The sequence below is a fragment of the Dipteris shenzhenensis genome, chromosome 26 (genome assembly GCF_047967505.1).
Source record: "Dipteris shenzhenensis isolate YYH24624 ecotype China chromosome 26, Dip_SZ_1.0, whole genome shotgun sequence".
NCBI lineage: Eukaryota > Viridiplantae > Streptophyta > Polypodiopsida > Gleicheniales > Dipteridaceae > Dipteris > Dipteris shenzhenensis.
The window spans coordinates 21990149-22134327 of record NC_141621.1 but is presented as its reverse complement, the minus strand read 5'-3'; the positions used below and the strand labels follow the sequence as shown (position 1 = coordinate 22134327).

At 41.6% G+C, this 144179-nt stretch overlaps 3 protein-coding genes across 5 annotated transcripts in view; 1 reads left to right on the top strand and 2 right to left on the bottom strand.

Annotated features, from left to right (window-relative positions):
* Positions 1-13750: 13750 nt before the first annotated feature.
* LOC147884823 (uncharacterized) lies at positions 13751-14837 on the bottom strand. The gene has a single exon (XM_087397531.1). The coding sequence runs from the start codon at positions 14704-14706 to the stop codon at positions 13954-13956; it is 753 nt and encodes a 250-aa protein (XP_087253657.1). The 5' UTR covers positions 14707-14837; the 3' UTR covers positions 13751-13953.
* Positions 14838-40876: 26039 nt separating this feature from the next.
* LOC147884822 (CwfJ-like family protein / zinc finger (CCCH-type) family protein) lies at positions 40877-95131 on the top strand. 3 transcript variants are annotated; one of them, XM_087397931.1, is made up of 9 exons: positions 40877-41052; positions 57772-58045; positions 67010-67161; positions 67336-67442; positions 88142-88259; positions 88534-89247; positions 89430-89526; positions 89658-89803; positions 94667-95126. In XM_087397931.1, exons 1-9 carry the CDS (start codon positions 40981-40983, stop codon positions 94799-94801), a joined length of 1815 nt encoding a protein of 604 aa, XP_087254057.1. In that variant the 5' UTR covers positions 40877-40980; the 3' UTR covers positions 94802-95126. The 3 variants fall into 3 exon arrangements, with proteins under 3 accessions (XP_087254057.1, XP_087254058.1, XP_087254059.1); XM_087397932.1 differs by lacking the exon at positions 89658-89803 and having other exon boundaries at positions 94667-95131; XM_087397933.1 differs by lacking the exon at positions 94667-95126 and having other exon boundaries at positions 89648-89772.
* Positions 95132-128706: 33575 nt separating this feature from the next.
* LOC147884821 (soluble inorganic pyrophosphatase 1-like) overlaps positions 128707-144179 on the bottom strand; it is a 15569-nt gene continuing 96 nt past the window's right edge. Inside the window, exons 1-8 of the mRNA XM_087397073.1 lie at positions 144058-144179; positions 143661-143689; positions 141157-141222; positions 140928-141035; positions 140655-140720; positions 130089-130209; positions 129241-129322; positions 128707-129144 (exon numbers count right to left, since the gene is read on the bottom strand). The exon at positions 144058-144179 is cut by the window's right edge and continues 96 nt beyond it. Coding sequence (XP_087253199.1) covers positions 129102-129144; positions 129241-129322; positions 130089-130209; positions 140655-140720; positions 140928-141035; positions 141157-141222; positions 143661-143689; positions 144058-144179 — 637 coding nt within the window. The 3' untranslated portion in view covers positions 128707-129101. The remainder of the gene's footprint in view (positions 129145-129240; positions 129323-130088; positions 130210-140654; positions 140721-140927; positions 141036-141156; positions 141223-143660; positions 143690-144057) is intronic.

The following is a 144179-nucleotide window of genomic DNA, read 5'->3' as shown; positions in this document are numbered from 1 at the left end:
GAAACAAGAAAGTTTTCTTGTTTTAATCAGTTGGTTGTTTGAAAAGCCCCATATGATGTGCAGACCACGAACTCCTTTAATCTCTCTCAATCGTGTCGAATTCTCCTTTGCACTTCATCCGCTTTCACTTAGTGGACACTATTCTTAAGGCTTTGTTTACTGTATGTTGAATGCGTGCCTGTAGAGAGGTTCATTGTAAGCCATGTTATAGCATCATGGGCATCATTGAATTCTTCTTGAGGGCATGTTAATTGGTGTTTAAACAGAGCTTGCTTAATAATAGCACCGCATCCATCATGTTCACCCTTGCGATGGCTAGACCTAAAGAAATTCCACATCATGTCTAGACTCGGTTAGGGATTTGAACCTTGAGACAAAGTAGAATCCACGGGGTGATTTAAATTGAGAGCTAGCACCATCTGACCACACCCAATGTTGTTTTATATTTTCTGCATGGGGACTTTCCTTTTTTAGCCATTCCCAATGCAGTAGAAAAGCATGCTGCACAAATAAGGTGTCATGTCCCCTATCATCTGAAATGTAGAAATGGTATGTGCATTGTACTGACCTGTACTCCTATGAGTCAACAAGAAGATTGGCATCAGGCATAGAAGAATCAAGCAAATGTTGTACGTGACATGCACAAGAATTGTTATCTCCTTGTTGTACCAATGAGCACTTTGTATCTCATCTTGTTCTTGAAATGAATAATTTTTAGCAAAGTCTATGACACAGACAATAGTGTCATGGGAAAATTTGGCAAGGCACATCCTGAACTGCTTATCCTACCAACTGGCCGAGAAATTGTGAAGCACATATTTTGGGATGGATTAAACCACGGCCTCTAAAGTTACCACGTCCTCCTCCGTAGGACTAGTTTTCTTGAATTTGCTGCATATTCTGATTTTTGCCATGGCCTCCAAATCAGCCTGCTCTACCTTTGCCTCTACCTCTTCTAGCATTTGAGTAGAAGACAACTTCTTCTGAAGTTCCTCCTGAAGAAGATGCACCACCATTTCTCTATTCTTCAGAAATTAGAAGAGCAATCAACTCCTCAAAATTAGGATAATTCTCACAGATGGCATTGGATGTCCGAAATTGTGCATAATTCTTTCCTAGACCACCATTCAAGGTCACACAAACTAAATCATCATCTTCCACTGGTGACCCAATAGAAGCAAGTGCATCTACAATCTTCTTCACCCTCATGTGGTAGTCATTGATGCTCATATTTTCTCTCTGCACATTATGCAACTCCTGCTTGAGCTGCATTTTCCTGGCTTGCGTATTTGTGCTATACATTTGTGTCAAAGTATCCCACGCCTCCTTCGGCATGCTTGCATCCTGAATATGCACAATCATAGAATTTGAAATACTGATAGATAGCCAGTACATAAATTTTCTGGCTCTCTCATGCCAGCCTTTAAATGCCTACAACTCCTGTTGATTGGGAACATTAGGAATAACTGGTCCTTGTTTCAGCTCCAGTAATGAACTCCCAATAGCCTTTTCCCTTAAGGAAATTCGTCATTCTAAACTTCCATGCTTGGAAGTTGTTCTTGTCAAGCTTTTCAATGACAATCTATGAAAGAGCATCAGACACCATAACAAAACACTGCAAAATATTCTATCACTGCAAAAAAACATAACTTTTGCCTCATAAGGGTAAATCTGCAAAATTGATAAGAGTGGTATTTGACCACACAGTCACTTCCTAGTGACAATTATGCATCAACATGCAAAAAAAATGATTCTGTCACTCCCAATATCTCTGTTCATAGGCATACGATGTAATTTCTGCGATAACTTTTCAACGACCTACAGAACAGTGGTCACACAGCAAAAACAGGGCACTTTCCTGAGTGTCTGCAAAAAACTTCTGCCACCAAAATGGGCCTAAAAATGGCCTCAAACCAAAAAAATAATTTTACAAAGGGCTTCACCCGCCCTCGTCGCATATACTACCCTCTCGCCACACTGCAAAGGGCGTCCTATTCTGAGACAGTGCACTCTTGCACTTTTTGACTATGCTACGTGTAGAGATTTGCTCCCAAACTCGAAAAAAGGAAAGCAACTCTTACCCTCTTACTAGGACACTGCAAACTTGGTTTGCTTTCTTGAGCTCCTTACCATGAACCGAGCTCTGATACCATGTGAAGAGAGTGGGAGAGAAGGAAGGAGTCTCACTTGCAGCTTTCTCACATACACAATGGGGGAATATACACAAAGGTGGAGGCTGAAAACAGTTTTCCTCTTCTTAGTTGTAAAAGCCAAGAGAACTCACTCTTAGTACAAAAGAATAGGTGAACCCTATATGTGGGTCTGAGCTAACTAAAGTGGCAAACTAACTGAGCCACTAACTAGAGTACATAAAGATAGCTGTCATCTAGCTATTATTCATGGGCGGTGTACCAACCGCATCTACAGCTAGCAAGTTGGTGACATAAGTGCACAACGATCACCTTGGCATATCACGAGTGGAGCTCGATATCTCAACAATATTTTCTCTGTGAGTACGCAGTTTCATCCTTGCTTTTTAGGTCTACGTATTTCGTTATCAACAGACCTCGAATGGCCTGGTAGATCTGCTCATGCAATGTAGTGCCGCTATACTCCTATGTGGAATAAGAAGGATGTAGACATATGGAAAAGAGAGGGTCCCTATGGGCTCCACGTGGGGAGACTCTTAACTTTCTCCATATTTTAAGAGTCTTCAGCATCTTTTGATGGGACACATGGCAAGAGTAGCCAAAAAGGATATGGATGGTGACATACGGGCTTATGTGATTGATGGGGAAAGGAATCTACAGGCAACAATTGTAAATGGGTGAAGGAGGGTGACAAAGGACCCTCCTTTCCCTTGTTCATCATCTCTTCCACCATTAGGCCTCATGTTGCTGTAGCTCTAGTCTCCTTAAGCCTCTTCCATGAGCCTTCTCTCCCTCTTGTAGATATTCTCTTATGTAGACTCTTGAGTCCATGTCTCTCTAGTTCATTCTCTCTCTGAATAGTCATGGAGCTTCCGCTCCCTCTTGTATGTCTGAAACCTCTTCTTCTCCCTTGTGTTTGTAGTATTTTAAGTTGCATTGGAGTGGAGTCTCACTCTATTGACAATAAAGATCACTTCATATTCCCTCTCTTGAGTCTCTCTTTCCTTTTCTTTCTTTCAAAGCCTTAAAAGTCCTTTCTATTCGGTCGCTCATTGCACACACATAGTCCATCCATTTCTTGAGCCACCAAGGGAGTTACTTACCCTCTTCTAGGCAAAATCTATGAGTGGTGGATTCTTGATGAAGGTGGATTCTTGAGGGAGCATCTTGCTTAGGCGAAATTAGCATGGGAGGAGGGAAGTTTTAATGACAGTTTGACCCCCTGTTAGTGTTTTGCTCATAACTTTCCGCTCGATAGTCCGATTTTGATGAAACTTATATCAGCGCGAAGCTCTCTTTAAGCTGCATGTCTTGATTGATTAGACCTTGAATCAAATACTATTAAAAAAAGTTATGAGTCTTTGTGTCTGACAGTCCATTTCCATGATAATTTTTTACCCCCGTCTAGTAAACCGCCCATAACTTTCTATTCGCTTCTTTGTTTCTTATGAAACATATATCAGCGCGAAGCTCTCTTTAAGGCACATGTCTCTATATAATTAGACCTTAAATCAGATACTACAGCAAAAAGAGTCTCTGTGTCTAATAGTTTGTTTTTATGATAGTTTTTACCCCCGTCTAGTAAACTACTCATAACTTTCTAGCCGCTTCTTTATTTCTTACGAAACGTATATCAGCATGAAGCCCAGACGCATCTCTAGATGTGTTTGAATCTTTGATATCATGTCTCTACTGAAAGTTATAGGCCTCTGTGTCTAATGATAGTTTATGGAGTGTTTTGAGCTAATTATAAAGGTATCTATGAAGGAGGTGCAATGTTTCCTGGGAACCTACCCATCCAACCCAATCAACCCCTTCAAACTCCTCGATATATATGAGTTCATGTCATGTTGAGGCGCAAGATCTTCTTTCAACAACGTATCGCTCTTCTCTTTGGCGCAAACCGGCTTGCTGAGATTTTGGCCTCCGCTGATCCTTTCCTTCTCCCTATGCTTGAGTACAACATCACTTGGGATGTTACCATCTTCATTCTCATATAAGGAAGGAAAGTATGGTGTGGTCTCTTGGTATAAAGTCTTCTTTTTAATATCCCTTTCCCAGTGATAAATAACTCTGTCACTCAGTTCGAAAGTAGTAGGAAGTGAAGAGGTGCGTGAAGTTTATTACCCCTAACTTCATGTCACATCTTTTGGCGGAGACGCAGGGTACGTTTGGTTTTGGATTCATCCCACCTTACTAAACGGTCTCGGGTATACTTGATTGCATGTTATGTCTAGTATAGATATGTGTTTTTTGATGTGATAAAGAAGATGCTTGGAAGAACTTCGTTAGAAGTCCCACCTTACTAAACGGTCTCGGGTATACTTGATTGCATGTTATGTCTAGTATAGGTATGTGTTTTCTGATGTGATAAAGAAGATGCTTGGAAGAACTCTGTTAGAAGAGATTGCATCCCGTTTAAGAGAACTAGAAGATTGTGAAGGTGATGCTGAAGCTATTTGCACGGTCATCATGATCATATCCTTATGTTTGCACTCTTGAATATGTTAGTGAATCAATAATGCCGTCAGCAGGAACAATGATAGATTGGGAATTGTTTCATGCACTGGCAGCTTGGTGTAAAGAAGAGTTGAGTCTTTGGGTGGTTTTTGACTATAACAGTGGAGTGGTGATTTTCAATGCTTTCAAATTATTTTTCTATGCAAATGATGGAGTACAATATCTTGAAGTTGTTATGTGCACTTCCAATTGTGAGAAGGGTGATTCTTGAAATGCATGTATACATAATGTTTTCATGGTGCTAGTTGGTCACTTATTTTTGAAGATTTTATTGAGGATCACATTGTGGAGGGTTTTCAACAAATGGTTATGCATAATAAGTTGGTCTTGGTATACTAAGGCTCTGTGGGATCTTGTTTGGGATATTATTTGGATCTTGGTGTTTCCTTTTTGTGTTTCATCATGGTGAAAATTCCAGTGTTTCGAGGGACCCAAGGGGAAGGACTCGGAGTCTTATCTTCGGGATTTTGTTCGAGGATGCCAGCTTTCTGGATGGTCCATGAAGGATCGAGCAGAGATTTTGCCTGATTTTCTTGAAGGTGTAGCCTTGAGTTAGAATGAGGCCTTGTCGGACTCTACCAAGGAGGACTGGGACCAAGTGGTGGCTGCAATGAAGCAAAGATTTGGGACAGTGGAATCACCAAATGCTTTGATGTTGTAGTTGGACTAGTTCTATCAAGGAGATGGTGAGATGGTCTCTACATTGGAAATCCAATATGAAACTCTATGGACAAAGTATGAAAGGGCAGCTTTGCGAGCTGTGGCATCTACATCATCATCCCCTCAAAGTCTTGTAGGGATGGAGCACTTGAAGATGAGAAAATTTGTTATGGGTTTGGATCCTCATCTTCGCTCAAAAGTAATGAGTAAAGATCCAACAACATACATGGAGGCACTTTGCATTGCGACCAAGAAAGAAGCTTCTCTAAGGATCGAATCCTCTTTTGTGTCTTCAACAGCTTCAACTTCTAAGCTGGAGGTAATGGGAACTCCTCATGTACCAAAGTCCTCTGAGTTAGATCATAATATCTCCCCATTGATGGCAGAGTTTGCTGATTTGAAATTGCATATGGTTAATGCATGACAACCTAGAGCACCAAAGAGTGAGGATAGGCCTCGAGATAAGAGTGGGGTCACTTGCTATGAATGTAATGAAAAAGCTCACTATCACGCTGAGTGTCCTAGATTGAGAAAGAAAGAAGAAAAACAAGTATCCTTGTTAGAAGCTTCTTCAGGGGATGAGGAAAGAGAGGTAATGATGGCTAAATGGGGGCGTGGTAAAGCAAAAGAAGAAGAAGAAAGAAAGGAAGAAGTAGATGAGGAACATCAAGAAGAGGAATGCCATAGTAAGAAAAAGAAGGCATCTAGAAGGAGAATTAGCCAGTTAGACTTTCCTTTCGGACAAGGCATTGGAAGCTGACTTGTTGTCCGACCTTAAAGAAAAGGAAGCTCATATCACCTTTGGTCAATTACTTGCTTTGTCTCCAAAACTACGGAAGGAATGGGGAAAACTAGCAAGCACAAGTGTCAAAGAAGAAAAAGAAGAAAAATGCCATTCCTATTGTTCAAAAGGTAGATATAGATGTTGGTGAGATGATGTACATGTGGTTGATGTGATCATTGATGGTCAAGTGATTTCTAATGTGTACATTGATGGAGGTGCATCTATTAATGTCATGAGTGAGAAGACCATGATAGATGCTGATTTAAAATACTCTAGTACTACCTCTCCTTATCATATCAAATTGGATGACAACACTAGTTTAAAGACCTTGGGAGTTGTGAAGAATCTAGAAGTGGATGCATGTGGAATTTCTATGCTGACTACTTTTCAGGTGATCCCTACCAAGCCAGATGCATGTGCCTATCCATTGATTTTGGGAAGGCCTTGGCTACGCAAGGTGAAGGCTGTTCAAAAGTGGGATACTGAAGAATTGATTTTGCAGGAAAATGATAAGAAGGTATGCTACAACATTGAAAGCCACAAAAAGGAAGTTGTCAAGGAGTCGTCTTCAACATCAGAGAGTTCAAGCTCTAACTTAACCGATGAAGAAGAAGAGACAGGGTGTAGCTCCGAGGAGACCAGCTCAGAGGGTGAGGTGGAAGGAGTGGCCTTTGGTCTTTGTCTTGGTGCTGATCGAGATGAGTCAGGAGGGAACAAGGTGGTGGTACAAGAAGATCCTGTAGAGACACTTCATGTGGAGGATGTGGAGCACACTAAACGATGCCAACGCAATGAAGAGCTTCTTGGTGATTCTCTATCAACAAGTAGTTAGAAGCTCTAGTACTTGGATATGTTAGATGATTTTCCATGTCTCTTTGCAACAAGCTATTCACAAGTTCGACCAGTCTCTCTTGTGGAGCACAAGATTGAGTTGAAGCCAAAAAGCAAGCCAGTTGTGCAACACTTAAAGCGATTGGGAGTGATCCAAGCTGAGGCACTAAAGAAAGAGGCAACACAGCTACTTGAGGCAGGATTCATCTTTCTTGTTGATGATTCAGAATGGATATCTCCTGTAGTTGTCACACCAAAGAAAGGAAATAAGTGGCGGGTTTATGTGGACTTTTGTCCTTTAAATGCATGCACTAAGAGGGATCATTTTCCTTTGCCATTCCAAGATGAAATACTAGACCAAGTAGCAGGGCATGAGATGTATTCTATATGTGATGGGTATTCTGGGTACTTTCAAAGTCGCATTCGGGAGGAAGATCAAAAGAAGACATCCTTTGTCACATCTTGGGGAGTTTTTCCTTATAGAGTCATGCCTTTCGGGTTGACCAATGCACCAGCTACATTTCAAACGTTCATGAGTCAAGTCCTTGAGCCTTACTTGGGAAAGTTCATAAGGGTGTTTTTGGATTATTTTCGCATTATTCTCGACGCATAGATCACATGGAGAAGTTAAAGATGGCCTTAGCTAGGATTGATGAAGCAAAAGGGTGTCTAAATCCTAGCAAGTGTTATTTGGCTCAAACAAAAGTAGTCTTATTAGGGCATATTGTGTCTGAAGAAGGCCTGCAAATGGATCCTGACAAGGTTCAAGCAATCATGGCATTGCCAAGTCTTGAGAGTGTCACTGGTGTTCATAGAGGGTTGGACTTTGTGGGACCACTCCCTCGCTCATCTCAGGGCAAGCATTATTTATTGGTGGCCATACATTATGTGACTCAGTGGGCAGAGGCCAAGGCCACAGTCAATAGCAAGGCAAGCACAGTTGCAAAATTTCTCTTTGATCAAATTTGTTTACGCTTTGGTTGTCCTTTGAAAATTCTCATTGATGGAGGAACCTCTTTTAGAAATTAACTAATTGAAGATGTGGTGCATAAGCTAAAGATAAATCATAGCATGTCCACGCCATACTATCCCCAATGTAAAGGCTTGGCTGAGAAAATAAATGGATTGTTGTACAATTCAATGGGAAAGCTTGTAGACACCAAGAAAAGGCATTGGGATAGGCACTTGGTAGAAGTTTTATGGCCTTAGAGAACCACACACAAGCTAGCTATTGGGTTTACACCATTCGAACTAGTGTATGGAATAGAAGCCATTTTGCCCATTGAATTGGAGATACATAGTCTTCGCACTTATGTTGCAAGAATAGAAGGATAGGAGGATGCCTATGCTCAGCGCTTAGTACAGCTAGAAGCCTTGGATGAATGCAGATTACAGGCCTTACAAAACTTGAAAGCTTCTCAAAAAAGGCGTAAGGCCTGTTTTGACACCAAATTACGCAAGAAGAAAGATATTACAGAAGGAGATTTAGTCATGAGATTTGATAGCCGTTTGGACAAGCGGCTAGACAAAAAGTTTATCGGCCGATGAGAGAGACCATATCGAGTCAAGAAGAAGTTCACCAATGGAACCTATCAGCTTGAGAATGTTGATGGCATGGCGATACCTGGACGCACCAATGAGCATCGCCTTCAATTCCTCTATGCTCGACCACCTTGAGGGCCAGTAGACTCTCTCTGTCACACTAGAGAGGATCTGTTGGGGGGGGAAAGATATGACACCAAAAATTGATATTTTTTATTTAGCATTGGTATTGTTTTTCTCTATGTTTGATAAGAGTTTGAGTATCAAAGCGATAGCCTAGCGGCTCTCACTTATTTATATTTTCTAAGACATTATATGGGATTGAGAGAATGAGTGGAATGGATCATTGTAAATACCATGTCTATGAATGATAAATACCTTGGTATAGGGTGAGAGTTATTTGTGTATGGGATATTATGGGATTTTTAGAAAGTAGGAAAAGTGAGTCATATAAAGAGGTGGGCTCATGTCCATGTGTTCCAATAATATAAAAGAGGCCACATGCCAAGCATGTGGAAGGCACGTGGAAGAGAGTAGAGTCAAGAGGAATCCTTCTAGAATTCCTATGTGGAATAAGAAGGATGTGGACATATGGAAAAGAGAGGGTCCCTATGGGCTCCATGTGGGAAGACTCTTGACTTTCTCAATATTTTAAGAGTCTTAAGCATCTTTTGATGGGACACATGGCAAGAGTAGCCAAGAAGGACATGGATGGTGACATACGGGCTTATGTGATTGATGGGAAAAGAAATCTACAGGCAACAATTGTAAATGGGTGAAGAAGGGTGACAAATCTCTATAAAAGGAGCCCTCCTCTCCCTTATTCATCATCTCTTCCACCATTAGGCCTCATGTTGTTGTAGCTCTAGTCTCCTCAAGCCTCTTGCATGAGCCTTCTCTTATGTAAACTCTTGAGTCCATGTCTCTCTAGTTCATTCTCTCTCTAGTTCATTCTCTCTCTGTGAATAGTCTTGGAGCTTCCGCTCCCTCTTGTATGTATGAAACCTCTTCTCCTCCCTTGTGTTTGTAGTATTTTGAGTTGCATTAGAGTGGAGTCTCACTCTATTGACAATGAAGATCACTTCGTATTCCCTCTCTTGAGTCTCTCTTCCCTTTTCTTTCTTTCAAAGCCTTAAAAGTTCTTTCTATTCGGTCGCTCATTGCACACACATGGTCCATCCATTTCCCGAGCCACCAAGGGAGGGAGTTACCCTCTTTTAGGCAAAATCTATGAGTGGTGGATCGTTGATGAAGGTGGAGTCTTTAGGCAGCATCCTGCTCAGGCGAAATTAGCATGGGAAGAGGAAAGCTTTTATGGCAGTTTGACCCCCTGTTAGTGTTTTGCTCATAACTTTTCGCTCGGTACTTTGATTTTGATGAAACTTATATCAACGTGAAGCTCTCTTCAAAGTGCATGTCTCTATGTGATTAGACCTTGAATCAAAAAGTTATGAGTCTCTGTGTCTAACAGTCTGTTTTCATGACAGTTTTTTATCCCCTTCTAGTAAACCGCCCATAACTTTCTGGTCACTTCTTTGTTTCTTACGAAACGTGTATCAACGCGAAGCTCTCTTCAAGGCGCATGTCTCTATGTGATTAGACCTTAAATCAGATACTACAGCAAAAAGTTATGAGTCACTGTGTCTGACAGTTTATTTTCATGATAGTTTTTACCCCTGTCTAGTAAACCGCTCATAACTTTCTAGCCGCTTCTTTGTTTCTTACGAAACGTATGTCAGCGCGAAGCCCATCTCAAGACGCATCTCTATATGTGTTTGAATCTTATATATCATGTCTCTACTGAAAGTTATAGGCCTCTGTGTCTAATGATAGTTTGCAGAGTCTTTTGAGCTAATTGTAAAGGTATCTATGAAAGAGGTGCAATGTTTCCCCGAAACCTACCCATCCGACCCAATCAGCCCCTTCAAACTCCTTGATATATATCAGTTCATGTCATGTGAGCCACAAGATCTTCTTTCAACAACGTATCGCTCTTCTCTTTGGCACAGACCGGCTTGCTGAAATTATGGCCTCCGCTTATCCTTTCCTTCTCCCTATGCTTGAGTACAACATCACTTGGGATGTTACCATCTTCATTCTCATCGAAGGGAGAAAAGTATGGTGTGGTCTCTTAGTATAAAAGCTTCTTTTTAATGTCCCTTTCCCAATGATAAATATCTCTATCACTCAGTTCGAAAGCAGTAAGAAGTGAAGAGGTGCTAAAGTTTATTACTCCCAACTTCATGTCACAGTACCAAAGCACAAAACCCTCTCCATCTTAGTCCAAGAGGTGTCCTTCATAGCCACACGATGGAAGGGCGGCATGCCAAAGTCCTTTCCAACCGGTGATCGTCTGTACACTAGCCATGGAAGTGCGGCTTCCATTTTCCACCCACATTGAGCTAGAAGTAAACAACCTCCTCGGGGGAGGGCATTCCAACCAAACCTGTGTCTTGTGCGATTCTCGCATTTCCTTTAAGCATCTTTCCCTCTCAGTACTCGTCTTTCAGTTTCATCTGCACTTAGCTACAAGCTTACTTCCGCTCAGACGACTCATCGACATACGTCCAAAGATAGATTCAATAATTGAGCATGTATTACGAGCGACCATTGTCTTTCAGCATCTTTCCCTCTCAGTACTTGTCTTTCAGTTTCATCTGCACTTAGCTACAAGCTTACTTCCGCTTAGACGACTCATCGAAATACGTCCGAAGATAGATTCACTAATTGAACATATATTACGAGCCACCTAGGGTAGCTCGTATTTGGGGCAAGGTACGCCACTCGGTTGGCCATATGGCCTATGTCTGCCTGAACATTGAGTCAGCTGTAGCACAGGTCGCCCCCCCCCCCCCCCCTCACTCTTAAATATTAATGTCAGCAAGCCCCTTTGCACTTCTCCCAACATCCTTTTCACCTCATTGATATGAACAAATACCATATGCCCTTCATAAAATAACCATTAGAGAAGGCATGCTACAACTTGCATTTCCCACAAGATTAGTAGTACACTATCTGGAGCCAAAATCCTGAAAGAGGCTTTTGCACCAGCAATGATATGAGCAAAGCAAGAAAGAAGAGCCAGTAACTCAAAAGGATAACGAAGCCCAACACACAGCTATAAAGAATATCCAAGCCCACCCACATCCTAGCTATCTTTGCTAGGTTTGGTACTACACATTAAGAAGACATGAGGTGACCAACAATTACAATTGACATTTGTTTGGACTATTATGCAGCGAACACTAAAGAAGACTGGGAGGTAAGATACTTGCGTGATGGCTTTTACAAAATAGCTGTATACTTCTGCTCATGCATAATAGCTAATTGCATAGTGCTTCAAGGATCATGCATTGGGCATCTGATACCAAGTTGCCATCTGTCTAAAAAAGGTTTGGAGTGGATTAACAGGGTCCAGATCGATCAATATGCAAGCCCTAGCCTAAATGGGGGTAACCTTGGTGCAAGGCCCCATTATCTCAAGTACCAACTTGCCCCTCTAATTTCTATACCAGCTAAGCCTAGTTACCATGATCCTCAAAACAGTATTATTTTTACCCAAAGCACCTTCTAATGGTATTTGCAAGAGAGAAGAAAAAGTACAGCCAAGAAAATAAGTGACATTAGCAAAGCCTAAAAGCAAAGCTTTAAGCAAAACCTGTTAATTTTATTAGTATCTTTGGCAAGCTTTAATATTTGATGAGGAAGTCCTTGGCAGCTTGCCTTCTCAGGCCCTAGAGACAGTAAGGCTTTAGGCAGAAAACCATACATCAAACATAAATGGACTAAGCCTGATGCTGAATGTTTAGAAATGTAGTAGGCGAATTCAAGAATTTGAGCTCATATTCAAACTTGTTTCCAACCTATGAAAGACATCCCCCAAAATGACTATTAAACCTGCTATCCCAGTCACTAACAATACCGGCTTGTAGCCCGTGTAACTTCAAAGGGACTTGTTAACTCATGAGTTTTAGTTGGACTAACATGAGCCATTTTCGTAAACCTATCCAGACAGATGCGTGGCTCCTCTAAGTCCGAAGTCAATAATAAAACCACCAAAATAATTTCCCATTTGCTTAGTGGAAGCTCTAATGGATGAAGAAAGCCGCCTAGCTCCTGCTACTCTGATCTAAAATCATGTAGATACGATGTGCCCTAACACCTGTGGGTTACCATGAGCTACTTCAGAGGATTAAGAAACATGTGGTATAGTCTGCAATGGTTGACATATAACTCTCAATTTTTCTGAATCCTACTACTTCAGAGGATTAAGAAAGATATGGTATAGTCTGCAATGGTTGGCATATAGCTCTCAATCTTTCCAAGTCCTCTTTTTCCCTTCCCTATTGCAAGGGTCACTCCCCTTGTCCTTCTTATATGTGCCCAAGATGGGCCTTCACCCACCCCATCAAATAGATGCTCCCATGAACTCTTGCAAGAAAGCTCTCAAGAAGGCATCCTCAAGCACTAGTCCAAGCACCGACACCTCTTGCACCTCTAGCTGATTCTCTCTAATGCATACTCCACGCATTTGTGAAACAACAAGTCCTCTGGTCATCGCTTTGCATTGTCCATGAAACCATCTGATCTCAGGCTCTATAAACGCAATACCCACCACATGTGGAACTGCCAAATAATGTCATGATCTGCCAAAACATTCCAATGCCCAAGAACCAATGGACAATAACCCAAGCGCTACAAAAAGAAACAATATGGTTTATCAACAATTGTATCTTGTGCACCTTCCAGGCCAAAACTAAAGCTCGATCCAGATTCTTGTAACTCGAAATACTAAAATACATTCAAAATAGCATTATCATTTGATGGACAGCCCTGCTTAAGGCTAGGCATACTACTTGTTCAAGCACTCCGTTCCAGCATGTTTACCCTGCTATAGGGTTGCTCCAACACTAGCTCATTGTCGCAGCACCTTATAAGCTATCCTACCTCCTTTAAATATGCATAGTTACTATTCAAAAGAATCGCAAGCGGTCACTGACTTTACCATTCTAGAAAACCAACCACATGTCAAAACAGCTAGAAAATGACCAAACATCTGTAAAAAATACAAACTATGAGCCATCCCTTATATTCCACTTTCTCCAAAAGAACTTTCCCGCTTTGTTTCTACCCAAACAACATGTCAATTGCACGGTACAAAGCATTTTGAAGTTCCGAATTAATCATATTCAAGGCATTGAAAGGAATTCTTCGTTTCAAGGCCGGGAACAAAATGTCTTTTAAGAGACAAAGTTGCTCAAAATTAAAAACCCTGGACCACTGAAAACTCTTTCATAGTCAAAAAAGTTCATCAGGATATATGTTTTGAGACTATCTTACACTGCCCTTAACAGAATTCTCCAGAATTCCATCACTTCAATACTCCATACGTTGAGAAGTAAAGAGCTTGGGATGTTACAATTGTCTCACACTAGTCCCAGGATCACGTTTCGCAGGTCCATGCGCTCATCCTCCCCGTAATTGTCCACTGCCACTGCGGCCGTTGCCACCAGTCTGCATAGGCATCTGGTATGGCGGTTGTGCATACTGATGTGGAGCATACATGTAGTTTCCCATCATCTGCATGGGTCCAGGGGCGCCACCACCGTTCATAACGCCATTGACCCCTAAATTTGCACCTGACGCACCAGCGGAACCTCCTGCACTGGATTCTCCTTGCTTAGCCATTGTCGCCTTCTCCCCTTCCAGTTCCCTATACTTATGGAGATAAATTTTGAGTGGTTCAATGTAATCTTCAAAACCAAGTGTCCCCATCGCCCAGAGTAAATCGTCTCCATTAACGGTCTTCCTCTTCTCTCTCTGACATTTGTCGGAAGCTTCGCCCGTTATAAAGCTAATAAACTCGGAAACACACTCTTGCACTGTTTCCTTGGCCTCCTTGGAAATTTTTGCGTTGGCAGGGAGCGCCCTTTTCATGATGCGGCTCACATTGGCAATGGGCAGAAGTCTATCTTGCTCTCTGACAGAGTCGTGCCCGCCTCCGTAATGCCCGCCTGACTCGTCGTCGGATTGATGACTACTGTCGGGACTACAGTGACGGTAGTGATGATCGGCCATCTGCAGAGCACCAAAGCCTCTAAAACTATGGTCGGGGAGTCCTGGAAAGGCCCTGGTTGCGCAGGTGCTCTTCGACGAGACGCCCAAAAACAACCTAAAGAAGGCCAACCAGCCCAATGTTTTTCTTCTCTTTAAGCTCATGTCCTACTACAACTAGAACTATAGCTTAGTTATGTTTGTTAGCACTTCCAGTTAGCTGCACAGCTATAGCATCTATTTGGTTTGCCCTTTGCATTCGGATTGCGCACCACTTCTAGCCATCGCATGAGTTTTGATTCTCCTCCACGTTGAGTCCTTATATGGCACACATGCGCACCTTCTCTTCGCTTTCTCTCTGGATCTCCCGCAATTTATCACCCACATCAAGCTGCTTCGGTTATGCAACTGGATGGATCAACGCACAGAGGATCATCGAAAAGAGAGCAGTGTTGTCGAGCACACAAACTGTCCCCTCTTGTTTTTTGGCCTCCCATTGGTAGGCCTCAATCAAGATGTGGTTTTGGAGATGAAAAAATTCATTCAGGACGTTTTCTGGCCTGCCCTCTCCGTAGCCTTCTCAATCGTTCTCCTTTTGTAAAGCAGAAATTCGAAATTTTTAGGATTAATTTGCTTCTAAAATACGTGTGATGCTTTGATTGAGTGGGAGTTAAGTGCACTAATGGCTTTGAGACGTGAGCATTCAAGACTTACGGCCCCTTGTTTTTATTGTCATTCTCTCTCTCTCTCTCTCTCTCTCTCTCTCTCTCTCTCTCTCCATTCACTACCTCCTTTGTTTTACATTTTGGGCAGGCCTTATGAATGACAAAATTCATTCATTTCTTTCACTTGTTTTTTTTTTTTAAACGAAAAGGACCAAATTTATTAGCATTGGCTCTCCTAGAGAGAGTGCTTTAGGATTGAGTTGATTGGAAGTTTTGTGATTATTCTTAGTTTTTTTAGAATTTTTATTAGGAATTTCTAAAATTCTTGACTTCTACTTTTAGATGGATGTTAGCTTTTCAGTTTTTAGCTTGTGTGTGCTTTTTACCCCCCTCCAACAGGGTTATAAATAAATTCAAGGGCTCCACTCTCCCTCCATGCTTTGAGCTCTCCCTAGAACGATTGCCTTGGCTCCCTTGAGCTCTCCCTAGAACAATTGCCTTAGCTTCCTCCAGCTACAAGTCTTCAAGTCACTTCAAGCTTTCCGGTCGCTAATCCAAGTCTTGCGTGCGCGTTTGTGAGCAAGGCACTAAAGCCGATTCGCTAGTTAACTGCTAAAGCCGTTGCCTTTTAAAAAAAATTCCTATCTAGAAAGCTGTTTTTTAGAAAAGCAGGTTCACCTATTTTTTTAAAATCGCTTTCATGTTGAAAGGGCTTTGTGCCAGCCAAACGGGCTTTATGCCTACCGGTGAAGAGATTGTTGTCTACTAGATCTATTTATAAAAATAAAGCAACAAAAAACCCTAGAAAGTTGACATCAAAACTTTGCATGTATCATTCGTAAAACCTTCAAGGAAAAATAACGTTGATTTTACCTTTCAGTTTTAAATTATACTTTTTTTAAAATTCAAGGCAATGGCTTTGTATTCAATGTGAGAGCATGCAAATAACTATAGAACCTTGGCAAAGTCTAATGGATCTTGTGATTCCTCAAAGCATTTCTTTTTTATTATTTCTTACTAAACAATCGACAGTGTCTAAAGACCCGTAAAACCTGAGCCAAGTGCTTTCGTGCATACATGCACCCTTGTTAAATAAAATATTTACAAAGAAAGGAAAAAGGCACCTTTCAGCAAGGCTATACTAATGCCATAAACGGCTGACTACTCTACAAGCCTCATTGATTGCTAGTACCAAAAAGCTAACTGTTCTTTGGATTTCTCTAAGTTTACTGTTGATTGGGATCCTTCCCACCGGTAGTCTTTGAAAAGTTCCACAAGTGCATCAAGACTAAAGCTCTAAGGACTTGGAACATTTGGTATGTGAGGTCATTTTGCCCTCTCTTGTCACTAAGCAAAGCTGTCTTCCACTTTAGCTTCACCTCAATGTTCAGTCCGCTCAACTGTTTTTCTAGATCCAACCAAAGCTCTTTTGATACTTAACAATCCCAGAGAAGATGCATACGAGTTTCCCTTAAACCTTGGCAGAGTGAGCACGATGGTGACACTCTAGGGTTCCACTTTGTAATTCTTGCTTTAAGAGGCATTTAGAAGGATTTACTGGGTGCTTGGCTTGCATGGAAATTATGTATTGGTCCAAGTCATATGTGCATCGATGAGTAGCTGTCGATTAGTGAAACTTGAGTTTGCGCCACGTATATTTTGCTATGTTTGGAGGAGGAACAAAATGCATGAGAGCTTATTGGTCCATCGTTAAGGAACTAGTTTAATGGTCATCGTCTAATGTAATTGCGCTTGAAGAGCTATGGGGAATTAGTTTGGCGGAGTGTGGGAGCTCTTCATGATGATGGTTGTGTCATCTTTGTTCACAGAGCATTGTTGTCACTTATCTTTCCCTGCATTTTATACATTCGCGATTCATTTTGGAGAGTTGATGATGTATTACGTCTGCAATCCTCTGTCAATCATTGACTCCATTTGCAATTGTTTGGGATTGTTCCAGAAATGGTCAAACGTGTGAGTGGGAAGGCTCTGTTGGACATAAACGACAATGGGAGGTCTGTTCTTAGAGGTAGACATTTATTTCATGTTTGTAGGTTTCTATGTTACAAAACGTCTGAAGTGCAGTAGTCTAACTCGCATGCATGTGCAGAGCCAACAACACACAAGGCACAAGAGAAGAAGTTCTCTCCATCTGTTTTCAATTCTCCAGTAGTGTTTTCCGCTGGTGGAAAACCTCCAAAGCAATCGGCTTTGTTAAAGAGCTCTGCCATCAATAAAGATGTGAAGTGTTCTCTTCATAAGGCCTTCCCGATGGTGGCTCGCGAAACCTACGCTGAAGGTAGCGATCGCTTTCATCACTATTTTTTGTTTGTGGCATTGTGGTGGTTGACTCCCTTTTGAATAACATGCGTAGGCATTTTCTACATGAATGATAAACTCTCCCATTATTGTGCACCTACAATGCATGCAAGGAATTTACTGTTAAGTTTGAGGATACGGATTAAAGCATGAACCAGGATAGTATCTAGCTAAGCTGTGGTGTGAACGTTGGGAGAAAAAGGCGAATGATAGAGTGCTTTTGCTCACTTAGTTGTGAGTTTTAAAGAATTGCATTGGGTAATTTTGCTGTCAATCCACGAGTGTGACAAATAGAATCGTTTCTTTCTCCTTCGCAGTTGAGACAAGGATACGCCAGTTTAGAAATCTTGATGACGCTTGTAATATACTCGGACTTACATTCTCTATTTTGATTAGTTGTTCACGTTATTATTGCGGTAAGAGAGGGTCATCTCGAGCAATTTAATTCGTGGTGACAATGAAAATGTCATACCATATTTTTTTGCTATGTTCCTCACTTCAAATTAGCATTCATGGTCCAAGTCTAAGGTTGTTTGTAGAGGCCATTTCGAAGGAGACAGATTCGTTTATCAGTAGTGCCTTTCAGCAATCACGAATTCACACCAGTCCCACAATTCTATGCTTGTCTCATAAATTTTTTGTTGTTGTTTGCTTAGTCACTATTTTTGTTTGCTTAGCGATGTTTTTATTTTATTACAGTTTTTGGGTGAAGTTGGGCGACACATTAATCTTCACATGAACTTGTTATTGAAGCAACAAACACTTCTTCATGAAGCGACAAAGATCATGTACAAAATTCGTAGGAATATTCATGTGCGCTTGCTGGAAATCATTGGCTATTGCAATAGCAACTTACAAAAAAAGAAAAAAAAGAGTTGACATCTTTAGAGAGGTAGATGTATGCACAATACAAGTCTATTTCACATTACTTAGTCTATTGAATGTTTAATGACCTAAGAAAGAATATAATTGTGCATTGTGCTAAGTGAGCTGAAAGAAATACTTGTGGAGTTTTAGTGTGGCAACTGCGGAGGCACACGGGTGAGCCATGATCCTTGGTACGCTTTCTATTACACTTGTGAGTCCATCCACTTCATCACCAAGGTTGTGCTTCTCAAAGGACGCATATATTTGCGTGACTGCTCGACTGTCATAGTGATAGTGCACGGCGCACAGGTGCGCGATTGCTCGACTGTCATAGTGATAATGCACGGCGCACAGGTGGCCACCTTGCTTTGCTTCAAAACACCTTTCTTGGACTTGTATGCTAGTAGCGTGCTTCAAGTGCATGCTATGCTTTTGGGTATGAAGCCTAGTGGGAGCTTCATAATCAATAGTTCCGGGCATTTGGCTGCGTTCAAGCCTAATGCATGAAAACACTTGTACTAACTCAATGTCTTTCTTAATATGATGATTCTCTTTCATGATGTTCACTACACAATAATATTTTGGTAGTGTCTATGTTGGACCATCAGTGTCTTGTGTTCACATTGCGCCTCGTTCGAACACATGGAGATGTAGTTGTTTGACAATCATAAGTACGCTACATTGGTTGATTTTTCCCCATCATACACATACAAAATGTTTGCACACATGTCATATGACTCTATTTTCGTAGTTCCATCTCCTATAAAGGCACCTTGGAGAGGATTGCTAGCAAACGTGCAAGCAATGAACCCCAATACTACTGAGCTCAAGTCCATGGTCCTTCTGCTAAAGAATGCTACGAACTCACGTGCTTTGATCCACGATTGCCTTCTTCACGCAAGTGCAATCTTACAATGTTCATTTCAAGTACTTTGCTAAAGCACTTCGGGGATACGCATGCTTTTCAATGTCGGCGACAATGTTGATGTTGTGCACACTTTGCTAGTGGACGAGATGGTTAGCCCGGCTAAGCTAGCTCCCTTGCATAGATAGAAATGAAAGTGAACATACATTGTTTGTGAAGGAGAGCACGAGAGTGCTTTGCTATCTTTGGTGCGTTCAATGCCCCTTATAGTCGCAAACGATGTGACAGTTCATTACTTGCACGTTTTCACAGAGTCTAAGCACTCAATGGATACTATTGTGAAGAAAGTATACAAGCGTAGAAGGGACTTAGCCATGACACAAACACTCGAAGGCAACATGCTCGCCTCAAATGGAATGCACAACTCCCACACAAGCTAATCATTCATAGGAGCATCCAAACCAAGAGCAAGCAACAATCCCTCCTCTTGAACATTATGCCAACAAAAGCAAGGCCATAGCAAAGTACTTGAGGAGCATCCAAGACACTCCCTCATTCTCTTGTGCTTGCTGCAACGTGTTGGAGTTTAAAACTAAGATGCGTCGTGGCTCAAAAAGAGATCATTTCGACGATAGAAACCTCACATGGATTGATTTGCTCATTATGTTATGCTCAAATCCAAAAAGCAGTTGTCCCAAAGTATGCCTCCAAAAAAATGTCAACCCCAGGAAAAAATACACAAGCATCATAAACAACTTGGAGGCACATTTGATTGCAATCAATCGTTCTGCCTCATTTCTTGAGTTACAGCTCAACTATCATGGTGGCGTTGAAGCGCAAACTCAACTTCATTCATAGCTACATGAGTGGCCTTATCCGATCTACACTTCCCCTAAGGGCACTTGAGGAACTCTTGGGAACACCTCTGTATACATCACCCTCAACCATTTGTGGGTAGAACACATTAAAGCAATAACCAACAACATTGATATGGACCCAAGTACAACAGATTATTCCCATCCACACGAAGATGACACTCCAACGGACACTCTTGTCCACGGCATTTACACAACACAACAAGTGGTTGACTTCCAAGATAAGGCAATCAACATTGCACCATCTGAAGGATTCACCCCATTGAGCATATTCAAGGAGCTTGCACTCCCAATGCTGTTCTATGGTCACCCTAGGCATAACACCTTGCTTGAATGGACTTCCTACCAAGATATTGTGCACTGGAAACTCATTAACAAATATCGTCGCTTTGCAATCTCATTTGAGAACTGTGTGTGTTTTATATATATATATATATATATATACACATGTTGATATGTATACATACTAAATACATACATACATATATATATATATATATATAAATACATATATGTATATACATATACATACACACACACATATACATACATGTATATATATGTATACACACACACACACACACACACACACACACACACACACATGTGTGTGTGTGTGTGTGTGTATGTATATGTATATGTATATGTATTTTTATAGACATATGTATATATATATATATACATCTTGCAAATAGCTTGCGAGTTTCAAATTGGGAAGAACTACCTAAACACTATTTGTAGGGACGAATTTCAGATATAGCCAGCCACGGCATGAACAATCCGTCATGCACAAGGGCTTACAATGGACTACCTTTGACACTTCTCGGATAAGAGCCCATGGACTCATCTACACAGCACTCTCGTGTGTGCGTGATCTAGCAAACCTTTACATCTTGCAGCTTGCAGCAATCACATGTCATAGTGGACTCCTCAGCTCTCCAAGAACTACATCGTCTTCGAAGCACTCGATCATGCCTGCTGCGCAGTTGATTTCGGATCCATCAATTGTGACTCTTTGTCGGGGACTTCAACATATGCTACAACAAACCAATCCACAACTTCAAAATGCTTTGGTGCTTCATGAAAAATCATAACATGCACCAGTTAATATCACAACCAACCACAATTCATGGGTCAATGCTTGACCAACTTTGGACTCATGACAACATGACTACTACAAAAACCACATATGATTCAAGCTACATCTACAGGTCCGATCACTCCTTGGTGTACACCACCATCCCAAGAAGCAAAGAAAACTTCACTTCTACTCCTCCACCTACACAAAGGAAGGCCCCATGAAGGTAATTCATCTTGTTTTTCCTTTTTTTGCCAAAAAGGAGGTTTAGAGTATCTTGTGTGGCTCGCACACATGGCTTGCTCAGATTCATTTGCTTATTGATCTTTGATGGAAGATTGTATTATTGGGCGGTCATGGGTTCATGTTTGAAGAGCTGTGCAAAATTTGGCAACTTGTCATAGTAGCTACCATTCAGTTTATTTGGTGCCTCAAGAATGACTTAGTGTTTAAAGTGGGGGAGGTTGCCCTTAGACTTGCAACTCCATGTTCAGCATGAAGTGTTAGAGCTTATGGATTATTTTGCAAATTGAGACGATGCCTTCACGTGTGTTTTAGGGGCACTACGATAGGCTTCTTAGTAGCCCGTCTTAGCTATGTTGTTTTTCTCTTTTTTGTAGTCATTTACTTTTAACACTTAGATTAGAAAGATAGCTTAGTTAGACACTTAGAATAGCTTAGTTAAGTTACACACTTAGAATCTAGCAAGATAGCTTAGCTTTCAATGTTTATATCATTCCACTTATACTACAAAGATAGCTTATTTTATACATGTTAGCTCACCCTTTAGAGTCCAATTTAAGCTAAATAGTACAATGACACCTAGTTCTCTCTAACATACCTAAGCTATCCTTCTAGTATAAGTGGCCTCTAAAGCATGAGCTAAGCAATACAAAGGCCAGGGGCCTTTGTACTACTTAGCTCATGCTGTTCGAGGCCACTTACTAGAGAACAACATGAGCTAAGCAGTACAAAGGCCAGGGCATGAGCTAAGCTATACAAAGGCCCTTGGCCTTTGTACTGCTTAGCTTATGCTTTAGAGGCCACTTATACTAGAAGGATAGCTTAGGTATGTTAGAGAGAATTTAGGTTGTAGTGTTTAGCTCAAGCTTTAGAGTCCACTTACACTAGAAAGATAGCTTAGTTTGTAATTTTAGCTCGTGCTTTAGAGTCCTTGCTCAAGCAAAGGTTGATGGTTTGCAAATTAGATTGAATGCTAGATGTCAATTTAGGTTCATGTGTCTAGGTTTTGGAAGGAAAATGGAAGAATCCTTTAAAACATAATTTGGTAGCAAGTTAACCAAAATATGATAGGGATTCCATGACTAGAAGAGCCATGCCTTAAGATTCCCTACAACTCCAACAACCTTCCTTATCTCATGTGCACTTATAAAGCATACAGACATAGCTTTTGTTGGCTCACAAATGCTCGAGACTACATCTTCTCTCCTCTCACTGACCTTATTTCTTCAGGACTTAAGGAGCTTAAAGTTGTGATCTCCATATATGGAGATATATTCCATGCTACCTACTACAAAACATTCCTTAATGTAAATAGCAATTTACTATGGGGTATAGATTCGGGAGTCAAGCATGTTTGCAATGGATACTAGTGTATCAAAAGGTGAAGCAGTTAGGGGTACCAATTCAGGAGAGTTTATTCTATTAAGGGTGAGATTTTGGACTAAATATCTGCAAAGGACAATGGTACTTTGGTTATGGTTTAAGCATGCCAATTCACAATTTCTTGACAATTGTGCACAATGTGCTATTGAAAAGGGGGAAAGAAGCATGTCCCACCATAAAATGATGTAACATCCTTATGAATTTTCAAGTATAATGGAATTACCACTCTAAAGTTCTATGCAAAGTATCATGACCATGCAACACATAAGATATGGTGGTATGAGCATACCGATGCACCGTCTAGGGTCAAAAATGAGAAAATGTGTGTATCCCACCATACAAATGATTTCCAAACCTTATTTAAATTTTCAAGTATATAGGAATTATTCATCCAAATCTCTTTTTAAATTTTCATGACCATCGGACACATATATCCATGGTATAACTATATTGATGCACAATTTTTGGCAGTAATGCACCATATGATGCTTCCTCCAAGCCAGTGATGATAAACACCCCCTGCACCATGTGGCACACTGCATTTGGCACGTCTTTTTGCATTCAGCACCTCTTATCTCCATAGACTAATGGGTCTTCTTCCCCCCTTTCGGTTGCACTTACTATTGTCGTGCGGTTGCTTCTACACTTTTGCTGCCTGTGCCGATACTTCTATACCGCATCCATATGCTACGCAGCTCTTGATACAACTGCATTCACTTCTCCCTACTCGCGCTGGAATCTGCTACTGCGGTGACATGTAACCTTTGCAGCTCCCCTCCTACTTCAATGCCTCCTTCCACCTATAGCATGGACTCACAGGTCCCCTAAACCTTTACCTTTATTTTTAGTTACCTTCATTTTTTGATTATCTCCCCCCCCACCCCCCCCCCACACACACTCTTTCATTTCTTCACAAGCTTTAATTTGTTACTTCAAACTCCTCTCTACTTTATCCCATCCACTTCCCATTTATTCTCGTTCCCCCCCCTAATGAATCAATCCCCTAACCCTTTTCTTCCACCATTTTCTTTCATCACCAATGACATTACCGATTCTCTTACAACATTCATTTGGACCTTGTGGGGTTCCAAATTTATGTCCACCATCATGACCTTCTATATCATTGCCTTGAATATACCAAGTTGAATGCCATGACTATGTTCTCCCACATGCACCATCAAGGAAGTCAATGTCGTATCAGCTGTGGCATCACATACTTAACCATACGGTTACAAAGCATCAATGCCATATATAGTTTTGCATTAGTAGTGGCAATTGATTTTGATTGCCCTTATATCCTTAATCCCTTAGCCACCTTCTTATTTACGAATCTTTTGAAGAAAGTTCGTTTGAACTTTTTATTATTTGTATAATAAGGGGACATGGTGCTAGACACTTCAAAGACCCAAGACATTAACTTAGCCTAACAGCACAGTCGATGAACAGATTGGAGGTTGCTAGTTGTGTGCATATGTGGCCATGAAATTTTTGCTCCATACCTAACATATTGCTACATTCCCCAAATGTTGGAGGGAACTCAAAAACTATATTGCCATTGTATGTCCTCCATAATTCAGCTACTTTCTCTCGATTGTCTATGTTTCAAATCCTACATTTCAGGATGCTAGCATCCTTACTGTTGAAGACCAACAATGGAACACTTTTTCCACACTTGGCATTGTCCTTTGAGTTGCCTTCTCAAGTCTTCCACATCATAAACTACGTGAACAGGTACCTACACCTACATCATCATGCAAGCAAGCATTGATGGTTGTAAGAGCTTTAGAGGCAGTGGATTACATTGCATTACACAAGGGTCTCCTTTTGCACACTGGGATTCCAAGAGTATGAGAATCCCTCAATTCAATCTAGGGTCTCCATGCTTTTGACAGAGTCCACATCCCCAAGATGATTAACATTCTCTAGAGCCAAACTAGGGGGGACCTCTATCCTGTACGCAATAACATATTTTGTTGATAGTGATGCCTCCAATAGGTACTTCTTGAAGCCGTCAATGTCCCATTGAGACCAAAATGGGTTTTTCAAGAGTGGGACTACATGTGCCATCGTCTTTGACTACTTGTTATCATAGACAGGAGTTAAGCTATAGATTTTGTTGACAATAACACATCTACCAGGTACTACTCAAAGCCATCAATGTCCCACTGAGACAAAAATAGATTTTGCGAGAATGGGACTACAAGTGTCATATATTTGAATGCTCGTTATTGTAGACATGAGCTAAGTTATAGATACATAAGAGATGGGGGAAGAGTAGCTATAATGTTTACAATGGAGCAGGTTGGATATCTATTCAAGTTTTACTTAAGGATTTGAGGAGAGGATTTAAGTATCCCATCATCAATTGGTGGTATGCCAAGAAATAATCATAGATATGGGGACCTATATATTAAATCCATAATCAGATAATGTATCAAGCATGCCCATCATTGGTGGTGGTATGCAAAGACACATATATAACACCCAGGGGGCTTGTTAAGAAACACGTAAGATAGCATGTGCAATCAATAGAAGGGGTTTTAGTTTCTTGTGGATTTACATAAAATATACATAATTTAGGGATATAAGCGCTATATAAATACCATTGGAGCAATCACACATGCTATATGCGAATTTTACATTGGTAAAAACCCCCCCAAATCACCCACCTAACAACTCTGTGTGTGCAATCGAATTGGCACTACTTATTGCACAAATCACCACCCCTAGCACATTGCATCCTATTGACCAATTCCATTCCCAATGCAGGGCCCTTTGTAGAAATCTTGAAAACGAAGCACCTTTCATCCGGAGCTCCTTGCTTAGGATCAAATTGGCACCACTTGTTGTGCAAATCACCACTTGCGTGTGATCTAATTGGCACCACTTGTTGCACAAATCACCACTCCTAGCACATCACATACTATTGACCAATTCCATTCCCAATGCAGGGCCCTTTGTAGATATCTTGAAAATGAAGCACCTTCCATCTGGAGCTCCTTGCTTAGGAAAGCGACTCCCATGAAAGAACGGGAATGTTTATTGACTCTTCAATCCTACTTCAATGCCAAGAAGGCATCATAACCATCTCCACTAGGATATTGCATACTATCCACCTTGGAAACAATGCATCTGAACCTAAGAAGCTAAGATAGGGAAATAATTAATGACTCTTATATTGTGGAAAACACTGAGACCGCTGAATTTCACTTGTGATTTATGACAAGAGGACCCAAATCCTCGAGGATTTTGAAGATCTTGGTATCACAATTTGTGGTAGACTAGCTTCCACAATTTTCTTCATCAGGTATATCATTACCAATTCTCTTGAAACATTCATTTGGCCTTGCGGGGGGCCATATTTATGTCCACCATCATGGCTTTGGACACAAAGGTGCCTAACCTTTTCTATCATTGCATTGAATATGCTAAGTTGAATGCCATGATGGTTTTATTCCATGTGCACCATCAAGTGGGTCGATGTTGCATCAGTTGGCATCACATAATTAACCATATGATTGCAAGCATTAATGTAGTAGATACTAGATAGTTTTGCATTAGTAGTGTTAATTGATTTTGATTGTCCCTACTGGCGGTAGTACATTGGCAACCTTCTTATCCATGAATACTTTATATAAAGATGGACTAAACTTTTATTGTTTGTAAAATAAGGACACATGGTGTTAGACACTTTAGAGACCCAACAAAGTAACTTAGCCTAATGGTGTAGTCAATGGACCTATTGGAGGTTGCTAGTTGTGTCCATATGTGGCCACCAATTTTTTGCTCCATACCTAACATATTTCTATATTCCCCGAATGTTAGAGGGAACTCAAAAACTTTATTGCTCTTATACGTCCTTGGCAATTTAGTCACGTGTTCTCGATTATCTATATTTTGAATTCTGGATTTTTAGATGCTAGGACCCTTACTTTCAAAGATCAACAATGGAACACTTTTTCCACACCTAACATTATCCTTTGAGTTGCCTTCACTAAAGTCTTCCACATCACAAACTACATGAACACATGCACCACATCATCATGTAAGCAAGCATTGATAGTTGTAGGACCTTTAGAGGTGCTAGATTGCATTGCATTGTGCAAAGGATCTCCTTTTGCACCCTAGGATTCCAAGAGTATGAGAATCCCTCAATGCAATCTAGGGTCTCCATGCTTCAATGGAGTCCGTGTCTCCAAGATGAATAGCATTTTTTGGAGGCAAACTAGGGGAGACCTATTGCCTATGTGCAATAACATATTTTGTCAACACTGATGCCTCCATCTCGAAGCCATCAATGTCCATACTAGGGGAGACTTCTTGCCTATGTGCAATAACATATTTTGTCACGTTGATGCCTCCACCAGGTACTTCTTGAAGCCATCAATGTCCCATTGAGACAAAAATGGGTTTTGCAAGAGTGGGACTACTTGTGTCATCATCTTTGACTACTTGTTATTGTAGACATGAGTTAAGCCATAATTTTTTCCGAGAGTGATGCATCCACCAAGTACTACTTGGGTACTGCAAGAGTGGGACTACATGTGTCATCGTCTTTGACTACTTGTTATCATAGACAAGGGTTAAGCTATAGATCCATAAGAGGTGGGGAAAGAGTAAAGACTTTATTAGATAATTTGGTAAAATCCCAATTCCTAGAATGGTATTTTTGGAAGAAATTGTAGCCTTTCCCCATGAAAAAATAGGAGAAATATGTGAAATAGACTACGTTGCCATTCTTGAAGTATGAAGTATGAACTACATTCTCAAATAATAAATAGAATATCAATGCCTAAACTACATTATCATCAATAGAATAATAAAATTCCAAATGCATTAGAGTGAGAATCGTCTTGTGAGCAATAGTGGTGTTTAGAAACACCTTCATAATAGCTCTCTAGAATTTCCATTGATATTGAGACTCGCTTTGTTGTGGGCATTGTCATTTGAAAATCTCCAAAACTATACAAAATTTCCCATAATTGCCACCATGTTTGACCGTTCATGTTGTTCAAACGGTTCTCATAACACCATTTAAAAAGAGTAGAAACTTTCGATTTCTAGCCCTATTGGGGAAAATGGCACCAGTGCCACTCCTTCAAAATCCATTATGAATTATTTTATGAAAATATTCGCATATTATTCACACCCAACAATTACGCACCAAGTTACATAGCTGGCAAGAAAGTAGTAATTCCCATTAGTGATGAATGGATAAAGAAATACAATGTCTTTAATCAAAACTCATAGTCTGCAAATATCTCCTCTCTTTCATGTATATCATCTATGGATTCAATACAAATGTGACCATATTCTGCAATATCTATGGATTCAATACAAATGTGACCTCTCTTGCATGTATATCATCTATGGATTCAATACAAATGTGACCATATTCTGCAATATCTATGTTCATCATGGGGTCAGACCAAGGTGCAACGTCGAGGGAAAATACATAATAAACGTGTGCCTTTGCATTGGTATTTTTGTTACTATTGATACACCTTGCCACATTGCCATATTGAACATCACCAACAGTATGCACCATATCCTTCATAGGGATAGTAGGGTCCTCTTGGATGAAGTACTTATTTAGCCTTGGATGAACTCTGCATAATTCTTTCCAGTCTCTGTACGAGTACTTGTCACCTCCAAAATGGAGAATAGTAGTCCTGCTTTTGAGGGAGTCATGCACAAACAAATTCCTGTAATGGTTGACTCTGATAGAGAAAGTGAGAGAGAGAGGAGTGAACACGATATAGTTACCTGTACACTAAGTTGTATTGAACATGAACATGAAGATATACATGTGAAACCCTTAGGGTTAGGGTTAGGGTTTGCCCCCAAATGCCCTAGAGGTATGGCGCAATTTACACCTCCTCTTAAATGCCCTAGAGGTATGGTGCAATTTACACCTCCTCTTAAATTGCACTATAGAGGGTGCATCTACAAGACATTTTTGTGGATTTTGTTTGGTGCATATGATGGCATCCAAAACTGAAAAGAAAGCTAAAAAGAAATTAGAGTAGTGTGTGCGTATATGTGAGCACAGTGACTATGTAGTGGAAGCATGTACAATGAGTACAACTTACGATCCTGTACATAACGTGCACGTCCCCCTCTTAAGTTGTGGGTCATCTTTTGCCTTTGGGAATAAAACCCAGAAGATAGGCTAAAGGGAAGAGAAAGGAAATGTGTTGAAAGTAAAGTCCACCTAGATCAAAGGATGGTCAATCGAAAGATGACTGTGTGAAAATTGTGTGTATGGCTGCGTGCTAAACATGTCAACACTGAGCATGTCATGTGTCACTGTGGATTGTGTAGTTGCTCTGTGGAAGAGGCATTTGGATCTGAGGCTAGTCGATGTAGCTATGGAGAAAGAATCCGGGAGGTTGTGACATACGAGGGTGTCACCAACCAAAAAGAATTGATAGCAATATGTGAGGTATGATGCAGTAGAGGTATAATCTCTATCAAATGATGTGGGATCTAACAAGACCACATAGTTGGTGTGGACAAAGTGATAAAGGGGCTGAAAATATAGGGCCAAAGGTGCAGGTATGATACACTACTCTATTGATGAAGAGGCCTATACAAATGACAAGGTATGGCAACCTATCAAACCTGTATGCTCAACTATTATGGGCTAAAGGTCATATGATGTATGAATGGCTAAACATCCATCGGCATGGGATGTAGCATCTGTTATAGGCTCAAGCTGGAGCGAGAATAGTATAACTACCTAGAAGCCTAAAATATCACTGAGAAAACATAATATGTCCCCGTGGCATATGAGGTGCCAAATGTTGATGAAGGGACTGATCTAAAATCGTGGATCCAACCACTAATCTGCATCAAGTATGGACTGTATACGACAACTATAAGTGCATGTTGAAACAATGAGTCTCCCTAGGTTATGTTATGGCTGAACTTGTTGATGTCCACTGTAATGAGGTAGGACCGCATTGATGCATAAATATCCTCATGCTGAGGAATGATTTGTTGATCAAAGGTGGTGATAATTGGACCATTGTGAAATTCCTCCTGGATCAAAAGTTATGGCTCCCGAAAGGATGGCCAAATTTTGATCCCAAGAGGGTGATCAAAATGATGATGTGGCACATGGTGATGTGGCATTGGGTGGTCACATACTATTCCAAGAAGCATTGATGGCATGGCACTGTATGTCACATGCTGTGTGCTTGGCTAGAGAGTGTGCCATGTGGCACTACTGAGGTGGCAGATGATGGTGTCATGGCACTTACGGTTGATGTGGCACATAAGGATGCTGACATGGTAGGGGCACAATTAGATGGTGATGTGGTAGTAGGACTGACCTGTTGACATGGTAGCCAGGCTAGCTTGATGACATGGCTACCTATGTGTCCTATTGATGTGGCATGCTCGTAGCCGAGTGACGATGTGTCATTATGCTGACATGTTGGGTGACATGGTGTGCCACCGTGGCACTAGTGATGTGGCAATGATGTTGGTTTGTGGTTGTGGCATGCCAACATGGCCAGTGACATGGCAAAATTAGGCGATGACATGGACAATTCTATTCTCCACGTGGCAATAGCTTGTGGAGGAGTAGATTCTATGAGAATCTTGCGGAGATGCTGATGATGGAATCATCATTGAAGCAAGTTGACAAACATCTATGTCGTTGCTTCATTGCACCATTGGGGCTTGTGTGTCGAGTCTGGCATTGTTGATGCCTATAGTTTGTTGCATCACTAGTGGCTACTTGCTACTCTAGCATTTGTCATGGATGCACATTAAGGAGATGTTGTCAAGCATTGATGAGCAGTCATGGCGCTTGGTGTAAGAGCTATTGAAGATCTGTGGGAGCCATTTGTGGCATTTTTCTTGTAGCAGGTGCTGAGGGCGTTAGAGCCATGGAAGCTATGGTAGAGCCGCCAATCGAGGTCTAGCTGTGTGGTGGAGGTTGTTGGTGCATGGCTTGTAAATGGATGGAGACTTGTAGACTACAATTTGAGATGTCATTGTTTGCTGCACTTATTGCGAGGCTGTGCTGCCAGTCATAGATGTTGGTTGCTGATTGCATCATGGGTAGTCATGCTCGTCTGTTGGTCATTGGATCCGATCTATCTGTAAGAAGAAGCTTCCTTAGTTGTTGATGGAGCGAGGGATGGAGCAGCCCATAGGAGATGTGACAAAATATGAAGAGGGGAGAGGAGAAGAGTGGAGATGAGGAGAGAGGGCACATCTAGAGAGCACACCACAAATGACTAACTATACACAAGATTTAGTTGAAAATGTAGAATATATACAAACCCATTTAGGGTTAGGGTTGCGTGACTTTGCATCCAATTTCCTGCGATGATCATCATGTATGTGGGCATATGCTATGCAACCAAATATGCAAAGATGCCCAATGTGTGGCTTATGTCCAATGAATGCTTCACAAGGTGTCATACCCTGTATTAGTTCGGTACGAAGCCGATTAAGCAAATAGTTTGTTGTGGCTATTGCTTCTACCCAATAATGATTTGGAAGATGCTTCTCACTAAGCATTGCTCTAGCACTATCTGCTAAAGTACCATTCTTCCTTCTAGCTCTTGCATTGTGTTGAGGAGTACCTACACAAGTGAATTGTCTTCGAATGCCGTGACTTTTGCAAAAGTTCATGAATGCTAAAGACATGTATTCACCTCCTCTATCTAATCTCATGACTTTGATCTTTCTACCTGTCTAGTTTTCTACCATGGCTTTGAATTCTTGAAATCTGGAAAACACTTTAGATTTCTCTTTTAGAAAGTAGGCCCAACAATATCTGTTGTAGTCGTCGATGAAAGTCAAGTAGTAAAGTGAACCATTGATGCTGCAGGTCTGGGCATAACCCCATACATCTATATGTATAAAATCAAGAATACCTCATGCTTGAGAGGTACTTCTGCCAAAGTTGGTTTGCTTTTGCATGCTTTGCAAACTTTTCCAAGAAACTATAGCTTAGGAATCCCGATTGCATATTCTGATTCCTAAGATCTAGCAAGCTCTTGAAATTGACATGACCAGTCGTTTTTGGCACTGTACTTACATATATTCCTTACTTCTTTAGTTTTGTTTATTTGGTAGAGAAAGAAGCATTTCTCCCTATTGGTGATGGTGTTCAAGGACTATCTAATATTCTCAAACATAAGACTAATAATCTCCCTACATGTGAGCAAGATTAATTATGTGGTAAATTATCTGCCAATTAATTAATTGTAAATTATTTTCCAATTCATTATGTGGTAACTCAATAAATCAACTAATAGCTACCAGTTAATGAATTGTAGCTAGCATTCAATGAACGAATAGGCACAAAGAATTTGTAGCTACTCAAATTGACTCGTAGCTTACCAAATAATTAATTGGTAGCTACCACCTATGATAAATTTCTTTCTTTTATGGCTACTCTAGTTTCATGGTAGCAATTGGGATCTTCCACTTAATTAATGGTAGCTACCCCTATGCTAATGGTAGCTACGGATTTATTAAGTGGTAGCTACCAACTGCTACAAGAACCAAAGCATTCATATTTATCGGAGTAGAGCTATTGTTGCTGGATGGATCATCCAATGGTCTAGGTGTAGATCCATTGACATACTCCCATTTGTCATGAAGTATAAGAATGGTCTCCATTCGGTATTTCCATGTGCCGGTGTTGGAGTTGTCTAGCTTAGCAGATACTATAGTTGGAGTTGTCTAGCTTAGCAAGTGAAATCTAAATTGTCGATGAAGGTAGAACTGCATTATATAATCTAATTTGAATTACAAGGCTTGTGGAAAATGATGTCGGGAATAGCCAAGAGGCTTTACAAGGCTGAAATCATGTGCACAATGCCATGAAATAGCCGAATAGGCTTTACAATGATGGCATGTATGTGTGACATCAAATCATGTGCCACTGATCAATCAAAAACTCTGAAGTCTACTCATTGAACTAATGAACGTCTGGTTTTAGGTAATGTGATGATGTAAACCGTATGTGAGCATAGGGATTGGGAACGAGTTGGGAATTTTGGGCATGGCTTAGATTAGCAACTTGGGGAAATTCAAAGCATCCCCTCTATGGCAGTCTAGTCTACTCTGATCTAGATCCATACCAACCATCAATCGATGAAAGAACAACACATAATTTCTTTTCTTTGGTTCTTTTTATGTGATGGGTCAGATACGTCGATGTAGAGGCTGATGTGCGTGCAGGAAGTGGATTTGTCAGCAAGGCTCAAAAGTGAGTGATACTTGCACCAAAATGTGTGTGTGATGTGATGAGTGCGTAGAGCACAAAAGGTCAATCGTTTCACCTTTTTGTAGCACCCTCAAATTCCTCCTGGATAAAGAGATACGGCTTGATCTAGGTGGAGGGGCAAAAAAGAGTGAAATGTGCAAAAATGATGATGTGGCACTGTGAGTCACATGCAGTGATGATGTGGCATTGTGCTTAGTAAGGGGTGTGCCTATGGAGTAGTGATGAGGTGGCAGTTGTGTGTTACATGAAGTGCCTGTGTAGCACTGTGTGTACCTACAAGGGGGTAATACCATGTGGCAATTATGTGGCAATGCTGATTGGACTAATGTGACTGGTCCTACTGAGGTGGCAGATAAGATGACATGGAAGTCGACTGCCACATGACAAGAATGTTGACCAAACCTTAGTGTGGTGACCCATGACTTGACTTGGGGTTAGCTTGACCAACCCTATCCACGTGTTGACTAGGGCTGACCAGGGTTCAATATCTGAGCTTACAATCGACCACCACCCTCCAAGTGCCTTCATACTCCTTGGAAATAGGAGTGCCATCTTTGACATGTTGCGAACAATTTACTATGTTGCATGTTCCCCAAGGGTGATGGAACTTGTTCATACTTTTCCTCCACCAAGGCAAGTGGATCATCCTCCTTCTCATCGATAGCCAAGCATGTGTTGGCTGCTCTCTTAGGGAAATGTCATGCAAAGTGGGTAGTTTCTCGACACATGAAGTAGGGATTGGGAAAAGCTCCAAATCAGACCTATTGCCCAATGACTACACTATCCGGAGTAACAACCTCCACAAAGTCAAGGGTATCTTGCACTCTGTCCCATAAGATCCATGCCCTTTTGAAGTTAAAAAGTGACTTGAAGGCAATGGAACAAGCAAAAACTAATCGAGAGAAGAAGCAATGTGCTCCATAGCATCCCCAATAATAGCCACGAGGTTTGAAAAGTCAATACAAATGGGGCATTCCCTCTATAAGAAACTCATCGATGCTAAAAATGAATGATCAAGACTGTGGAGCCTGCAAAGACGAAATACCTACCAACTAGCTCATCCTTGAGCCAGAAAAAGCCCTTAGAAACCTAGCAAAGAACCCCAAGCAAGGAATGTCACATGCATAAGACAGGAACTCCTCTAGCTCTCGAGCAATGATGGAACCATACCCATATACTCCACGCTTTGCCAACCAAGTAAGTTCTAGCTTGACATCACCCCAACTCAATCCTGCAAGGGACCATGTGCTTCTTTCCACCCTCAAACCATGTTCTTTAGCCAATTTCTTGGCTCTTTGCTTAGCCTCTGCATGTAATAGCTTTGAGATTGTCTCATCATCTAGCTCCAAAAACCCACCCCCAATCCTCTTAGCAAGAACCTCTGCATAAGACTAGGGTTTCGAAGTCTGTTTAAGACCTCCTTTGTTTGAAGGGAAATCTCCACTTTACGATGTTTGTCCCTAGACACTACCTCAACCCTCGTCTTAAAGTCTGAAGCCTTATCACAGGACATCTCTAAAACCAGTGCATTGTCCCGACCTACCTAAAACTATCTCGAGAGCTTTGCTCGATAGCGAGAGGAGTAATCAGCACAAGGAGAGGCAATCATTCAGCGGCTAGTAGCTCAAGAACCTCAGCCAGCAATCCAATACTTTAAAAAAAAATAAGTCGTGTGTTTCAAATTGCCATTCTTGCTCTACCATTATACTAGGAGGAAGTGCCCATGCACACTCGTGCACTTTTGTTTATTCACTCACACACCCACTCACCTGTGGCACCTCCCCTAGGCCTATGCTACACTCAGCAATTACACTCAGCAACAGCAATTGAATGCATCCCTAGTAGGCAAATGCCTACCACTAGGCAACCGTCGCAGTATCCATTGTAGCTTGGTTCTTTAAAAATGCATCTAGTGTTGAGATATCGAGCTCCACTCGTGATATGCCAGGGTGACTGTTGTGCATTTATGTCACCGACTTATTAGCTGAATATGCGGTTGGTACACCGCCCATGAATAATAGCTGGATGACAGCTATCTTTATGTACTCTAGTTAGTGGCTTAGTTAGTATGCCACCTTAGTTAGCTGAGTTTGGTTTGAGACCCACATATAGGGTTCACCTATTCTTTTGTACTAAGAGAGTTCTTTTGGCTTTCACAACTAAGAAGAGGAAAACTGTTTTCAGCCTCCACCTTTGTGTATGTGAGAAAGCCGCAAGTGAGACTCCTTCCTCCTCTCCCACTCTCTTCACATGGTATCAGAGCTCGGTTCATGGTAAGGAGCTCAAGAAAGCAAACCAAGTTCGTGGTGTCTTGGTAAGAGAATTAGTGTTGCTTTCCTTTTTCGAGTTTGGGAGCAAATCTCTGCAAGTAGCACAGCTGAAAAGTGCGAGTGCACTGTCTGAAATTGGGACGCCCTTCGCCATGTGGCGAGAGGGCAGTATATGCTACAGGACAGAGAGCAAAGCCCTGGGTGACATTATTTTTTTGAATCGAGGCCATTTCGAGGCCCGTTTTGGTGGCAGAATTTTTCCGCATGCACTCAGGAAAGTGCCATGTTTTTGCTGTGCGACCACTGTTCTACAAACAGCAATACATGGCATGATGCCAGAGGAGAGGTATACTGGTAGGAAACCAGATATTTCTCATTTGAAAGTTTTTGGTTGCATTGCCTATGTTCATGTGCCAGATGAGTTGAGATCCAAGTTGGATCCAAAAGCTGAGAAGTGCATCTTTATTGGTTATTCTCTGCAGCAGAAAGGGTATAGATACTATAACCCTTCTACTCGTAAGTTTACAGTGAGCAGAGATGTTTTTTTTTATGAGATGAGCAGCTGGTATAAACTAGTAAATGTGATTGATGATGTAGATGCACAAAATGGTAATGCTGCACAGAATTCACAGCAGCAATCACAAAATATTAGTGGACCTATAGAGTTCTCTAGCAGTGGTTCACATACTTCACCATGGACAGGCAGATTGAGATTAGGAGGATCTCCTCAAACCAATGCAGATAGTGGTATGCAAGTATCACGAAAAGGAAAAGAGAAAGTAGATCAGCCCATGGTTGATAAGAATGCAAGTCACTCTTATGTGGATGGTGAATCTAGTGGCTCAGAAGAGAGCCTTGATGATGAGTTGGGTATTCCTTCTATTGTTACAGATGGTCTTTACATCAAATGGATGTAAAGAATGCTTTTTTGCAAGAAGAGGTCTATAGCAGCAACCACCAGGTTATGTTCATGTTGTTCATCCTGAGTTTGTTTGCAGGTTGAAGAAAGCCTTGTATGGCTTGAAGCAAGCACCTAGAGCATGGTCTGACAAGATAGGATAGTATCTTGTCACTATTGGCTTTCAAATTTCCAAGGCATATTTCTCACTTTACGTGAGAAAAACAGAGAAAGGCATTATGCTGCTTGTCATTTATGTTGATGATTTGATCATCACAGGTGATAGCGATGAAGATATCCTTCATGTGAAAATGCTATTGAAGCAGAAGGTTGAGATGAAGGATTTAGGAGAGCTGCGTTACTTCTTGGGCATTGAGGTGATTAGATCCACAAGTGGGATATGGCTCTTGCAGAGGCAGTATGGATTGGACATGCTGTCCAAATATGGGATGATAGGCTGTAAGCCTATTTCAGTTCCTTTGGAGCAGAATGTGAAGCTGAGCACAAATGCAGGTGAGCTTCTGGAAGACCCTACTATCTATAGACGCATAGTAGGAAGTTTGATTTATATGACTATTACCAGGCCAGATTTGAGCTATGCTATTGGTTTGGTAAGTCAGTTTATGCAGGCTCCAAGGAAATCACATTTGGATGTGGCTATGTGGCTAGACGCATACAGAGGTATGTGAAGTCCACATTGCAGTATGGACTATTTTATGAGGCTGGGGTTCAAATACAGTTGCATGGATACATTGATGTTGATTGGGCTGGTAGTATTTCTGATAGACGATCTACAAGTGAATATATGTTCTCTCTTGGGAGTGCTGCATCACTTGGAGCAGCAAGAAACAGCCTACAGTTGCCTTGTCGAGCACAGAGGCTGAGTATAGGGGTGCACAATGGTTGCATAAGCTACTTTATGATATGCATCAGTCTACAGATGGGCCGGTTGTCATTTATTATGACAATATGAGTAGTATGCACTTGGCAAATAACCCAGTCTATCATGCTAGAACAAAGCACATTGAGGTGCATTATCACTATGTGCGGGAGAAGGTTCTAGTAGGTTTTATTGATCTAGTTTATGTCAGCACAGAGGATCGGGTAGCTTACATATTCACGAAGGCATTGGGTGCAGAGAAGCTGCGCAAGTTCAAAGACCTACTTGTTGTGTAGGAATTGGGATTGAGCTCAAGGGGGAGTGTTGAGATATCGATCTCCACTCATGCTATGCCAGGGTGACCGTTGTGCATTTATGTCACCGACTTGTTAGTTGAAGATGCGATTGGTACACCGCCCATGAATAATAGTTAGATGATAGCTATCTTTATGTACTCTAGTTAGTGGCTCAGTTAGTATGCCACCTTAGTTAGCTGAGTTTGGTTTGAGACCCACATATAGGGTTCACCTATTCTTTTGTACTAAGAGAGTTCTTTTGGCTTTCACAACTAAGAAGAGGAAAACTATTTTCAGCCTCCACCTTTGTGTGTATTCCCCATTGTGTATGTGAGAAAGTCGCAAGTGAGACTCCTTCCTTCTCTCCCACTCTCTTCACATCTAGTAACAAGGACTTTCCCCCATGGAATATTACACTAACCCACTAGAATCATTGATAAGTCTAGACTAGACAAGATGAGAATGTGTTAGGGAGAGGTCTCCTTTTTAGGCATATGGGCTTTTCAATAATTATTGGATTTAAAAAAAATTCAATCAATATAACAATTATTGGAAATATAAAAAATTAATAAATTAGACTTTAAAATGTGGGGGCACTTCTTTAAGTTTGTTTTCCAACACTAAAGAATTAAGCAAGAGGTCGTTTCCCAAAGATCTACATCTACATGTCTTGCACCAAAATAGAATCAAGTAAAAAATTGTATCCTCAACCCTAGAGTACAAAATCCTTGAGTTTAAAGCTGAACACCAGGCATGGATCACTTTGTTTTCAGTGCATTTTAAAAGAGAATTTCATGTGGGTTATCACATGGGTTATTTCTAAGAGTGCACCATCATACGTGAAAAAAAAAACTATGCATGGATGTTAATGGGATTAGGGTACTTGGTTTAAATGTTGTATGAACAAGAGTGCACAAGTATGTTTGGGCATTGCCTCCTACTATAGTTTTCTATGGTTGAAGAGAGTTGCCCATGAAATGTTGACATGGTAACTTCCCATTATAATATTGACTTAGCAATCCAATCATGTGTAAGGGGTGTTGATTTGTAGGGAAGATTCAGCATCAAGGGGTCTCTACCTCTATTTTCAAGTACTTTACATGCTAGAATCCCTCTCTTTTAGGCTGATGAGAGTCATCATATAATCTATATGTATTATAGGCTATTAGGTTTTTGGTAAAAGCCCAAAATGGTTGTTTGTGGTGGCTAGCAACAATCTAGTTGTCTATGTCTTGTAGTCTCTTGTAATTGGCAACAATTGGTCGGTAAGACGAGCCATCTTTTAGTTATATATTAGAAATTTGTGTGTTATCTTGTCACCAATGATCCTTACTTTCAAATATTTATCGTATAAAGGAATTGAGAGAGCCAAAGATAACCCAGTTAAAGTTTGTAAAACCATGTTGACTTTCAGAGCAAAAGGGTGTGATGAAGTAAAAATTTTGGATAATGGTTGGGATAGAATGGTGGCCAACATGTGTATTGTGAGGTTGCTCATAACTCTATCAACATTAAGTACATGATTGCCTCACAAAACTTTATTTCTCCTTTTACTATAAATGCAACAGGATGATAGGCACAAAACTTGTGGCAATGGACCAAGATTAGAGGTCATCAAGTCCAATAAGTGAAATCAATGTTATTGAGAATGACATTCTTTTAACATCCATCTCATTGGGACAATGTTGCACTCTCTATCAGTTATGCAATGACATTATTATGGAGACTGAGAACAATATCTAGAAAGAATTTTCATTCATTTTGAACAACAGGAAAGTAAGTTGGTTTCCACCCTGTGTTTCTCCTTATTTGACCACCACCCAGCTACAAGAGGTGTTTGGTTCCATGTTGGAAAAGCTACGTGGGATTCGGGTGTAATGTCTGAATTCTTAATGAGATTTAAATGGCATTTGGACTTGTTGGGTGAGACCTCCGGTCTACCCCCCTATATCCAAGGGACGGTTTGTTATAGAATTTGGATGACTAGTAACCAGCTGATATTCAGAGAAGGCACTTCGGTTAGGTTTAGTGAAACTTTAATCTGAGCTCTGTGAAGGTATGCCTGTCTGACCTTGCCAAGGTGGTGAGCAAGTTCGAGAGTGTGATAGGCAGTGCACTCTAGGATTTCATCTCTTGTTTGGTTTAACTCTCTTGCTGGGTTCAAGGTGTTTGATGATAAGCTACTAAGTGTAGGCCTAGGGTTCCTTACCCACCTTTTCGCCATGGGTTTGAACCCCCCTTTTTAATAAAAGTCGCCATTATTTAAAAAAAAAGATTAAAGAAAATAAAATTACACGTGAAAATTCACAAAATGTTTCAATCTTCCACTATAGCACTAGCTTAAAAAACAAGGTGAATTTCATTCAGGTGGCCTGCCTGAGATAAAGGGAGCAAATTGGAAGTTGAGAGAGAGAGAGAAAGAGAGAGAGAGAGAGAGAGAGAGAGAGAGAGAGGGGGGGGGGAGAAAAAGACGGTGTCATAAATAGCAAGACGTAGGACTTAAAGGGATACAAATAGAAAGTGAAACTTTAGCCCAATCACAAAAATGCAAATGAAAATAAAAAAAATATTTTTAATTTTCACTTTTATAAACAACTCGAACTATTATTATAGCCTACCCATGGGCAAGAAAATAAGGTGGGGATCCCACTAAGGCCCTGCCTTTTGGGTGTCATTATAAGTCTAAGTGTAAAGTAGCTTGATAAATATTTCCAATAACTTGTAAAAAGGAAACGATAGGTGTAAATTGAAAGGAAAGGAAAAGAGAAAAAGCTGAAGGTGAAGGAACATGGGGAAAGGTAGATGAATGAAAGAGAGGAGAGAAAAGAGGTGAAAGAGGTGTTTGTGTGTGTGGTGGATGGACCATTAAATAAAAGTGGGGACTTGCCTATTTTGATAAGAGTAATGTAAAGGTGGTGTCATATAAGAGACAAAGAGAGCCTCCATCTTTAGAGACAAATACCTAACAAAAGGCAAAAGCATTTAGGTTACACAAGAACATTTAGGACCTCCACAAGCAAACAAAAATCTTAAACCCTAAACACATTAGAAGCCCTTAAACTACTACTAACCCACACTTAAATCTCATGCTAAACACAACTTGCATGGCCAAATTGATCAAATGAAACTATGGACCTAATTAGCAACTCAATAACCAAGACATCCCTTAGGACCCTTGTAGGGGCAAACAAGATGAATGATATATCTATAATTCATTAGGCCTGCCTGTGTATGGGTGAAATGCCCAAGAGAGTGCATAAAATTGGAGGCCCAAGGGAAGGAGATTAAGAGTGTGCAAAGAGGAGTAAATGAGAATAGTCCAAAAGTCATACAAGGGGATCAATACTCTACAAGTGCACCAACCACAAATTAACACGTAAGAGAGCATAAATAATAACAATGATATTATTTTTCCCATCTTAAAACAACCACCTTCACTAGGGCTACCTACGGCAGGCAAAAAAAAAAAGAACCAAGCTAGAATGTTCAAAAGTCACTCCAATATGCAGCACTGGAATTTACGATGAAGGCAAAGATCGTCCATGGCACCAAGGATCCTTCTGTGTGGAGATGTTTTAGGCAGATTCAGCCTGCTTTGCAAACGCGTTTCAGCTGTACCTTCTCTACACCTTTACACAAATCTTTGCATAGCATCATTTCCTAGTTGGTGAAAATTCCATTGAAACCTTGCTACTTACTTCTCGGTTTTGGGTGTCCTTTGAAATTTTTTGTGCACGTTTAGCTTTAATAGATTCTCATCCAAAGGCGCGCGCGCACACTATCATGCATATCTGTACACGTGTACATGTATCGGGGGTAACACACGCATAAGAGCAACAGAGCCCGGCAACTTACAAGAGTAAAGTGTATCCCGTGAGAAACCCAAACAGCTTACAAGTGTATCCCGTGAGAAACCCAAACAACTGTCGTAAAATATAGTCAAACTGAAATATGCTCTCTGTTTTTTAACTGGTAAATTGTTCTCTCCAGGCCGGAGGATAGGAATCAGTTTGTGTAGGGTAGAAGTAGGGTGTGCTTGCCATGTCCTCATATACACCATCTCAACTTAGGCTTTTAAATTATAAATAGAGAGACTTTCTAATTTGGATTCATTACTGGTGGTGGCAAACCATTAATAAACACATAAGGTGTGATTGCTACAGCACTTCGGCCCTTCATTTTTCATTTGGAAACTTATAAGTCAGGCTAGTCCTTCATGATCGGAGGGTGACATATTTTGGCTCAACAAGAAGCAATCAATAGTAACGTGATTTGAAGGAGGCAATTTGGTCGGATGGATCTTGGATGACACGGGTTTTGTTGAGGATGATTGGACCAGTGGAAGTGCAATAACTGCAAAGAACTGGTCGTCTCATGCTAAAGCACATTGAGGCCAAAACCAAAGAGAGAATCCTAAGCAAAGATAGTAGTATTATTCATTATCCAACCAAGGAGAACACGTCCAATGTCTTCACAATGGCACATATTGGTAGTCTCACAAGTACCTCCTCTAGCTTCTTTGTATTGAACCACCTTAGTCGAGAGTTTGACATCGAGGAAGCGTTTTTGGATATCAATGCTCCTACCTCTTTGGTTCTATATTGAGGTTGGCTGCAGGTCCCTATTGTAGAAGAAGCCAATTGAGAATCTTAGGATAGGGTGGAAGAGGATCAGCCATGTGTGAGGTTCTTGACACATGGTCGGGCATTTTTGCAACTAGATCTAGTAGACATAGAGGTCCACAAAGGTCCACAAAGGGAACTTGGCGAGGAGTGACAGGTTTTTGGTTGGGCTAGAGGTTGGCTCTTCATGGTCGTCCTAGGTTGGGGTATGTGGGGTGTCAAGTGGAGGTCGGCCACGTGGCAGAGGGCCAACCTTGGTCTGGTCATCACAACACTCCATGGTCTTCGGGGTCAGAATTGCATCCACCTAATGTTATTTATTTCATTCATACTGATGGCATGTGTCCTTTATTCTAGCTTGTGATGTGTGTTTGCTTGAGGCTAAAATATTATGTAAGTATTTCCTTGTAATTTCAAATAGGTACAGGTCTGTAGACTGCCTAGTTGACTATACCATTGGGATGATCTACTGAGTTTCAATCTTTTGAAGAACCATTGCCAAAATTGTGCAGTCAATTTAGACATAACAACCACTTATGATATCCTTGGGCAGTCCATACAGCTCAAACAACTTCTTCAGAAATAGTTGTGCAAGCTCAAATTGCAGATTATGTTTGGATAAATGAAGATGACCATCCAAATTGTCATGGGCATCGTCAGCTCATTGCATGCTGCCTATGTGCTGTACGAGCTTTTGGACAGCACACATGGCTGATCTAGGGTTCCAGCAGCCCACGTGGTGGCCTTCATGGGCAGCACAATAGCAGGTGGAAGACCAGCAGCAGCTACATCTGTATGCAACAGCAGATACACACAGGAGCAGCGCCAGGACAGGCCCAAGTCCTTGCAGCAAACTTTAGCAGTGTTCAGAGCAGGGCAAGGGCCTTTTACAGGCTCGGATCTGGCATTTGGTCTATAAACTCATAGACAGGACACAATCTGTGAAATGACAATTACTGTGAAATGGACCAGGCTGTGAAATGGCAGCTACAGGGGCCTTCCAGTATATAAAACCGGGCCATCCCCTCATTCTGCCAGCATAGTCAGCAGCACGGCCATACAGTCAAGTTCTTCAAGCCTCTACAGTTCAGTGAGGATCTACAGCAAGACTGCCCCCATATTCTCCAGTTGTTAAGGACTAAGGGAGAGGATGTTTTGCCTCTCTCCACTGCTTTTGAACCTGAGGGTTCCCAGCCTTCACCAAATAGTTGTAACATTCGTTTCAAATCTAAAACAAATTTGCCATAGCGGTGAGGCTAGGGAAACTCTCTGCACCATCATCAATCAAAATCATAGTTCATGATTCAGCTTTGCGAGAGAGTTGTATGGCCTAGTGAGAGAGTAGTTTAGCTCATGTGCTTGCTACATTGATATCAGGGCTTCAAATTCTCTCATCAGCTTACGAGGTACAAGTTAGGGAGGGTCATGTAGTGCATGGTAATTGTAGAGCTAGAAATAGTCAGATAAAGTGGGAGGAGTTCTTGAAAGGCATCAAGAATGCTTTTTCTTTCCTATTTCCACCCACAAGCCCAACCTTATTTCTGCCACCTCAGTAATTGGACTGTTGGGAGGTGCAGTCTTGCCTTTTTCATGCTTTCCCATTTGAAGAGTCACCGCCATCATTTGTAGGAATCCCTGTCAGCATTTTTTTGGGCTTGTGCTAGGCTTCCCCTTTCTGTTGGCCTTTCCTTTGCTGTGTAGCAAATAGGCCTTATCCCCATCTTCTTTATACATCTTCTCCTCCTGTAGTAGCAGGGACCCAAATCCTTGCACTTGAGTTGCTTAGTTCACTCTGCTGTCATTACTCTTGTAACAAGCCTTCTGAAGCTCCTCGGAAGCATGTCAAGTACAAGCATGGCCAACTGCATCTTCTGATCAAGTGCGGTCAGTTGATCTTTGATCGTCTTGATCTTCATGAGGTAATCATGCACTACTCTCTCCTTTATCTTGATTATGAGTAACTGATTTTAGATTTGTAAGGATACTTGCAGAGGTATTAATCTCATACATATCTCTCATGATAGTCCATGCCTCCAAGGCATTGAATATGTGGGATCACTCCATCTGATTCCATCTCAGGGATCATTGCCAACACGTTGGAATCCTTGTCCTCCTACTCTTTCACCTTAACCGGGTCTGCAAGTACCACTATCCTCCCATTGGCTGCCATCCAACTTGCCTCCCTCCCTGAATTGGGAATTGGCATCCGTGAAGCCATGGATCCAAACTTGACAAAGATACACCTGACTGAGTTGGAGTCTCCCCCTGTCTTGCAACGGTTCTCCTTGTTCACTTGTATGTAGATTACTGAAGTAGTCCTTTGGGTTAGAATATCGACAGATGGAGCTTTGATATCATGATACAATAATCAACTCTAGCTTCTAACAGCCTAAACAAGCTTCCTAGGCTTTTACCTACACTCAGAAACACTTTATTGATGACATATGCACAAGTAAACTTCAAACAAGGTTTGCTAAGTTGCATTTGGAAGCAAATATTGTCAATCAAGCATGGGTGAGACCACTCAAGTAACCCAAATAGTGGGTGAAAAGTTGACCAACGATACTTTTAGTGCATGGTCTTATAGAATATAAAATTTTCTCATGGGAAAAGGTGTTTGGGGATTGATCACGGGCGAAGATGAATGCCCGGAGTTGCCATGGGATGAACCTTCAGATGAGCTAAAATTGGAGTACAAAACATGGGTGGAAAAATCAAGAAAGGTATTTCATTAGATATCTTTATGCATTTCCGATAAACTCATCCCTGACATCAAGAAGCCTAGTACACCTAAAGAAGCTTGGGATGTCATTCACAAATTATATGGCACAAGCATAGAGGCAAGGAAAATTCAACTCAAGGAGAATGTACATATAGTCCATGTGGAGAGGAAATAGAAGCATCACGGACTATGTGGCTGAGATAAGGCAAATTACGGAAGACTTAGCCTTTATAAATTGCAATGTGGAAGATGACGATTTGGTGTCTATCACCTTGGGCCCTCAACACAAATCTTTGCACACTTCTATTTCCGTGCGAGGCACTATGCCCAATTTTGAGGACTTGGTTGCATTATGCATGACGGAAGAGGTGAAGCTTGGGCTCAAAGCCTCCCTAAGTAGTGGCATAGAGAATTTATTTTATTACTGGGATGGAAGAGGTGATTTTAGAGGATGAAGTGGACACCCAAGAGGCCATGGAAGAGCCTCATATGCTTCTCAAAACACAATGGACAGAAATGAGTTTGCGCAAAGAGAACGTGGTTATATGCCAAGAGGAAGGGGGAGAGCCACACCCCGTGGTAGGAAATTGTCACTTTGTGGAAAATATGGGCATTTTGAGAGAGATTGTTATGCCAAGCGTAATGCCACACTGAGGGCATGGTGGAAGACCACAATACAATCATTATGTCGGTGGAAGATAATATGCATAGGAGCATGGATATGGTACTCACCTCTTTAGTATGGAGCGTGTTATGAGCAGCATGCAAGAGCCTTCCTTTAGTGATGATTGGTTCATAGATTTGTTGGGATAACTATGGTCAAGGGCTTGCTCTATGGTGCATGTGTGCATCTAGGGGAGTCACATGTGTGTGTGTGTGTGTTGTAAAGGCACATCTAGTACTATGATGTGTCTAGTGTGTGACCTAAGTGATGATGTAAGCCAAAGGCCCCGAGGTTCCTTTGATTTAGGCTAGTCCCATTGATATAGGGGCTGATTGCCACTGATTTAGGGGAGGTGCCTATACCGTCCTCTCTTTCTATAAAATGGAGGTCATTCCTTCATTCTAATATATGGATTTTGCCTCACTTGTGCTCTCACCCTTTGTGCCATGATGCATCTCTTCTACCCCACACTTCTCTTCATTTGGTATCAGAGTTGGTAGGCTTTGTAGAACTCATTTTGGTAGTGCCATCTTATCATCTTCTCCAACACCTCTTTTTGAGCTTTCTTCCTCCTTCTCAGAAATGGCTTAGCTCTGTTCTCCTCATTCCTTGTGTCTTTTGCCAAGCCCTTCCAGTTGGAGTTTCTACACTATGGGGCGCTCCTCTGGCCCAGAGCATTTCCTCAGAGATGGAGTATTCTACCTGCACTGATTCAAGCAAGCTGAGTCGAAAAAACGCGCAATTCTTCTCTTCTGCTCAACCATTGCCTAAGCCCTTCTAGCACAAGTTGGTCCATGCCTAGAGCCTGCTGCTGATGAATTTTGAAGGCCAATGTTTGCTGGAGCAAGGAGAAATAAGAGAAAAGATGATCAAAGAAGGCGCAACTCTCCCAGACAAAAAGGCGTACTATTTCAGCAATGCTCTGTGGTGAACTTACTTGGGTATTCAAGCTTTAGTTTTGCACAGAAAGCCCTCTCAAACTCTTCTTCAGTTGTGTGAATTGTGCCCTTCAAGTTGAGCTAGTCTACTGCAATGCATTTTTGACAGTTTTGGACATTTGATGCTAGAGTAAATGCTAGAGTGATGCTTGAGGATTGAAGTAATGCCAAAGTACAGATCAGAGAATGCTTTTTCAGTTTAAAATTCAGTTGGTATTGATCTCTTGTCAATATGCCAAGCTCTGAAGATTCTTCTAATGCTAATCATTTGAAGAAGACTGCAAGAAGGACAAAATTCAAAGTGAAGAAGACCCCAGCCAAGAAACTTTGGGAGAAGCCAACAGGGTATGACTATGCCAAACAATTAGGATTCTCTGAATTTATCTCTAGCAATCTACATTTGTATGGTGAGGGAGATTTCTTTGTTCAACAAGATTAGTCATTAAGTTCTTTGAGCTTAAAATGGAGGGAGATAATGTTGCTGCCCATGTCCTATGTCAACACTATGAGAAGTATTATGACACAACTAGCTTCAATTAATTCCCTTGTCATTGAGGATGATGCTATGGCAGTGCTTTTCTAAGAGCATGCCTCAGGAATTTGACTATGTGGTTACTACTTTGAAGAATCTTTCTCAACTCTCATTAGAAGGCATCATTAGTGCCTTACAAGAAGAGGAAAGAAAGAACACTTCAAGAATGGGCAAAATGCATACAGAGGCACTCGCAGTGAAGTTTTCAAAGAGCAAGTACAAGGCTTGTAAACACTGTGGGAAAAACAATCACCTTGAGAAGGATTGTTATAGAATCAACCCTTGCTCACACTGTGGAAAGAATAATCTCTCTGAAAAGTTTTGCAATCAGAAAAAGAGGACTATGACAAATCTGCTTGAAGAGAGAACTCCATCAGCAAATGAAGCATCCAACTTTGTGGTAGAAGACAAGGACTTTGCCTTTTGAGTAACTTGTCTTTGAATTTTTGTTTATCATCAATTGGTCAAATTTTGAGGTTCTCCGCTTGGAGTAGTACTCCAAAAAGAATGCTATGTGTTTTGTCTTTTGTAAATCACCTTTGGTTACCATATGATGTAGGCCATGTGATATGTGTTTGGTCTATCCCATTTTTGTAAATCTTGACCCTTGGGCACCTTTGCTAGCATGAGATCCTAGACATAGATTTATCCTTGACCACCATGAGATGGCCATGTGTGACCACCATGAGATGGCATGAGAAACTATGAGACTAGATGTATCCTTGATATTGCAAGAGGCAAACCCTTGAGGGGAGGTATGTTGGGATAACTATGGTCAAGGGCTTGCTCTATGGTGCATGAGTGCATCTAGGGGAGTCACATGTGTGTGTGTGTGTGTTGTAGAGGCACATCTAGTGCTATGATGTGTCTAGTGTGTGACCTAAGTGATGATGTAAGCCAAAGGTCCCCACATGGGAGGTTCCTTTGATTTAGGCCAATCCCACTGATGTAGGGGCTGATTGCCGCTGATTTAGGGGAGGTGCCTGCACCATCCTCTCTTTCTATAAAATGGAGGTCATTCCTTCATTCTAATATATGGATTTTGCCTCACTTGTGCTCTCACTCTTTGTGCCATGATACATCTCTTTAATCCCACACTCCTCTTTAAGATTTAGGAGCCACGAATCATATGATGCATCATGGTGAGTGGTTCATTCATAAATGCCCGGTGAGGAATTTGTTTCTACGGGAGATGATACTATGCACAAGATTACTCATGTTGGTGATATTCCCTCGAGGGATAAATATGGTGTGGAGAATACATTGGGAGATGTTTTATATGTGCCCATAATTACCAAAAATCTTGCTTCCGTTGGTCAAATGACTGATGAAGACTACCAAGTACGCTGTAATAAGTTTGGATGCTTTGTAGAGGAGTTTCATAATGGCAAAGTGGGCAAGATTGTTGCCAAAGTGTAAAAGAGAGGAAGATTGTTCACATTTGATACATGAAAGCCCTATTTACAGCAAGGTATGTATGCCAATAATGCTCATAAACAAGATGAAGAGGTTGAACTTTGGCACAAAAGGCTTGGGCACATTACTTATAGATGCTTGAAGGAGATGCAAACCAAAGAATTGGTGAGAGGGCTGCCCATATTTTGCCATTTAGATTTCAGCCATGTATGCCCTGCATATCAATTTGCAAAACAAACAAGATTGTCATTTCCAAAGAGGGGGAGAATGAGCAAGTACCCTTCGGAACTAGTTCACTCAGAGATTTGGGGACCAATGGATCATGCAACACCCGAGGGAGCAAGATATTATATCACTTTTATAGATGATTATAGCCGGATGAGATGGGTATATTTCTTGAAGCAAAAAGTGATGCCTTTCAAGTGTTTTGCCAATTTAAAAGAATGATAGAGAAGGAGCGTGGGTGTTATATCAAGTGCTTTCATACGGACAATGGTGGAGAATACATGTTCTATGAATTTGATGAGTTTCTATATGTTCAAGGCAATAAGAGATGAGTCACTTGTAGATACACTCCTCAACAAAACTCCGTTTGTGGAAAGAAAGAATAGGGTGATTGTTGAAATAGGAGCAAGAAGAAAGCGAGAGAACAGAGAGCAAAACATCAAAGCTGGAATAGATAAGATTAAGGAACTACAAGTGTGGAGGTGGTTTTGTCTAAGTGACAAAACCACACTAGCCCACTAACTGTGGTTAGGGGGGAAAAACCTCTAGTGAGGGAAAAGTGCCCCTAACTCACTTATGGATTACATTGGTCATTGCCTAGAATATGCCAATAATTCTAACACTCCCCTGCAGTGCCAATGTGATGATGTACAAGGAAGTGATCAATCACCAAAAGGAGATAAGTTCAGGGCACTGCGAATTGCCTTAAACTTCTCACGTGGAAGTGCTTTGGCGAAGATGTCTGCAACATTGTCATGTGTTGACACATAAATCATACTGATCTCCCCTGCATGCAACTTCTCTCTGACATAATGATAATGAACCTCAATGTGCTTCGTGCGAGCATGAAACACAGGATTCTTTGCCACTGCTATGGCGCTCTGACTATCAGTGAGAATTGGAGAAGGACCCTCTAATAAGAGATGAAGATAAGCAAACAAACGATGCAGCCAAACAAAGGCAACTGTTGCTGTGAAAGCTGCCAATTTGCCCAAAAAGAAACAATTACCACTTGTGGACTGCCTAGTGTCAAAGTCTCCAGCCCAATCTGATTCACTGTAAGCATGCATCTGCAAGTCACCCCCCTTGGGAAATATCAAGCCATAAGACTTTGTGCCTTGCAAGTAACGGAAAATGCCTTGCAAGTAATGGAAAATGCGTTTTACAGCCTGCCAATGGTTGTCTTTGGGCTGTGCATAAACCTGCTCACATGAGATACTGCATACTGAATATCGGGCCGTGTATTGCACATATTAATGAGGCATCCAACAGCCTGGCTGTAAAGTGTGGCATCCACTGATTCACCTGCATCATACATAGTAAGGTTCAGCCCCGGCTCCATGGGAGTGGCTGTAGGCTTACAATCTTGCATGTTGAACCTATCCAAGAGCTTTTGCACATACTTGGATTGAGACATAACAATGCCACGCTTGTCTTATATGAATTGGATTCCCAAATAGAAATTTAACATGCCCAAATCTGTCATGTCAAATTCAGCTTTGAAATCTGCAATTATTTCCTCATTTGACCCTGTGAGCAGCATGTCATCTACATAAAGAATGATGATCAAAATATCCCCCCTATCCTTCTTGATGTAGAGGGTGCTTTTAGTGGGACTATTGTGTAACCCCTTAGGCATACCATGCACGTGGGGCTTATTTCAGCCCAAATAAAGCTTTATTCAGCTTGCAAACTTAAAGTGCATTGCCCGAAAGTTGAAAGCCATTGACATAAACCTCTTCCTGCAAGTCCCCATTAAGGAAAGCTGTTTTTATGTCCAACTGATGGACATTCCAAACAAAGGTTGCAGCCATGGCAATAACTGATCTGATGATAGGAGCAAAAGTCTCCTCATAATCTATGCCCTTTTTTTGAGCACAGCCTTTGGCAACCAGCCGTGCCTTGTACCTATCAATAGACCCATTTGGCTTTCTTTTCACTTTGAAAACCCATTTGGTATCAATGGCAGTTTTCCTGGTGGTAAATCCACAACATCCCAAGTCTGATTTTACTTAATGGACTGCAATTCATTGTGCATGGCATTCATCCAGTACATTATCCTTAGCTTCTTCAAAAGTTTCAGGTTCTTCTTCATCAAGAAGAGTACCTGCATAAGTTGATTTAACAGAAAGAGTCCCCCCTGCGTGCCTTGCTGCATTACGAGTCCTGCCAAGCAAAGGTGCCTCAAGTCTACTCTCCCTGAGAGTCTGTAGCAACATCATCCACTGCTTGTTTTTGCTGCATGTATCTCTTGAATCTCTTGCTTGACAACATCATCCACTGCTTGCAAAATCAGCATGTGGCTGAATCGGGGCATGTGGAGGAGGTGGAGGTTGCTATAAATGCTGATTTTCAGCATGAGCGATTTTCAGCATGAGCATCAGTTGGGGAACCAAAAGCAATAGGAAGCAACCCCTCAAAAACATCATCTGAAGAAGCTGGGATAGTGAATTCAGCATGTGTATGAGCTGAATTCTCTGAAAAAATGACATCTCTACTCAACAAAATCTTGTGTGTTGCAGGATTGTAGAGACGATAGCCTTTGCTTTGTGCACTATACCCAACAAAGATGCACTTTAGTGCCTTATCTGACAACTTATGTCGAAACTCCACAGGCACGTGGGCATATGCAACACATCCAAAAACACGAAAGTGATCCACTGAAGGCTTCCTTCCATGTCAAGCCTCATAGGGAGTGATTGTCTTCAAAGCCTTTGTGGGAGCCCGATTCAAAACATAATTGACACACATGAGGCCTTCGAGCCAAAATCTGTGAGGCAACTTCTTGCTAGCGAGCATGCATCTATCCATCTCCATGGGAGTGCTATTTTTCCGCTCAGCTTTGCCATTTTGCTGAGGAGTAAGCCTCACTGTAAGCTGATGTGTGATGCCTTTCTCCTTCAAAAATGCCTCAAATTCATGAGACATACACTCCCCCCCTCTGTCAGTGCGAAGTGTCCGCACCTTGAGCCACGTGTCATTTTCAACCATGGCCACAAAGTGTTTGAAATGCATAAACACATTTGATTTTTTCTTCAAACCATAGAGTATAATTTGTGTAGTCATCTATAAATGTGACATAATATAGATAACCACCAAAACCAGGTGTCCTCATGGGAGCACATACATCACTATGTATGAGCTGTAATTTGCGAGTACCTCGTACTGCACCATCCTTTTTAAAGGGAAATCTATGCATCTTACCAAGGATGGCCCTCACAGGCATGAGGAGGAGGTGACTCCAGAGGAGGCAATGCATCAACCATAGCATGCTTCTGAAGTGTGATAAAGATGCCATAGCTCATGTGCCCATATCTGGCATGCCATAACTCCGCATTCTGCATGGCAGTAGTGGGAGTGTTTATTGCAAGTGCAAGATTAGATCTTTTCTCATAAACATCAAGCTGAAAAAGACCCCGATACAAAGTGCCAGACAACATCAAAGCATAATCATTTTCTTTGTCTTGGACTGCACACTTAGCATCATCAAAGATAACCTGAAATCCTCCTCGATTGAGAGAGGACACTGAAAGTAAATTCTTCCTTATACCAGGCACATAAAGAACATTAGTAATTCTGAAATTTGTGCCATTCGTGGAGGTACCCACTCCACACACTGAATAAGAAGAATTGTTTGCACGTGTCACCTTCTTTTTAGCGGATGGTGCATGCAGAGATGCAAAAAGACTCGTCCTTGAAGTGATATGCTTGGATGCACCACTATCAAAATACCATGTGTTCAGTGTCTCATTGACACTAAAAGTGCATGCATCCTTCGAAGGGTCATAGCTGCAAGTCAGGAAAGCATATGAGTTATCCTCAAGAGTGGCTGTAGTATCTGGACCAGCCACTGGAAAATCTGAAATGCAAGACAAAAAGGCATAATCCTCTTCGACAAAGTTGGTTGTAACATCCCCTCCTTCATGTGCATTAGGAGTTGATGCATTCGAGACAGCCATACCCGAATCCTTTTTCTTCTCCTTTGCTATTCTTTTCTTGCTTTCACCATTGTAGTGACCCGGCTTCTTGCAGTAGTGACAAATACCCTTCCTCTTTGGCTTCTCTGCATCACCTTTAGCCTTATGAGAGGGCTGTCCGGAATCAGCTTTATGTTGATGTGTGGGCTGATTTCCATGTTGCTTTTGTTGCCTTTGAATTTTGAAAGCATGGCATGCTCACCAGCCCGTGTGGCCATGTTCTTCCTGGTTTGCTCTTCCTGCAACAAGAGTCCTACCAACTTGTGAAAGGACCCCCCCTCAATGACAAATTCAGCGAGGTATGAAAACTGAGATTCAACTTCAGGAAGAGAATTCAGAGTGGTGGTAATCATCTCTGAGTCATGAATGATCTCATCTATATGCAGCAATTGTTTCCTCAAATCCTGAAGCTTGGTGAGGTGAGCATTCATGGAATCACCCTCATCCATATGTGTGTGAGATAGCTCTCTCTTCAGGAATGAGACCTGGGCATTATTTCTGGCTGCAAACATGCTCTCTAAAATATCCCAAGCTGCCTTCGAGGTCTTGCATGGCCGAATGTGAGGAATGATAAACCTTTTGACAAAGAGGGAAATGACTGAAAGAGCTTGTGCATCATGTGAATCCCACCTTTTCTGTTCCTGTGTGGGAGCCACCAAGGCAGTAGCTGCTGCTTCTATCACTTGTCGTGCACCTTGATCTCTACCACTTCCTCCACCTTGTTGAGGAGGAGTTTGAGGTGCAACAACAGTTTCTGACCATGTTCCATCTCCACTGACATAATCCCTAGATGTTTTCCAACTAAGGTGTTGCGAACCATTAAACTCCATAAGGAGTAGTTGGTGCCATCCAACTTATCCTCTTGAGTGAGGACACCAAAAATCTCATTGGGATTGTTCTGAGCCATATCTGCCAGACAACTCAAAAAATGCAGCAAACTTGACAAGTGAAATCCCTTCCTAGGATGTAAGATGCACAACCAAAGTCTGCAAAATATCTGCCCAAAATGACAATTTGCTGTCACAGCCTATCAAAGGCTTAAAATGCACCAGAATGTTTTGCAAATGCCCAAAATCTGCAAAATTTGTTTGTAAAAATTGGCAAATGTCTGCAATGTGACTCAAACTGAGTCCAAAATTGCTTGCAAAACTCCCAAATCATCTGTCCATTGCCAAATTGCATCCAAAATGCAAAAGCCCCAAATTCTTATAAGAAATTGCAATTGAACGAGGGTAAATTGACCAAAAGCCCCAAATGTTGCTGAAATTGCACTTTTCCTGCAAAAGCCCCAAATTTTTAGATAAGTTTGCAATCTGCTTGCAATGTATGACCAAAAAATGCACAAAAGCACTCCAAAAAATGGAATGTGTTTGCAAAGGACTCAGAAGCCTCAATTTCTTTGCAAATAGAAACATCTGCAAAGGAAGGCATTTGCAAAATGATCCTACAAGGAATCCTGCAAAATGTACGGACATCAAAGAAGGATACAGACACTTGCAAAATGTACGGATCCATATTGTGTACGGATTGCTGCACAGTCACTGTACGGAACCGATAGTACGGGTGTACGGCAATTGTACGGATATACGGCAACTTGTAGTACGGTAGCGTGTACGGCGTTTGGTAGTTGCAACGTGTACGGATTGTACGGACTGTACGGGCGAGCAGGTACAAGTTAAAGCTCCGGGATGCGGGCGTGGAGGAGAGAGAGCAGGTGCAGGAAGCGTACGGGATTGTCAACGCTGGTACGAAAATCCGTACGCTGTATGGACGATGGGTGTAACAGTACGGATCTATTGTATGGACGAATAGCAGTAGCAGGAGCACGAGCAGCAGGCACGAACGGCATGAGCTTGGACTGGAGGAGGGAGCTTAATAAGGCTTTGATACCAAATGTTGAAATGGGAGCAAGAAGCAAGCAAGAGAGTAGAGAGCAAAACGTCAAAGTTGGAATAGATAAGATTAAGGAACTACAAGTGTGGAGGTGGTTTTGTCTAAGTGACAAAACCACACTAACCCACTAACTGTGGTTAGGGGGAAAAACCTCTAGTGAGGGAAAAGTACCCCTAACTCACTTATGGATTACATTGGTTGCCTAGAATATGCCAATAATTCTAATAGTGATTGGTGACATGGCTAGAGCCATGATGGATGAGATGAATATGCCACTGAAATGATGCCTTGGATAAGAACAACACTTGGACACTTGTCAAACTCCCAAAAGGAAATAAATCTATTGACTGCAAATGGGTTTATAAAGTGAAGTGCAAATCAGATGGAAGTGTGGAGAGATACAAGGCAAGGTTAGTTGCAAAAGGATATGCCCAAATACATGGGTTGGACTATCATGCATTTAGCCCGGTGGCAAAGATGACCACTATACAGATCGTAATTGCTTTGGCAAGCATACATGAGTGAAAGTTATATCAAATGGATGTAAAAAATGCTCTCTTGAATGGTACACTTCATGAACAAGTTTACATACATCAGTCCAAGCGGTACATATATCCCAAGTATCCTATGCATATGTGCAAGTTAAGGAAAGCCTTGTATGGGCTGTAGCAAGCTCCAAGAGCTTGGTGCGAGAGAATGAGTAAAACCGTTCTGAATGTGCACTTCAAGCAATCTAAAGTGGATAGCTCACTATATGTGAAGCAAGACGGAGCAACAATGGTGATTGTGATGATTTATTTGGATGATTTAATCATCACGGGGAGTCTTGATGCAGAAATTACAGCAACTTACAAGACATTGTCGTGTGAATTTGACATGAAGGATCTTGGACAGCTAAGATACTTCCTTGGGATTGAGGTAATTGATTCACCTCATGGTATTTGGATGTTACAAAGGCAATATGCTTTGGACATGCCGGAAAAATATGGTATGACAGCATGTAAACTGATTGAAACATCACTTGAGCAAAATGCTAAGATGGTTGATGATGGGTACTACTTCCTGGATGTGACTATGTTCCGAAAGATGGTTGGAAGTCCTATATATCTTACCATCACTAGACCGGACTTGAGTTATGCTTTGGGTGTGGTGAGTCAATTTATGCAAAATCTTGCTAAGAGTCATCTTGATGCGGTGAGAAGGATACTTAGATATGTAAAAGCCACAATAAATCTTGGATTCTTTTATGCCAACGAAGGAGGAATAGGCTTGCATGGTTATATTGATGCATATTGGGCTGGCAGCATTGATGCTAGGTGGTCAACTAGTGGGTATGCATTCTCTCTTGGGAGTAGTGTGATTGGTTGGAGCAGTAAGAAACAACCCACAATTGCTTTGTCTAGTACAAAAGCAGAGTATAGAGCGGCTGCCATAGCATTGTGTGAAGAACTTGGCTTAGATTGCTTCTTCATGAGTTGGGAGTATGCATTGATGGTCCAATAGTGATCTACTATGACAATATAAGTACTATTATGCTGGCGAGGAATCCCATTTACCATGCAATGACAAAACATATAGAAGTCCACTATCACTACATCAGGGAGAAAGTGATAAGTGGTGAAATTGGCTGAGATATGTGAGGACAGATGCCCAGATTGCAGATATCTTTACCAAGTCTTTGGGTAAAGATAAGTTTTGTCTTTTTAGAGATGCTTTGGGTCTATGTGATGTACAAGCTCATGTTGAGCTTGAGAGGGAGATTGTTGTATAGACTATATGTACGTAGAGGGTTTAGCATTATAGAGTAGAGGGCTTAGCAAGGGGGTAGAGGGCTTAGGTAGCAGGCCGGAGTAGAGGGCTGTAGCAGGAGATGGACATGCAAATCATATCCGATATGCACAACACTTTTCATACGCATCAACCTAGGTGGTATTGAGATGTTCTCAATGAGGCACACCCATCCGATAAGTACTTGGTCAGATAACAGGAGTGTGGATATATAGGATGATGTGTCTTCTTTAAAGTATGGGTGTGAAAGGTCTTAGGATCTCCTTGTATATGTGTGTAGAACTGAAGAGTGAAAATATAGAAGATTGGGCATCCTCTAATAGAGAATGGAGTTTCATGTGCATCTCCTCTCTTCCCTTGTGTGACCTTTGCTTCTTTACCTTCCATGCTCATTAGACCGGAGGCACGAAGGAGTGTGACGGTGACAATTGTTCGCCGCAGGGCTATAGCTAGAAGACCACAGCGGACTACAGGTGTGCCATTGCTCTATCATAGGTTTTATCCCAACATTGCAGGAGGAGAGAGGGCACAGCTAGAGAGCATACCACAAATAACTAACTGAATATATATATACCCCTTTAGCATTAGTGTTAGGGTTTCCAACCTTTTTACCTTTTTGAGACTCCTTGTGTTACTACTTTGCACAATATGAATACATAATGTTGGGATGAATCCTCAACAGCATCTGCCCACATCGCAGCCATGCTTGCTGCCCATGTGGCAGATCATGTGCATCCCTAAATCCCATAGTTCATTGCCTTCCCCAAATGGGGGCTCACATATGGGGCATCAGTCCGTGCTTTTTGATAGCAATGAGTGCAAGAAAGTCTTTGTAAAATCTAAGAGTATATGTGAGGTGCATGAATCAAGCCTTGAACTCTTGGGGAAGTGTTTTTTGTGAGCTTTCAGGTGTGTGATTCAAGTAAGGGTAGAATGGATTGCTTCAAGGAGACATATGTATTTGGTGTATAATCATGATCTGTTGTAAGTTTTCTTAATTGTTACAAGTATCATTATACTAATGTATGCGTTTTATACTTGGTGCCAAAATGTTCTCAAACGAGGGCTCACATGTGGGGCATCAACCCATGCTTTTTGACAGGAACGAGTGCAAAAAAGTCTTTGTAAAATCTAACGATATACATGGGGTGCATGAATCGAGCCTTGAACTCTTGGGGAAGTGTTTTTCGTGAGCTTCCAGGTGTGATTGATGTAAGGGTAGAATGGATTGCTTCAATGAGACATATTTCTTTGGTGAATAATCATAATCTGGTGTAATGTTTCTTAATTGTTGAAAGTATCAATGCAAAAGGAACCTGTCCTTGGTAGCAGTGTTACTTTGAGTTGATTGGAACAATATGATTACAGTTTGTATAATACACAGTTGAAGGGAGAGACTGGGATCTGTCTTTGAATTTCTGAACATGTTAATCTCCAGGATAGTTGCCAATGAATCTCTCCTTTTCTTATCTTTGTAGTGATTGTAGTCTTTTTCAAGGTTCTCATTTGCAGGTGTGATTTCTTTCCTGTACTGATGAAAAGGTGGCTTGCATCAGGTGAGCAAGGCAAACGGTCCATTCGATGCTTTACTATGCGTCGGGCAGTTCTTCCCAGCAGATGCAGGGGATATTCAGGAAGTTATGGAGTATACAGATGGGAAAAGGCAATTCCCTCTGCCTACTTACTTTATAGGTGATTATGGGGAAGCAGCAATAGTGGCATTATCCTCAGCAAAATCCAGGGCAGCCATTGCTGGCCTTACAATGGAGGGAGTACCTGTCTGCAAAAATCTTTACTGGCTGAAGGACAGTGGCGTTTTTGACCTGTATGGTAAATTTTCTTGCACTTGTCTGAAGTTTTTGAGTGGTCATTTTTGGAGGACCATAGCAGAGATCAAAGAGATATTTGAAACTACAGTTTACAGAGATGCTATCTATACTTCAAACTATATTGACAGCTGCGAAAGAATACAACATTTATTCAAGGCGAGTGAGCATGCATGCCAGGCTGGCCCTGGTGTTCGGAAATGTATTAGTGGAGTATTATGCTGATGCACTAGGTAGTAGGGTTGTAAGATTGTCATGAGGTGGAGAATTCTTAAAACATTCCTCGGCATCTTGGATCTAAGAGTGACATAGAGGCATGATTGAAATAAAGGAGACTAGAAGGAGCAGAAGGAAGAAGCTTCAATAGGCGTGGTGGTGAACTGCATTTGACCATATGTCAGACAGCAGTGGCTAGGGTTTCCATTATATCATGTGCAACTCATGAGCAACCAGGATTGGCTAGGTTGTGATGGCTTGGAATGATGGTCCTGCCTTCGTCCTGATGGTCTTTCTCAGCCAGTGTATGATCTCTTCAGAATTTTGATTGAAACCATGCTATGTAGCCTCGGTGATCTGTTTATATATTGTATCAATGGTCCAGCACGTGTCTAGGCAGTAGTTTCTTTGGTGAAATATATGAACAATGGATTTTGCAGAGGCGTTTGAATGAGATGATTGCGAGTTGCCAAACACATATACCCTTATCCAGGCTCACTTTATTCTTGAAAATGGAGATATAAGACCAAGGTGCAATGCACCTTCCAAACTGATGAACTCAGGACCTAGATACAAGACTCAAGAGCATATGTGTAAGGTAGACAACAAAAAGGAGGACTCCAAGCTTAGGTTTCAACTCTTGGCTTGCCCAATCCACAAGGAAGAAGCCTGCAACAATCACCACTTATATCCAACATTAGAGACAAGCGCTAGTTTCTAGAAAGATAATAGAAACAACATGAAATAGTGCTGTAAATGAGATAAACTTGACAATACAGGCTCCCTTCGTGACTTGATCCTTTTGTAGATGAAGTCCTTGATGCCTCTGAAGCTACCTTGGGTGAGGAGAGTGTGGAAATGGGGCTGGAATGAGAACAGCTTAGAAAAACAGCCTGTAGGCTAGAGAGAGAAAGCTTTTATGGAGTGATAGCTGTAGAGAGAGAGTGCCAATGCTGATCCCAAGGGAGGGGATGTAAGAGAGGAGCTGCTGCTGTTTCAGAGGTGCACAGAAAGGCAGATTTCTGCAAGGGAAATGCGCTGGAACAGTAGAGAGAGAATTTTGCAGTAGAGAGAGAAAGACTGCGGCAGGAGAGAGAAAGGGGCTGTGGCTGCTCCAGGCTAGGAGAAGGATAGAGGATGCTGCTGCTGTTCCAGAAGAGCTGAGAGATGGCAGATTTCTGGAGAGGAGGGGCTGGAACTGTAGAGAGAGAATGTGCTGTTGTAGAGAGAGAAAGTGCTGCTGAGGTGAGAGAATGGCCTGGGGAGAAGCTGGCTGCACCCAAGGAGCTGGAGAGGTTCTGCTGCATCATCCAAAAGGAGGGAGAAGAAAAGTGACGAAATTTTCATGTGAGGAATGAAGGGGAGAGGCCTTCTTTTATAGGCTCAGTCCCCCCCCCCCCCCGGCCTAGAGTGGAAGGTGGACACTTGTCCCAGATTTTTGGTGGGCTGCAGTCCCAAAGAGGACAGCCCACAACCTGCCCCAAATCTACCAGATTTGGGGCCAAACACTTGGCCTGCATGCCCTGCCACTTGCCATGCATGCTGCCACATGTGTGGGACAGGTGGACTGACCTGCCAGCTCAGATTCCATGTGGCAGTCTGCCACGTGTCACTCCCAAAAATCCTAAAATTTCAAAGTTGTCAGAATTCAATTCTGATCACACCCACGGGTTCCTAACAGCTTAGACTATATATTGACGTACTCTAAGGTCATAATTGAGCCATATTGAGCTCATTTGTTTGTCGTCTTATCTTGTATCTCCATTACTCTTGGCATGCTGCCAGGCCCACACCCAAAGCTCAAGGAACATTCTCTTGAATGGTTCCTAGGTCGGTATGCAATCTGTGCATTTGATTGGTCCCATGTTTGGGTACTCAGGTGGGGTGTGGTTTCCAGATGTCCCTCTCAAAGAGAGGCCATCACTCTTGTGGGTCACTAATGCCCATAACCCCAAGCAAGGGGGTCCACCCTCAAATGCTAGACCTAGTCCCCATTGTCCGTAACTGAACAGTAGGAAAACATTTCATTTCTTAATAAGCATACTATTGAAAAACAAAAAGAAATAGTACCAAGCAAGTGGATACATGTTGAAGCAGGATGACATTCCCTTTGTCTTTCATTCGGTTGTCCGCAACTGAAATGCTTCCTCATAAGCATCCAGGATTTCAGGACACTCCTGAAATGTAGCTCTGTCCACCCATTGGGCATCGGTCGATGGGAGCCCTCTGAACTTCAAAAGGTACATTTTGCGAGTCGTGCCTCGACGTCCTGTAGTGAAGTTATGCAAAATAATTTGCTCTGGGATCAACAAGATCTTAGTGTCCTCTACTTCAGGTGCATCGTCCAGTGTGGGCTCTTGAGGTGGTTCCCCAATGAAGGGTTTCACCAAGCTTACGTGGAAGACATTGTGGATCTTCCAATGCTCTGGAAGTCTCAATCGGACTGAGACATCATTTATTACCTGCAACACCTGAAAAGGACCATAATATCGAAAGGATAGCTTGAAGTAGATGCGCTTTTTGCCCACTTTGGTTTTTAACCGGGCTTTCTGAAATTTCAATAAGACCCATTGGCCTTCTTTCACTGCAAACGCCCTCCGTCTTTTATTTGCAGTTGCTCTTTGTTTCTCCTGTGCCTTTTGAATGGCTGCTCGAATCGTGGCATAAGCAGAGTCATAATCCTCCACGAATTGATCAGCGCCAAAGATTTTCTCTTTTGTTTGCATGAGTAGAGTTGGTAAAGATCTACCATATACAATTTCGATTTTCCAGTGGAGGAATGAATTGTGTTGTTATAAGCAAACTCCACAAGAGGAAGGAATTTCTCTCAAAAGGTTTGCTGGTCATGCACATAAAATTTCAGCAAATCCAAGAGTGTACTATTCGTAACTTCAGTTTGGCCATCCGTTTGAGGATGAAAAGCTGAGGAGAAACTTAGAAGAGTTCCAAGGTTCTCAAACAAAGCCTGCCAGAAGTTACTAGTGAACTTTGAGTCTCTATCTGATACTATAGACTTGGGCATGCCGTGGTGTCTAAAGATGTGTCTAATAAATAAATGGGCAGCTTCAGGTGCCTTGAGATTCTTTCTGCAAGGAATGAAGTGGGCTTGCTTGCTGAATCGATCTACTATCACCCAAATCGTGTCATGATTTTGATTGGTCCTGGGAATTCCTGTAATGAAGTCCATGGTGATGTGTTCCCATGGTCTCTCAGGAATGGGTAGGGGCTGAAGTAAACCCTTGGGTTTTCCTCTATCATACTTAGCTTTTTGACATGCGAGACAAGCTGAAATGTAGGCAGCAGTGTCCTTTTTCATGCTAGGCCAGTAGAAAAATTTATCCATGGCTGAAAAAGTGGCCACAATACCCCTATGACCAGCATAGGGTGGGTCATGGCTTTCCTCCATCACTTTAGATCTAAGCTGCTTTGTGATACATAGTTTGTTCTCCATGAATAAATAGCCATCCCTGATGTGGTAGGCATGATGGGTGCCTCCATCTTTCAAATGTGCCCATGGCTGAGCAAAATCAGCATCTCCCTCATAGAATTCTTTGAGGGCTGTTAGCTCATCATGATAGGGAACTGAAATATGGTGAAGCCATGGTCTACGAGAAAGGGCATCAGCCACTACATTCTCTTTTCCAGGAGTATATTGTATCTGAAAATGAAATGATTGCAGAAAGGTAGACCATTTCATATGTCTCTCTCTGATTAGAGGTTGAGTTAGAAAATATTTAAGACTTTCATGATCAGTTTTTACAAGAAAATCTATCCCTAAAAGATAATGTTTCCAAAGTTTGAGAGCATGAATTACAGCTAAGACTTCTTTTTCATAGATATCATAATGAAGTTCAGCATCTCTTAGCCGTTGGCTTTCAAAGGCCACAGCATGACCATCCTGGGTAAGAGAAGCCCCAAGGCAATCGCCACTGGCATCAGTTGCTACTAGGAATGGTTTCCTTAAGTCAGGAATGATAATACAGGAGCTGTAGTCAGGGCATGCTTTAGAGCATTAAAAGAGTCCTTTTCTTTTTGGGTCCATCTGAACTTCAGATTTTTCTTAGTGAGATCATGTAGAGGAGCTGCAAGTTCAGCAAAATGCCAAATAAACCTTCGGTAACATGAGCATAGGCCTGGAAAAGACCTTACCTCATGGGCATTCTTCAAGTCAGGCCACTCTACAATTGTCTGTATCTTGGCTGGGTCCATACGGACACCTTCTCGTGAGATAATGTGACCAAGATAGTGAATCTCAGGAAGAAAGAACTCACTTTTCTTCTCATTGATGTGAAGAGCATTTTCAGCTAAGATTTGAAATACAATCTTTAGATGTTCCTTATGCTCTTCCTCATTCTTGCTGAAAATGAGGATGTCATCAAAGAAGACGGCAGTGAACTGTCTATAGTTCCTAAGGCCAAATGGCATTACCATATATTCATACAGCCCAAATGTGGTTCGGAAGGCTGTTTTATGAATGTCCTCAGGTACAACTCGTACCTGATGGTAGCCACTCTTAAGATCTATGCGGCTGAAAATTTCAAATCCATTTAAACGATCAAAGATATCGTCTATACGAGGAATCGGGAAATGATTCTTAACCGTCTGTTTGTTTAAGGCTCTATAGTGTCTAAGCACATCCTGAAGGTTTTATCCTTCTTTTGGACTAGTAAGACAGGAGAGCAAAAAGAAGAACTACTGGGTTGGATCAATCCCTTGTCCAAGAGTTCTTGGACTTGCTTGAAGATTTCATCTTGTTGAGATCGACTAACTCTATATGGGGGTCTATTTGGAGGTGAAGACCCTGGAACTATGTCAATTTTGTGATCCTCTGGTCTCTCAGGAGGGAGGTGACTAGGAAGTTCTTGAGAGAAGCAACTAGAGAATTCCTGAAGGAAATCTAATTTTTCTTTTGTGAGAGGATATGACTTTTCTTCACTTGGTTGCTTATTGCGTACAAACACTAGAAAAGAACATACTCCTTTCTTAAGCAAATTGGGAGATCGTGCATGACTTACCATAGGAATGGTGTTTCCTGAAACTCCCGCTGTAATGCTCACATCTCTACCCTTATGTTGGAGGGTTAGAATATTCTTAACATAATCGATTCGGGGATTGACTTGCTTATGCCAGGGCATGCCGAGAATTACATCTGATCCTTGAAGTGGTGCCACCATGAAGGGTAGATGATCCAAGTACCCTTGGATGTGTACCCGAAGCTTGCCGATGATGGGGTACACCTTCTCTTCTTGGTTCTTGAAGGCTGCAATTGCCTCCAAGGCTTCTCCTTTATCCTTTGGGGCTATCCCCAAGTTCTGTGCCATCTCATGAGAAATAAAGTTGTGAGTAGCTCCACTATCGAACAAAAACAAAGCGGATTGATCCTTTACCTGACCCCATGTTTTCAACAAACTATGGGTGTCGTTTACAGCTCCCTTTTCTGGAGGTGCTTCCACCGTGTTAACTACCAAAACTGGCTTTTTGAGGGCTGCTTCTTTGTTGCTGCTGTTTTTGGCAGCTTGAGGGCATTCGTAGAAGTTGTGGCCTCGATCGCCACACTTGAAACACCGCCCTTCAGAGCAGTACTCTTGCTTCTGTTATGGAGACAATGAGCTGAAAGTGCGGGCTGCTTTCTTCGAAGGAGGCTGGCTGGCTGACTTTTGCTCTTTTGGTGCGTCCTTTGCTGTCTCCTTACCATTTTGTTCCTTGGAAGAGGTTCCCTGGGACTTCCGCTTTTTGTTGCTGCCATTCTGCTTGTTGGAGAAAGATTGTTTCTTCTCCACCTTCAAGGCGATGTTGATGGTGTCTTCGAGAGAAGTAGGAGTGGCAATGTCCACCTCATGCTGAACGATATACCGTAGGCCAGCAAAGAACTTCCTTTGCTGCTCTTTTTTATCCTTCCTACTGAATGCTTGAACTTTTAACAAAGTATCCCAAAAACAATCAACATACTCACTGACTTTCTCTTATTGGCGTTGGCGGAGGATGTCCCACTGCACCATTGTATCTCTCTTAAACTCCTTAGGCAGGAAGTGCCTCATCAAGTTCTTCTTGAAGCGCTTCTAGGTGTGGGCTTGCTGTCCAGTGTTGACCATAGCTGCCCACCAGAGTGAAGCACGGTCTTGCATGTGCAGGACGGCAAACCGGATCTTCGCCTTGTCTTCGTACTCGTCCCCCTCAAAGAAATACTCAAGGTCTCGGATCCAGGCCAGCAAGACCTCGGACTTGTCCTGTCCCTTGTACTTGGTAAACTTGAAGAGCTTATCTCCAAGAGGTACCTTATGCTTTGCATACCTTCGTCTCCGTGGATGTCTCGAAGGAGATGGACTCCGATGACGCCGTCTACCTTGAGGAGGGGAAAAAGAGGATGATCTTCCCTCCTTGTTGGAGTTGGTGTTGTCTGCACGGCCTCTTCCTTGGGATTGGGGCCCTATGTCATGAGTTTCTGCTTGGCTGCTTTCCAGCACTTGAACCTGTTGAGCAATGTTTGCCAAGAGAGCACTCAACTCATGCAGGTTAGGAGGAGGGTCAGGTCCATTGGCTGCCATGATGACAAGATGACTCAATGAAGGAGAGACTCAACAAGAGAAAGCACAGAGTACAAGACCACTGCCTAAGCTCTGATACCATTGTAAACTACTTAGTGCTTTCTATCAATTCAGACAACGGATTTTGCAGAGGCGTTTGAATGAGATGATTGCGAGTTGCCAAACACATATACTTGAACTTAAGAGTTTGCAATTAAGCTGGAATTAAGACTTATACAGCTTAAACACAAAGTGACATCATTGGAAAATGCAATATGATTGAGGGGCCAAGACGGCCCCCCCCCTTATCCAGGCTCACTTTATTCTTGAAAATGGAGATACAAGACCAAGGTGCAATGCACCTTCCAAACTGATGAACTCAGTGAAAACCTAGGACCTAGATACAAGACTCAAGAGCATATGTGTAAGGTAGACAACAAAAAGGAGGACTCCAAGCTCAGGTTTCAACTCTTGGCTTGCCCAATCCATATCCAACATTAGAGACAAGTACTAGTTTCTAGAAAGATAATAGAAACAACATGAAATAGTGCTGTAAATGAGATAAACTTGACAATACAGGCTCCCTTCGTGACTTGACCCTTTTGTAGATGAAGTCCTTGATGCCTCTGAAGCTACCTTGGGTGAGGAGAGTGTGGAAATGGGGTTGGAATGAGAACAGCTTAGAAAAACAGCCTGTAGGCTAGAGAGAGAAAGCTTTTATGGAGTGATAGCTGTAGAGAGAGAGTGCCAATGCTGATCCCAAGGGAGGGGATGTAAGAGAGGAGCTGCTGCTGTTCCAAAGGTGCACAGAAAGGCAGATTTCTGCAAGGGAAATGCGCTGGAACAGTAGAGAGAGAATTTTGCAGTAGAGAGAGAAAGACTGCAGCAGGAGAGAGAAAGGGGCTGTGGCTGCTCCAGGCTAGGAGAAGGAGAGAGGATGCTACTGCTGTTCCAGGAGAGCTGAGAGGTGGCAGATTTCTGGAGAGGAGGCATTGGAACTGTAGAGAGAGAATGTGCTGTTGTAGAGAGAGAAAGTGCTGCTGAGGTGAGAGAATGGCCTGGGGAGAAGCTGGCTGCACCCAAGGAGCTGGAGAGGTTCTGCTGCATCATCCAAAAGGAGGGAGAAGAAAAGTGACGAAATTTTCATGTGAGGAATGAAGGGGAGAGGCCTTCTTTTATAGGCTCAGCCCCCCCCCCCCCAAGGCCTAGAGTGGAAGGTGGACACTTGTCCCAGATTTTTGGTGGGCTGCAGTCCCAAAGAGGACAGCCCACAACCTGCCCCAAATCTACCAGATTTGGGGCCAAACACCTGGCCTGCCACTTGCCATGCATGCTGCCACATGTGTGGGACAGGTGGACTGACCTGCCAGCTCAGATTCCATGTGGCAGTCTGCCACGTGTCAGCTGCCACGTGTCACTCCCAAAAACCCTAAAATTTCAAAGTTGTCAGAATTCAATTCTGATCGCACCCACGGGTTCCTAACAGCTTAGACTATCTATTGATGTACTCTAAGGTCATACTTGAGCCATACTGAGCTCATTTGTTTGTCATCTTATCTTGTATCTCCATTACTCTTGGCATGCTGCCAGGCCCACACCCAAAGCTCAGGGAACATTCTCTTGAATGGTTTAGTGAGCAAACCAACTTTTTTGTTTGCCAGTCCAAATATCTGAGAGTAAGTCTACACTTCTGGAATTACTATTGTGAGTAAGCCTATTAAGTCCCTCTGCATAGGAACCATAACTATCTGCAGGCCACTGACGTTGCCCATCTACGAGTTTTTAAATTGCGTGTAGCTAAACAAAGGCAAAACGTATCTGTAGCAAGCTTCTTGTCCCTTGGTAAAGGATTTACCACTTGTTGCGCATGTTTTTGAATGTGCAAAGCTAGATGGCAGATGTCTTTCAGATCTCAAGAAATTGAATGCTCTTAAACCAGTTCTCATTTAGAATCCATTAGTAATCCTGTTACATGTCATGGTTTCTAAATACTATAGCTCTCGACTCATACATTTTTTTTTCTGTAAATTTCTATAGATCTCTACTTAAGAATTCTCCTTTTTGCTGGAGCATCTTTAAGCTGCTGCAACTGATGACAGACAAATATTTTTGACATTATGTGTCAACATCTAGTTTTGCATCTCACTGCCTTTGTTGCGTTCATAAGAATCATGCCATGCAGAATAACCTCCTTTTCTGTCTTTGCCTCTGTTGTGTGACTTTTGAAGGTCTCCGTGTGGCATACCTTGCTGGCAAATATGTGGCATCCAATTATCAAGATGCTGCGACAGTCCAGTCTAATGGGATTTACCACGAGGATGATGTGGATGCACTTCGAGCTTTAGCAGATGACCCCAAAATAATAGATCTGTTTCTCTCATATCCTTCTTTTCAGGCTTAATAGGTATTATGGGTGTCTTCCTAAGGCATCCCTGATAAGGTGCATTACATGCTACTTGATTGTTTTCTTTGGCTATATTTGTGGACATTTTTTCTGTATGTTTGATTGTGACCATTTTGTGGTTTTGTTTTGGGACTCTTGACCTTCTTTACAAATGAGTGGCCTCTAGGGATTCTCAATGGTGTTATTGCACCTCCAGATTTGAACACAAGTGTGGGCGTTGCAATTGTGGCTGAACTGGTTGTTGAACTAAAACCACGGTGAGTTTACAATCTTTTGAAGTGGTGATCCTTTTCATTCAAAATGTTTCTTGCTGAAAGTAAATGTGCACATGTACGCACGCACACACAAAGCACAGCTATCCAGATATATTTCTTCTCGTTTACTTATTATTTGTGCACATGTTTTTTTAAGTTCTTTTTATAGGACTTCATCCTTATAGCCTGTTATCATCATCAACTCTGGTGCATCCCTTTCCAAGAGGACACAGAGGGTGGAGAGTTGCAGACCTAGCTTAGCAAGGTTCTGCCCACCTAGGCTGATACACAGGCAGTAAGGTGGAGAGGATCATTCAGGACAGAGAGTACACATAAGCTTGAGGTGGAGCACGCTCGAGTCTAGAGATATCCGGTAGATAGTAGAAGTACCTTGTGGTAAGATCAAAGGACCACGCTCTGGTGGAACTTTGGATCTATCTCTCTTTTGTTGTGTCCATAGTTTTGGACGGAAATATATTGTTTTGGTAGCTTCTATATCTGGCTGGTTTATTGTCTATTGATGAGTTGCACATCTATTTGATGCACATAAGTTGAAGAAGTTTGTGATTCCACTCCTCACACACACTGTGTGAGCTCCTGGGCTATTCTATCAGTCTTTTGCTATGTACCCTCTGTTGGTCGTTTTCTAATAGATCCTTCATTGCATCAAGTTTACTGTGGTATGCAATGGTGACAGCTGAAACTTGTGGTTTCTTTGACACTGCGTTAGGACTCGGCTTCCTGGAAAGTGCATCTGCAACGACATTCTTCTTGCCAGGCACATGCACAATCTGAAAAATGAAAAATCGAAAGGAAGTTTGCCCACCGCATGTGCTTTTTTGACAGCTTTCTCTGAGTGAGAAAGTGCCTCAAGGATTGGTAATCCGTCTAGACATAAAAATCAGCACCTAAGAGGTAATGCTTCCAAGTAGAAAGAGCATGTATGACAGTTGCCATCTCTTTCTCATATATCCCAAAATTCATCTCAGCATCGGTGAGCACTCTGCTCTCATACGCAACCACTCTACCGTCCTACATAAGTACTCCTCCTATGCTGTTCCCACAGGCATCACATTGGACAGCAAAGGGCTTGCTCAAGTCTGGCAAGATTACGACAAGATCGGATCATAGCTTCTCCTTAAGCTCTTTGAAAGCTGCAACTTCCTTGTACCCCATCTGAAAGACACTTCTTTCTTCTATAGGGCATGGAGAGGCGATGCTATTTGAGCAAAATAGCAGATAAACCGCCTGTAATACGAGCATAAGCCAAAAAAGCTCCGTACTTCATGGATGTTTTTCAACGGTGGCCAATTCCGTATGGCTTCCACTTCGGCAAGATCCATCCTGACTCCATCGTTAGATATTATGTGCCACAAAAAATGGATTTCGTGCAACTTATGCTTCTTGAGCTTTGCAAAAACAATTGCCAAGTGCTCTTTGTGCTCAACCTCGTTCTTAGAGAACACTATGATGCCATCAAAGAATGTCCCGACAAAAGCTCTGTGCTCTCTGAAGATTCGGTCCATCATCCGAGGTGGCAGGTGCATTAGTCAACCCAAATGGCATCACGAGAAGCCAAATGTGGTCCTGAAAGCTGTCTTATGCACATCCTCAAGTCGTATCCTGATTTGATGGTAGCCACTCTTCAAATCTATGCGGCTGAACATTGCAAACCCCTCTAACCTATCCAAGATATCATCAATCCTAGGTATTGGGAATGTGTTCTTAATGGTTATCTTATTCAGAGCCTTATAGTCTATGCACATCCTCCACAAGCCATCCTTCTTTTACACAAGCAAGACCGGGGAACAATAGGGCGAGGAGCTAGGCTGAATTAACCCGTTCTCCAGGATATCCTTTACTTGGTGCATTATGTCCTCCTGCTGGGCTGCACTAACCCTATAAGGTGGCTTGTTCGGCGGGCTGCTACCTGGAATTACATCTATGGCATGGTCCTCAGGGCTTTCTGGGGGTAATCCCTATGGTAGGGAGTCAAAAAAACATTCGTGAAACTGAAAAAGGAAATCTGTCCTCTCTTTATCCAGCTTAGAAAAGTTAGAATTTTCTTCTGCTTGCTGTTTTTTAGTTGCAAAAACCAAGTACGCAGAAAGATACTTTTTCATTACATTTGAAATGGCCGAAGCTGATACAAATGGAATAGATTCTTCTTCAGTTTAGCATCCAAAACATGAGTTTTTCCTCGGTGAGTCAAAGTCTTGTTTCTGGCATCCAAAAGTGCTCCCTTTCTATGGGGCCAAGGTATACCCAGCAAAACATCACACCCATTCAATGGCATAATGTAGAACTCCTAAGTGTCCACGTAACTCTGAATGTGCATGCAGAGCTTCCCAATGATTAGTGTAACTGACTCACTGTGCCCCTCCTAAGCAAGCCATATCTGCGTCACATAGTGGCCCCATCTCTTCTGCCCTTATGCCCAATTTTCCAGCCAGCTCTGGTAATATAAAATTGGCTCTCGCACCTGGAACAAAGAAGAATAAAGCGGTCTAGTCACGGATTTTACCCCACGCTCTACATAACTCCGTGGCATCCACATCCTATATGGCTCGAGTGACATCTGGCATAAGACCAGCAATAGGTTTGGGCTTCTTACCCGGCTGGTCATCCCTCTTTTCTCCTTGTTCTAACTCTGATCCGATGAAGGAAACTTTCTCTTTCTGTGTGGGCATTCATGTGCTCGGTGGCCCTCTTCTTTGCATATAAAACATTTGTTGGCATCATAGAGGGCCTTCTTCTCTTCCTCTGACAATCTCTTTTGAGGTGATCCTCGCCTTTGTCCTGCAACAAATCTAGACTTGATGGGTTGTTCAATCTTTTGAAATGCTTGTGGCCTCCTTGCTTGCTGTCCCTAAACTTTTGTGCTTCTTGGTGGCTGCCCTATTTTCTATCAGGTGGGACATATTGGAGACTTTAGTTTTGGTGCATGTAGCGGGAGATAGACTATCCTCACTCTCTCTCTTGCTCAATACTAACTGCAACCGCAAGATGATGCACTCAATACACAAAGTAAGCTGTGGATGTGAGTGAGAGAATAATAGGGAAAGAATGTAGTGGACCTCCGAAGAGGAAATAGATACAACTGAATAATGAATGCCCAAAGGGTTGAATACAACTGTATGAAGGGGCTGAAGCCCTCACTGCAAAACTGAAATACTAGACTACCTAGAGGAGGTGAATCCTCACTAGATCCCTAAAGAGGCTGAGGCTACCTTGTTGGTCTATTGCGGGGAGGCATGACTCTGCTGCTCTGAAGGCTTGAAGGCCTGAGGAGTGGATGATGAATGAGGGCTAGAGGCTACCCTTTTATAAGCTGATAGATCAGCCTGGCCGACTTGGTCAATGCTAACTGTTGACCTGGTCGCCTGGTCAACGATGACCGTTGACTCGATCGGTGAAAAAGGCAACGCCAACCAAAAATCAACGCGTTGACTTTTGATCAAAAAGTCAACTCTACCTTTTTTAACCTACGATGATGTGGCTCTACGTGGCCGTTGACTTGGTTGCTTGCGCTGGCACTAGCTAGCATGGCCACGGGCGTGTGGATGCTCGTGACATCCCCTTTTGCTGAAATTCAAACTAGGGTACGAAAGAGGCTTCCCATCGTGTTGACGGAGGTGACTGTCTGTGGTATACCTGGATGATAAATCCTGATCCTAATGCATGGCACTTGAATCCAAAAATGGTTGCGGAACTCATGAATCCTGATCTGCAAGTACTGAATGCGTGGATTTAGTGCTAACTTCTGGTATGGATATTTGCTGTGGGTTAATATTCCAAGATGATGCTCCCTATGGTTTTCCTTGGTGCATATAGGTGATAGGGACGGAGGAAGATTGGGTGATATTGACCGACCAGGTCAGTCTGGTCGGCCAGTTTTGGTCGGCCAGAATGGGGCCATTTGTGGCCTTCGATTCTGGGCTCTTCAGGAGCCTGTTTTTGACAGGGCTTTGGTTGTTGAGTCTTGTCCGGGTTTTGGTTGTTGATTTGTGTCCTGACGGAGATTCACCTGTGGTGTTTTTACCTGTAAGTGATCGGACCTTTGCGCCAGTTTGGCCTTTGATTATCCTGTCCTCTAGAATTGGAGATTGCCTGGCTTAACACCCCCTCTCAATGTCCAATGTAGACGGGAGAAGCAAAGAGGTGTTCCATGAGTGATCTATCTTCTTCATCAGCCCTTTTTTTTTTTTAAAAAAGGGTTTTCATTTAGATGAAGATGCCTACAAAGTAGGTTTTCATCTTCACTAAATGCCCAGATGATGGTACAAAAAGAAGTACTTGAAGGAGTGCCCTCGCAGGGGATTTGTTCACTTCCTTAAGTATACAAAAAAAAAAAAAAAACTGCTAAGAAGAAGGAGTCGGTATACCAATATCCAACCGTGGGCTGAGATGCTCAAGAGTAGGGCGATTAACCGGCTTGGTAAGAATGTCAGCATGATTATCGGCAACTGGAACATAGATCAATCGAATAGTACCTAATTCCACTTGCTCGCGAGTAAAATGAAAGTGTACACCGACATGTTTGGTGCGGTTGGAAAAAATGGGATTGCCGGCGAGAGTGATGGCACTTTTGTTGTCGACGTAGAGGATCGTTGGTTCAGTACAAGGAAAGTGTAGCTCTGCCAAAAAATGTCGGAGATATATGGCCTCTGTGGTACCATCATACAAGGCCCGGTATTCAGCCTCAGTAGAAGAGCCAGCAACAGTTTCTTGTTTACGGCTAGACCAAGAAACAGGTGCCGAGCCAAACGAGAAAATGTAGCCGCCATGAGAACGGCGATTGTCCGGGTCGCCAGCCCAATCGGAATCAGTGTATCCTTGTAGTGTTAGTCCTGTTCTGAAATGTAAACCATAAGAGTAAGTACCACGTATGAACCGCAAGATACGAATACATGCATGCCAATGAGTGAGCTTGGGTTCATTAAAGTACTGACTGAGAATGGAAACTGAGTAAGCAAGATCCGGACGAGTGTGAAGGAGCCAGAGCAGTTTGCCAACAACCTGACGATAGAGATGTTCATCAAAGGGAGGAGACTCCAAGTCTTTTGAGAGCTTGACTGTGGGATCTAAGGGAGTGGCAGCGAGCTTAGGCTCGTGGGGAATGATATGATCAAGGAGTTGAAGAGCATATTTCTGTTGAGAAACAAAAATGCCACCAGAATGTTGAACAACTTCCATGCCTAAGAAATAGGAGAGAAGACCGAGATCGGTCATTTCAAATGTGGTGCTGAGTTGAGTTTTAATGAATTGAAGTGTAGTGGGAGTAGAGCCTAAAAGCAAAAGATCATCTACGTAGAGTAAGATAAAGTAGACCCCCTCTGAAGATTGATGGATATATAAATTTGGATCAAAAGGAGTGGAATGAAACCCATTAGTTTTGAGGAAGGTGTCTATCCTGTGGAACCACGATCGAGGTGCTTGTTTAAGCCCATAAAGAGCTTTGCGGGGACGGAATACCTTATTTTCATGGCCAGGAGGAGAAAAACCAGGTGGGGGAGTCACATAGACTTCCTCATTAAGGTAGCCATTGAGAAAGGCACTCTTGACATCCATCTGATAGATAGACCAGCGGTGATGAGCGGCTAGAGCGAGAAGAAGGCGAAAGGAAGTTAATCGAGTAGTAGGGGCAAGGGTTTCCTCATAATCGATACCATGTTTTTGGCGAAATCCTTGCACTACTAAGCGAGCTTTGTACTTGTCCAGTGATCCATCGGCTTTGAGTTTTGTTCGAAAGATCCACTTGGTTCCGATGACCTTTTTGTGAGTGGGTCGATCGACCAAAATCCAGGTCTCATTGCGATCAATGCTCTCAAGCTCTTGTTCCATGGCACGATGCCACGCAGGATTTTGAACTGCTTCCTGCGAAGTGGCAGGTTCAGAATGTATGATATAGGCCGTGGTAAAAATGGAGGCGGTGGTAGTGGAAGAAGTTGTTCGAGTAGAGCGTCGAGGACCGGAAGGAGGAAGTTCTAAGGGAATAATCCCGGAATCCTTCATAGTTTGTCGATACCAGCGTGGCAGCGGGTCGTGAGGAGAAGCAATGGGTGGAGAGAGAAGTTTCGGGAGGAGAGGAAGAAATTTCGGGTGGAGAATTGTCGGAGGGAACAGGAGTGGATACGTCATCAGCAGAGAGAATAGAGGAATTTTTCAGAACATCTCTTTCATCGAAGACCACATCTCGGCGAACCAAAACTTTGTTTGTGCGAGGATCAAATAAGCGATAAGCTTTGGCTTCTGCTGAGTAGCCAACTAGAAGTAGAAGTTCAGCATGAGGTTCTAGTTTACCGCGAGTATCATTGGGAGTATGAGTGTACGCGCGGCATCCAAAGATGCGAATATGAGAAATAGAAGGTCGGTAGCCATAGAAGGCCTCAAAAGGCTTCATGTTCAGGATGGGCTGAGTAGGGCAACGATTAAGGATATAGACAGAAGTATTCACAGCTTCTGGCCAGAGACGTTGAGGCAACTCGGTTGCAAAAAGCATGGAACGGGCCATGTTCATGACTGTGCGTTGTCTCCGTTCGACACGAGCATTTTGGGAGGGCGAATTTGGAGATGTAAGATGGCGTTGGATACCATGCTCGTGAAGGAATTGAGTGAATTCATGGGAAATGAATTCACCGCCATTATCACTACGAGCAATCCCAATAGACTTTCCCGTTTGGTTCATAACCAAGCGAGCCCAAGTATCAAAGAAAGAAAAAGTGTCAGATTTCTCTTTCATGAAGAACACCCATTGATATCGAGAGTAATCATCCACAATTAAGAAGAAATATTGTGAGCCATTCAGTGAAGGAACATGAGATTTGCCACTAATATCGAGGTGGATTAGACGCAATATCTCACTGGCTCGAGAAGTGGAATGAGAAGCAAAAGGAGTTCGGCTTTGTTTGCCTAATTGGCATGGACGACAAATATCTTTGGCTCGCGATAATTTAGGTAGGCCATCAACTAGATGATCCCGAGACATTTCATATAAAGAGTCATAGGACAAATGTCCGAGACGATAATGCCATAATCGTTCTCTGTCAGTTGGATCTTTTAGGGTTGTAATACCATAAAGCCGATGAAACTCATAGCCGGTATGGGAGGGAGTCTCAAGAAATTGAGTTATGAAGTACAGACCATGAGGTTGGGCTTCGCCTCGAGCTAAAAGGAGTCCCGAGGACTCATCTATGATGTCGACATGCATCTTTGTAAATAGCACCGTGCGACCAAGAAGGCAAAGTTGATGGACGGAAAGAAGATTGACCCCTAATTGGGGGACATAAAACACTTGATCCAATTGAGCAAGATTGGGGCCTTTGTCAGTATCAAATGTGATTGAACCAACACCATGAATAGTAGCAACAGAGTTATTGCCACAACGGACTCCCCCTGTTGCCGGTTGGCGAGAAATGAAGAGATCATGATGAGGAGTCATATGATGAGTGGCTCCACTATCCACAATCCAAGAAGATTTAGAGCCACATGGAAGAGTATGAAAAGCTGACCCAGATAAGGAAGGGGAAGAGTCAAGCTCGGTGATATGGATCAAGGCTTGAGAAGTGAAGTCTAGAGAATCTCCAGTGGACTAGTCAGACAGACCTTCAGGAGTGATAAAAGGAGGAGATGGGGTGAAATGATTAGTGACATGGCCCTGTGGTCTCCAAAGACCAGTGTTCAGAGGAGGAGGACCACTCCTAGGGCGCCAACGAGGTGGCTGAGGAGTCGTGGTAGGGGGCTGTGGAGTCCAACGGGGTGGTTGAGGAGTCGTGGTAGGGGGCTGAGGAAGAATGCCTTTGGCTTTGGAGCGACATTCATCATCAATATGCCCAACTCTCTGGCAATGCTGACAAAACTTATTCTTTTTGGGAAGGGTGTGCCAGGCGGGTTTACTACTAGAGGAGTTATTGGAGTTAGGAGTGGGAGAGGGCTTCCCGGAGCTGGGTTGATCTTTTTGAAACCCGGAGAGAAGAGCCCCCTCTGAAGCAGGAACGCTATGTTTTTGGTGGACCTGAGAGTAAAGGCGATCATAACGCAAAAGTTGACATTCGAACTCATAAAAAGTAGGAAGAGATGGTTGAGAAATGATTTGTTGCATAAAACTGAAATACTTGGGCGGAAGTTTGTTTAAAAAGAAAGTAACTTGGTCATCCTCGGATTTGGGAGGACCAGTTGTGGCAAATTCAGCAACTAACCGCCGGTAATCTGCTAGTTTAACCTTGAGATCATCGTCAGCAAGGATCTGGAATTATTGGAGATCATGGTCAAGATTGATGCGACGAGTACGATCTCGAGCTGCATAGCGGTCAGTGAGATGTGCCCATCGCTCAAAGGCAAGATCAAAATGCTGTAATTGAGAGTGAAATTCAGGTAAAAGACCTTGCATGATTTCGACAATGGCAGTGGCATTACGATGTCGCCACGAGCGAACTACCTGATAAGGATAAACATGAGGATCAGGTTGCGATTCAGTACCTTGAACGAGTTCCCTTAGGTCCTGAGAATCAAGCACATGGCGCATGAGATTTGACCATGTGGTATAATTAGACCCGTTAAAACGAGTCATATCAGTGAAAGCATGTTTGGCTGTTGCAGAGACAGGGTGAGAGGAAGAAAGAGAATGATAGGGAGAAGCAACCGGTGGAGGCATAAGAGAATTTAGAACAGGAGCGGAGTGAGAAGAAGGGAGAGGCGGCACCACCGGAGGAATAAAAGAATTCGGAGAAGGTCCTGAGGGGGAGGGATGAACATTAGAGGCGGGATATGACATGAGAGGGGAAAAAGAGGCAGCGGGAGAGATAGAGGGAAATAAACTATAGGAGTCCAGTGGCATGGGAGAAGGAGGAGGATGAGAAGCCACTGGAGGAAAGATGGCAGCGGAAGATATGAGAGGGATGGGAGGGAAGGAAGAATGTGGACCGAAAGCAAACTCATTGTCAGATGCATTTCTCCTTTCTCGTCTGCGCGCGTTCACATGCATGTATGGATCTGTGTCCTCGTGATTACTCGTTCCTATGCCTTGAACAGATGGAGTTGCACCAAGGGAATAGGGCAACATACCTTGCACTGATTCTTGTGGGATAGGCACTGTCGAATAACCCAATGTTCTCATGCCGGCGTGTCCTCTTTCGTCAGGGTATACTTGTTCTTCGTCGGCACCGAACTTGAGATGTTGCTCAGCTTCTTCTGAGTTGAATAGAGGTCCTTGTTGACGTATCGGAGAAAAACGTGGAGAAGTAGAGGCACGAGGTGTGCGGGTACCTGCTTCAAGTTCCTTCCATTTCTGGAATTCAGCAAATTCTTTAAATAGTTTGGAGAGGTATTCATCACCTTCAATCCTCGCAGACTCTCTCTCGACATATGACGAAGGTGGTGGTTGAATGGAGGTCGATTCAGGCTGAGACCGCTTCAGGGAAGAGGGAGAAGACATCTTCAGGTGATGATTTATCTTCCAAGCTTTTCAGATCAAGGCTCAGGTGTCGATTGGCACACCTGGCTCTGATACCATATAAAGAAAATACTTGGAGACAAATAAAACAATACTGAAGACTAATATCACAAACGGAACTTAGTACAAGAGAAGATATGAGAGAGAAGCTCTGGAGGGAGCAAACATCAATCCTCCAGGGAAGGCAACTGTAGTGGACTTCTGCACTAGCTCCACAAGTTGGAACTGAACCAAATCTGAGACAGCAAACTGATGCAAGGGTTGCTGCAGATTTGGAATAGAAAGAACATTATCTTGAGCAGAAGTTAGGGACAGATCTGGAGCAGAAGTTGAGGGCAGATCTGGAGCAGAAGTTGGGGGCAGATCTGGAGCAGGGCAGATCTGGAGCAGAAGTTGAGGCAGATCTGGAGCAGAAGTTGGGGGCAGATCTGGAGCTGGAAAGAGTGACAGATCTGGAGCAGAAAGTGGGGGCAGATCTGGAGCAGGAAGAAGACAGATCTGGAACTGAAAAAGAGGCAGAAGAGGAGGCAGCCAAGAGGCAGAAGTGGAGGCAGCAGAGGAGGTAGCCAGGAGGCAGAAGCGGAGGCAGCGGAAGAGGCAGCCAGAAGGCAGAAGTGGAGGCAGCAGAGGAGGCAGTAGAGGCTCAGGGTGTGCAGGGACCTCTGGAGCATGAAATGGTGAGGAGCACCTAGGCCCCCCCCCTTTAAATAGGGAGGGGCCAGTCAGTCAACCAGCTGGTCGGCCCAGATCTGACCGACCTGATCAGTCTGGTCGGTCAGATATTGACCGACCAGGTCAGTCTGGTCGGCTTGTTTTGGTCGGCCAGAATGGGGCCATTTGTGGCCTCCGATCCTGGGCTCTTCAGGAGCCTGTTTTTGACAGGGCTTTGGTTGTTGAGTTTTGTCCGGGTTTTGGTTGTTGATTTGTGTCCTGATGGAGTATCACCTGTGGTGTTTTTACCTGTAAGTGATTAGACCTTTGCGCCGGTTTGGCCTTTGATTATCCTGTCCTCTAGAATTGGAGATTGCCTGGCTTAACACCTTTTGACCACCGACCTGTCCATAAAACTCAAACATTGGGAAACTGGCGAGGCTCCCCCTTTTGCTGAGCTTCAAGCTCCTGGATGACTACTGAGGTTGTCCCTATAGTCTGTTGTTCATCAAGCTCCTCAATGACTACTGAGGTTGTTGAAGCTATTGTTGCTGAACCAGTTGACGCGGCTCCTGCTGTTAAAAGCTTCTGGTAATGCGGGCAATCTTTCTTATTATGGCCTGACACATGACAATGGAAGCATCGGTTCTCCTTGGCATAGAGTACTCGTGTCGCTGTATCCAAGTACCCTCCATAGCCATTGCTATCCTTCGCCATCCGGCTCTTCTTCTGCTGCCCATTCCCACCATCACTTGGTGGGGAATCCTGGGACTTCTTACTGTTGACTTGCTTGGATCCTTGACCCTTATGCATGAGCTCAAAATTATGCACACTCATAATTCTGTGGCTTGAAACTTCTGACATACCACTGGATGTCTGTACGCAGCCCATGGAGAAATTTGCTCAGCTTCTGTCTGTCCTCCAATTGCAACTGTATAAACACCTGAGTGAATTTATTGGCATAATGATTCACGTCTCGGTGTCTCCCTGGGGTAGCTCATAGAACTGACTCTAGAGCCTGTCCAAGTACTGCGGTGGCAAGAACCGCGATCGAAGATTTTTCACGAATTCTGTCCAGTTGTAGAGAGGTGTCTCCTTGTCTACATCATAGTGGTTCTTCTGCCACTTGAGCCACCAGGTGACCGCCTCGCCTGTGAGGTGCATGGATGCTAGGATGCACCGTTCGTTGTCCTTCGTAGGCATTACTGAAAAATAACTTTCGAACTGATTGAGCCATGAAGTCAACATTAAGGGTTCCTACTTACCATCGTACCGTGTGAAGTTGAGCTTCCTTGGAAAAGAAGGCTTGGCTGGAGGCTCTCCTTTTCTCCCCCCTCTGGTCGAAGTAGAGAAATGAGAAGTTGCCGATCCGGTTCTTCCTTCTCTTCTCGAGTAGTACGTTCTCGGAGCTCCTTGGCCTCTTGAGCCTCGCGATCTCGGAGTTCCTTGGCTTCTCGAGCCTCTCGATCGCATTCGTCTTTTGCTTCCTGAGCTGCCCTATTGGCTTCTTGAGCTTCCCGATCGCGTTCTTCTTTTGCCTCCGGAGCCTCTCGATCGCGTTCTTCTTTGGCCTCTCGAGCTAGCCTTTCACGCTTTCTGGCGGCTTGCTCACGATCTTCCCGCATCTCCTGAAGCTGGGTCATGCGGATAAAGAGAGCCTCAGACATTTGTTTCTACATCTGCATCATAGCCTACAACATGGCTGTCATGGCAGACATGGAAGTACCTGCAGGATTCTGTGGTGGGGGTGGTGGTGGTGGTGGCGGTTGAGGCACTGAACCCTCAACCCCCCCAGTGTTGGACTGCTCACTAGTGCCCATGGTATCCTTGCCGGATCTTGTCTGGACCATAAACCAATAGAGCTGCCCCTAAATTGACCCTCCCTATATCAAGAAAGAAAACTGAAGCTCTGATACCAATGTAGCGGGAGATAGACTATCCTCACTCTCTCTCCTGCTCAATACTAACTGCAACTGCAAGATGATGCACTCAATACACAAAGTGAGTTGTGGATGTGAGTGAGAGAATCAAAGGGAGAGAATATGAACGGGTTAAAGCCTTCACTGCAAAACTGGAAGACTAGATGACACGACCCCAGCACTCCTGAAACCTCTAATCTGCAAGCAAACACAAGAACACACCAAACGTGAGGAAACTGAGCAGGCTGCTCACCACCCAACCATGACATCTACGGGATGCGATCCCGAATCAAGAGATTTTCTCCTTCGAGCCGCGAGCTGAGCTACTGGCACGAACTCTCAACCAGATCCTAACCAGCCTAGTGTCCCATACCACCGGGATCTGTTGCTGGGCCTTGGGCTACGCTATGATGCAGGCGTGCGTCCGTAGGCTGCTGCCCTTGCTTAATGAAACATCACACGAGACACCCACTCGCCCCAAATGCCTTGGCCCCCTTGTCGGCATTTATTTAATTCTTGTGAGAATGGAATTTGATTTACAACAAGAGCGCACCCTTATAGCATTTTTCCACTACCAGAGCCAACACTTGGCCTCTGCCTGCATCCAATTTCCAATGCACCACTAGTACCCCAATGCCAGGGTCAAGGCTAAGGAATAACTCAACAACTGTGACAAGACATCAAAGCAAATCCCCAAAAATGCTCAAATAGCCTCAAGGCATCAAACTGCAACCAATCTGTTCCTCTGGCATCAACCATGCATACCCTTTGTGATTGGGTATCTACTTTCAGCCTGTGATGCCCAGAAAGAACTCCAAACAACAAAATGCAAAGCAACAAGCTTCCAAGATAGTTAAAGCAAACCAGAAAGAAGCCAGAATGTCCATACCCGCTGTCCATGGGAGAAGGGCAAGCTCTTTCCTGCTCCTATCCTCTGCCCAGGCCCCCAGGGGTGTAGAAATGACTTCCAGCCAAGGGGGAAGAGAGAGAAAATGGGGATACAACTTCTGAGAGCTGAAAAGAGAGGGAAGAGCAAGGCTCACGGGTGTAGAAGCCATAAAACAGTAGAGAGAAGCTGTTATGAAAGAAGGGAACCCTAGGAAGGAAGCAGGAGGTCCTAAACAGCTCCGAAAGCTTGCCTTGAAGTGCGTGCCAGCTCCAAAACAGCCCGAACAGCAGCATCCCCAATCCGTACAGCAGCGTGAAGGTTTCGTACAGGCAGCCCAGCTCCATACTAAAGCAATAAATGCTTCCATACAGCCGTACGAAAGCCTTGGAGAGAGACCTTAGGGTCAAAATTCCAAAAGACGAAAAAACCTTGGGTGCGTGAGAATCAAAGCAAGAAGAAGAAGAAACATCAAAACCATGGAGAGAGAGGAAGGGGTAGGTGGGCATGCATGAGGTGTTACGCTCTAGCCGAGGTAGCATGACCTCGGAAGAATCAGTCGACATTTCCCTTATAGGATCTATCTCTGTAATATATGTGTTTGCGCTTCATGTAAATGATCGGGAGGGATTTAATGTCAAGGTCCTAGGTGAGGGCTGATAGCACCAGACTAGATAGATCTGAGACCAAGGGCCTAGTGCAAAGATTGTGCCTAGGGGCAAGGAATTAAATGCATCCCAAGAGAGGGGTGAAATGTTGCATTAGAAAGGCCCTATATGGATGACATGTGGCATCTAGATCTATCTAGGGATTTGGGGTTTGCTAAGGCTAGAGAGACAAGAGAAGGATTTGATGCACGTGAATTTCAACGTAGATCTCTGGCTTGCTTTGTGCCTTAGCAGAATTGGCTGGGAGGAGAATCCTGGTGCTACTCCCGTGATATGCAGCAGAGGTTAGTAAAGAGGAATTTGGTGACAATTGGTATCAGAGCTCAAGGCTTGGAATGAGAGAATGGACGAACACTGGTTTACGTAGCTGTCGCAGAGCGTAAGAAAGAAAAGAATCGACGTTAGTCAGCGGGAAGTCCGAGGGGAGGCGCTAGAACGAGCAGCAGCGGCCCGTGAGCGGCGAGTAGAAGCAGCATGGAATTTTAGGCCTGCGATGAAACTTTGGTGGAGCGCCAGTCGACAGGCAGCGTGCACGGAGCCAGTAACCTGCGAGATGATGTGGGGTTCCCGTAATGTTTTGATGGGCCTACGAATCGGCGGGGCGCTGGATTACCTCAACGGAAGGTTTATACGTGCCTTTAACGGATAGTATCGGGCGACTACAGCGAAGCCACAACGGGAGTGCCGTGACGACGGACACCTGGGGAGCTACGACAGTGATACGAGCGGTTGTCGAAGGTGTTTCGTGGGTCTAACGGAGGATTTGATCGACGCTCATTTTCACATTTCTACGTCTGTAATAAACAGCCCGTAGGTTGGCGTGGACAGCACAATTTGAAGGATACGCGACACCAGAGAAGTCTTATTACTCATGAGCAGGCAGTACGCAGAGGCTGCAGGATCCGGAGACACCGATTGGACGCAGAGGCGCAGGACTTGACCAGGGAGCTTTCTTTGATCTCCCTTAGCTTTGTGTTGTTTTTTTTTTTCTTCCTTAATTAGCTGGGTGACGCGCTACTTCCATAGAAAGAGATATGATAATATCTGAATGCGACGTAGAAATGCAGGAGAGTCCCAGTGCGGAACATATGCAGATGCAACTGGCGGGACCTTCTCAGAGGTTAGTACCTTGTTTGTTCTGTGTGTCTGTTACTAAGTTAGTGACGAGTGCACCTGATAACATCCTATCTAAGCCCGCAGCAACGGGGTATACAGCCTTCCATGATACGGAGTTAATCAAAATGAAAGGGCAAGTGGCCAGTCATGATGTCATTGTGTTGTTTGACTCAGCGTCAACTCACAATGTGATTAACTCCAAGCTCGTGAAGAGGCTGAAACTAAAGACAAGTCCATCTGACTATGCGTATACCGTCAGGATGGCTGATGGAAGTTCAACTGAAGTATGGGACCAAAGGGTTACCCAGTTGGAGCTTCGGATTCAGGACTATGCTGAGAAGCTTGATTTTGAAATGACCAAGCTTGCTCATGCAGATATAGCCCTGGGAATGGCGTGGCATTCTACGAAGAATCCAGCCATTGATTGGAAAAAGCACGTATATCAATTCAGGATGAATGATGTGCTTTATGTTTTGCGAGGTGAAAAAGATATACCTCAGGGACCGTTGGTTTCCGTGATGGAAATCAGAAAGGCTCAAGTAGAGTTTTTATACCTTTGCACAGCATCGGTAGAGTCGGTGGATGATTCTTCGACTAGCACTGATGTTACGCAAAGTGGTGAGATGGCCAAGCTGGCTAATCTTATAACAGAGTTCTCTGAATGTTTTAGGGATGAACTACCTTATGGGTTACCTCCAGAGCGAAAAGTTCAGCATAAGATTGAACTGATCCCGAGGGCAGAACCTGTAAATAGACCTCCCTATAGGATGAGTTTTGCTGAAGAAGCGGAGGTGCGTAGGCAACTGGAAGAATACCTCAAGTTGGGGCAGATTCAACCAAGTTTCTCACCTTTTGCTTCACCAGTGATATAAAGAGGAAAAAGGATGATACGTTTCGCCTCTGTATAGATTACAGAGCATTGAATAATATCACTGTTAAGCACAGGTATCCGATGGCTCGGATTGATGATTTGCTAGATGCATTACATGGAGCCGTGATTTTCAGCAAGATAGATCTTAAGTGCGGCTATCATCAGATCCGGATTAGAGCCGAGGATGTGCATAAAACCGCTTTTAGAAGCAGGTTTGGTCATTATGAATTTTTGGTAATGCCCTTCGGACTTACCAATGCTCCAGCGACCTTCGTCATGCTTATGAATGATTTACTACGTCCGTATATCGGAAAGTTCGTAGTACATTTTATTGACGATATCTTGATATTCAGTAAAAGTGTTACTGAGCATTGTGAGCACTTAAGGATAGTGTTCAGTACTTTGAGGAAAGCCAGTCTTTACGTGAATAAAAAGAAAACTATACTGTGTATGGTTAGGCTTGAGTACTTAGGGTTCATAATTACTCCACAGGGGGTAGAAATGGATCCGAAGAAAGTGGCTGCGATACTAACTTGGCCAATCCCTCAGAGTCTGACCGCGTTGCGATCATTCTTGGGATTTGTCCAGTTTTATAGAAGGCATATCAAAGGATATTCCGGAATAGTATCGCCATTGACTGATCTGACCTCAGATAAAGTACCTTTTGTTTGGGGACAGAATCAACAGGAAAGTTTTAACACCATAAAACAAGCTGTGGTCACAGGACCGGTGTTAAAAATAGTTGATCCCCAGGAACCGTTGTTCCTAGAAACCGATGCAAGTGGCATTGCGGTAGGAGCAGTCCTCCTTCAAGAGGGAAGGCCAGTAGCCTTTGAAAGCAAGAAGCTTTCTCCCTCTCAAAGGAATTGGCCAACTCATGAATTGGAGTTGTATGCTGTTATCCATGCTTTGAAAACATGGAGGCATTATCTGTATGGTTCAGAGTTTTATGTGGATGTGGATCATGATACTCTGAAACATTTCTGTAAACAGCCTGACTTGAGGGGCCGCCAAGCTAGGTGGGCAGAGCTCATGCAGGAGTTTAATCTAACGATTCGGTACCGAAGAGGAAAAGACAATAAGGTAGCTGATGCGTTGTCTCGCATTATGCACAACCTGAGTTTCACGGTATTAGAGAGTGCTCTAATGACCGAGATCAGAGAAACTCAGAAGGTGGACGAGTTTGTCCAGAGCTTATGGCCTAAGGCTCATGTGTTAAAACCCGGGGAAAATGAAAAGGATGACCTGGCATCCAGAAAAGGCCAAACTTATGCAAGATATACCATAAGGGATGGTATGCTAGTTAGAAATGGCAAGGTTGTAGTACCTGGTCAGAATGATCTCAGGCAGAAAGTCATTCGACAATGCCATGATAGCCCGTGTGCGGGACATCCAGGAGTCGAGAAGACATATGATCTCGTGAAGCGAGATTTCTTTTGGCCAAAGATGAAAAAGCATATTCATGAATATGTGACACGGTGTTTCTCGTGTCAGGTAAGTAAGGCCGAGCGGGTGAAGCCACCCGGACTTTTACAGTCCTTGGAAATACCACTAAGTAAGTGGGAGAGCATTTCCATGGATTTTATTGTAGGGCTACCTGCAACACAAGGAGGGTATAATTCTATCCTTGTGGTGGTTGATCGTCTAACCAAGATGGCTCACTTCATTCCGACTAGAGAGTCTATTAGTGCCCCGCAAGTAGCGGATTTGTTTATTAGACATATATTTCGTCTGCATGGATTGCCTAGATCCATAGTGTCAGACAGAGATGTCAGGTTTACCGGTCACTTTTGGACAGCGGTCTTTGAGACACTAAGGACTGAGTTGGGAATGAGTAGTGGGGATCATCCTGAGACGGATGGTCAGACGGAGAGAGTCAACCAGACTTTAGAGGATATGCTGAGGGCATATGTGTCATTGAGGCAACATACATGGGACAAGTGGTTGCCATTGTTGGAGTTTGCCTACAATGACAGGAAACATTCATCTACTGGGTTCAGTTTGTTTGAGCTGAACTATGGTTATAGGCCAGCCAATCCAACTATAGTTGGAGTACCTCAGAAAGTGCCTAGTGCCGCGAACTTTGTAGTTCAGATGCGGGAGATGCTAGCACTTGCGAGAGCTAACATCTGCCAGGCTATGGATAGAGCCAAGGTGTATGCGGATGAAAATCGGTCTATAAGTGTATTTGAAGAAGGAGAAAAAGTTTTTCTCAGAATTCCTTCGCACTCGAAGTCGTTGACTTCAAGAGAGTGTGCTAAGTTATCACCTCGATACTGTGGGCCGTGGTCAATTCTAAAGAGAATAGGCAGTGTAGCCTATAAATTAGAATTGCCACAGAGGTGTAAGGTGCACCCGGTTTTTCATGTTTCACGTTTAAAGAAATTTTTACATACTGGTGACTCACTAATCGAAGGTGTGGTTTTATTTCAGGAGATAGAGGATATTGCAAGGCGCAAACCAACAAGAATCCTAGACCGAGGAACAATGCAAATACGAAATCGGAAGATACCCACGGTGTTGGTTGCATGGCATGGTCAGCCTCTATCCGAAGCTACCTAGGAATCCGTATATCAGTTGCGGAGAGTGTTCCCAGACTTTATCATCGAGGACGTTGATGTCTGAAGAGGGAAGGAATGTTACGCTCTAGCCGAGGTAGCATGACCTCGGAAGAATCAGTCGACATTTCCCTTATAGGATCTATCTCTGTAATATATGTGTTTGCGCTTCATGTAAATGATCGGGAGGGATTTAATGTCAAGGTCCTAGGTGAGGGCTGATAGCACCAGACTAGATAGATCTGAGACCAAGGGCCTAGTGCAAAGATTGTGCCTAGGGGCAAGGAATTAAATGCATCCCAAGGGAGGGGTGAAATGTTGCATTAGGAAGGCCCTATATGGATGACATGTGGCATCTAGATCTATCCAGGGATTTGGGGTTTGCTAAGGCTAGAGAGACAAGAGAAGGATTTGATGCACGTGAATTTCAACGTAGATCTCTGGCTTGCTTTGTGCCTTAGCAGAATTGGCTGGGAGGAGAATCCTGGTGCTACTCCCGTGATATGCAGCAGAGGTTAGTAAAGAGAAATTTGGTGACATGAGGGGTTGCCACTTGGCCCCCTCATTAATACTCTAACCCTCCAAAACCAATGAAACATTGGTTTGCCCCTCACATTAAACTCCTAACCCTCTAAACCAATGAAACATTCGATTCTCTTGGGCCTAACCTTTAGACCCCTCAACCCCTAGCATTTGGGCCTAGTAGGTGCACTGAAAATTGAACTAGGGACTTTGAAGGAAGTGGGTGCTTCCTCTAGGCCAGTCCCCTCGGCCAAAGCGGCCACGGAAGTAGCCACGGGGTTAGCTATACATGAGATTCACGTCCCCGTGACACGTCCTGTGTAGGACTCCGAGAAATTCCCAGGTTTTGACCAAAGGATACCATTACAGTTCCAAATGGTGTAGGCGAGGGTCTCGGTATCCTGCATCTCATAGACCCCGCCCCCTATGTGGGAGGACGGTCAAGTGATCGGCGTGTTCCGGTAATGAGACGTCCATCCCGCACTATTGCCCACTTCCCCTCCTTGTGAAGGTCCTCATCCATAGATATAGTGGGATGATCCCACAGGCTGAAGCATCCAAAGCCCCCCAAAAAGTCCTAGGACGGTTGAACTCAGGATGGGTTCGAGGGCCAATATATAACCATACAAGCCCATATTTGCTTATGGGACTAAAGTCCCAAATTTATGCCTCAACCAAGGCCAATTAGACCATATTCACGTGCATGTGAGGGGTGAAGGCCACCATCTCCGACACCGTGTCTATTGCAGTGAGATTCAGGAAAAGACTGCAATTAGAACGGCTAAAGAGGCCTTGGGGCAGTGCAGCTGCTGTGTGTACAGGTGGCCTAGACCATATCCCATAGTCAGGGGTGGAATGCTTTCTATACATGCTTAAGAGACTTGCCTCTCAATAGTCCCTTGGGCCCTCCTTTTGTGGTTTGGTAAGAGAGGCTAAGAGGTGACTTAATGCCACAGCCTTCGAAGGGCATCTTTGTGGTGCATCCTGTATCCTTTGTGAATGGGTCAATGTTTGTCTGTCTCTTGTCACAGGGAGGGGCTGGACCTACAAGAGGTACAATCCCCAAGGAGAAGAGATGTGCAGAGGGAGGGGGTAAGGGGCCTTCATTAATGAGAATGATGAAGCAGAAAAGAGACAGGAGATGAAGAAAGGGAAAATGGAGAAGGGTAGGGGGACTTGGAAGCTAGAGGAGGATGAGTCCGATGAAAGGGAGCAGAGAGAGGGGCTCAAGGGAGCAAGAGGAAAATACTATCTTCATGCAGGCATGCCCTGCATGATAGGGCCCAAAAGAGAGCAGTGTAGGATCTGAGGGCTGTGGTAAGGAAGGAAGAAAGAATGAATGGGTCCAGAGACTATGCATAGTACCGATCTTTTATAATTTCATGCATAAAGTGTATATGGTGTACCCATCCGAGTTCAAACTGCAGCATAGCAGAGAGACAATAAGAATGCCGATTCTCCCTTTACTTGGATTTCTGTTGCAATCACTTTGTCTCACACATCTATTCTGGTTATGAACCTCTTGGAACAATGCAGTCAGCTCATGATTTAGTATAAATGCTGACTGATGTATCAGAGGGTAATATTGTCTAAACCATAATTGAGAAATGAGATGGAAATGCAAAGTATCAGCAGCTTGAAATAGATCCTCTTCACCAAATCGTCTTCTAAAACCATGTCAATATCAGGATGAATCCATTGATCCTTTCTACCATCCTTCATCTGTGAGTTGTAGAGATTGGCATTTAATTAAGGCATTATGTACACAAGTGTTTCTATTGTGTTCAGTCACCATGCAAATTCCTATTGTTGAGTTTTCTGCCATCAGAACAGATTCCTTGCATGATTCCATAATAAATAGCTATATGTTTATATAACTACTGGCATGTCCAATCTGTTTTTCAAGGGTTCTGGGTTTTTCCATAGCTAACGAATGCTAACCTTAAGTTCCATAACAGACTGGATTTATGGTTTTTGCAGTGCTGGGGACATGCCATGTATTTGCAGCTAACCATATAGGGCAGCTAGTAACTTCACAAAATTGTTATGCATATGACCAGGTATCATGTTGCTGGATCTGAGGGGGTTTTCTACACCAGAGATCCATATATAAATGAAGATTCACCACATGTTACACGATTTGTAGGGCTTGCAGCTGTTGGGAATGAGCAGAAACAGGTTAGTTGTACTTCCTTTTTCATTTTCCTTATGTCTAACGTGGCCTAAAGCAAGAGAATTGCAACACAGTTGCTAACTAGTAAATTTTACATATGTGGTCACAGACGCAAATCCTATTACAATGTTTAGATGTTTATGCAACTTTCTCAACCATATTTGCTGAATGGATAGTATAAACTTGTTAATGAATGCTGTCAGGTCAGTTATTGTGTTTCTGTGTTATGATGGAAGAAATAGCTGTTTTTAAGGAACTTCATTCTGACGGCATTGCCAGAAATATCTGCATGCACTGTCTCCAACTCCTGCATCAACCATGAACCTTGGAGAACTTGCTCTTCACCCTCCCAATACCACCAAATCTCCATATAAATTGACTAAAGACACAGCTTTGAAAAAAATTCATGCAAGTCCAAATCCATCATTAATCACACACGATTCTGAAGGACAGTACTGGAGATTTTCTGGACCTCAAAGTAAGAGGCCCAAAACAGGTGATGGGGGGACAGAGAAGGTATGTTTTGAGTTTCTTTCAAAGGGTTCCTGTTCTCGCGGTGATGCCTGCAACTTCAAGCATGATACTGCTACTAGCAAGCCGTTCTTCAAAGGGGCATGCTTTGATTTTGTCACAAAAGGGAAGTGCGAAAGAGGACCTGACTGCAAATTTCGCCACAGTTTGAATGAGTCTAGGAGTCAACCTTCAGGGCCTTGCTGGTTTTGTTTGGCTAGCCCAGATGTGGATGCACATCTAGTGCTCAGTGTTGGTGAACACTGCTATTGTGCGCTTGCAAAGGGTGGACTTATTGAGGGCCATATATTGGTACTACCTATTGAGCACTTCCCCTCAACAGTCTCCCTACCTCAAGCTGCTAAGGACGAGCTACATAGATACAAAGGGGCCTTGCAGAAAATGTTTAAAAGCCAAGGAAAAGCAATGCTAGTGTATGATCGATACCTTCAATTGACAGCAGGGACTCATGCACACTTGCAGGTAACTGCTTAATGTTTTTCTAAGAAAATAATGATAAGTGATTTACAAATGGTTGATCAGGCATTCCGAGGTTGTAAGTTAGTATTGATGTTACTAACATGTTCTCTATCTATTTTTCTTTTGCACAGCATTTTGGAGACATGCTAATTATAAGTACTTTGATGGTTTGAACTTTTGAACAGATTGTCCCTGTACCCTTCTCTAAGGCATCTGGAGCAAGGAGTGCCTTCATATCTGCAGCAAAGGAACTGGGATTTGATTTCAATGTTATTCTCCCCGGTATGCTTGATCTTAGTTTTTTCTGTTCTTTTCATCATGTTGCGCTTACAATCTTCAATGTTGTCTTACATTTGTATTTATGCCATAAATTATGCTTTTCTGTCAATTTGATTCCTTAAAGTCTGTGATAGAGGATGATACATCAAATACAACAGAAGCTCTGCAAAAGTATCTCCAAGGAGGGAAAAACTATTTTTATGTGGAACTTCCAGAAGGCACTGTGTTAGTACATTCTCTTGACCCTGGGGAGAATATACCTCTGCAGTTAGGACGTGAGGTGAGTCTGTGATGTCTGAACAGTAATTCCTATAATATATTTCAACTCGATGAGTATTTCAATTTTGGAGTCTCAAGCTAGAAAAGGAGAAAGGAACATTTAAGTGTTTGAAAAATGGGATTAAAGAAAGCTTTGTAGTATTGATGAGAAACTCAATGAGAATTTAAAATAGAAATGTAACATAATCTAGTAGACCTATATTTTAGCAACAGATAGATGGGCACCTCCATAGAAATTCCATACATTCTGTATCCTTGAATGCGGACGTTCAAGTTCCAAAATTTTGGTCGTTCATTCTTGTCTTGGATTGTGACGATATTGCTCTAAATGGGCAGAGTTGAGTTTAATCTACTCACGGATATGTATTGTGCACTTGCTTCTCAATCTTGTACTTGCAGCTGTTGACAGCTGCTAGCCCCATCCTTGCAGGGCAAGGTGTTCTTCATTTTTGTCTAGCTCCATAACAAGCTTCTGGTTCTATTTTTGAAAGTTTTTGATGTTACCTTTGTCAGACATACGGTGGGCTGGATGTCACCCTAACTCAGACGACCTCAGGGCATGTGTGCCAAGAACCCTATCAGCTAGTCATACTAGAATGATTTGTGTGCCATGCTTAGACTGTGCTCAAAGACAATATAGAAGCAACTCTTATATATTTCCTTCCGTCCACAAGCTGGACAAGATACGATACCAAAAGATTCTTCTACTATATACATGGCACCTCTAGATCTTTGAGCTCGTGTGCTTCACTGAGCTTATGTAGACTCTCCGTCCAAAGGATCTCTTCCACCTTGTTGTCTGGAAACTCGGCCTAGGTGGGCAGCTCCTTGAGCTAAGTCTGCAGCCCTCTGCAGGTCACCTTCACCTCCTGTCTATAGGCCCAAGGATGGTCCTGCTGCTGCTCCTTCTTGGTGGGGGACGACCATTTTCCGAGCGTCCGAACGAAGGGGGAGAAAAAAGCTTCCAACTATGTAAAAATATGACAAAAATGGATCGGAAGAAAACGTAGTTTTATGTAGAAATATGCAAAGTATTATAGCAATGCCTATTTTATACAACAAATCTGTACATGAATCTTTGGGAATGGTGAGTAACAAAATGGGATAGCTTTTGAAGAAACCCACATGTGAAGTAGACTTCTCTATGAAAATTCCCTTATGATCCTTCTTACAACTTTTACTTAATAAGGGGTGACTCAATGTCACCCTCTCTCAACCTATCTTCATGAAAGGGGACCTCCAAAGAAACCTCATTGAAGCAAGCCATCAAGGTAGTTTCGCCAGCGAAACCCTTTTGAAGTATGTCTTCCAAGGTAGTTTCGTTGGCGAAACTACCTTGGACAACACTATTAAATATGACATAACTTTCACGTCCAATGTCCAAATATAGTCATTCAACCACTCAAATTGACCAAAAAACACCATTTGAGTAGAGCTATGGGTTTATATTTTGAAAAATCTTGCATCTATACTATTAAATATTACATGTATTTTATGAAAGTGATACACTTATTTATAGTAATTTAAAGTTCTTTAGAAACATATCCATATATATTTCGATATTTATGCTATAAAACACTAGAAAGCTCTTGTCATATTGATATGAATGTGTTTAATAAGTAATTATATATGTATAATATTATTACATTGACAGTGATTATGAGGGATGTTTCTTAAAGGAATTATTTTGTAACACTTTTTAAAGATAATAACAAGGGTACAAAGGATCTCTATGAAAAAGAAATTTTATGTTATGTAAAAATGAATGTGTGACTATTCTGTATATTTTTATGATAAAGGGATCTAGTTCTAGTGAAAATAAAAGTGCAAAAACCATGTTTTTTAAAGAAATATCATTTTTTAAATCTCTTGAAAAACACGCTCGGATAAACCTTCTCATAGGTTTTTGCTCATAAAAATGACACATCCCTTCATGGTCTTGGATTGCTGCTCCAAGTGATGTGTTATGAGGTTCCTAGAGTCAGCTTTATAAGGATTGGAGCCCCTGTCAAATAGCCGATCCAGATGGCCGACTTTCTGCCCCCCTACCAGCTGACTTTAGGAGGAGGGCTATAAGTAGCCCCCCAGAGCTCCTTTGGCTGGCCTTGCCTGGCCACATGGCTTCTATCCATTGGCCTAGGCAGTCCCACCCTCTTTCCTTTGCCCAAACCTGCCCATAGCCAAAACCTTTTCTGAATGTATTTTCCCTGTGCATTTCTGTCCTCTTCATGTATGAACAGCATCTAAACAAAATAGGATATTCCTTGATGGAGAACTGACACCATTGTTTGGCCTAAGCTGTGGGGACAAGCATGCTTTTGCAGTGTGTCAGGTTTGTAAAAATTGTCCCCAGAGTCTTTACAAACCTTTTGCAAAGGATTTCCCATATCTTAGACCACAAATACCATTATCTCAATGAACAAAATAGGGCACCCCATGGGTGAAGCAATCGTAGTATTATCATAGGCAGCCATTTGTTGGCCAAAGTGTATGGTTCAGCTCTAGGATGCACGTACAGGAATATGTTGAATGCAAGGGTATGTGAGTGAGAGGCCAAGAAGTGTAGGCCCCTTTCTGGACATGCTATGAGGCTCTAGCAGAAGAAGTTATCCTAAAGAGTGAGTCGAGTCTATCTTGTAGCAGTGGAGCAACAACAATGTCCAGATAATCTATCTATTTGGCAATTCATCCGGTGACTTAGCGGTTGCCAAAGAAGCCCCGAGAAGTATCAAACACCTTGGATCACATCTTCCCACTTACACCATCAAAGAGGAGGATGGATACTAACTTTAGATAGCATATTGTTGTTTTAGTGACTTTTGGAAGGACCTTGACTTGTTCCCATGCTCTCCTCTTATCTTATGGCTATGAGATCTAGCGATCAAGGATAAGGTCATATAGGCAGTCATGGGAGGTTCACAGGTAGGGTTTGTACTTCACAAGACATGTCCAAGAGGATAGGTAGTATGGTTGGCAAGAAACAGATCAGCCCATTTCTCCCACCCTATTTGGGCTCTACATTGATGCCGTTGGCATCATTCATCGACACTTTCAAAGGGGAGGTGTTGTCTTTAGCACACTTTATTGTCCCTACCTTGCTATGGTGCAGATGATGTAGTGTTGATCTCAAACAGAAAAAGAGGGCCTAGAAAGAAAGAAAGAAATAAAGTTTATTAAAGTCTTCGGAAGACCGATGGGTCTATGAGACTGTGAAAAACCTGGACAAACGAGCTGTGGTAGTGGAGCTACTAAATGAGCATCCACACCAATGCAAAATGCAAAAAATGCAGAATGGTAGTACTAAGTCCTAAAGTACAACCTAGTCATGTCGATGGTCGACTATATGCCAATCTCAGCATCATCATCATCATCATTAGCAGCAGCAGCAGCAGGACATTAGGGTGGATGAGGCAATGGGGGCATGAAATCGGCAATAGAGTGTTGTCGGCTACTCAAAGGTGCAGTCTTGGCACGTCTCCTAGTTGTAGCTCTGCGCCTAACCAGGCTACTATGATCCCCATCGGTTGGGCCTCTAAACAGGGAGGGGATGCCCCCAAGTGTGATCTGTGTGTCAACCCTCTGTTTGAGCCGTCAGGTCACAGGTTTCAGGTCACGGTCATGTCGAGGCCTCGTCTCGTTGGGGTCCATGTCATCTGGCTGAAAAAACTCCGTGATAGAGCTCTGAGAGGGATCAGCCAAGGAAAAAGTATGCTCCTGTCTCCATGCTCGGAGTATCCTCTCGTGGTGTCTAAGTACCTCATGAATGAAACCTGCTAAACATCGCTTGTCTGGGTAGGAGAGGAATCGGGCCAAAATCCCATAGCTATCTCTGAAGAGGCAGTAGAAACGCCCTCGGATCTCATAGTAAAGAGGACTCTTGAAGATGAAGTGCTCTTCTGTCTCAACCTCCTGCATGTCACACAATGTGCATATGCGCCTCTCCCTGGGATTTGGACATAATACAAGTGTTTTGCAATAGCCATAATATGAATTTAAACCTTGACAAAACCAAGGTCACGATCTTCAAGTCTCACGAAATTTTCTCTGACCTTACAAGGGTTTCTTTGGCTAAAAGCGGTGGAGTTTCGTTCTACAAAGGAACTGTGTCCCTTAGTCAACTATGCTACCATTAGAGATATTTTCTCCAAAGTTGCAAAAGGCTAATTGGATGCTTGTATGAAGGAAAGGGCAAGGATTGAGGTGCATATTTTCCTAGTTGGAGTTTAGGGTATCACTTGTCCAGATGGATTCTGGGGATACATGTAACAACCTTTGCATCCAAGGGGGGTGTTCATGGACAAATAGATGTACTCATAACTGGCCAACCCAGAAACCCTAGCCAAAAAAGGTGAACATGCATACGGGTGCATACTAGGGGTGTTTTATGTTTTCAAAATAAATTTAGGTAAGCAAAGGTTAGGGATATTTTTTTATGGGAGAGGGATGTGCACTCGTAGTAGAAACGTATGTGTAAGCTATTTCCCTTACCGTGCAAGATGTATATAGGGGTTTATTCTTATTATAGGACATTTTATAGGGAACATGCATGTGGGTGCATACTAGGGGTGTTTTATGTTTTTAAAATACATTTAAGTGAACAGAGGTTAGGGAGATTTTTTTATGGGAGAGGGATGTGCACTCATAGTTGGAAGTAGGAGAAATGTATGTGTAAGCTATAGCAGAACGTATTCCCTTACCATGCAAGATGTATGTAGGGGTTTATCCTTGTTATAGGACATTGTCAAAGATTGGGACCCCACTGACTTTGAAAAGATCTTATAGTTTATATCTTGTATCTTGTTTTTGAGTTTAAAGTCACGTTGAATTTTTTTAAAGGGATGCTAAATCAATGATTGATATGCAGGTATGTGCAAAGCTGCTTGGAATTCCAGAGCGAAGTGATTGGAGAGTATGCAAACTTAGCAAGGAAGAAGAAATAGTGGCATCAGAAAGGTTCAAGAAAGATTTCCAAAGATATAGTCCAATCGATAAAAGTTGATGAGCATAAGCATGCCTAAATTTTTGCTTCAATGTACGTTTTGTATTCACTCCAATGTTTGCTATGATGGTGTAGTTAATCACGATAGCAGAGCAGGTTGTGATCTTCAGATGAGAACAAGGTGAAACTGCTCTGTATGATTTTGGTCTTAATTCTCGGAGTTCTACACATTGCTTGCTAATCATTTTGTAATAAGTTCTAATATTAATAGTGCTTCACAATGAAACAAGTGGTTGAGCTGGTAATTTAAATGTTACTGTACTAATGTTATTAGGCTGAGATTTCTGCATTTGCCTTCATTCTTGAACTAGACGCAAGAAAAATACTTTTAAATACTGTATTGCATATACTGATCTGTGGGGGAATCATGTAGGTCATGAGCTGTCCTGTGGGGTGAAATCAATACTGACATCAACGCATAATGTTGCTTGAAGTTATGACAATTTTCAACAGGCCTTATCTCAAATGTCCAGGCCCAACGCGGGAGCTCGAGGTGCTGGTGCCAGTGCGGGGTGTCGGGGGCAACAGGGATCGAGACCGATGCAGGAGCTTGGTGGGAGGGTGCGGTGGGACCGACGCCAGTGTGCGGCGGGTCACGGGGCACGACGGGTGTCGGGATCAACGCAGGAGCTGAGGGGCCCGGCGGTGTCGGGGGTGCATGGAGGTCTACTCGACACCTCAAGCTTCTCCACAATGATACTCATTTGTGGGCTTGAGGATGTATGTCTAATATATGAGTGGCTTACTGAGCCCATAAGAGGTTTTTTACGGGGAATATAGTATGCCTGCTTAATAAAGCAGCCCACCATAGTCCAGTTTGTATCATTTTGACCTGTTGTGGTAGGCATGCCTGTAATAAAGTCCATCAATATCTACTCCCAAGACTGAGTGGGATAGATAAAGGTGAAGATATCATATTAGGCATGCCTGTAATAAAGTCCATCAATATCTACTCCCAAGACTGAGAGGGATAGATAAAGGTGAAGATATCATAGTAGCTAGTCCTAGTAGGTGACCATCATGACTGTAAAACCACACTGCTTGCTTTGTTTTCAAGGCATGCTCCTAGATCCATCTAGATATATAGTGTGTTGCTGCAAGTTTGGGTACCCTCAACCATAATCGGCACACAAGATATGGTATGGCAATAAATGATAATGTTTTTGGGAGTAGCAAACGAGCATACCAAATGCCACTGCCCAGGCCAGGCACAAGAGTCGAGACATTACTATAATATGTGTTCTACAAGATGTGTTATCACAATACCACGGACAGTATACTACCATTCAGTGGTTGGGACAAGGCATGCTACTCACTTGGAACGGCCACCCAGCTCTAGGTCCTTATTTTCTTGCCGGAACTTGAAACAGAATGAAAAGGTTTTCTCAGAGTTTCCCATGGGTGAAGAAGGCGACTGTTCACATTCTGAATTCCCATGGTCAGAGACCCCAGCACCATAGCTCAAGCCTGTCACCCTAGCCCTCTCACTTAATGCATATTTCTCTTTGTTTTCTTTAGCCTCTTTGTATTAGGAGACAAAAGAAGATGGTTTGCTGGAGCCAGGGCCATCGAAAACCTTAGTTTTCAACTTGGGATCATGACCACTACAGTCATTCAGATTTTTCACTATTATATTTGTTTGCATCTCTTTTTGAGTTAATTCAAATTTCTTTGGTGTCCTTCCCTGTTTGAGGGCCACTGTCCACATTCCAAATTCCCACGGTCAGAAACCCCAGTGCCATAGCTCAAGCCTGTCACTCTAGCCCTCTCACTTAATGCGTATTTCTTTTTATTTTCTTTATCTTCTTTGTATAGGAGAGGAAAAATACAAGAAAAGATGGTCTGCTGGAGCCAGGGCCATCTGAAAACTTGGGATGATGACCACTCCAGTCATTCACCTCCTTATGTTCTCTCCACTTCTATTCTCTTAGAGTTGATACAATTTTCTTTAGTGTCTCCATCCCTGTTTGACCTCTTCAACTGCCCATGCTCCATCTGATTTTTGACGCAATTTGTGGAGATGTGTGGTTGGGGTTTGACATCGACTTTGTAGTCTTGTACTGGCTTTTTCATACTCGATAGAAGTCTCTGCTCCTGAAAAAGCACCAACTTTTGCTACAGTTTGTTTTGTTTTTCTTGCTGAGAGAGAGGCTTCTTATAAGTGGAAAACAAACATGACATCCATGATCCATCCCTTGGATATACAAGTCATTAGCAACCTAGGGTAAGGCAGCAGCTATGTTTTAATAAAATCATTGTCTACATGGGAGTCAAGCTAGATAATTGTCTCTCGTTATGAGTAGCCTTGATTATGTTCATTGCATAATTCTGTTTTTGAGAGAGGACTCGAGTATCGTTGTAATGCAAGAGATAGTCCCTTCAAAATCCTATAGTACGGTAGCTACTACAGCATGTTTTTGGAGCCTACCTGTTGCCTAGTGATTTTTTATTATAGCTAGCCATTAGGGGAATTTTGAGCTCAAAAAAGGCCTCATAAGGGAAATAGGAAAATGGATTAATTCCTTAATTCTAGGTGAACAGCTCATGGTAGGGATGGATTTTGGAGGGATTTTGACTTCTCTTAAAGAGGAAGAGGGGCATTAATATGTGCCTGCCAATTCATTTGGCAATTTGGAGGGTTTGGATGCATTCCAACTCCCATCCAATGGTGTGTTATAAGGTCCCTTATGGCCAATGTATCTCTAATCCTGATCCTATGGTGTGCATTTGCTACGTTTTGGAGACCCTTGAATGTCCACAAGATCCAACGATGCGTGATGGTCGCCTGATTTGGTCCATTGGATGAGAAGCCATAAATGGAGGTAATGATGGCTAAAGGTACCTGCCAGGACACAAGGGGGATGGGAGGGTAGATCCAAGGGCATGCGATTGGCACTGATTTCAAATTGTAGGATTTAGTCTAAATCTAACGGTGTGTGATTGGCACCAAATGCGCACCGTTGATCTTGTGTGCAACTAGAGTCCAAAGTTCAATAAATCCCGCATGTGCCATATGTCCGATTTGGGAGGTGAGTGCATCCTGTGTCCAATGTGTAGGGCCTGCCCACCCTACAATCCACCACATCCATTAGATCTAGACTAGATCTAATAGCCCCAAGTTGGCGTCCTAGCAAGTGGGTGCACATTAAGGTTCGCACACGCTGCCATTGAATCTAAAGTGTCGAATCTTCCCAGATCAATGACTATGGTGGATATGCATTTTAGACCCATTGATGCTCTTACTTAATCCAATGGCCATGATTGCTAGCTGCGATTTCAAATTTTCCTTTAAGCCTTTTGTCCACCAATGAGGAGAAAGCCTTCGTCATTAGTCGAGAACCTAAACAAGGATCTTAAGGGCCTAATACAAGAGGCCCTTTTTAAGCTCAAAATTCCCCTAATGCCTATCCTATTGTGTCTTCTATAATGACCAGCAATCTCGTACTAAGGCATCTATGTTCATTAGCAAACATAGAAGCATGATTATGTGCATAATGCTTCCAATGTAGAGTAGTGCAAATATTTCCAAGAAGCAATTTCGTCAGGTACTATTGCAAGGTAATAATGTGTACCTCCCATCTATTATATTGCCAACATGTTTGAAGTGAAGAAAAACAACTCAAATTGGGGCAGATGGGCATATTATTTGAAAAGATTGATGATATAAAGCAACACTACAACAATAGTTCTAGTTTTATGTGGAAGCAACTCCAGTGGGCAGTGGTTGCTACATTTCACCCATGGTTTTTCGGTGGAAACCCTACAAAGTTGGTTCAACTTGACAAAGGCTATATCTAGTGGTAGTAGATTTGACCTGTAGCCAGTGGCTTTGAAAATTTGGGATGAATTGTGCGGAGAATGTTAGGATAGTTTTTGACACTTTTGTGTGACAGCTTGGAGCTGGAGAAAGCTCCAAAATGTAAATTGAGATTGCAAAAATGAGATATAAGAGGGAAATCAATGTGATAAAGCCGTAAAACCCTAGGGTGTGTTAAAGCTCTAATGATTGTTAATTCAACCATTAACAGTGGTTAGTCAGGAAACCTTAGAGAAAAAGTGCCCCTAACCCTCTTGATTAACTAATACATTTTGCCACTTCCTTAAATAGTATAAAATTTCCAACACCATCCGCAATGACAATGTCGTGGTGCACAAGGATTGATCTCAATCGCCAAATGGAAGTTAGTCCAAAGCTTTGCAGAAAGCTTCAAACTTTTCTCTAGATAGGGCTGTGGTGGTGCACATATCCGTCACATTGTAATGTGTAGGGCAGTAGATCACATTGATCTCTCTTGCATGTAACCTCTCTCTAACATAATGATAACATATATCAATGTGTTTTGTGCGTGCATTAAGCATAGGGTTTTGTGCCATCGTAATAGCACTTTGAGGTGTCATTGAGAGTATAGGAGTAGATGGCTACAAACCACCTCGAAGATATGCCATCAATCTCTTGAGCCATACACATTTAACCGTGGTTGTGAAGCTTGCCTTGTACTCAGCTCCACAAGATGATGTTGCCACAATGGATGCTTCCTTGGTCAACTAGGAATGCATGACCTGTCAATAAAGAAACAATTTCCACTTGTGAATGCTTGGTGTTATAATCCCAGCCCAATCTCGATCAATGAAAGCATGCAAGTCATTGCTCTTGGCATAGAACACACCAAAAGACTTAAGTACCTTGCAAATATATGAAAACATGTGTCTTTTGGCTATGCATATACCAATCATGATACATTAAAACAATTCCCATTGGAATGCATGACTTGGTCATAACAAGCAATTTCCATTGGTGGAACATCTAGTATCATAACCCATTTGAATCAATGAAAGCATGCAAGTCATCCCTCTTGCATAGAATAGACCAAGAGACAGAGTGTCCTACAATCATTTGAAAATGTGCTTTACAACACACCAATGTTGTGTCTTTGGGTTGTATATATACTTGTTTAACTAGAAAACACTAAATTGAATATCTTGACAGGCATTGTAGAGATAAGTAAGGCATCCAACAGCTTGATTGTACACAACAACATCAAAGCTTAACTTGTATCATCACGGACAGTCTCAACCTTGCCCCATGGGAGTCATTTTTTTGTGTAAACTGAATGCCCAAATAATAGTGTAACAAACCGAGATCATACATTTCAAATGAAGCTTCAAGATCCTCCTCGATTTATGCAATTTTCTCTTTTTTGCGCCTGTGAACAGCATATCATCCACATACCAATCCTTTTTGTCTTTATTTTAATTTTTGTATTGCGGTGCCGTCAGGGCCTAGGGGTTGCACTTTTTTTGTCTTTCTTGGAATATAGGGTACTCTCAGCTCCGCTATTCTATAGACCTTGATTGGTAAACCAAATATGAATTCTCTCATAACAAGCCCATGGGGGCCTGTTCAACCTATAGTGTGCCTTATGAAGTGAGCATACTTTACTACGCATCTAAAAACCAAGTGGTTGACTCACATGCACTTGTGATAGGTGGTTGTGATGTACTTTGCAACAAAATGAGCAGCCAACGAACAACACCCTGATGGTGGTCATTGGGCATAATCTATCCCATTCTATTGAGAATAATCCTTGGCAACCAACCTTACAATGGTAGCATCAGATCTTGTTTTAATTGTGTACAACCACTTTGTCCCGATAGCATTCTTTGCTATATGCAAATCCACCAGTTCCCATGTATTGTTCTTCATGATAGAATCAATTCTACTTGCATGGCCCTCATCCATTACTCATTGTCTTGAGCATGCTTAAAATGGCTTGGTTCTTTTGTATCATACAATGAACTCATCCAAGCATCAACGAAGTTTGCTCCACATGTCTTTCTTGAACCAGTCCTTATCCTATTGGAGAGAGGGGTTGGCTATCTTGTCTGAGGATTGTAGAGACAATAAGCCTTGCTCTCACTTTTGTAGCCAATTGCCTTATCATCCGACTTGCTTCTCAACGGAGAACACAGTCAAACACCTTGAGGTAGTGCACCTTGGGATTTCTATTGTACAAACCTTCAAAGGGAGTCAAAGTTTTGAAGGCCTTTGTGGGGCATCTATTTAAAACATGTGTTGCCTCCGACCAAAATCTATGTTGCAACCTTTTTCGTTTAATCTTGCATCTAGCCATCTCCTTGAGAGACCACACCATTTGATATTGTTGTCATGTTTGTCCAACTAGTACAAACCTTGATTCAAAGTGCATTAGTGACTCTTTGATTGTATTTTTTGTTTATCTTTGGCAATGCACTCATCATTTTAAAAAATGACAGCCAAGCCTCTTTTCCCAAAAGGCCTCATCACATACAAGAAAGACATACACTAGTCCCATCAATTGATGACAACACAATCCTCCCAACTCCTTTCGTGGGATAAGAAGAATTGTTGGCACAAGGCATCGTTTTGCCAACAGAAGTAGGCTGCAAATTTGCAACTAACTTTTTCCTACAAGTAATATGCCATTAAGGGAGAGATGGTGTCTCAAAAGAGCCTCGTAAGAAATGGATTAAGAAAGGGATTAAGTTAATTGGAAGTAAACCTACAATGGTAACCCATGGGCTAAGGGCCCCGTAGCATTGACTCATTTGACACAGGTACCTTTGTTTTGAACTGCGTAACCTTGGCTTTTGGATGGAGGTGGATGGTGGACGGATCAAAGACCTAGGATACCTTTGTGGATGGTGGATGCACTTAGGTGGGCTCCAAATGGCAAAATTTGACTTTGGGGAGGAGTTATTAAGAGGGAAAAGGCACCTTTGGACTTGGACCCTTGATTCAAATCCAAGATCAATGGCTAACATGGAGGGGCATATTGGAGGGCTAAGATGGAGGCACTTTTTGAAGGGTGGAGAACAACCTTGATGGAGGCACTTTTTGAAGGGTGGAGAACAACCTTGATGAAGGGACCTGATTGAAGCGCCTATTTATATGGCCCAGATTGGAGCGCCTCTAATGCTAGAATCTCCTTCATTAGATCTACTATCACGTCTATGGGTTGGATTGACTTGCCTTTAGCACTCATCTCCTCCCTTGGATCTACAATAAAATCTATGGACCAGATTGAAGTGCATTTCCTCTCATCTCCTCCATTAAATCTTTGTGCTGATCAAGAGTGGATATCTAATCCCTCTATCCTTTGATGGTCTCCCTTAAACCTTACCCCTTGATCTAATGGCTAGGGGTGCTCTACCTTAGATTGGGAATTAGATCAAGGGCTAGGAGTGAAGATCATGGATCTAAACTATGGATTACAGGTCTCCTCACCCTTAAATGCTTTTGTCAACTTCAACATGGCATTGCCCCACACTTTAGAGCACTCTCAGTGCTAACCCTCGAATTGCTTTCTAACCCCTTAACACAATAATTTGAGGCCCTTTTGAGGCCCCATTTCTCCCCTAATGTTGGAACCACCAATATTAAAGGTCCATATAGCACTAACGCATCATTCACACAGAGTGAGTCAACCTCATGTTTGGCATCACACCTGGCATTATAGCTACAAACCAAAAAGACCAATTTCAGTAACAAGGTTTGCTGAAGCATTGCCCTTGTTTGCATCTGATGCATATGAATCTAGAATCGTCATTCGAGCTTTCCTTTTTTCCTTTCTTTCTCCAATCTTTTCTTGCATTTCTTAATGTGAGTGTCTAGGCTTCTTTTACCCGTTTTCTTGGGCTGAGCTACATGTTTTGAATTTTTCTTCAATGGTTGAGTTGTATCAGTTCTGGATGGAGAGCCACGAAATTTAGACTTATTTTTCCCCTTAGCCAATAAGACTTGATCATCATATCTTAGTAGAAACATTTCCTTGTCTATTCTTCCTCCAACAACTCCACAAATTCTTGAAAAGTAAGTGGAACTTGACTATCCCTCATGGACTTCTTCATAGAAGTATGGAAAGTCTCTGAGTTGTAGATATAAGTTGACTATCAAGTATAACTTCATCAATGTTCAATAGTTGTTCTCTAAGATCCTAGATCTTAGTCAAATGATCTAACATTGAGACACCGTTCAACATCTTAACATTATCAAGCTCTCATTTTAAGAAAGAGACCTAACCTCATTCCTTGCCTCATACATATTTCCCAAGGTATCCCAAGCTTTCTTGAAAGTGCTAAAGGAGCATATAATGAGATGAGGTATGAGGAAAATCTCTTTGCAAATAAGGAAATGAGTGACAAAGTTGGGACATCTCGAGCATTCCATCTCTTCTGGTCTTCTGTAGGGGCAATATGTGCAACTAGTACAACTAGCCTCATTTGCCTGCTATCTATCATGAAGATTGCCTCCCTATTGAGGTGTACCAAGAGCAATGATTGCATCTTCTGGACTTGCATCTTCACCTGTAACAAAACAAAACACCATAGGCTCTTTGTAAGCAAAGGATTCTTGATTGTAAATCTCCAAGGTGCCATCCAATTTATCCTCTTAGGCCAAAAATCCAAAATCATCTCTTGGATTTTGATTTTGATACTGATTTTAAGCCATCTTCAAAGATGGATGCACAAACAGTCCCAAATTTTCATACATTGTGAATTATATTGCAACAATAACAATAATATAAAATCATTCCACAAGCTAATACTTAGCTAGGCAAATGCAACATGAAAATATCACTTCTTATTTAGTTGTTTGAATAGTACTAAACATGATCAAATCCACCCACAACCCCACTAGAATCTATGTCCACCTCGTGTATGTCCTTGATGATGTAGAATAATTAAAACCTTGAAAACAGTCCCAAAAGTGACTAAAATTTGCTATAGGTGATGTACACTTGATACCCATAGCCATACCTTGACTATCCAATTAGTACATGAGTAGTTTTTAACTTTGTTTTAGTCAAAACAATTAGTTTCTAAACTATGGGAGTTGAAAATGCATTCAAGAGTGCAAAACCTAAGTTGTCTTATAAAAACCTGACTCAAACAAGTTCTACATAGAAAGATGATACCTCTAGGAGTAGAGGTCAAAATTACAAACTGAGGTTACTTGTCTTGGAGCTATTGCGCATATTTGAATTTGCAAAGATCCTTCTAGAAAGTGGTTCAATCACTTAGGAAAAATCCCAAAATCCTCTTGAACAAAGGTGTCTTGCCACAAAACTACTCCAAAAGTGAGGCTACTACTTCAGCAATATAAGTGTGTGAGGCTACTGCTTCAGCAATATAAAATAGTAGCAAAGCAAGTTGGAATACATAAAAATAGTAACTCATATTGTAGGAAATCCTCCAAATAGCAGCGCATATTGCAAAAAGGACTCCAAAATTGGTCGTGTACTCTAGGAGGTGCCAACTACACCAATCAATGCTAAACAACAAGGATTCTCGTGTTAAATATGCAATTCTTTGTAATAGAGTATGCAAAAGTGAGATCCCAAGCTTAGAATGGGAGTACGGAGGGGTTGGAGAGCAAGGGGTAAACTACTGTCATACCAAATATGAGAGTTTAAAGATGGAGAAAGCTAAAAAATATGGAGCTGAGCTGAATTCAAATTGCCAAAATGAGATGCAAGAGGGCTATCTACATGATAAGACCCTAGGGTGAGCCTAGGGTGTGATATAAAACTACTAACTCAACCACCAACTATGGTTAGGGGGAAACTTTAGTAGGAAAAAGTGCTCTTAACCCTCCTAATTAACTAATTGTCCACTACCTCAAATATTACAATATTTATTATTAGTTGTGAGATTGGGAATATGGGGAACTTGAAGGATAATATGGAGGTCGTCTAAGGTGGGAAAGCTCACCCTCTCCAATGTCCCTCCTCCTAGGCACTCAAGGTAAAGTTTCCTCATGTCCTCAAAAAGGAAAGAGAGACTAGCACTGAAGTGACAACTCCATCTCAAGCCCATGCAAGTCACATCAAATAACTTTCCACGGATGTGACAAATGGAAAAGATCGTCTTCCTACAACACCTCGTTTCGAGGATAAAGAACTCACTTTAACTATCAGTATTCAACCATTGCCGTCCAAATCTACTAAGCTAAGTCATCGATCCAAGGTCCCTTGTGCAAGACCAAGTGCTGGGCATCAGAAGGTCTCATATGTGAGCATCCTCAAGGAAATTAAGGGTGGACTATTTGCCACCCCATTTGGCAAACAAAGAAGTGGAGGTGGTAATAGCTTTGGAGGCATAGCCCAAAGAGACCTTCCACAAGGAGGGCGTAGAAAGTGAATGCATGGCTAGGGGGTCAAGGAGGCTGAGGAGGGTGTCAAGGTTTTAGCTTTCCTGTGAAGAATATAGCCACCTACGCAAACTTTAAAGATGCACAAGAATCACATGATTCACAGGCAAGAGAAGAGCATGCATGTGACCCTAGTGAAAGCCATAAAGGCCAAGAAAGAAGTATCAAAATCAAAGAAATCCCCACAGGAGACAGCAAAGCAGAAGATGCTCGAAGTGTATTTGGACTACCATGTAATGCATCTCAAGTTCAAATAGAGATCCAATACTTTAAGGAAAATGAGCATCCAAATCCTCTAGGTCAATGTATGATTGCATTTCTAGATGAGGAGCTGAATGAAGAGTCAATCGAGTAGCTTATTCTCCCTGGGTCTTCCCCTAGCTTAATATCCACAGGCTTGTTGGGTTTCTCCTTGGCTCTCACCCCCTAGTTGCCTATATTGAGAATTACATTTCAATGAACTAGATTAGGAAAGGGATCATTGCACAAGCATTCATTTCCTTCAGAAAGGCTATTACCTTTTTCTCGTTGAAAAAGAAGAAATGGCATTTAGAGCACTACACTCAAGTCTTTGGAGTTTGAAGAACCAACCTCTCTTCTTGGAATGGTGGAGTCTTGAATTCTCCCCAGAGAACCAAATATCAACTATAATTCGAGTGTTGATAGAGCTCCCTAATCTACCCTACTCTCTATGCAACCAAGCAGCCAAATTGCATGCTAGTCTTGGAATTGTTGTGGGTGTTGAAAAAGAACAATTTATCAACCCAAGAATAAACAGCCTTTGCTCTCATGCCTAAGGCTCAAGAGGCAAAGCCAGTGTCCACAAATAATGCCATTTGATAGAGCAAGAAACAAAGGACTGGATTGCTAAAAGCTCAGAGGAGATAGAAGATAATGCAGTTAGACCAGGATGGTCTCAAGATTGTGAGGCAGAGCTAAATCAAAGGGACATAATGATAGAAAATATAGGTGAGCAAAATGAATCTAAAAAACTCCCTCAGCTTGAGGGGGGTAAGGAAAATAGTTCACCATCAAAGCCAACACCTTGGCAACCCTACAAAACAAAAGATGTCTCTCTCATGTCAAGGGAGGTACCCCAACCTGTAAGAGCCTTGCTCCCAAGGCTAAAAATAGGAAAATAAGAAATGTACCAGTAAAGATGCCAAACAAGAAGAGCGACGAGGAAAATGTGGGTCCAAAGGATCTACTAGCGGCCCAATGCTACTTTGAAGGTGAATCATATATTTGGATTTTCCAATGAAACCTCAATATCAAAAGCCACCCCATCATGTTAAAAAAAAACTTGAAATTGAAGAACAAAATGACACCATCCTACTGTTGGGCTCCCACAGAGATATTACCTTACAAAAGGCTTATATTTGGATACCCAAGGTACTATGTGTAGCTAGATCAACTCCATCATCTTCAAGTAGCAATTGGAGGCCAAAGCCTCCAAAATCATCATCATCAACAAATGAAAGGCAACCATCAATTTTGTGCCTACCCATTATTAAAAATAATAACAAATATAGGTGAGTAGAGCCATAAGAACCTACCTAGAGAAAGGTAGGACCATAAAAACCTACTCACAAGGACAAGGGAAAAGCAATACATGAAGGCCACACACAAAGAACATCCTCCACATCCTCAAGTAGTTACAAAAGAACCTATCTCAAAAAGAGAGACAGTAACACAAGAACCTGTTCGACCAAAAGTTTACCAAAATGCCATTGAATTTACTACATCTTCAAGGCAAACGGTAGTAACATAAGAACCTATCTCCAAAAAGGAGACAATAATACAAGAACCTACCAAGAAAAGAATAGAACCTACTTTGGGAGGCACACAAGAACCTTCCTTGGGTAGCAATTTACCAGTCTACACAACAACTTGTCACACCAACCACGCTAGACACAATGGAAGTCACACAAGAACCTTCCAATGTTAATGGATGAATTATCATCACTATCAAATTTCTCAAAAGAAATCTGGGCTAAGCACAAACAAAAGATCTCCTAGACATTGTAGTCTTACTCACATTTGTTACACAAAGAACATATCTCACTTTATTACGATGATACAATGGAATTGGATATGCTAGAGGATGTAAGGCACTTGAAAGCTGGATATTATGGCGGCAATAGTCAAATATGGATCCCTAAGAATCATCAACATAGCAAGCTACCTTCTCTTTCTTTCCTCAAGGGAAACTTCACCTTACCCCTCTATAGCCACAACAATGAGAGTGGAGACCCTATAAGTTTGAGTCTACAACTATAGGTTCAAGGATATTATGATGACAATAGTCAATTGGATCCCTACGAATCATCAACATAGCAAGCCATATTCTCTTGCTTTCCTCAAGGGAAACTTCACCTCACCCCTTTATAGCCACATCAATGAGAGTGGAGACCCTAAAAGTTTGAGCCTACAACAACAACAACAACAACAAAGAATACACCAATAGTAGTTACACAACAACTTGCTCCTAAAAAGGGAGTAGTGCCACAAGAACCTACTACAAGGTCTGCAAAGGGAAAAGAAAATTGTACTCAAAAGACCTTGATGGGTTCTCTACCAAGTAATTACAAAACTGCTCCCTCAATGCGACATTCAAAGCCCCTCCATTACAGTAGACCCACAAGAACCTGCTCCTCAAAATGGAGTAGATCCTAAGCACCTACTGGGGCGAAAAGATACCAAAGACCTTAAAGACATGTGGTTACCATGGGAGGAAAAATCCACACCAATAAATGTCCCCATGGATGTCTCAACAACACCTCTTCCTTCTAGCATCACTAAACTATGATGAAGGCCTGAATAATTGAGATAGCCAACTCATACTCCTCATAGCTATCAACAAAGTATGCAACCCCTATTACTTCATCAAGGTCTAGGGTGAGTCAAATACATATCAACCCTTTGTGCCCTAAGGCACTCATCCAAAAATGGAACAACAAGTGGTCCTACACCAACTCCAATAGATGAGTTTGATTGCAAGTTGAATTTGATGAGCACAAAATGGGTTTGGATGAATTTCTTATGATCCTAAAGCTTGTTTTTGCTTGCATTTACTAACCCTTCCCTTCATTAGCTAACTCCAAATCTCCCTCCTCTTTTATTTTTTCATATTATTATTCTTTTTTATTTTTTTCTTAACACTAGTACCTTTTTAACCATTTGAGTCCCCCCAATGTAATATTACTTTTAACTTAGAGGACTTTCCTAGCATCCAAGATGCTATAAAACTCTTCATCCATAGTCCTCATTTTAGAGTTTGTATGGTGTATTACCAAACTCCTATGGATTTGATGAGTCAGACCAATAGATCTTCAAATCATGGCACAATAGTATTGGGCTCAAAGAAACTTCAAAGAAGAAGTCTCAATGGTGTGTAATCCATAAAATGGGTTCAGGAAGAAGCCCCTATACAAAAAGGGAAGATAAAAATCATGCACAATCTGTACCTTCAAAAGTCATAGTCAGATGTTGTTGATGGTCTTTTTCCCTACCTCCCAAGTTGATTGGCTAACTACCCCTTGGTTGAGTTCCTTGTGAGTGTACATGTGCTCGTAAGAGAATATGATCTCTCTTGCAATCTATGGGTTTCTGTGCAAAGTTTCCTATTCAATGTGAGGACGTATGGAATTAGATGTCAATGTAAAGCTAACAAAGGGTGACATGTTGCATGAGCAAACTATATAAAGATAGGTACAGAAGTACATGAGTAGCCAAGATGAAGACAACATAGAGGAATAAACATTGTTTGTATTATAAAAGCAATCCTTCCATTACAACAGCTTGTGGCTACACAAACTCATGACAGTTGCACTCAGACTCAGACTCAGACTCACCTCGACTTGGCTAGAAGCTCTATGAAGGAGTAGCCTTTCCTAGACTCTCTAGTTTTATGCTACCTGACTCTTCCACATAGAACTCATTGTCTCAAATAAGTCCTTCCCTAATCTCAATCTCTACCTCTACGTAGGAGCTCATCGACTCAATCAGAGGTAAGCCCACCGCCTTCTATTTCTACCAGGGATGTTTTTATCAAAGCTATGCTTATATATTAACATAAAATCTTGGCGAAATTTTTCAATCTCATTTTTTTAGTTCCACAATATTGGTAGAATGTAGTACTTTTTATATATTTTCTTTTGAATTTTGAAGGAAAAAATATAAATCTTGGTGAAACTTTAAATTTTTTCCCAAAAGTTTCAAATCTTGGTGAATGTTTCAAACATTTATTTTTATCAAAGCATATAAACTTTTGAAGCCAATATAAAAGTTTATCTTGTTAATGACTAACTTGAAAAAATCATCCATGGTTAGGAGTAGAAAATTTCTACTCCTAACTAATAGAATGGACCATGCTTCACCATTGGTCATTGTTGGCTACATCATGCTTTCTTTATTGATATCTAGAGATGTACTGCCCTACACGTCAGCATTGATTACATTCCTCCATCGCTCCCAGCTTGGCCACCATCTCCTAGCTTGGCCTCCATGCCACTCACCTCTTTTAAATTCTTTTATATTGAGTCAACCAATCCTACGTCTCCTATTAGATAGAGGATAACTAATGAGAATCCCATATAACTCCCACTCAAATAAAATATGGGATTAAGGAGTATGATAATACAATGTACTTAGTCCGCTAACGCTAACACCACTAGGATCTTACATCAACCCCTTATAACACCTTATTCCTACTAACTTACACATTAGATTTTTCTTTTCCTACTCTTTCTCTAAAAGATCACAAGTACTCAAATCTGATCCATCCACCCAACATCTAGCCACCGCAATTGCTCATGCCATGAGAAATTTGGTGCTAGAAGTAGCACACAACTAGCTGAAACATCAATCCTACCAGCAAAAGTTTCACAACCAAGGATCCACTAAAGACCTATGAAGCAATGTAGTCAGGGAAAATTCACACAAGTGCACAAAAGGATTGATCTTCAATGACAACACTTTAATAACCATGACCTTTACACGATCCATGGGGCTGGATCTAGAATAGAAAGGGAGGCATGTTAACCACATTGGTTGGCAATGTCATTTGATGGATGGTGACGCGTCCGTAGAGCTAGGATTGTGCTTTGGAGCCAGATGGCCCAAGATCATTGTAAATAATAAATAAAGAGATTGGTAGAGAGAGAATAGGGTTGGCCCTCCCTTCAATAGGTGGCATGTATAAAAGGCCAAGTGGTTGACTTTGGTCTTCACTTATTGTATGCTCATATTGGAATACTAGCTTTCTTTCTTCTCTTGAAGTTTGCTCTCGTTTTCACTTCATGCCCTTTCACTTCCCCCCTCGAGGCATTTACTATACTAGTAAATCCTCTGTTTCACTTGTGTTTAAGGCCTAATTTGAAAGTCCCTTATCTATGAATTCTTCATGAATGAAACACACCCTTTTTCTATTCAATTTGTGAATACCTCCTTTAAATGGAACTCTTTTGCATGTAAAAAGTGTACAAAAATAAAAGAAATTTAACCACTTTAATTGAACCCACATGCTATAGGTATATATTTATGACCCCTGCACTTCCCCCTCCCTCTTCTTCTTGCACACCCTCTCTCAATTCTCCAATGCCCTCTCCCTTCCCCCTTCTTCTCTTATGGATTCATGATTGCAACTAGCCGAGAACCACTAGAGTGACACTAGCAAGAAACTTGCTCTTCACCAGTGTCTTTTGGAGGGAGTACCTCAACAGCATATCAATTACATCCCCACAACACGTGAGTCACTAGTTGGAGACCACACAATTTGTAGCCTTGGGTCTAGCATGTAGAAAAAGGGGTAGGGACATATCTTGTGAAGGGGTATATAACTAGGAAAAGGACACGAGATCCCATAAACTCATTACCTCTAATAATCTCTATTGCATACCCTAGATTGGCTAACCACCCATGATAGATAATGTAAGCAAAAAATTTATTTGTAGCAACATGTAAAAAAAAGAATGCTCATCTCGGCGATTCTAATGCAGGCAAAGCTTACCTTGATGTAGAAAATAGCCTCAACTACCTAACCCATCTTCCCTTGTAAATGCAAATTAGGGTAGGTATATCTAGCATTTGGAGCACCTACAAAGACCAAAACAAAATACCTAACCCAGAATGCCTTGTAAATGCAAATGAGAGCAAGTATATCTAGCATTTGGAACATGTGCAAAACCGAAACACAAAGGCCTCTCTAGTCTATGAGTTTGAAGACTCGTTTGTAGATTAGTAATCAAATGAAAACACAAAATTAGATCCAACAAATTAACATTACCATAAAAATGCAAAAATTATGGAGATAAAATCTCTTCTCTATACATGAGACCTTTTTTATAAGATCAATGTCTCTTTATTGGATAACAAAAGTAGGGTTCCAATAAAGCTTTATTCCAATTTTTACATCTTGAAAAATTATCATTTCTTTTCCTTGTTTTCTTGCTTTGCCAAAGGCATATCCTTAAGTGTGTGTCCTTCATCTCTTATACATTATTCATAGTATGAGGTGACTCCACTAATATCTCATGATCAAATTTTCCTAGGTCATTAGGATCCATGTCAACTCCACTAGAGATGTACAAGATGCGCCACAGGTAGGAAGGCCATATCTATCTCGCCATCAATTAGGTCAAAGTACTACACTTACAGTACCTCCAAGCCCATTGCTAACCATTTTGTTGGTGGGGGCCATTATATAACTAAAAGAACTTTGAAAATAGAGAATATTAAATTTAAGTCTATGCACCCTAACTCCAATTCACAAAGCCTATAATCCACTCTTCAAGAAGAATAAGTCAACAAGAATAATACTAAACTTAATTTACATCCTAGAGACTATGGATATGAAATTGGATTTATTAAAGTAGACAAATTGTGCAATAGGAGTTATTAGAGTCTCAAACTTTGTGCTACTAGAAGATGATGGTTCTGAAAGGTGACTCCATCTTCTTTCATTGCTGCATGAGAAGAGGAGAGAGGGAATCATAAAAACACCTAATGAGAGGAATTGTTTTTACCTTTCTCCATGAAAAGAGTAGGAGAGGAGTTTTTTTCAACTTTTGGGGTGAAGAGCCATAATGACTTAAATGTACTATGTGCAACCATCTAGAGTTATAAGGGAAACATGACTATGTGTGAAACAAAGAATTTGATTTGGAGGTTTCTACCTCAAGAAAGAAGTGTTTTTTTCATAAAATAGTAATATAGTCTATTTAAAACAACAAAGTACCATAGTATAATCTATTTTGGTGCATGCAATAGTCTAGTCTGTAGCTTTAGGGATTGGAAAACTAAAAAAACCTCAAAAAGTTGTGTAAAAGTAAGTTGTTTTGAGAATAAAAATCTCAAAAATCTTGCAACTTTGGGGATTGGAAAACTCAAAGAGCTTTGTAAAAACTCAAAAATCCATGTTAAAAAGTGTGTGAACTATGCAGTTTTGGGAGAGTTTTGGGATTAGAAAACTTGGAAGCTGTGTTGTTTTAGGAATTGGAAAACTCAAAAAACTATGCACTTTTGGATGCACCAAGAAATTTTAAAAGAGATTAAAAAACATCACAAACATTAAGAAAGTAGAAGTAAACATCTCATTTTATCTCTGTCTATCTTATATTTTGTGTAAACTATTAGATCATTCATCGCTTTAAGAGGATGAGTGTGTGAATGTGTTTTCAATGCAAAAACATTTCTTGTAAGGATGTATGTCTTGGTATGGACCTCCAGAACTACAAGGTCATGAAGTCTGAACATGTATATATTCTTTTGATAATATAATTACTTTTTTTCTTCTCCCAAAACAAAAGCCAAAAGGACTAGAGAAATTTCTCTCTATCTACCTCATATTGTGTATGAATTGAAATATTTTACCTTTTGAAGAGTGTGAGGTTTTTTACCTTATGTAAAGCAACTACCCAAGTAACCTCAGGTATCCAAGTAACTAGGACCATCAAGGCATGCTACTAACATGCTACTAAGTGGTACAGTAGGAAGCTATACAGACTCATGGGTAAGTGACACGGCAAGTTGCTAATGAAAGTTGAGAGAATTATGCAGCCAAACTAATGACTACATCCTTTTGTTTAACAGATTAGTAGATGTTTAGGATGACTTTTGTTTAGTGTCACTAGCACAATTTTGAGGTAGATCCTAAAGTCTTGAGTCAAGGGGGGGGGGGGAGAGAGAGAGAGAGAGAGAGAGAGAGAGAGAGAGAGAGAGAGAGAGAGAGAGAGAAAGAAAGGGAGGGAGTGAGAGAGAGAGAGAGAGAGAGAGAGAGAGAGAGAGAGAGAGAGAGAGAGATGCACTAGTGCCATTTTTGCATAAGCACAACTTTGTAGCTAATGAGCCTATTTGTAATGGGATACGGCACTTCTTTATTGAGTAATACAAGATATCTTTGCATGTACTCTTCCCTCACACTATTTTCCATCACCACTGATCACTCATTTTCCATCTCCATACGATCCTATCACTCTTGCAATCAACTTATTGTAGTAAATGTGTGTGTGTGTGTGTGGATTTAATAGTCCTATCAAATGAACTATACACTTAATTCCAACATTTAGATAAAAAGGTGATATATGATACAAGGACAAAAATATTTAAGACAACTAACTTGGAGTGTTTTGACCAGATTATAACAAATTGAGAGTTTTTCTTAATATAAAGGTTGCAAAAAATTCTATCAAAATTGAAAATTTTCTAATATTGAGTTTGCAAAAAGAAAGTGTCGAATGCTTCCGATAGTCTAGTTTCCAAGGTTAGGGTCCACTTACCTGACACCACCACCATCCAAATAAATCGTATGTTAGAATAATATAGCTTAATTTGGGTAGACAGGTAATGCCCATGTCCCCTATCTTGTTATTACTTTACCTAGAAACAAGCACAACCTTCCAGATTCTGGATTATAAAGTATAAAAATGTCATGAATTCACAATTAGAAGAGTGCAGTGCAAAACCACCTTTTTAAAAGCAAAAAAGGGGTTAGTCCCTCCATTAAATGAGCAATTAGTTTCAATTCTTTAAATCCCCAGGGGGGTAGTCCACACCCTTAAGAGAGAGGTAAGGGGGTAGTCCACACCCTTAAGAGAGAGGTAAGGGGGTAGTCCACACCCTTAAGAGAGAGGTAAGAAAAGGGGTTAGTCCACACCTTTAAGGAGAGGAAAAAAGGTTAAACATGGGGAGTCAATCACACTCTTACATGAAAATTGAGATTGCTTAAATAAATTGAATAAGGGTAAACATGGGGTGTAAGGCAAGAGAGGAGTAAAGAATAGATCAAGCATTAACAAGGAAAAAGGAGGCCACTAAAAGGAGAACAAATTTAAGAGTTAAAGCAAGTGACAAAATTATTAAATCTATGGACAACAAGACAAGTGAAATTTTTTCCTAATTTTATTGTTAAGTAAAGCTAAACTCCTAAAACAATTTTGTGAAAACCCTCATAAAATTCATATAATAGATAAAAAATATTGGGCAAAGACAAGTTATATGAAAAAAATATCTATGTTTAAGAAATATCAAAAGAGACTAAGCAATAAGGGTGCTAATTACACATGAAAGAATTAATTATAAAGAAGGGTTTGACAGCAAAGAAGGCATAAAAGTTACTTAAAGAAACAAAAACGTAAATTAGAACAGGAAAGAGAGGGAGCTAGTAAGGCTAATTAAAAACATAAAGACATGTATTCATTAAATTAAGAAGATAAACAAAATAGCATTAAGGGAGGCTATAAATCTATGAGATACACGAAGGAAAAACTAAAGTAACTATATAGAAGGGTTAAGTTATGTGTGTGTATGTGTGTGTGTGCACACGCACGCATGCACGCACACTCACACATATATGCATATGCATATACATATACATGTACACACACACACACACACACACATCTCTCTCTCTCTCGATGTGTGTGTGTGTACATACATACATACACACACACACACACACACACACACACACACACACACATATATAAGAACTTAATGAGGGGCTATGTAGCTATGTAAGGCTCATAAATGATAGTAATTCTATGTCATCTATTGCATTCCAGTGTAGTAATATTCTAGGCAATGCTAAAATTGTTGAGTAGGCAAGTGGAGACAAGGTGAGGCTAGCATTAGAAAGAGAGACCATAATGCATGCACAAGGCCTCTGGATCACAGAATGGATCAGAGCAATGCATTAGCATTGAGTGAAAGGCTAGTAGTACTAAGAAGAGGCAACAATCATAGAGAGGGGGTTGAACAACTGGAAGGGAATGATGTGTTCCTCCCCTTAGTGAGCAACTAAATGGAGGAGGCAATGAAGCTAAGTAGGCATCAATGAAAGTACAAGTGAAGTAATGTGATGACTGAGAAACGGAGGCAATGAATGTATGTAGGTGAGTGAAAGGGGAAGCAGCTAACTAGAGAGGGTGGAAGGGAGTTGTGGAGTGATATAGAAGGGAGTTGTCGAGCATGGTGATGAGAGAGGCATACGAAGTGGAGTACTTGAGAGGGAGGGAAGGCAAAGATGCAATCATGAACATGGATGTTTTTATCAAAGCTATACTTATATATTAATATAAAAAACTGAAAAAAGTTTATCAAGCTAAATTTTTAGTTTCACAATATTGATAGAACATAGTACTCGTTTATATATTTTCTTTTAAAATTTAAAGTAAAAGATGTAAATTCTGGCAAAACTTATTTTTTCATAAAAGTTTCAAATTATGGCGAATTTTTCAACATTTACTTTTATTAGGGCATACAAACTTTCGTCACCAATATAAAAGTTTCATTGCTTAATAAAACTAACATGAAAAAATCATCCATGATTGTGAAGAGAAACCTGTGGATTGGATTGGAGGCGAGAAAGAAAAAGGTGATAGAGCTAATGAAGTGCGATAGTGCAGCATATATAAAGTCACTCGTGAGGGCATAGCCGTCATAACACCCATGACATGTTAAGAAGTAATGTCAGGGTGGTGAAGGGAAGTGGGAGAAGGGGTGGGAAATGGGTGGTGGGGGGTTGGGGTTGGATTTGTCTTAGGTACTGGGATGGGGTTAAAAATTAACACTTGGCCATAAACTTATCAAGCTTAATGTAAATACAAGAATGTTTGGGAAGAAAAGTGGGTTTAGAGGTTATAGAGAGAGGAATATTAAACCATTGTAGAAGGGGGGTAGATGAGAAGAGTGTGGAAGGGGAGGGGTACATGGAAGAAGTGTGGGTGAGGATAGTGATGCTAGAAGATATAGTTATTGAATAACCAAGCAACTTGAGTTTTAAAGTAGGGAGAAAGAGTGAGGGAACAATTCTGGAGAGAGAGAGAGAGAGAGAGAGAGAGAGAGAGAGAGAGAGAGAGAGAGAGAGGGGAAGGGAGGGGGGGGAAAGATAGTCTAAACGGGTTTTTGAAGGATAGTAAAGGGAAGAAAAGTAATTAATATGGTCAAAAGGAAAAAGGGATAGTAAAACTCTGTGTGTGTGTGTGTGTGTGCGTGTACCCACCTTTGCCCAAGTAGGATACAACACACTAGGTGAGACAGTAGGTCAACACCTAGTGTGATGCTCTACTATCTACCTGAAGAGAATAAGAAGTATTGAGAAGTGCAATTTAAAGTAATGGAAAAGGAATGGAAGAGAAGTACTTGAGTGAGGTAGGTAAGCAGTATGGAAGCAGATTGGTTTAAAAAATAAATGGGTAAGTTGTGGTTATAGTAATATTAGACAAGTAAAGGAATTAGACAATTATGACAATAATCTAGGTTAGAAGAGTTTTATATAACAAGGTAAGTGTAATAAAACAATATTGCTCAAAAGAGAAATGAAAATGTTCAAAAGGCCAAAAGCCATGATGACTTAAATGTATTATTTGGGAGGTGGGAGCAGTAATTAGGGGTGAGCTGTTGAGAGTTTTGGATTTGGAGTGTGACATCCGATGAATAATTCTGCAAGGACAAGAGAACTATTAGAAAGATGTTTATTAGAAAAAATAAAACAAATAAAGAACAAGTTAAAGAAGGGACTCAAGAAGCCAAAAAGGCCTTAATGACTTAAGTGTACTATGTGCAACCGTCCAGAGTTGCAAGGGAAACGACCTGTGTGTGGAACACTTGACAACACCCCTTTGCATACTGAAAATACAAAAGAGCGAAGCTAGACAATGGAATAGGACTAATTGCATTAACAAAAAAGTTTGTACAAGTCGGTGAATTCCTATTTATAAAGGAAACCGGCAGTGGGTCATTTAGTAGAAATGACTTTGTGGAAAGTGTATAGAAGTTGAGCTTGGATAAGTCCTGGCAAGCATCACTTTTATTAAAGAGGGGAGTCTTCCTACCTGCCACGATCCAACAAGCAAAATAGTAAGAATACCCTAGCCTTACCCTAAGCTTACAAGGGAATTTTTTTCGCCATCCTTTGTGCTCCACCCATGAAGCACCCCATTGGCTCGGCTTTTGCTCATACTCTCTTGTTAAAGTTCATTTTTATATGTGAGGACGTAGTTAATTGCCCCCTACTTACACACACCTCCTTTCCTTACGCACATACACACACTACCACACAGAGGCACACCTACAAACCATGTGTACGTAGTAACCACTCCCCTTAGGCCATTGCAAACGTACCCAACCCCTTTTTTTCCTACTAAACCGCCCCACTCTCCCCTTATTGTTTAAATCTTACTAGTTGAAAAGATGAAGGCCTATTCAGTGTGCATGCAAGTGGTAAAGCATGCTGCCTACGTGGTTACTGGTTGGTTCTTGTCCACGGTGCTTTGCCTCCATCTCATGATCCTCTTGCTCCTTTTCTCCACGACTTACTCTACGAGTCTTCTTAAGGATCTCCACCAGCTTTGGTTCATTGCTTCCTCTTTAGCTTCGCTTCTATAGTCATGTGCCTCATGGATTGCCCATTCCCTTCTTTGTTTCTTACCCCTTGTGTCGTCACTACTTGCCACCCCTGATCGCGCTACCACTTCACTATCTCTTCATGCTATTGAAGCCTCTCAGATCTCTTACGATCCTCAAACCGCTTTACCCTTAGCTTGTTAGTTTACGTTAGCCTCAAACTCGCAGGTATCCTTCTTGTCCTTGAATACGAGCTCGACCTTTGCCCGTATCCGTAGTGTCTTTATTGCTTTCCGAGCTTCTTATGCTCTAATTTACTCTGTCGTCACTGTCAAACTCTTGCATGGCGCCTTGCACAACAGTTTTGCTGTGTCCGTTTTCTGTGACCCCTCTTCATAGTTCGCCCCCGCCTGTGGGGTGCTTATCTACTTACGTGAGCGTTAAAGTTATTGTAAGACTTCCTAACTCAGTTGTTTTCTCCTTAATAACCTTCGCACTTCGTTTGATCCACGCGAGCTGCCTCCCTTTCGACAACACTGAGCTCAGACAACTAGCTGCCTCCTTTACGATCTCATACGTACCTCCTCTTTTCGTTGGCTGGCCCCGCTTTCCTTATGACAGCAGCTGATGCGCCATTTGGTTGGTTGCATGAAACTTTGGCCAGTCGCTTCGTCCCTTGAGTTCACCTCTTGCTTGGCTATTCTTCCCCCATTTCTCGGCTCACTGTTGCTTCTCTTTTGCTTGGTTGGATCCCTCTTGTTTCGTTTGCTTGGTTGGCTCCCTCACTGCCTGCTTGTGCTTTCTTTGCTCAGCATGCATGCATTTTGTCGCGTAGGGTGATTCCCTATGGTCTTGTAAGCTCTTGCCTAGTAGGATTTGGCTCTGATTCCACGACTCTGGCTCCAACTCCACGACTCTTCCTTTACTCCTTCAGCTCACTCCGCAAGTTTATCATGTGTAACGTGAGTGCCTCGCATAATCCTAGTGTGTGTTGCTCTTTTACTCGGTTTTCTAAACTCATTGTTTAACCTTTTTTATTACTCTTAGGTATAACTTTATGTCTTACAATTTGACCATTGTATTTTCTTTATTTGTTGCTTTGAACTTACCCCTTGTCCTTTTTTAAGCTGGATAGATAGATACTTAGCTTATTTATTTCTTACACACTTTAAGTTTTTTACTTTTCTCTATTTATTTCTCTACTCATTTGCCTTATATATATATATAAGTTACCTTCTTCTCCTTTAATTCTTGTTTGCTTTTCATTGCATTTTTTAACTTTATTTACCTCTACACTTTTTTAGATTGTCTCTTGCTCTTTTTAACATTTTTTAGATTTTCTCTTGTTGTATCCTCTTTTTTTATGTTTTAAAAAAATTTACCAACTTGCTTGTTAAGAGCTTACATGCTTAGTTCAATAGTTAACTATGTTGTAAAACTTCCCCTTAATTTATTGTGCCCAAGTCATTTTGTTTAGCTCTTAAGCTTTGGTCTATTTTTTTGTTATGGCTTATATTTGCCTTTATTAACTCTTTCGCCTTAGTCAAACTAATCTATTCAACTTTCCTTGCTACATGTTCTCCCTTAATTTTCTTACAAGAAAAATACCTTACTGTCCTTTAATAATGTAATTGCCTTAATCAGTTATATCCCCTTAAGTCTTAAAAGTCTTTTTGGTTAGAAGTCTTTGTTGTGCAGTCTTGAGTGTGGTATATCTGCCATAATTATTTTTTCAAAAGGTTGTTGACTACCACCCATTTAACTATAAATATCATTATTTTGTTCTCTTATTAAGAGCTTCATCCCTTGGTCTATTTAATGGTGTTTTTTAATGGTGTGGAATACCCCCCATTGTGCTTTGATAAAGGTGTCGGATTACCCCCCTTTGGGTTTTTTCTCTAATTTAGAATTTCACATTCAAGCAATTGATGTACATTTTATTCCTCTAACCTAATTCCAACCTTTTCTCCTCTCTTTATGAACAAAAACGTTTTTAACTCGTTATAATCGATCTTTCTTATAGGATCTGAAAGGGTAGGCCAAGTTCTTAGGTAAAGCGATAACAAGCCAGGGAATATAGGCATTACCTGTCTACCCAAGCTCAACTTTATTGTTCTAACAATTGGTTTGGATGGTGGCAGGTAAGTAGACCCTGACCTCGAAGCCTAGACTACCCAACAGATTTGACATTTTTGTACTAATTCTCTGCCTAAAGTTTGCAAACTCAATATAATGAAAATTCCTTTGCCAATCCTCCCATTTTCCTTTTACAAAAACTTTTGGATTGTAATATTGTCAATGGTTACTTTAATTTAGTCTTATTTTTCCAAACTAGTGCTTTTCATAATTATCCAAATGATTGAATTAATTGTATGGTTCATTTATTGATGGGAAATAACCATTTGACAATAGGGCAGGGTTCTAGAAAAGAGCCAAACCCTATCTATCAGAAACAGTAAAAGAAAAGCTCAATGCAAGAGACATCCAAATCCTCCTCATGCAAGGCATCATATAAGGACTACCGCAATGAGGCTCGGAAGAACTCAAAAGGGTGCTGAAGAGATGAAGCTAGAAATGCATGATTTCGCTGAAGCTAGAGAGTCCACAATGCCCAGTATTTGATCCAATGGAAGAAAAGAGAGTACTGGGACAAAGGACCTGATAATCTGCCAAACATCTAAAAAAACTTGGAAAACCTGTGTGCCGAAAATATGAGAGATAAAAAATAGGTCATCCTATCCAGAAGGTCCCTAGAATATGAACAAACCCACAATAAGTGTTGAATACTCTCAGGAGCATGATGACATCTTGGACAAAGAGGAGGGGCAATCCTTCTTTGAGCCAATTTCACTCCCACTAGAAAAATACCAACAATGCATCTTCAAAAAAAGAGTCTTTACTGTAATGGCATTTTTAGCTTCCATATTAATTTCAAGTTTTCTTTCCACCAAGATAAAGACGTATTCAGATGCCAAAGAGAATTGGCATGATGAGCAATCCATGGAGGAGGTAAAATCAATCTATAATCTTGTATGGAAGTTAGTAAATGCAAAGGTTGAGAGGATAAGCCTGACTTGAAGATTGAAGATGCCAATCTTGAAGCCTGTCTCTTATTGCCAATGGTGGAATCGGAGCCTAAGGGAGTAAGAGAGTTGTAGTAACTTTCCATATAGGTCTATGATGCATCCCAAGGTTGTATTGTCAACAAGCTATCGGAAAAGAGAGAATATGCCCTTGAATATCCACCACATCATCAATGAATTGAATGCCCAACTTCATGAGATTGTAAGCCCTGATTGGTTGTTGTATAGCAAGAGGAGAGTAAAAAACAACACTCCAGTGAAGGCTTTCCAGTAAAAGAGATGAAGCTATAGAAGAAGGATGGGGAGACCATTTGATGTGAGAGAGCACCTACTTCCAATCCTGAATCAAGGTAGTAGAAAATGGACAACCAGATATTTTGCCTTGAAACTTGCTAAGTACTACTTCCCATGGATCAGTGATCCAATGCCCATAAGCATCTGTGCGCATCTATCCACACATAATTGCCAACATAATAGACCATGGCTGCTCTTGCTGAAAAAAAGTCCTGAGCATAGTGACCTTTCTTGCTAACACATGAAATTTGATGTTTAGAATATTCAAACATCCATGCATCTTTGAAAAGCAAAGCAGGTCCATTTTGAGCAACCTCAACGCTTTTTTATGGAGCTTAGTTTTCCAAAAAATCTCCATGGCCTGAGACATAAAAGAAGAGAGGTCTCGAGATGACCAATGCAGTAAAGGCAAGTAAAACTGGATATAAGCCAAAACAATGGACTAGACAATTTGAAGCTGAACATGCAAAGGCCAAGTGGAGATCTTCCAATATTCTAATTTGTCCTGAATTTTGTTGAATACCCAAGATATTTGCTACTTATTGCTGATTTTCCAGCCAATTGGATAACCCAAATGCCTTACTATGTGCTCAGGAGGAACAATCTGACCTAGCCAAAGAAGAGCATGCCAGTCACAAAGCTTGAGAGGCAAGAGTTTTGATTTCTAAAAATTAATATTTAGAGCAGCTACCAAACCAAAATCAGAAAGGGTATCCATCAATAAGCGAAGCACCACAGGACAATTCTTTGGCATGAAGTAAGAATCATCTGCATACGCCTGTGCAATAAAAGGCTGTGAGCCTGGAATCTGTAACCCCACAAGCTATCTAGTATCAACCAAATGATCCATATAAAGAAGTAAAGGATGAGAAGCAATAGCATAGAGCAAAGCACTAAGAGGGCATCCTTGTCGGACTGACCATCCCAGAGTCCAAGACTTAGACAAATGATTCCCTATAAGGCATTGAGTAGTGGAATCAGAGTAAAGCCAATAAATGACATGAACTAGCTTTGTCCCAAAACCAAGTGTGGACATGGTTTGAGAGACATAATCCCACTATATGGTATCAAATATTTGCCTTTGCCACATCCACCTACATGACCAAAACATCTTGATTTGAATATTTAGCATATTCCATTGTAGTGAGAGCATTGGAGATATTATCATGTATATGCCTTCTTGGAACAAAACCATATTGCCTGGGATGAAGACCATCATGAAGAATATCCTTTATCTGGTGAACCAACATTTTGGCAATAATTTTATATATAACAGGCATCAAAGTGATGGGTCTCCAGTCATCCATTGTCTCACAAAGAGATTTTTTGGGCACAAGCTTGACTAGACCATGCTTCCAAAAGCATAAGGAAGATGTTGATACTACCAAGCTACATTAATGAGCTACAAGATTGGACTCTTCAATTCAGCCCAGAAGGCAACACAAAATTCAACTGTCAAACCATCCCAGCCAAGGGATTTATGTTTACCCAAATGCTTGAGAGCGCATCATCCAATTCAACATCTGAAAAAGACATTTCTAGCAATGAAGCTTTTTGCAAAGAAACAATAGAAGACACAAGATCAATAAATTTTCTTCGAGCCAATTCAACCTGAGGAGTAGAAGAAGATGGCTGAGAAAAGAGAAGCTAAAAATGATCCAAACATTGTCTTCCAAGATGAGATAAAGTTTGGGTCCAAGTACCATCTGGTTTTCTGACTCTCATGATAGATTGACTTTGTCTATGTGCATGCAAATTCTAATTTAAAAAAATTTATGAACAACCCTTATCTAGCAAATGCTTAATTCTAGCCCTTGTCTGCCATTTGGAAAGCTTGCATTTATCATTAGCATCAATGATGGAAGAACCACAAGACAATGAACCCTGTTTAGAAGAGGAAAGAGACCTTTGATGGCTAATATATACCAAGGACTGCTTTTGTGATTTTCCCAACTGGATTTGATGCCTGGTTTCTGCCATGTACCACCTTCCATAATCCTTAATGACATTTTGAATGCGATGCACAAAAGAGTTCCAAGCAAAGTCAATGTCCTCCCAAGCATGTGATAACAAAGGCCTGCATGCCATTTGAATCATTACTGAAATTTTTCATGAGAAAGGTATAATTGATTGACATGCAAGTGTCTTACTGGAGAGAGCTGCATATCATCCAAAGGCATACCAAATGAAAAGTGCAACCAAAGAGGAGTGTGATCAGACAATTGTTGAGAATAGTCAGTCCACATTTGACATGTATAATCATCATAGTGTTGAGCATAAATAAGATGCAATCTGTCGAGCCTGGTCCAATACTCTGTGAAAGCATTATGATCATATGTTAAGCCTAAAATTGAAGGGTGAGTTGCTATCCATAAATCTACAGCATGAAGTGATGAAATCAAATCTTCCCATTGCTGAATTTCAGAGGGTAGCATTTGAGATTTATGAGTAGTATTGTCCTTCCAATGAGGAGAATTATTGAAATCACCACAAATTATAGCATTAGTGGACCAAGGATATTGCTTCATGGAATCCCACATTTGAGCTCTAGAAGCTGAAGTCTAAGAGGCATACAAGGTACCAATTTCAAAAATTTCTCCATTGATCATGCATTGGATAATCATCCATATGCCACAAAGATCATTATATGCTACACAGGGCTGCAAATCATGTCTGGCTAAAATGCACACCCCAGAGAAGCCTGCATAAAATATATCATATCTTGAAAAAAACCCATGCTAGCTAGTAAAAGAATGCTAATTATGCTCTTGCAAACACACAACATCTGGATGAGTTGTATTTACATAGTGCCAAAGGAGCCTCCATTTATTCGGGTTGCAAAGGCCCTGTATATTGTAAGAAACACATTTAAGAGAAGCACACATGAAAATATGTACAAGGAATAAATAAACCTCAGAAAGAAAAGGAGGCATCAAGCCTCTGCCATAGCCTCAGTGTCTTGCTGACCCTCAGAATCCAATTCCCTGACAAGATCATCTTCTTCACAAAGCGGAATACCCTTCTTGACTGCATTGACCCATGCCTTTGAGATTGGGCTATCAGAAGAGGTAGATGGTTGACTAGGATAAGGAGCAGAAGCATCCCAATTACGGGATTGCAAAGGTCTTTGTTTGAGAGGCACTGTCTTCTTGGCAGGATGCCATCCCTCATGAGAAGATGAATTATTTTCCACTTGCTTGACCTTTCCCTTATCCTTACTTTGAGTTGAAATGGCCTGACTCCCTGTATGAATTGAAGGTTTTGCCCCTTTGGCTTTTGTCTTTTTGACATATGTCTTCTGACCTCCTTTATTAGATGGCTAGGGAATGGCAGCTGGAGGAGGAGGATAAAGGATAGAGGGGCACTCAGAAGTTAAATGTCCAAACTTGTGACAAGAAAAACAAGCTCTAGCAAAAATCCCCCATTTCAAAGCAAAATATTTCTTTCCCAAATTAACCCCCTCAATCTCCACAGCAATAGAAGGAGGGGTTGGTCTATCTCAGTATCCCACAAGATGCAAAAGCGATTTTTATTACCTATGGGGCGAGGGGGACAAATCACTTGTCCTAATGTCATAGCTAAGCTAGGAAGCTCTGTCCTCATGTAACTTAGGAAATCAACCACTTCAACCCATACAGGGCAATGATGCTTAATGAGATTTTGATAAGCCTTATTAGGAGACCAAGGCATGACATGCACCATCTGACGACTTTTGTTTTGTCAAGGCATCCAAGAGATAAACTTCATAGAATCCCCAAGAGGCAAAATAAACTCCTTCCACATAGCAGCCACCTAATAGGGAATTAACCCACTGTCCCACATCATTTGCCGAAGGGAGTTTCCCAGGGAAAAAGATGATGACTGCAGTCTGGGAGAGCTTCTTCAGAGGATGCACCAGAGAGGGCAACTTCATTTTATAAGTGAGTTCTAGAGCAGGCATCTCTTCTACTTTGCTGAAATTCGTCATTCAGCATGTCGAACACATAGGAAACATCTTCAAATGAAGAGGCTAGGGGGGGCAGAGACTCCTTTGCCTATCTTTTGGGTTCTGGAGAGAAATCCCTCTTTGCAAAATGCTTAGTTGATTCTGCCATGTTGAAGTAGAAATGAAGGTAGTCGGTACAGTGAAAGAGTCGACGTTGAAAAAGAACAATTGGAGTAGAAGGGAAAATTTATTTGAAAAGAGTAGTAAGACTATTGAACTTAGAGTTAGTACCCTCGCAATATAAAGTAAGGGATACTTTCATGAGAACCAGGTATGATCATTCTTGAGAAATCAAGAATGTAGAGAAATAAGTCATTGTACTAGTATCTCTAGAGCATACCCATATCATATCAACTACTTGTAGCAGGCCACTAGACAATCCTAAGACTCTGATTCTCATCAAATGTGGATTGTGAAGGATGAAAAATAATTATGCATAAAGGGATAAATAAAAGAAGAGACAAACCCATTATTGAACCACACTTAGGCCGTGAGAGCAATAAGATAAAGGGAGAAAAACAACTACAAATCCTACAACTAAATCTACTCACCAAATTTTATGATTGCCTTCTAGAAAATTCCCGCGTGGAGTAGCTTGTCCAAGGTTGAAGATCAAAGGATAGACATTTTAACCTAGAAACACTCCACCATGCAAAACACTAAACATGTTGAATAGAACCAAATATAGAGACAAGTTGAGGAACCATTAGAAAGATTATTGTCAAAAAGAAGAACTGTGTGTGCATTGACTATAGAGCATTGAATAAGGTTATGATAAAGAATAAGTACCCCATCGATAGAGTTGGTGATTTGGTAGACAAATTAAGAGGGGTTATTGTATTTAGTAAAATGATTGAAACTCTAGATATCATTAGGTCTATAAAGCATAGGAAGATATTTACAAGGCTACCTTACAACTCAATCAAGGCATTCTGAATTTTTAGCTATGCCTTTTGGGATAAATAATGCTCTAGCAACGTTAAGTAAATGATAAGTTGCATATTTCACAACCTTAAAGCTCAAGATTCCGCAAGCATCAAAATTGTGAAGTAGTATTTTGATGACATATATAATGATCTTTAGCAAAAAACATAGAGACTCCTACAATCAGTAAAGACAAAGGACACAAGAAACCCCTAGAATTAGTATTCATCCTCAACGACATAGTTCCCTAAATGATAGGACTAAATATTTGGGCCATATTGTATCCACTAAGGGGACCCGAATACATGCGAGAAGAGAGAATGCATTTTTATATAGCAAGACCTCAAGATATACATGTTGAGATCAACATTCGATTGAACAACGTGATAGATCTTTTGAAGATTTGAATGAAGCTCTTATAGGATAGATTGTTTGAAAGAATCTCCCACAAAGCTCTAGTGTTACTACTACCAACCTTTTCTGGATCACTTTTTGTAGTTGTAAATAATGCTAGCGGTTATGGAATGGAATAGTGCTTATGCAAGAAAAGCATCCCATAACATATGAAAGCCAAAGGGTGAAGCTAGTAGGATGCAGCTATAACATTTATGACAAAGAATTGATCAATTTTGTACATGTTTTAAGAATGCAAAAGCATTATCTAATGGGTTTTGAATTAAATACTTAATTGACACAATCATTGATATCACATAGTCATATCAAATTTGCCTCTTTCATACAAAGCTCTCAATCAAGAGGTGGATTAAATGAGATGAAGATAATGATTAAGAAACTGCAAAGCAAGAAGTTCAGCACTCTTGAGCTATAGAACCTATCCCTTCACTTGTACTCGAGAAGCTAACATTAACAACAAGCAATTATCAATCCCAACATAATTATGATTGACATACATTGATTACACGCAAGACCAATAACACTAGTAATATCAGTTTTGACATGGAATCATCCATAACATTGACCATCTAGCATGGCAAAATATAGGCTTGGTAGGCATCCCTAACAAAACCTCACAAAGCAACCACACATTCGTGTAGAATTATCAAAAGAATTTTTACTTAAGAAAATGAGTTTTTTTCCAAGCACTTTTCGCTTTTTGTCCTAACTAAACTAGCTTCTATTTTAACATGGTGTAACCCTTTTTTTTTTCTATGCCAATAATTCTTTCATAATGTTTAAATAACAAAGATTGAGAATGGATAAGGAAATTACCTTCTTTTTGCAAAACCAAAGGTAAGCCATATGTTTTGTATTGCTAGTGCTAAATTTGGTTACACAAGCAAGAAATTTGAAGATTTGATCGACCAAGCCACATGAGTTAGCCTTGCAAGTTGCAAGGATGAAGGCAATCATCGATAAATTTCAAAAGACTGGCAACGTGAATAGGTACCCCCAGATTGAATTTGGGGGCAATTAATTAATTTTCCGAGATTAAGCACTTGAGCCTTAAAAGCATTAAAAGAAAGAAAAAGAAAAGAAAAATCAATGAAAAGCAACCCCTAGTACTCCCTTGTTTAATTCAGCAATTTTTCCTTTAGGAAGCTTTAGGGTGGCTGTTACTTTTGAAGAGCATTTGGGACCCATTAATCAAACTAAAGTTAATGGACGAAGTGCTCGAGTTTGGTTTTCGGTTTGCTGTTTTGCAAAGTACCCCTTGCAAAAACTGGCCAGCTTTTGAAGAATCTGTCCACATACCACTTTGACTCATTCTTTTGGCATCTTTTTGGCTGCAAGACCAAGATTTCTACAATCTGGGATGCTACAGTCTCCTTTTAAATCTTGTTAGTGAGCTTTAGAATTGGAAGCTTGAAAGCAATATCAAATGGGTCCATGCTTTCAACTTACAATACAAAATGGTAGTTAATAATAGGATCAATTCGGAACTCAGCATAACCGATATCAAGGTAAACCAGGTGTTTTGACTCACAAGTATTGGATTATTTCGATATTTGTAAGTTTGAAGGGGCTGATTACTCTCACAAACTAAATTGCAGACATTAGAAACTATGTTCCCTCATGCAGCAGAATGCAACAAAATTGCCGGAGTTCAAAGCTCAGACTTTATTACATGACGCACTAGATGCCTCGTCCAGCCATTGCTTTATCTTTTTGACAGATATTTGTTGTAAATTAAACCCGTGGAATATGGATATCTTTACAACAAAACTGAAAATGACAACCTCTGAGGGGGAAAACATTTCAGCGAGCATTCATGCAAAGGTACAAGACTCAGTAGTCATACACTAGGTTAAGAAGTCAATCAGAGAAGACCTACATCCAAAAATTGTTGAGCGTGCAAAGACCATAAGGCTACAATTAATCGTGTTGACCCGATCACTTCACAAATATGCACCACAAAAGTTCAAAACTCCGCCCCGCATAAGATCCGCATTATATGGACTGCAATCTATAAAATTCCCATTCCCATCATTAGTCACTAAGAAATGCATGATTTTCCAGTAGTAGTCACATGCCTCCAACTAGGGGTGTTACACTCACTGTTCTAGGGGAAAAAATGTGCGTAATTTCCATGATTACGAAGAAAATAGTGCAGTACATGAATGCATAAACCATCATTATATTCCGTAAGTCATTAAGTCATCACAGCATTGATAAAAATTTCACTCATTCGAAAATGGGAGATTCATATATTTGTCTTTACCATATCCCAGTATAATGTGAGCAAAGAGGCATCTTCACAATAAAATGATTCAAACTGCTATACTTCTTTCAATCCCCATGATAGTCTGTCTGTAATGTGCAATCTTTAGTTTTGATGCATGTTTGTTAAATATTCTTCTGCCAAACACCCATGATTAACTTTGAGCCATGATCTTTAAAATGACTTCTATTTGATTGTTCGACGACTCCATAAATTACAAGAATCCGTCCAGAGAGATCACAACAAAAAGCAGAGTCTCTACCAGGCATTTGAAAGCCTACTCAACCACAATGAAGTCTTTGTCATTGACGCAAACTCTCGACAATGTAAGACGCATATAGGTCCCTAAGACATTAACAAAAGCACTGTTAGAACCAATGCAGAAATGCTATCTATTCAGAAAAAGGAAGATTTGCCATAAGAAGTCATTTAAAACCTTACATTGAATGTTGTACCGCTTCAATTGCACTACCAGCAGGAAGGAAGTCATTAACTGCTACTTCCTTGTTCTCATTTTTCTTGTCTTTGGGAAAACTCCATTAAGGTCACATCCCCATAAGCACAAGTTCTTCCATTAAGAATTAGCAAAGCCTAATATTCAACATTTTGTTAAAAAACAGGACAATTATCTGTTGTTAGAATAGTGCAAAAGGGGACTTAAGCTAGGGGTATGCTAAACCTTGATTTTTCTGCATTGCAAAGCTATTGGGGTGTTAAGCCCCTTTGTTTGTGGCTCTGACCATCCCTTAATTCAAGCCGGCTGTTTCTCCACACACAAAAAAAAACCCTCCCACCCCCCCCCCCCCCCCAAAAAAAAAAAAACAAAAAAAGGGAACCAGAAAATTATAGATGCAAAGAAGGCACAAGGAAAAAGCAAGCATCAACCAATCAAATTTCAAAGTCACAGTTACAGAGCTACATAGAGTTGCCATCATACAAACTTTGGAGGGCTCTCTCACATATGCTAATATCAATCAACCATAGAATATAGACAATGAGTACACCCATTCTGTAATGAGAAGTTATCGGTGTCCAAGGATAAAGTAAACAAGTATGGTGATATGCTGTAGTTTCAACTGTCATGACGAAGACCCAGTGAATAATTTCTGTTGTGTTCCATGCTAACGATAGCACACAGAATTCAAATTTCTATTTATAGGGATCTCATAACTCTTTATCAGCCGCTTCAAGGTTGAGTGAGGATCTACAACAAAACACATGTAATCTTCAGAACGTTACATGCAAATAGACCTCAACTACAGAGCTAGTAATCCGCTCTTCAAGGATACAGTCTTCAAAGAAACGCCGAATTTCTTGCAATCGATGTGGAGGTAGCTCCTTGATATCTGAATAATGTCGAAATTCAGGGTCGTCTGCACAAACTGCAATGATCTTGTCGTCCTTCTCCCCCTACAATTATGGGACAGGCAGGTAATGAAAATTAAAATGTGATGGCTTATTAAGAGATCCCATGCCTAGATGCTCCATCTCTCTTGCTCAACAGATATTGTACAAACCTCTTATGGATACAACTTTCATCTTAAATACATTCAATACTTTGGCAATCTCACATGGTATCCGAAAAGGAACACGAGATGAAGGAACCATGATCGAAGTTCCTTTGCTCTATGAAAGGAGTTAGACATAAACTACAACCATTCTCACATTAAACGAAACTAATCGTTTAAAAAAGACATCATGTAAAGAAAAAGGGAAGACCAGATGGAGGAGTAGAGCTACAGTATTTACAAGACCAGTAGTACAATGGGATGACCACCCCGTCCAAACACACATGCAAAACAAAGCGTAAGAGAAGAAAAATAAAAGGATATGTATTACATGCCTGCGTGTTCCATGTACACAACGCCGCAACAACATATACACTCAATCTAAAGCACTGACCAACATCAGTACATTCATTTATTTTCTTTACACCTAAAAATACTACGAGGCTCCTTTAGTCAGTAAGCTTTGCGCACTCTATTGCACTGCTGAGTAGCTAAGAACTTACAGTATGTGTTTCAAATATTGTGAAAATGGGGTATGGCTTAACACATGCAATGCATTTGACAGATGATGTGTGTGACATTTAACCTTGTAGGTGCCTGTCGTAAGGTGAAATTTTTCAACCTATGTTTCGATATTACATGATTGGTGTGGGCATGTTCTTGGAATCTTCTACACATACATGTGCTGGTCTGTCCTCATGTGTGCATTCGTGCACTTGCATATGCACTCAATTTTGAAAATCAAATTGACATTGAAAGTGTAGGTCCAATTCGGATTTGTTAGTATTTTCTCCATCCTTATACATTGAAAGTCTTCCTCTTGGTGTAGTCTGTGCGTTTATGAAACATGGCAATGATATTGAAGGGAAGAGGAAATGGAACTGTCTAGTTTTGAATGAAACTACAGACGCGCGCGCACACACAGACACACACACATTTTTCAGTATGCTTATGCTTATAGCTTAAAGACCTGTAGTGCTTGCTGCCATCTGCAAATAGAATGGAAGTACTCCACTCCCATCATCTGTTTTAGGATTTCTGCCAGAAGTAACATAGGAACAATTTTACCTTGAACCATGGAAACTGGTTAAAGAGGTCTTGAAACCAAATGAGATTTCTGCTCATCACTAGACTTCTCCAATGATTAGTCCACGGGTGCTGTTTTCTGGAAATACCTACTACCAATGGAATTCTCCTTTAGAATTATACTTTGGTTCAAACAGCTCTACCAACTGCATAGCTTCATCCAGAGTCTGGGTCCAGATGCCATAACATCAGAAGCAATAGCTGGCTTCAATACCTAATACCTATGGAGTTCTCCAGAATTATACTTTGTTTCAAACAGCTCTGCTAACTGCATAGCTTCATCCAGAGTCTTGGGTCCAGATGTGATGACATCAGAAGCAATAGCTGTTAGAAATGGACCAACAGAGGGTACGCACAGCGGAAGACTGATAGAATTGCCCAGGAGCTCACACGGTGTGGTGTGGGGTGTGGAATCACAAACTTCTTAACTTATGTGCATAAAATAGATGTGCAGACTCATCCATAGACAATGAACCAGCCAGATAGAGAAACCACCAAAATAACATATTTCTGTCCAAAGCTATGGACACAATAAAAAAGAGAGAGAGGTCCAGAGTCCCACCAATGGTGTGGTCCTCTTAACTTACCACAAAATACTCCTATCTGCTGGCTATCTCTAGACGCGAGCCCGTGTGCTCCACCTCGAGTGTCTGTAAACTTTCTGTCCAGAATGGTTCTCTCTACCTTACTGCCTGTAGATCAACCTAGGTAGGCAGCACTTACTAGCTCAGTCTGCAGCCCTCTTTAGGTCTCCTTCACCTCCTGGGAAAAGGCCCAAAGAAGCCCTGCCTGCTGTTCCTGTCTGCTGTAAATCTGCTGCTCCAGAGAATGAATAATGAGGGCCTGGAGGTCCTCCTTTTATAGGTCCCCAGGGGCTGGCAAAAACCGACCAGCCTGCCCATTCTGGCCGACCAGTCTGTGGCTGGTCCAGCCCTATAAGGGCTCTCAAACCGGGGGTTTAGGACCACACTTCTAGGGCCTTGGCCCTCCAATCAAGGCAAGGGCCCAGCCCTATATAAAGGCAAGTCCCTGCCTAATAGCATCCTCCTTTGCTGCTCCACCAGGCCTCCATGTGGCTGACCTGACATGCTGGACTGCCCTGCCTCTGCTGCATCCCTTTCCAGCACCCTGTTCTTCCCACACGTGTGCGCCTTTGCTGCGCCATATGCAGCCTCTGTCCCGCCTCCTGTTCACCTCTATTAGGGGCCTGTTCCAGTCCGTACACACAGGCCTTGAAGCACCTCTGCCAGGCTGCTGTGCTGCCCACATGGCAGCTCATGTGCTGCCCATGTGACAGCCCCTTTTGGCTGTCCTCTCCCTGTGAGGTGCTGCCCATGTGGCACGTTCCCTCCCTCACCCTTTCTTTTAGGTGCATACCCTAGGTCCCCCTCCCCCATGCTCTCCTCATATGGGGGCTTACAGATGGGGAGGTGACCTTTCAAACAACAGCTGGCTGCAACCCATGCATAAACTTGACCATCCTCTCTTTATCAACACCCTTAACAAACAGGGATATCCTCCAAAACTGCTTAATATACTGCTTAACTGAACCATGTTGCACCAGGTCATACCATTGGCAAACTTTTTGGTCAGCAACAAAAGGTGAGAGAAATGTTTCAGCATCTTATGCTAAAATTCCTCCCTAAATGCAATACTGCAAATTGAATTTTGGCAGTGTCATCCCCGGGACACAGTTTGAAATAGCCCTCCAATTTGCTCAGCCGCTCCTCCAACTCATTTGGTGAAATAGTCTCATCTTTGACCTTTTGCAAAGTGATTTGATGCTTGTAATCTTTACCCATGACCAGCTCTTTTCCCATCTTCCTCTGTAATAAGTTGTTGAGACAACGTCTATCCTTTCTTGAGGGATGCTTGATATAACTTGAAGGTATTAGGTACACCATCATGGGCTGTAGCATTGGCTTGACCACTATCTGAACCACGGGTGGGGACAGGTGTAGATTTAGAAGGTGGTTGTAGATCTGACCTGGCTTCAGCCATGAAATCATGCTTTCCTGGGGCTGATCCAGCCTTCTCCGAATCCATATGCCTCAGGGCAGCTCATCCCTAGCAATCTCCTTTCCTTTAGTCTCTACTCTGTTCCTTAACAAATTAGCATCTCTTCTTATGGTTCTCAAGTGAGTGAAAGCATTATCAGCTTTGTCCTGCAATCTTTTTCCACACCATCTATCCTCTGTCCAAAAATGAATTGAGTTGGTCAAATTGATAAAGTAATTGCTCCTGTTGGTCCATGAATTGCTGCATCATTTTTATCATTTGTTCCTACTGCTCCATCACCATGAAGTCCTCAAATTTAAATCTTGGACTAAAGGTGAGGTGACTTACAAGATGATGAACTATGAGGTAGTGAAATGGGCCCATAGATTTCTCAGAAGGAGCATTCTCTACTGGTTCATGTTCACTCGCTTGACTGTCTTCAACAGGTCCAATACTCAAGTTGTTGTTTCACCGATTCTGCCCCAATTCTTGAGCTTCATAATAATCCATACCCCTATGCAATGTCCCTTTTGACTTGCCGTTTCTGGCATTATGGGCAGACCTTTTTGAAGAAATTGGATGCCCCGCTCCCAAATAACCACTTAGAACCGTTACCCCCAAATGGACTAGTTTGTCGCAAAATGAGCTATTATCTCAATCAAATCTCCCAAATGTTCAAGGAAAACCTGAATGAAAGGATTCACCAGGAAATATCTAATCATAAATCAAATCCATAATTGCAGATTATAACCAGAATTCGCAGGTCAGGTTTTTGAAAGAAAACTGGAAAATTCCTACGTGATCAAACAATCACAAAGGAGGAGTAACCCAAACAGAAGGTAGATTAATATGATTGCACCTAAAAGTAGCCAGATTCATTATTTGGGAACTAACAGCCCAAAGCTCCAGAAACTTTGATCAAATCACCATCACGCTTGGCCAGTACTCTCCAAATAGTTGAGCGACACCTTGCACCAGAACTGATGAAAAAGGGAGCTATATATGTGCAGATCACAGCAGGTTAGGATCCTCCAGCAATACGGATTTGCCCATATCTCCTCCACTTCTACTCAAATCTCCCCCAAACTCTGAAAATAAGTTCTAATGATTAGGAAGACCAGATTGAATCACTAACTTTCAATCATCACTTTCTTGATTGTAAGGCAACGTTAGATCAATGCCTCCAATGTGGGGTCCGATTCTCAACGTTTTTTAGATTCCAGCACGTAGGGTGAATAAAGAAGAGAGAATCAAAAAGCTGAGAGGTCTCCGTTGATTCAAAAATATCCAAAATTTGACCCTCCAGAAGGCTAGCACGTGGCAGAACACAGGGTCCATGTCACTTCTGGTGACAGATTTTTGCACAAAAGTGGGTCTTGGGCTGACAGTGTGATGCTCCAACCTTTAGAACAAATGAACCACAAAATCCCCATGATCTTGCCCAAAATCTGCTCTGATACCAACTGTAATAGGACTTCCACTACTGGTTGCTAGTAGTAACTAGTTAGGGAAAACCAGAGAAACCACATAGCAGGCATAACAAAAATAGGAAAGAAAGACAAAGAAAAAACTCTCTTACTAGAACGAGGAGATGGGATCCAGGGAGCTCCCACAATGCTGGCTAGCTAAAGCTAGATTCAGTCCTTGCACTTGCACCATTCAAGGCCGATGCTAGAAAGTACCAGAGAGTTATGGATTCGAAAGTGTAGTGGACTCGAATGTTCCTGCACGTACAGCTGAAGCCCCTTTTAAAGGGGCTAAGGAAGTGGGCCAGCACCTAAGTATGTGGGGTTATTGAACGAGAGTGCCAAATTGCATGCCCTCGTGAAAACCCAGTAAAAATTCTGTATGTACAACAATATTAAAGAGACAACAACTATTTTATAAACTAATAGGGCCCATTATTTAACTGACCACTAAACTATAACTTACTACTATTACACACACGTACAACAGATGTGTGTGCGGGTGTGTGCACGCGCGCGCGTGTAGACACACACACACACACACACACACACATATATGTGCACACACACACACACACACAAGCCTTTGTAAGACTAGAATATATCCAATCATACAAATTCAGATTTTTGTTGTTCTAAAGTCCAAAATTCTACATTGAAAATAAAAGAGAAACCGAAATAGAAGAAAAATGAGCTAACAAATTTTTTTGAAAGACAAAAGGTAGATATACCTAGCAAGCAAAGCAATTCTTATGTCATCATCAGTGCCCAAGAATAAGCAGCTATACTGGGTTTCTAAAAACCCAAAGTGTCTCTTGGCCAAATCCAGTGCTTACTAAAATACGTCAAAGGGAAAGATAACAAGAAACAAAGAAGAAAGGAAGAAAGTGACTAAGCAAAAATAAACAAACATATAACGAAACAAGAGAGAGTAAAAACAAGAATAAAATGTGTGTGCCGGGTGTGCATACATCCATACATATGCATATTTACGTACGTGTACACACTTTTTTTTGGGGTGAAATCCATAAACTTTATATTACAAGGAGTAGTTCCTTGAAAAGGAACATGGTAATACATCAGAAAACGTCATTATGAGACATGCAAGCGAAAGCATCTAACTAATGAGCACACAGACAATCATAAAATGATGGTCGTAATGACATCTAGAAAAAGTGAAACTTGGAGAAGGTGGGATCACCAAAGGGTCTTTCCACTGATTCCAAAGTCCCCAATAACGAACCCATGTGAAGAAGATTAAAACCAAGTCGTGGAAAGATTCCAAATGGCCAAAAATGCTTTCCAAAGGAATCCAAAACAAGTAGTGGGAAACGCTACCTGGAGACGCTGCTAAAGAAACTGTAAAAAATAACGAGTCTCACGGCATTGCGAAAAGAGATGAGACAATGATTTCCTTGAAACCAAACATTTGCGACAACTGCAGAAGCAATATGTCTTTGTGCTAGGAGTTGACCAGAAGGAAAAACTCCAGGCATCACTCTTCGTACGTATGTGTACACACACACACACATTTTTTGGGTGAAATCCATTTGTATTCATATCACAAGAAGCAGTCCCCAACAAGGGGACAACCATTTAGAGCATCAAAAGATCTCATTATATGACAAGAAAGCAGGATAATCATAATTCCACGCATGGAGGCAGTCATAGAATGATTGCTGTAAAGATGCCACCAGACCAGCATCATCAAGCACACCTCCCAGAAGGCATATTCCTTTGGACCAAATGAAATAAGAGCAACGGAAGTGGAAACACCTTTGACCAATGAAGACTCTCAACATGCAAGAAGTTTCCAGCAAGAGTATCCCGGCCATGCCATTTAAGATTAGAGTATATGTGCTTCCAATCAGAGAGCAAGCGAGTGACGAAAGGACAGCCCTTAACACTGCCATGAATCTAACCAAGGAGAAAATGGCATTGGGTAGGCTACCAGCGACCAAAGGCTGCAGTGGACAAGTGCAAAAGTATATGCCTTGTCATAGAAAATGCCAAGCACACCTCCCAGAAGGCATATTCCTTTGGACCAAATGAAATAAGAGCAACGAAAGTGGAAACACCTTTGACCAATGAAGACTCTCAACATGCAAGAAGTTTCCAGCAAGAGTATCCCAGCCATGCCATTTAAGATTAGAGTATATGTGCTTCCAATCAGAGAGCAAGCGAGTGACAAAAGGACAGCCCTTAACACTGCCATGAATCTAACCAAGGAGAAAATGGCATTGGGTAGGCTACCAGCGACCAAAGGCTGCAGTGGACAAGTGCAAAAGTATATGCCTTGTCATAGAAAATGCAAGTGAATATTTAGAATATTCAAACCCCCACCCCCATTCATTTTTTGTGAGCAAAGGTGATCCATAGAAAGTAGTCTGAGGGCTTTACATTGGTGACATGACCGCTAGAAAAGCTCCACAATATTAGACATGCAAATAGGAGATGTCTTGCTTGGCAAACATCATTGGGGCAAAGTAAGCAACTATGAGTAATTGAACTATGCGTAGAAGAACATGTAATGGCATGGAATGGAGATGGAATGCAAGGGAGCAAACAACAACTGAGGAAAACAAAATGTACTTGCAAAATGGATAATGAAGAAAGTACAAGAGTGGCCAATATATGGCCTCAAAGTCAACTGGTGACTAGGACTAGTCCTAACTAGCCTAAAAGGCCATACCAAGGCTAAGTGCTAACAAACCCACCTCCATGGTGTATATACCTTTGTAAGACTAGAATATATCCAATCGTATAAATTTAGATTTTTTGTTGTTCTAAAAAGACTAGAATATATCCAATCGTATAAATCTAGATTTTTTGTTGTTCTAAAGTCCAAAATTCAACAAAGAAAATAAAAAAGAAAACAAAAGAGAAGAAAAATAAGGTAACAAAACTTTTTGAAAAACAAAAGGGAGACATCCTTAGCAAGCAAAGCAACACTTATGTCACTTATGTCATCATCAGTACCCAAGCATAAGCAACTTAATAGTGAGTAAAAGATCGCTATAGTTAATGGCTGAAGTATCCTGGATACATCTCAAGTATACCTAGAAACCATATTATGATTGCACATGTTTGTCCAAGATAGATATAGCAACCTATGATAGTGACAAGGAGATCAGCATCACGTTATAAATGGTACCAAGTGTAAGGCATGCTGAAAAGCCTCAGACTTGGGTCATGATAGAGCCATCGTGAAGAGATCTACTAAGTTACCCTCCATGGGAATGTAGGACAACTGTATATCTCCAGCTGAAAGCCGCTCTCAAAGCATAATGATAGTGCAATTCAATGTGCTTCATACATGCATGAAACACGGGATTACACACAACAGCCAAAGCACTTTGGCTATCATTGTAGATAATAGTAAACGTGTCCTAGCTGACTTGAAGATATGAAAGTAGCTTGCGTAGCCAAATACACTTTATGCCACAGGGGTGTAAGGTGCACCCGGTTTTTCATGTTTCGCGCTTAAAGAAATTTTTGCATACAGGTGACTCACTAATCGAAGGTGTGGTTTTGTTTCAGGAGATAGAGGATATTGCAAGGTGCCAGCCAACAAGAATCCTGGACCGAGGAACAATGCATATACGAAATCGGAAGATACCCACGGTGTTGGTTGCATGGCATGGTCAGCCTCTATCGGAAGCTACCTGGGAATCCGTATACCAGTTACGGAGAGCGTTCCCAGATTTCATCATCGAGGACGCTGATGCTTGAAGAGGGAAGGAATGTTATGCTCAAGCCGAGATAGCATGACCTCGGAAAGATCGGTGGGCATTTTCTCTTAGATGACCAACTTTTGTAATAGTTAATGTGCGTAATTGAAATGGTCAAGAGAAGTAACTGCAAAGGTCCTAGGTGAGGGTGAAATGGCATTGACTAGGTAGTTCTGAGTGCTAAGGCCAAGGTGCACCTAAATGTGCAATAATGCCAAGGGGCAAGTGGTTTTTAATGTGCCCCAAGAGAGGGGTAAAAAGGTGCACCAAGTGGAGAGGCTAAAATGATGACATTTGGCAAGGAGAACTATCTAGGGAATTGAGGGTCTCGTGGATAAGCATGAAAAAAAAAACAAAGGAATGTATGAATCTGAAGATCTGTGATCCACGAGAGTTAGGCTGGGTGGAACAACTTAATGCCATCGCCCGTGAGCTGAGTGAATGTAGAAATAGAAATTCAGGCTAGAGATAAAGTCGTTGACAAATAACATCCCTACTGACAATAACCTTTAATGTAGTGGGCTGAAACAACTTATAGCCTTTGCTTTGGGAGCTGTAGCCCATGAAGATGCATTTGACAGGTTTATCTTGCAATTTATGCCTCAGCTGAGAGGGAATATGAACAAATGCAAAGATCCAAACACCCTCATGTGAGAAAGCACCGGCTTACGAAGTGTCCATGCCTCATAAGGTGTAATTGTCTTCACTGCCCGAGTAGATGCCCAATTCAGCACATAGTTTGTACACATGAGAGCATCTACGCAAAATTTGTTAAGGACAGATTCTTCCATTTTGCAACACCATTCTGTTTCAGGATGGAGTGCATTGATGAAAGATGCCCCGGGCTGCCAGAAAACCAGCAAAATCTCGAGATATATACTCAGCCCCCCTATCAGTAAGGAAGGTCAAGAATTTACATCCACTCTCATTTTCAGCCATGGCTAAAAATTTCTTGAAGCACCAAAAAACATTAGACTTGGCCTTGAGAGTATAGCCATGTGTGTCTGCTATAGTCATCCACAAAAGTGACAAAGTAATAGAAACCCCCAAGAGAAGTTGTCTGCATCGAACCAAAGACATCATTGTGCACGAAGTGCAAATGCATCTTTGGAAGATCCAAAACCATGCATTTTGACCAGACGTTTATATTTGAGGTGCCCCAACCTAAAATGCAAAAGGCTTTCCTGCAATGTATGACTGCAATAATTTGCAAATGTCAATGCATCAAAGCATAAAACTGCCCTGCAAAGCGTAACCAACTGTCAAAAGAGACTGAAAAAGGGGATGACTAGAAGTGTCAAACTGCACTTGGATCAAAGACTATTTGATCAGTCAATGACTATACTTGGATCAAAGACTATTTGATCAGTCAATGACTATGTGTTGTAGATGGTTGAGGCAAAGCAGAATGACACAAATCACTGTACGGCAGAGGTGTTGTTAGTGCGGGCAAGTTAGGCAAAATTCAGCCCATGGCTTGGGCCCGATGGGCATGTTGGCATGCTGCCTTGGAGACATCTGTCTGAGGGTGGATCCATGTCTCTGGCCTGTGAACTAGAAGGATGGGACCCATGGAGGCGTGCGAAAAGTGTTGGTGGAGTCCACATCCTTTTGTAACTCCTAACAACAAGCCTGCTTATCATGTGTTGTCCCTTGGCAACTTCAACTCTCACCATGGTCAATCTCAGAGGCTAGAAGTTTCAATGTTTGCAAGGTGTTTGTGATGATAAAATTGTGGGTTATCTTGGGGCATGTCAGATCCAAGTCCGTGGTCCTCCTTATGTACCTTCAGACAAGAACTACATTGAGGACTTTTCCGCCAAAGGTAGGCAAACCCTTTTAATAACCAACCATGTGGCAATATGATGACAATCTAATCAGTGTCCAAAAGGGTGATCTAGATGGATTTGGCATTGCTTACCAAGCGTTATTAAAACGTTGCACAGAGAACAGAGAAATCAATCAATCCACACAGTACATATGCAAACACAGGGGGACAAAAAAAATCCTTGAAAACAAATAGCATTGATTTACTAAAGAAGTTCAAAAGTACTAGGAAGTAGTACCTGATCAATCATAGGCATCAAACCAATGGCCTTAGCACGAAGAAAAGTGCCTGTCAGGACTGGTTCCTAGTCAAGAGCAAGTAGATAAATAGCACATCAATTGAAATGCAACACCATCGCAAAAGTAATATGTTCAGTGTGAGGGTGCATCATTTCTATTTATCAATTGAAGTGCAACATCATCGTAAAAAGTAATGTGTTCAGTCTGAGGATACATCATTTCTATTCATCAAACAGAAAGATAGATGTATAGATAAAAAATAGTAACATTACCTGCATGAGAACTAGAACATCAATGGGATCATTGTCTTCACCGAGTGTTCTAGGAATGAAACCATAATTGTGAGGATAAACAACTGATGAATATAGAACCCGATCTACCTGCGTAATAATGAGCAATAAAAATAAAGAGCCATCACCTCATCCTTTTAGAAAACCCCAGCATTCATGCCTTCAAACAGCAATTTAAAGTGAATGCAAATTCAAAGAGACAACTCCTCACCTTAATCAAACCAGTCTTTTTATCAAGCTCATATTTCACCTTGCTACCCTTTCCAATCTCCACCACCTATATAAGTATAGAAAACAAAAACTTGTTACATTGAAATCGAAGCTTCTAAACATTTCTAAATGTTTCATTGCCCAAGAAATGATGATCTACTACCAAACTTGCCAAGTCTCAAGTTTGAACTTTCTATCTCAATTTGAACCTACAAGCATGCCTTTCTCCCTGTTTCACTCTTAGCCATATTTTCACATTTCCAGGGCCTATGGGACATAACTTATAAAGTGTGTATCTGGCATCTTTTACAAACTTTGATTTTTTGAAACTTGGGCCCAGATTTCAAATTTTTTCAAATCCTGAGATGTTTCAAGTTTTGAAACGTTTCTGGTCACTATATCTAAGACTAATACAAAGAACCAAAAAGTTGTATCATTCAAGTAAGTTAAAATCATATTCTCTGAATCATAGCACATCAAGTCATAAACTGAATTTTTTTTTGAATATTAGTTGGTTAACCAAAAATGATCTTCTCTTCTAAAGCCAATTCAATTGCACTTCCAAGTCATAAACTATATATTTCTTTGAATATCAGTTGCTAAGCTGAAAATGCACGCTCAATGTGTAGTTATTAATTAATTTTAATATGTCTGCTTGCTTGTAGTTATATTAATTTTAGCTACTCTGCTTTGAGACTGAAAACCTGTAAGTTAAACAATGTAAATATATGTATGTTTACATAGGTAATTCAGCAGACTCTATTTATAGGTAACCTGTACTTCACAGTGTTGATCTTTTGTTCCAAGCAAATCAAATGCCAGTTGACTTTACACAAAAACTCCAGTCTTGAGATATATTCTAGTCTCCTAGCCAGACAAGAGAGGATACACAATCATCCAGGTAGTACATGTGCAGTGAAGTACACTGCAAATACCCCAGCACACACATATCCACACATACTCAACCATAACAAAGCCTAGCAATCACGAAGAAGGCTTATAAAAAAAATAGTCCACATTCTCTTCATTTAAGCTACGACTGTTCATGAAGCCTATGAAAGACTGCGGAAGGCAAAGACGAGAAGTCACCAGAGCCTAACACAGAAGTTGAAAGATTCGGAGCCAAAAGATGGAGATACCATGTCCATGACTCTCTATTAGACAAGAGCAATAATATACCAATCTGTTTGATGAGTGCTGCAAAAGAAACCTAGAAGAGCTGTTAGACAAAATTGTAGCTTCAGCGCTACATGTCTGACATCACCAATGGTGAACAGAGGTCAGGTGGCAGCTAGTGGAAAATGTCATTTAATGTGCACGCATAAGAGTGCAAATTTCGGTGTGAGTGAGAAGAGAGGCGACTTAGAAACTTCCGTGAGAATCCTTGGAGTTGTTACTAAACAGGATGTTTAGTAACTCCTCATTCTGCGAACGAATGCCTGCTTCTTTCGACAGACGATACTCTCATATTGTCTGTCAGAGTCAACTAAGTTGAGAAAAAAAGTCCAAGTTTTCCTATGTGTTTCTCGAAGGAAGTGTTGAACAGAAGTTGAACTAGTGCTTGGTGGGCAGCGTATGTTAAGGTAGTCATACAAGACAAGTTCAACAAGGATGAAATTGTGCACTGACCTGCGAATGCGTTGAGTACCACCCAGTAAGTCACCTGTGGTGATGCACCAACGCTAGACATAAGAAGAAAAATAAATCTGTGTACTTGTGCATAGATTACAAGGGTCTGAATAAATTGACCATGAAGAACAAATATCCTAATTGGCTTTGTGAAGCTAAGTATTTTAGTAAAATCATTTGAGCACTGGCTATCACTGGATACGGAAATTTGCGGGAGATGTGCATAAGACGGTCTTTCATACACGATTTGGCCATTATGTGTTTTTGGTGTTGCAATTTGGACTCGCTAATACAACATCAACTTTCCAGCATATGCTGAAAGATCTGCTTCATCCATATCTAGGAAAGTTTGTTGTGATCTTTTTGGATGACATGCTTTAGCTTTCTTAAAATATTTGATATGGGGAGAAGCTGAAAGCTTTAGATGGATCCCGACAGTATTTGCTGGAAGCTCTTACAAGTTGCACATTAAAATGTGCAATAAAATGTACAATTTTATTGCCTAAAATGTAAAAGTTTTCCTTGAAATACATTAGCGAAACAAGGCACACGCAGAGAAACAATAAGAATGAGCAAAATCCAGGCAGGCGAACAGAGCTTCAGCTATACATGCAGGGTCAGATGAAACCGATTTTACCAATAAGACCGAGCAAAAGACATGTGGACAGAGCTTCAGCTATGCAAAAGTTGAAAAGTACGCAGAAAAACTCATTAAAACAGTCTTTTACGTTTAAAAAGAAGCAAAATTGAAATTTTCACTCCTGATTCTACATGTTAAAGAGTCGACTAGTGTTCATCATATCAACCCACGGTTGTTGGCAAACTTCAGCCAAAATCCCAGCTCTTAAGTCAAAAGTTTGGCTTCATGGAACTTACACAATTGAAAATCGACGGAGCTCCAGGCCCTGCAAGCAATTTGCGAAGGTCAAACAGAATTCATTCAGTCGTCTCTCTCTCTCTCTCTCTCTCTCTCTCTCTCTCTCTCTCACACACACACACGCGCGCGCGCACACAACTCTTCACACACCACCCTCTTCAGAAACGCCCACCTCGCTCTCTCTCTCTCTCTCTCTCTCTCTCTCTCTCTCGCACGCACAACCACCACACTCGCACAAAAAACACACCTCCAATCACACAATCTTCAACACCATTTTAAAAAAAAATACCTCTCTCCCTCTATCGGCCTCTCTTCTCTCTGCTTTATCTGTCTCTCTCCAGAAGCGCGCGCAAACACCCAAAAACACAATCGTTTCCACCAAAGCTGTAAACTTGCCGATTTCCAAATCATGCCAGGGATGGGCTGCAACGGATCGGCGGGTGAGGGAAGAGAGGATGCGCTCGTTCAAAGGTGCAGCAGAGAAGGAAGAGTACCCACGAGGAGCAGGGTGACCATTC

What these genes read in the sequence shown, in the direction of transcription:
- LOC147884823 (XM_087397531.1), bottom strand. Translation starts at nt 14,706, where the DNA reads ATGAGCTTAAAGAGAAGAAAAACATTGGGCTGGTTGGCCTTCTTTAGG.
- LOC147884822 (XM_087397931.1), top strand. Translation starts at nt 40,981, where the DNA reads ATGGCACCAAGGATCCTTCTGTGTGGAGATGTTTTAGGCAGATTCAGC. An exon ending in TTTGCAAACGCGTTTCAGCT is followed by an intron (nt 41,053 to 57,771) that starts GTACCTTCTCTA and finishes GGCTTGCATCAG; the next exon opens with GTGAGCAAGGCAAACGGTCC. An exon ending in TTTCAATGTTATTCTCCCCG is followed by an intron (nt 89,527 to 89,657) that starts GTATGCTTGATC and finishes AGTCTGTGATAG; the next exon opens with AGGATGATACATCAAATACA.